Genomic DNA, 104,414 nt, shown 5'->3' on the forward strand with positions numbered 1-104,414 from the left:
CAGTATTCTACCAAGAGCCATGACAGTCCCCACCACGGTGCTATCTCTCCTCCCCTCTTCTACTCCTCCTCCCCCGTTTCTCCCCCACTGACTGTGCAGGAAGTGGAGCTGTCCATTGCCACGTATTACCGGATCGTGATATCCAGATGTGGGAGGAAGCTATGCCTAGTCTCTCCTCACCAGATGACATGGACTCTCCTGTGCCTGTACCGGGAGAAGAAGCCTCATATTATAGGACTCTGTCTCCTACTCTCATCTCTCTCTGTCCCTCTCATTGACCGCACCAAATTCTCTCTCTCCTCTGGGCCCCCAAATTTATGTGGTCACACTCCACAAGCCCAACTAGGTTGCGTGCAAGTCTGATGTATTAGTGTTGGTCATCCCATACGTTGAACATTGTGATTAGAAATATGTCCAGAGATGTGCTGAGATCCATCGCGGACGTCGGACGGCGGTGTCCTGTGCCAAGGATGTTTTTTCCTGGACTTCAGTTTTAGATTTTTTTTGTCCTTTTAACAGGTTCATGCTTAGTGAGGTTGAGGTCTGTGGTATGTGTTTATGTTTCATCCGCAGCCTTGTTCTTGCTAGGTGTTGGTAGGAACATTAGGGTGGTCACCAATTCCTGTGTCCTTTAGAAGTAGATATTGTGTAGATCATTTGTTTCCTGTTTTGACGTGTCGTTTTGTTTTCATGCAGTTGTTTTGACAGTGGCGGACCAAGTTCACATTTGCTCTGGTGAGGGGGTTGTGGCCACGACCCCCCCGCCGGAGTTTGTGTGGCTGGTTCTCCTTTTTCCGCTTGATTGCTCTTGTACACTGTTATGTTCTGTTTAAACTGTTATGTTCTGTTTAACAACTCACAGTGAGTCTGATGTGCTGTGAGCTGCGCCGAGGGCCGTCACCATATATCGGGACTATGGGACGATGTGTGCCTTTTATCCTCCAATTATGTCATAGTATTAAGCAAGTTATTATTCATGTGTGTTCTTTAATAGGCCGTACATTCTAGGCCGTGGATTGTCTCAGGAGGTTTTTGGCCACATGCAGAGGACTCTGTTTGATGTGACAGGTGGAGAGGTTGATGATTGTGCCATTTCTCTACCAACTCTTGTGCTTTTTACGGTGTGGATTGGGTCGGCCGGTTGGGTGTGGTTTTTTTTTTATTGTTTGGTTGTTTGTTGATGATTTTGCATAAGGTCCCCCTTCTATTTCATTTTTTCCCTACCTAAAGGTAGGGAAGGGGGGACTGTTGAAATATGACATGTATTATAATCATGTAGATTTATAAAGCTGAGATTGTACAAAACACTGGTTGTGCCAGTCCTACTGTATGGATGTGAAACATGGAAGATGAACAAGGGAGACAACAAATCAGTCGACGTGTTCCATAACAGATGCCTCAGAAGAATCCTCAAAATCCAGTGGCAAGACCGCATCAGCACCGTAGAGCTACTAGAAAGAGCCGACATGAAGCCGTTGAGCAAGGAAGTGAAGTGGCGAAGATGGAAGATGATAGGACACATACTGAGGCAAGACCACAACAACGACTGCAACATATCAATGACTTGGGCACCAGAAGGGAAAAGAAGAAAAGGAAGACCAAAGACTACCTGGAGACGCACAGTAGAGAAAGAAAGAAAAGAGGCAGGGTGGAGCTCATGGCCTGAAGCAAGAACAATGGCAGCTGACCGAGAGAAGTGGAAAAGCTCTGTGAAGGCCTTATGTGCCACTAGGCACGAAGTGGATAGGTAAACAGGTAACAGATTTATAGCAGAAGACATTCTCCCATTATTACACTATGCAAAACCTAGTTCCCTTGGGTTCTCTCTCTCTGGCACAGCCAGACCACTCACAGATCAGTGACCTGCAGCTGACCCCTGGTGCATGGTTCCGTCCCTCTCACACACAAGCATACACACACCAGATACACACACACTTACACATAGGACAAGCTCACACACACACACACACACACATCCACACCCCCACACTCTCAAAGCACACACACACAAACCTACACACACACACACACACACACACACACACACACACATACATACACCCTCGCTCTCAACGCGCACACAGTGCAACTCATTATGACAAAATGCCACAAGCCAACTAATATACGACCAGGTCATCCACTGGTCACATATTCCAGACTCCATTAAATCACAGATCGTTATCATAGAGACACACACGCACAAACTTGCACGTAAATGTGCGTTCCACGCACTCATGCACGGCGGACATACAGGCGGACCAATACACACAGACACACAACGTGCACTCAGGACAAAGACCACATACACACTGGACTAGGGGGCCAATAAAACACCCTGACAGAGAAACCACTGGGCTTCACTTCTACTTTTTCTGCTTTGACTGCTGCACGGACTGACTGGACTCCATGGACGAGACATGCTGGACTGACCCACAATGACTTGACTTTTTTCCTTTCTTTTATATACTCGACCGGCCGGTTGTAACAATCTAGATTTCAATTGTACCTTGCTATATTCACCTTGTATAAATACTTTGCTTATTCACTTTTATATTACATTGCTTGTTTAACTTTTTATAATAAATACCTTCAAAAGTGTTTCATCTCTTATATCTTTAAGTATCTTTTACAACTTTCACGTTTGAGTCTAAAACGTGACAGGGTGCCATGTTGTTAAGTATTGTTGTGAATTTGGTTTTGAATCCAAGCCATGTTTCTTCAACCTGTGTGTACCACTGGGTTCATCTGACCAGTCCTTGTCTATGCTTTCCACAACAAATTCGTGTTTCCGCGTTCGAGTTTTGCGCTCTGATTGGCCACGCGCGTTTCTGGTCATGTGACATGTGCGCCAATCGTGGGACGGCAAGTTCTGCGCCTATTTCCGGGTCTAACAGCCTGCAAACTACCTAACGCCTAGTTTATCACTGGTTAAGCTTAGGCGACTCTTTCGCAGTTGGTTATGGTTAGAGTTTGGAATCAGGGTGTCATTGTCACAGCACGAGCGTACTTCACTCAATTCCTGTTGAACTGCTGTGTGCAATTAAAACCCCTTGAAAACGCTCCATTCTCCTCTCCTGTGTGTTCAGCGATTGGGCTGTGTTCTAGACCAACTTCTCACACAGGGCAGGCGTTCTATCGCCATGCTCTAACGAGTCTAAGACAAACTCTAACCTTAACCAACTTCGAAAGAGCGCCTAAGCTTAACCGTCCAAAAACTTGCAGTCCCACGATTGGCGCACATGTCACATGACCCCCTCCAATGTACAGTAATTTACCTAGTATGGTTTTGTCAATATTCCAATGTACAGTTTTGCTTGTTTGTACAGTGTTCCCCCCCAACCCCCTCCAACGTACAGTAAATTACCTAGTATGGTTGTCAATATTCCAATGTACAGTTTTGCTTGTACAGTTGTACAGTTGTACTACCCACATTCAAAACCGCTCTTAAAGAGCACCTACGGGAGGCTGCAATTCGAAACTGGCCACCGTAAATGCCCAAAACCCCCACCACCTCCTAATAGACAGTCTCCTCCCCACCGCATGTATATATTCCCTCCCCGCCGTATGTATATTTCTCTCCCACCCACCCACCCCCTCCTAATGTACAGTCCCCTCCCCATCATATATACTCTGTCAGGATCTAGGGGTAACAGTACTGTATATTTGAATACCGTTTATGTCACAAATGTATCAGTACTAAATACCTATATGTCCCTATGCCATAAATGTCATGTATGTTGTGTATGTCATAAATGTCTATATGAATTGAAAATGGGGGACCCTGATGGAAACAAGACAAACGTCTTTCTCAGGTCTGCATCCCCTTAACAATTGTGTGTATTGAGCCGTACTGTATTGTACCCATTCTGCAATCTGTTAAATAAAGTTTTCATTCATTCATTGAGAGAGAGAGAGAGAGAGAGAGAGAGAGAGAGAGAGAGAGAGAGAGAGAGAGAGAGAGAGAGAGAGAGAGAGAGAGAGAGAGAGAGAGATTGATTTCAGTATGCCAGGTGACTTTTATTTTACAACTACTTTTATTCTGAAATATCAATCAGCCTGTAAACCAGTACCCAGCGGCGTCATTGGCTGTTCTGTAAACCAATGAAAACCGTCCTTATACGTGTTTCCGGGTAGCCCACGTGTGTGTGTTTGTGACTAAAGGCATTAAGGCAACATCATGGTGAGTTAAAGATGGTCTTTTTCACACCACGTTTTCATATCATGTAGACTATGTAGATGTAAGCGAACGTTAAAATAAAACATTGTTGGCAATCTTGGAATAAAATGAGCTAGCAAGCTAGAATACTAACGTGGCTCGTGTTAGCGCTGCTTGCTAACTTTAATTGAGCTGTAACGTTACATATCAGTCTTAACATTAGCCCAAAATCAAACCTGTTTTAGGAAGCTAACGTTTAGTTAATCTAAGTATTGCACCTAACATTATAACGTACTGGTTGAACTCTTGTCACAGTCAATTACATTGTTGTTCCTTAGTTAACTTAGTTAATCTGTATGTCGTGTATGTCATATGATGAATTGAAAATGGGGGACCCTGATGTAAACAAGACGAAAGTCTTTCTCTGGTCTGCATCCCCTTAACAATTGTGTATTGAGCTGTACTGTACTGTACCCATTCTGCAATCTGTTAATACAATGTTCAATCAATCAAAACTAAAATGTTACTTGGTTGTAATGCATTGTTTAAATAATTTTTTAACTAAGTTAAGTAATATAAATAACATTTGACCTCCATCTTTTATGGCTATGCTATTTTTTCCATCTATCATTGGGCTGATGACGTCACATGAGGACTAATTAATATTCATCAACTCTCAATATTATTGCAAATTTAATTGTGCAAGACGGTAGCTACAGTTTAAGGTAGAGATAGGCAATATACAGTATCATTTATGTGTGTTATTATAACGTTGGATTTGTCTTAGGGGTACACACTTTTCTGTCTAATTCAATGTCAAAAGATCATTCTTGAGTCAGATTTCTCACTGACTGATTGCTGAAATGTTTGAGAATGCCAAATGAAGTTTCAGCTTGACATTATATCACACTTCCATGACCATGCTGGGTTCACTATGAACATCAATTCAAATACGTGTCGTGATCAAACATGATCATGATATCTAGGCTATATTGTTATATAATTATTATACAAATGTAATTTATTTTGAAGATAGTGATATTCATTATATTTATATGTATTACCCTTGCCAAGTCATATTTTTTAGATATGGGCATTGCTTTTCTTCAAGACTTATAATTACAAGAATTATAAAATAAATATATATATATGATAATAATAAATGAATAAATAGAACTGAAGGCTTTTGGATTTTTGTTGTTCAATCAAGAATGAATTCAGCCCATTCCTCAGCTGATTCTAATGTTATGCTACATAACATGTTGTTTACGTTCCACTTCAGTGTTCTCCCCGTCTTCCCTGACAACCGTTTCCCTTTTATGAATATAATATAGCTTCACTTGTCAACAGTAAGTAAAGTAGGCTATAGAATTGTGCTCACTGCTCACACAATGGAACTAACTCAAACCCTGCCCCCTCCTCTGTCCCTCGGACGAAGCAACAGTTGCAATTGGAGGATCGAGAAAAAGGGGGGGGCAGTGTTTGAGTTAGGTCCATATGTCCATTCACCGGTTTGGTTGGTGTAATGTTTCAGCTTCGTCGAGAGGTGAGACAGAGGAGGGAGTATCTGTACAGGAAGGCCCAGGAGGACAGAGTGAGGACAATAGAGGAGAAGAAACAGAAGTTAAAGTCTGCTCTCGACGGTAGGGTCTGGTTAATCCGCTCAATGCCTCATGAGATTAGATTGATTGATTGACAACATTGATTTTTTTTTAGTATTAACCCTTTCACTACCACACGACCAAAGGGTTAACCCTTTCACAGACAATACAGAAGGTTAACCCTTTCACTGCCACACGACAAATGGTTAACCCTTTCACAACCACTGCAGAAGGTTAACCCTTTCACTACCACACTACAGATGGTTAACCTTCTGTAGTGTGGTAGTGAACGGGTTAACCTTCTGTAGTGTGGTAGTGAACGGATTATGGCCAAACGGGCTGCATGGAAACGCCACCAATTCTGAAATAGCTCTAGTTTGAAATGCTTGTAATAAATAACAAGAATTGTGATATTTATTATAGTTAAATTTTTTTCCCCCTCTTCCTTTCTGCAGACAATCGTCTCATCCCAACTGAGGTTCGCAGAGAAGCCGTTCAGTTACAACAGCTACTGGAGTACGACGATGAGGGCGCAGAAGGCAAGGCCCTTGTCTCTTTTGAATCGGCACCAATCTTATCACTGCTATTCACTTTATCTCTTGTGATATGTCTGCCATTAACTGAGTGTTCTCGGTCTAGGCGTCAGCTCCCATATGGATGATGAGTACAAATGGGCAGGAGTGGAGGACCCTAAGATAATGGTCACTACGTCAAGAGACCCCAGCTCCCGGCTGAGAATGTTCGCCAAGGTCAACCGTTTTCTTATTCTGGCTACATGCTATGTTGGTGATACAAGAGAGTTTTGTTCATCCATGATAAAAAAATTCTGAATTGAGACATTTAATTGTTTTAATTTAAAGTGTAACTAATTGTCGGAAATAGTTTTTTTAAGCCATAAATATTGGATCAGATTTTCTTCCCTATAAAAACAGCATTTAACCTCTTAACTGGCGCCCCCAAAAAAGGCTATTTTTTTTACTTGAGGACTGCATACTTCTTTTGCAAACCAAAATACTATACTTTATATTTATAGCACATGCACACCTGGTCTCTTTTGAAAGATAACATTCTGAAGTTTCTATACAATAAAGTCCGGTGAAAAGAAGTTAGATACAATAAAGCAAATTCACGTTTAGTGCTAATGAAATAGAGTAACATAGGTCTGAACTTACGTTTTTCCGTAGTAGTTGCAATATCCAAAAGTGTATGTCTAAATTTCATAAAAATCCGTTGAGAAATTAGTGATTTAGACCGATTTTGGTCTAATGTGAGAAAGAAAAAAAGGTCTGCAGGTTTCCATTTTCTCATAGACTCTAATGCATTTGGCAAATTTTTTACTTCCTGTTTTCGCTCGTGACCTTTCACCTAGATCCCTGATTCGCTCATCCCCACGTGGGATATCATTGGAAAGCCACACTCATTGGTTACAACCCTGTCCAATAATCTTCGAGATCGCCAAATGATTGATGGAGCTAGAGTGTCGGGAGTGGTATTAGAAAAAATAAAACGTCTGCTAAAGACTTTGGCGCACGCCTCACATATCGGCATGTAACTCGAGAACCGCTGAACGGATTTTGTCGCCTGAAATGGCAATCGACAGGCAACAAATAGGGTATATATATTTCGATTTCTATATATATATTGTATAAAAATAAATATGCACACCCGCTAGAGGTCGGCAAAGTGGCGCGTCGCACCGGTGGGCAAATCGTCCTCAAGAGGGACGGGCCGTTGCGTGTTAAGAGGTTTTGTATCCTTTTAAATGCCCCTTTTTAAAATGAAAAATAGTGCTTGGAAAAATACTTGAAAGTCCTTGAATTTCATTTTGCAATGTCTGTGGGAACCCTGTCCTATAGATAGTTGCTGATAATGTGTAACGTCTTCCACAGGAGATGAAGTTGATGTTTCCTGGAGCTCAGCGCATGAACAGGGGAAACGCTGAGATTAACGTCCTGGTTCAAGCCTGCAAAGCTAACAATGTCACAGACCTCATTATCTTCCATGAAACCAGAGGACAGCCAGGTAGACCTGTTTATTTGAATGGTTATCTATTTTTATTTTTGTATTGTTTCTATGTGTGATTCACCAGGGTATAATTGTCTTTGAGATGTACTCTGGCCGCCTTAAAAGAGGGCAACACCCTAGCAGAGTCTAATGGAGGTGAACGTGTATTTCCCTTTTCTCAATTTCAGGAGTCACTGCAATGACATTATCAATCCTAGGGCAATATTTTTGAAAACGGTATGGGGATATCTCTGTTGGCATTCCCCTTAATTCAATATATTTATATATTTCTAGGCATTCCAGTGTCTCACTAGAACACTGAAGGACACATTTTTCTGATCAGATCTTCATGATCACAGTTAAATGAACAGACCAATGTTCCCCGCATACTATTTTCCCTTATATTGGTCTTCACATTGATCACAGGGACGTACAACAGACTGCACTGGCAACTTAAGTGCTGTTTGAAATAAAATCTTGCGAGAATATCAGAATATTCAGCACTGCAAGCACCACTCCCAAAGTTCCTGCACTTTGAGTAAGTTCTACCCCCAGAGCAGGGGCTTTTTGGGGGGTAAAATAATGTCCTCAGAACTTCTGTTAGACCCTGGTTCCTGCAAAGTTCTTAAAAATGTCCCTACTTCCTGGAGACATTTCTGCAGTCAAAAAGGGGCTATAAATGCTCGGCCAAGGCTCTATAAAGGACAGCCCATTTAATTTGTAGACACATCAAATCACATTACCAGGGCTGGGTAGTGTAGAGGTCTAAGCACTCCTACCACCGCTAGGGATGGGAATTGATAGGATTTTATCGATACGATTCCATTATCGATTCTGCTTATCGATTCGATTCTTTATCGATTCCCTTATCGATACCTGATCAATTTATAATTTAAATAAATAAATTGAAAATGCAACAGAACTACATTTAGTCATTTAGCTGACGCTTTTATCCAAAGCGACTTACAAGTTCTGTACGACAAGCCATCAGGAATGGCACAACTCTTATCAGCTGAGCAACAATGTTCATCAAAGTGTTGAGTGCTAAAGTGTAGGTTAGTTTATTAGGACAAGTGCATGACAGTACGGTTAGTTAGGGTTAGATATATTTTTTTTTATTCAGATAATGGTTGAAGAAGTGCGTCTTTAGTCGACGGCGAAAGATTGGATGGGTTTCGGCTGTCCTAACTGGGGTGGGTAGTTCATTCCACCATTGTGGGGCAAGGACTGAGAATAGGCGACTTCTCTTTGATGACCCTCCCGGAGCTCGGATAGGAGTAGGTCTGAGGCGGCCAGAAGATGCAGAGCGTAGGGGTCTAAGCTGGTTAGAATAACATGCAACTTGACATTTCTGATTGTCATTTATTGTTGAGCCCCCATGTCAGAAAAATACAAAAACTGTAAAAAATAAAACATTAACTATAGCCTACACTTAAATAAAATAATGTATTTGAGATTCTCTTAAAATTTATTTATTTTTTTATTCTTAAACTAATTTAATCTATTGAATAACAGGTTGTTATTCCTCTGACTTCTGTCTCTCACTCACACACTCTCTCTCTCACACACACACACACACACACACACACACACACACACACACACACACACACAGAGAGAGAGAGAGAGCTCCCCGGGCCCCTGTCCTATAAGGTATTGGCTTGTGTTGCTACACGGACACATTTGTATGTTGCACCACTGTACTTCCTGGCTTACAGTCTTGTAAACAAACATTCCGTCTCTCATTATATGTGAACTAAAGAGTACAAGGTTTACACAACAGCCCCCACCTGCTGTTTTATTGTATTTGTACCTGTACTATCCGCTGTCAGCTGTTTATCTCTCTTTGTGAGCTTGATTAAATAGCGTTAGCTCACGTTAGCTCCGCGGCTAATTTTAGCTCAGCCTGATCTAAATCAATGACTAGGTTCTAAAGCATTCAAGTAGTTTTCACTGCACATAGAAGTAGCCAAACAGCAGGAGCATTTCGGGAGCATATTACCAAAACCCAGGCAATTTCGAGCCATTAAGGAATCAAATAGAGTCTGCCATGGCTACATGCTAACGGCTAACATTATTGCGCAACTGTAGGCAGCGATAAGGGAATCGAAAGTCACGGGAGCCACACGGTTCCAGGCATCGGCCAATTAGGAACCGGTTCCTAATTGATTTCGATTCCCATCCCTAACCACCGCAGAAACCCAGGGTTCGATTCTTGCTGTCAGCGGGTACCTTGGTCAGTCATCCCTACCAACACAATTGGTGATGTTTGCGGGTGGGAAGCCGGTGGGGTATTAGTCCTGGTCGGTCGGGGAACCCGTTCCGCGGGGAGGGTATCTGGGGGAGATGGCATGAACCTCTGCACACTTTCCCAGTGCAGTCCTCGCTGTCGGGTGAAAAGAAGCGGCTGGCGTATGTGAGGAGGCATTTGTTAGTAGTAGGGGTGTAACGGTACACAAAAACCACGGTACGGTACGTACCTCTGTTTTGAAGTCAAGGTTCGGTACAGTTTTCGGTACAGTGGGGGAAAGTTTGGCTTTCCATGTTCCACTCAGGGGTGATGTAGTGTGCAGTAACTAATTGTACTTGTAGGGCTGTCAACGAATATTCTATATTGAAATTAATAATCGACTTGTAAAAGAAAAAAAATTATAATAATAATTATATTAGATTGTGAAAAAAACACACGGCCGTCAGTGGTTAACATACCGTTGTATTCGTTCTGTACACTACACAGCCGTTCGGTACGGTACACACCGGATACGTGCACCTTTACACCCCTAGTTAGTAGTCTACACCAGGGCTATTCAACTAAATTGTTCAGGGGGCCACATTGTCAGAAACCCAAGGGGCCAGGGGCCGGACTGCCACGGCGCCTCCCCGTGCTATGAATATATGTACACTTGACACAACACGCAACCACATTTTCACAACTTTTATTTAACTACATTGCAAAAGTAGTATACTTTTCAAAAAAAGTGCTTCATTTATGTGCCACATCTGCAACATCTCCTGCAAAAAGTGCTTGTTGCTTATGACTGTGCAACAACTGCAACATCTCCTCTTAAACAATTAAATAAAAAACAAACAAGTGCATGATGTGCATCTGAACATTCTAACATCAACACTTGAACAAAAAACACATTTATAGTGCAGCTGAGCTTATGAAAAAGTGCTTCATGTCTGTGCAACAACAGCAAATCACAGCATCTTATTAGCACTTATTGTCCACTCTTAACTCTCAAACATCAGGGGGGGGGCAGACAGGCCTAGCCTACTTACACACATCTAATGAGAGAGATTGCACTTCTTTGACTGGGCAATGGCAGAGAAAGAGGGGTCATAGGAAGTGAGGGCTACCCGCAAATGCTCATTTGTCAATGAGGCACGGTTGCTTGTTTTAATGGCATTCATGTGAGAGAAACTGGATTCACAGGTGTATGTTGAGCCAAACATTGTTAGCACAGATATTGCCAGCGTTTTTATTTTGGGGAATGTGTTGACATGAATACACTTTATCCAAAATGTTGTGGTGGATTCATTCTCAAGTGCCTGCTTCAGAGCAGATGATGCTTGCATGTCAATTATTTCAAGTTGCAGGAGACCTTCATCAATGTGAAGTGATGCAAGGAACTCTTGTCCTTTTGTGGAAATAGCAGCTAAATGCTCACAAAATGCATCAATTCTCTGGGCATGTCAAATTCATCAAATCGACTTGCAAAGTTTTCCCTCAATTTATCAATGAAATCTGTCATTAATTGAGTGACTTTTGGGGCGGCTACGTGGCGTAGTGGGCAATGCGCTCGCCACGAATACTGGAGACACTGGGCTCGCCTGTTCGAGCCCAGCGCTCTACATTGCTTTCAGTTTAGCTGGTCGTCCGTACTAATACACATTGGCCGTATTAGGGAGTGGGAAACTGATGGGTGGGGATCGGGCGTTGTGGACAGCGACTCCTACAGGTCGGTTGGTGCGCCTGCGCAGTAGAATCAGGAAGTGTCGGGGGCAGCGTGAGCCTCCCACGCGTTACTCCTCGCCACTGAGAGATCGAGCTGCGCAGGTGAAAAGATGCGACTGCTGTTACCTCAAGTATCGGAGGGGACTCGTGCTATGTATGACTTAGTCCACATTGCAGCCGGCTTGTGGGAGGCAAGAAACAGCGTTCGTGACAGGGGAGGGTTGAATTGGATGATACGAAATTGGGATGGGAGAAAAATAGAAAATGGGAGAAAAAGTGGATACAAAAAATGTAGTGACTTTTGGCTCAATTGTGCGTGTGAACGTTGACATGAAAAGTAAAACAAAAAAAAAATTCTTCTAATTATCATGTAATTTTTTGCGGGCCGGTCAGAATGGGCCGCCAGTTGAATAGCCCTGGTCTACACCCTCCCCAGTCCCCACACCATCAATACGGCAGTGCGACAACCAGGGGGAATAGAAAAGCTAAAAACATAAATAATGCCATTTCATGTTGACTTTAATCATTTGGTAGTGAAAGGGTTAAACGGTGCATTTTGTCTGGCGGTGTTTAAACTTGTTTACCTGTGCTTGCAGACGCGATGGTGGTTTGCCACTTACCTTTCGGACCCACAGCCTACTTCACCCTTTACAGTGTGGTGATGAGACACGATGTTCCGGATATAGGCACCATGTCTGAAGCCTATCCTCACCTCATCTTCCACAACTTCTCCTCACGGCTCGGCCAGAGGGTAAGAGAGACCGGGTTCTTCTTCTTCACTCTTCACAGGACATGCATGTACTGTACATTACCTTCCAACAGTTTACCTGTGATTATTAATAGAATTTTATTTTATTAAATAGAACATTATTCATTTTTTATTCTGCCTCAACTCCAGGTATCCAACATCCTTAAATACCTGTTTCCGGTCCCTAAAGAAGACAGCAAGCGTGTCATGACCTTTGCTAACCAAGAGGATTTCATCTCATTCAGGTCAATACACTGGCAAGCTTAACACATTGACAGCCATCAGCAGGGGGCGCTGATACCCCATTCATCGCCAGGTCTTTATTGAATGGATATAGTTTTAGACTGTGACATTTGAGTGCTTAAAATCTATGGGTCTAATAACGCTGTCGGGTCTCAGTGAGTTGCTTCTAGTCAACATGCCAGAGACGGATTGTTTTTTCATCCGTACATTTCCGTTTTATACCGTTTTGAATAGAGTATGGTTTGGGTGTTTTTCAGTAATTCCAGGAAAAAGGCGAGAAAAGGGCATTTTACTGTAATCCAGTCATCACGTTTAAATTTTTCGGCTGATTATCTAACCATCCTGAAATCACTGCTAGATTATCAGTATTATGTCTCCTCGTCCATACATGAAAATACCTTTGTAGCGGGGCGCTCGCCCCCCCCCTACCCAACGGTAAACAGCCATACACGGTCCACACAGATAGCTGTGATCGGGGTATAAATAACGATCAAATTTATATATAATCTTCTTACCTTGTATCTGATGTTATGTAATGCAAAAGAGATCATCCAAATAATGCTCGTGGAGGTCTGTACCACACTACCGACCGTTTCACAATGACGGGCGGGCGGAGTTACTGTTCAATGCCATCCTTATATAGAACTGGCTCGCTTGAGTATTTAAACCCCGCCCGCCCGGCTCAGATCGCCTCCTAAAACACAACAGCCCATTTTCAATGAGATGCAATAGCTCCGCCTGGCAGTAGAGGGCGGTGTTGACTGTCTGCCAGCTCAGACAGGCTCTGAAGGGGATACCAGAGGCTGCAGCTATGAATTATGAATAGATATAGCGAATAAACGAAATAACGATCGCAAAAACGAGTTAACGCTCAACGCATGGCGGCCAATAAAGAGTTACTTCGTTTATGGCGATGAATGTGTTAAAGGGGAACTCTTTCAGAATTCAAAAACTAAACGTGTGATGTCATCAAGTATAAAGTCTGGGGCGGCTAGGTGGTGCAGTGGGCAAGGCGCTCACCACCAATGCAGGAGACGCTGGGTTCGAGCCCAGCTCTCCGCATTGCTATCAGCTTGGCTGGTCGTTCATACTAATACAATTGGCAGTATTAGGGGGTGGGAAGCTGATGTGTGGGGATCGGACGTTGTGGACAGCGACTCCTACAGGTCGGTTGGTGCGGCTGCGCAGCAGAATCGGGAAGTGACGGGGGCGGCGTGCCCCTCCCACGCAGACCCCCCGACGCTGAGAGATCGCGCTGTGCAGGTGAAAAGATGCGACGGCTGCTTCCTCGAGTACCGGAGGGGACACGTGATGTAAGGCTTCGTCCACATTGCAGCCGGCTTGTGGGAGGCATGGCCTAACAGTGTTCGAGACAGGGGAGGGTAGAATTGGACGATATGAAATTGGGATGGGAGAAAAATTTTAAATGGGAGAAAAAGTAGACAAAAAAAAAGTATAAAGTCTGAAGCTGCTCCATAGACAATGCATTGGGACATATTTTATACACCGAGCACCCAGGGAATGTTCTTTCACTACCACACTACCAATGAGTTAACCCTTTCACAACCACACTACAGAAGGTTAACCCTTTCACTACCACACTACAGACGGTTAACCCTTTCACTACCACCACACTACAGAAGGTTAACCTTTAGTGTGGTAGACTAGTGAAAGGGTTAATAGGTACATTTTCAGTTTCAGAACTGAGAACACAATGGAATAAAGCTCATTTGGATCAGACATTCTGTGGGTCCACATTAGTGATAGACCGGTTAATCTGGCTGATATTTGACATTTTGAGATAATCTGCGTTGGCTAATTCCTGAGCTCAAGAGGCCGATCAACAAATACTGTCTGCAGACACATAGTGTGTGTGTGTGTGTGTCTGTCTTGTGTGTGTGTGTGTGTGTGTGTTTAAGTTTATTTGTGTGCGTCTGTCTGTGTGTTTACGTTTATTTGGATCCCCATTAGCTGTTACAAATGGCAACAGCTACTCTTCCTGGGGTCCACACAAAACAATAAATACAAACAAACAACATAATAAAATAATAAAAACAACAATAACAAACATACAAACCAATATACATAACATAATCAAACATAATTCACCCGCACACACCCATCCAACCCAACCCATTACATTAGCATTATACCAAAATATTACAAAATGACTAGTAAAATAATAAAATGTTATATATCAAGCATTGTGCCTGTACCCAAAAGTAACCTTTTTACTTATTTTTTAAGCTTTCTTTGCTTGTGTGTGTCTCTGCTTCAATACACCAAGCTAACTGGGCACAGTGTTTAACTCAAATCAGCGCCGGGGATAAGCCTCATCCTGTAGTAGCTACCGCCACCGCTGTAAACGATGGGAGTCGCTCACCTTGTTTTCAGGGCTATAACTATTTAAATATTATAGCTATGGATGCAGTACTATGGCCCATTTGATATCGAGTATCTATCGTTCAAGATGTGAAAAAGGAATCTTTTTCCATCCATACATTCCCGTTTTATACCGTGGTGAATATAAGTATGGTTTTAGAGCGGTTTAGGGTAATTCCTCTGAGGCTAGTAATAGGCCGCAACGCATATTATACTTAATCCATTGGCATTTCGTCCCTATACATGCTACAATACACGCGGCCCAGGCTACTCGAAAACTCCGCCCGGATGAATTTCAATGATACACAGCCACATACAGAGTCACAAAGGGGGTGCAACATCGACCGCATACCACCAGGCGGAGGTATTGTACTTTTGCGATCTCAGAGTCATTCCATATGGTTACACAGCCTTCCTGGATGATTTATGAATGGAAATAGCGAATAAAAGAAATAACGATCAAATAACGAGTATACTCGTTGTTGGCATTATTTGATTGGCGGCCAATAACGAGTATACTCGTTGTTGGCGGGAATGTGTTAATGCGAGATAGTAGTGGCTTTGTGGGACAGAATCTGCTCTGTCACATTGTTGTCACCTCTAACGTTAGTCACTCTGTGGATGATATGAGCAGGCTGTGCTAATGAACAGTTTAAAATAAGTGCACTGCAGAGACAGTGGAGATCTGCTTAAGCAAACAGAGACGATGCAGACGGACAATAACAGTAGTGTTAAAATGAATGTTAAAGGAACATGCCAAATTTGTGGGAAATTAGCTTACCGTCTTCTCCAGAGAGAGACAAGAAGATGGATACCAGTTTCCTCTCTGTGCGTTCAGTAGAAAGCTATCTGGCCGCATGTTAGCCTAGCTTAGCACAATGAAAACGTGCAGCCGGATAGCTTTCTACTGAACGCACAGAGAGGAAACTGGTATCCATCTTCTTGTCTCTCTCTGGAGAAGACGATAAGCTAATTTCCCAATTCTGTCATTTGTTATTATTTAATTGTTGTATTAAAATAAAATAAAAACATATCAGCATTATATATCGCCCATCAGCCGCCCTGCTCTCTAAATATCAGCATCCGCCCCTTGAAAATCCCATATCGGTCGACCACTAGTCTATGTAATCACTCTTCCATTCATTGTCATTGACTTTATACTTGGATGACATCACAAGTTTTGATTTTTGATTTGAAATCTTTATTTCGAACATGCAATGAATACAAACAAACAATAACAAAAGCAAAACACAACTCAATCTACATGTTCGAAAAGGAGTAGGAAGAAGTATACACTTATTTAATCCTACCCCTTTTCCACTACTCAAATGAGTGTACTATTTTAAAACATAAAAAAGAAAATATATATATATATATATATGCAAAAACTAAAAACAAAAAACTATATATGTAAAACATGAAAGAAATAAAATAAAAATGTAAACACTCGTGAATATCAAGTCCCTTCCTCATCCCTGTACCTCGTGAACATCATTTCCTTATACATCAGTTTGAATTGTCTCATGTTTGGACACGTTTGATTCTTTCTTTTCTGGCTTTGGTAGCTCATGTTCACAAAATATTGATTCAACCTTCTTCGGCCATGGAAATAACCAGTGTTGGGCAAGTTACTTTTAAAAAGTAACTAGTTACAGTTACTAGTTACTTCTTCCAAAAAGTAACTAAATTACTTACTCAGTTACAAATTATAGAAGTAACTAGTTACTTCAGAAAGTAACTATTGCGTTACTTTCAAGATATATATTTTTTTACATAAACAACATACACAAATCTAAACTATTTTAATGTTGCTGTGGGACAAAGTGAGACTAGCCTCCAATCAAATGCCATGTATGTAGATATTATAATTACTATGTTTATATATTAGTGGATCATACAAATACAATAGATGTTTTGGAACTTTTGATATGTATTGCCCCTCAACAGGCCACAACTGGGCAACATTAAATTATGCAGTGGAAATGAAGCAGTGCGATAAATACATATTCATAGCATCACATTAGTATTTAGATAAGCCACAGAAGAAATCACGTTATAAAAATAAGCAGTTTCTAAGAAAAAACGATTTGTTGTGTGCATTTCTGAAGCATTTAGCATTATGGGCGCGGCCATTTTGTTGCTGACGTCATGGAGCTTGTTTGGTGTATACACTGCTGGTTAGTTGCCTATAGTGAATGGGTCAGTCGGTAAATAAAATGTTGCCTACAAAACAACGGGACCGCGGTGGTTCTGTTTGTATTGCTCCTGGCTGTTCAAACTAATTTTACCATGTGAGAGAGAGGAAAGTTGGTTAATTTCCACAAACTACCAGTGAAAAAAACAGTGTTGTTGGCATGTTGGCTCAGGCTGGCTGCACTCAGGCGGCGTGATCAGCCTGTTGGACAGGGAATGAAGATCCCCAGAGAACACTTCATTGCCTCGGATTATGTTGTTGGGGGTGGAAGGTTTGTCCAGAAGACCACTAATCAGCTGAAGCCTGATGCGGTTCCCTCGGTCTTCGACAGACAGACCGGCGTTAGCTCTCGGGAGCGATCGCTAGCTAGTTGGCACCAGCCGGGGACCGGCGTTAGCTCTCGGGAGCGATCGCTAGCTAGTTAGCACCAGCCGGGGACCGGCGTTAGCTCTCGGGAGCGATCGCTAGCTAGTTAGCACCAGCCGGGGACCGGCGTTAGCAACCGGGAGCGATCGCTAGCTAGTTAGCACCAGCCGGGGACCGGCGTTAGCAACCGGGAGCGTCGCGGAGCATTCAGCCTGCTGGCTACCTAGATCCACTTCAACCAGCGTCGCGGAGCATTCAGCCTGCTGGCTACACAGCTTGTCGGTGTGCTAATAGCCTCTGCAAGCTAACGGTAGCTGGCTACACAGCTTGTCGGTGTGCTGGAGCCTCTGCAAGCTAACGGTAGCTGGCTCCAGGCTATTAGCACATCGACAAGCTGCTGGAGCTCCCGACGCTCGGCTGGTTGAAGTGGATCTAGGTAGCCAGAAGGCTGAATGCTCCGCGACGCTCCCGGTTGCTAACGCCGGTCCCCGGCTGGTGCCAACTAGCTAGCGATCGCTCCCGAGAGCTAACGCCGGTCTGTCTGTCGAAGACCGAGGGAACCGCATCAGGCTTCAGCTGATTAGTGGTCTTCTGGACAAACCTTCCACCCCCAACAACATAATCCGAGGCAATGAAGTGTTCGCTGCAGATCCTCCTTCCCTGTCCAACAGGCTGATCACGCCGCCTGAGTGCAGCCAGCCTGAGCCAACATGCCAACAACACTGTTTTTTTCACTGGTAGTTTGTGGAAATTAACCAACTTTCCTCTCTCACATGGTAAAATTAGTTTGAACAGCCAGGAGCAATACAAACAGAACCACCGCGGTCCCGTTGTTTTGTAGGCAACGTTTTATTTACCGACTGACCCATTCACTATAGGCAACTAACCAGCAGTGTATACACCAAACAAGCTCCATGACGTCAGCCATGACGTCAGCAACAAAATGGCGGCGCCCATGTTGAAAACAGGGATATTATATTTGATTTTTCAGACAAATAAGATAGATTTCACATTTGATTATAGAACCCTGTCTTACACAAGGTACACAACAAACAAACTAGGATCACATTGCTCACTGCTTCATTTCCACTTTAAGCACTATACCAAAAATAAATAACAAATATATACTGATTGATTGAACATTTTAATTAACAGATTGCAGAATGGGTACAATACAGTACGGCTCAATACACACAATTGTTAAGGGGATGCAGATCAGAGAAAGACTTTCGTCTTGTTTACATCAGGGTCCCCCATTTTCAATTCATGACATACACAACATACAGATATAAGAATCTAATCGAATCATTCTAAACCAATCTAATCATGACATTTAAGACATGCAGACATACAGATATATATCTCTGCGCACCAGACTGTGCTATTAAACCAGGAAGTGCAGCACTATGTTGAGCCCATAGATATATATCTATGGTTGAGCCTGTCAGCAGTAGAGCCACTACTGCCCTGCGCTGCAACACAAGAGTGAACCTCTGTCTCACGCTGACTGCTCGCTTATTATGTTGTTCCGTTGGATTCGTTTTAGATTATTTGTACTGTACACTACACAGACCCGCGGTCTCCGCTGACTGAATCGCTTGTGTTGTGGCTCAGACTCTCGATGCGTTAGACCCGCCCACCTCTACCTTTGATTGGCTTACCATGACATTTTACTCAGCCTCAGCCAATCGTCAGCATGTATGCTTGGCTCGCGCACTGCCCACTAAACAAGGAAGAACATATTATTGCCTCTCGGCGCAGAGATCTGTCTGATGAAAGAAACAGGTTCATTCATAGTAACGCGCCAAATTTTTTTGCAGTAACGCTAACAGCGTTATTAAGATTGGAAGAGTAATCCGTTAGATTACTCGTTACTGAAAAAACTAATGCCGTTAGTAACGCCATTACTTATAGCGCCGTTATTCCCATCACTGGAAATAACACATTCAAATGTTTAATTTGAGTGGTGTTCCCCTTTAAATGTTACAGTTTAGACTGTTTTGTTCCAGTTAGAATGTTAACGTTAGGTTATTGTCATTCTCATCACAGGCATCACACGTATAAGAATACAGACCACAGGAATGTTGCGCTGACGGAAGTGGGCCCTAGATTTGAACTGAAATGTAAGTATGGTTCAGTGTCTACCTCCTCTCTCTCCTGTAACATGTTTATGTTTTGTCTTTGTGACTGTGTTTACAAGCTCATTTTGTCTTCCTTTCCTCTAGTGTACATGATCAAACTTGGGACCCTGGAAAACGAGAGCACGGCAGATGTGGAGTGGCGTCACCACGCATTTACACACACAGCCAAGAAGAGGAAGGTCCTCAGTCTGGAGTAGGAGGATCAGATGATGTCTAGTCTGACTAGTAAAAAGAATTACTATTAAATGTTCTGTTCATCTTTGCATTCTTTGATCGTTTATCTTGATTGGCTATTGACCATATTCACACAGTGGCCATTTTGTTCTTATGTCGTGCTCAGGTTAGGAACCCAAGCATGACATAAGAGCAAAATGGCTGCAGTGAATGGGGTGAATTTCATTAAAAAAAAATTCATTTATTCGTTTATTTGGAAGGGATAACATGTATAATGCACTGTAAATACACAGGATTTAGCAAGATATGCTCATTTTCATCCTCAGTCCCCCAAACATAAAACAAATAAAATACAAAAACAGAGCAATGACATTACATCCTGGACAATACTTAATAACGTTTTTACTTTGCATATCGTAATTGGCATGGAATTGTGTTTTATAATAAAAATCTATTTCTGATCCAACTTGCTTCAAATTGCTTTTAAAAATATTTTTTCATACCAATGCATTTCTACCAAAGGATCATGAATCACTTGCTTAACCCTTTCACTGCTGCACTACCAAATGGTTAACCCTTTCACTGCGACAATACACAGAAGGTTAAGCAATGTCTTATCACCAACTGAGTGTGCTAGTTACTAGTATTTCTAGAGAACTGTTAACCTCCCTGTGCCACATTTCACAGAATACAGGTGCAGCTCAATAAATTAGAATATCGTGGAAAAGTCTATATATTTAGCTGTATTGATGCAGTCATTTGTGCAAAAGGAGCCCCAACCAAGTACTGAACATACTTTTCATGCAGAAGTTTGGGCTTTCATGAGCTGTAAGACATAATCATCCAAATTAAAACAAAGGCTTGAAATATTTCACTTTGTGTGTAATGAATCTATAATCTACATTGAGTTTCGCTTTTTGAATTGAATTACTGAAATAAAATAACTTTTCCACGATATTCAAATTTATCGAGCTGCACCTGTATATATACATCGATGTCAATGAAACAGTTCTCTTTGAACACTTTCACTATTCACTGCCGCACTACAGAAGGTTAACCCTTTACCATCACACTACCTACAGTCACCCGTGGCAGTGAAAGAGTTAATGGCAAAAAAGTGTTTATTTGCAACTCCCGCCCCTTACAAAATGTATCACTAGTGTTGTCCAATGAGAGAGCGTGGCTGTGAGAATAAGCCAATGAGCGACGTGCTTCACTGAGGTTTTCCGCTTTCCCGGAAACTCTTGACAGATCCGTCTTTAGATTGAGAGAGAATTCAAGATGGCGGCTCCAGGTAAGACTTTATCTCGGAGTCAAACTGCATTAAATAGTTTGTTAATGGGTCATTTCTCCTCTCGTGTCCTAGTAAATAGCATCATAAGATGTGCTGTAATATGCATCCAACTTCAACTAAGCTATCGTTGTAAATCAAAGACATTAGAGAAGTCGATTACAAGCCGACGCGTTGAGTTGTTACCCCCACCAGCTCCCGTTAGCATGCTAGCTAACTGTCCGACGGGCTAACTAACGTTAGCTCGATAATCCCTCTCCCCCTCCGGTCTCACGGAGAGCAGCTCGCCGGGCTGCGTGAACATCTGACGGGAATTAAAGAGCTATAAATAACTTTGAGTCGTCGACATGATATTGTCACCCCATCAAACTGTTATTAAAAGTAGTTGGCTGGTCACCTAAAGTCTTCTCATTTTGAGCACGGAGACACAAACATGGCCCCCGACGTTTCGAAATGTCAAATTGCTTAGCAGTCGGATCCCATGCTAAGCTAGTGTGCTAACGTAAGATAGCATCATAGTAGTAACGTTAGTAGTTAAATGGGGGACCCTGATGTAAACAAGACTAAAGTCTTTCTCTGGTCTGCATCCCCTTAACAATTGTGTGTATTGAGCTGTACTGTACTGTACCCATTCTGCAATCTGTTAATAAAGTTTTCAATCAATCAAGTTTGCTGGTTTGTAACGTCCACTGCTGTCGTGACGGTTCAACATAAATATGAGGCTGGCTGATCATTATTTTTTTTGTATTTGTGAGTCACTGTTGTGGGTTATTTAGCTTTTCGTCAACGTTTTTTCAGCTTGTTGTGTAACGCTGTAAACAGAGATGCGATGCAATGAGTAGTCTTCTCTCACTCAGGAGTGTGATCGTTCTCTTTCTATTTTAAATGTACAGTTAATAATAGAATCTAATACTTATCTGACTTGGTAGAATATACACGAATATTGCCTTTGAATATGAATAGGCAATACCTGGAAATATGGAACTCAAAAGTGTGTATAGTCACTATTATCGCTTGCCATTTATTGGTGGTGGTGCTGCGAATGTTGTCATACATTTAAAGATATATCAAAATGTTGGGTTATTACTGTGGGATAAGTTCTTAATCTCTTAAGTAATTTGATCTCTAATCCTTCTACATACCTACGTATACATCTGCATATAACTCTGATAGCATGTACAATTATCCACATCTGTCTGTATACCTGCATATAATCCTTTTTACATATCTGTGGATACTATATATCTGTACATATCCCTGACCTGCTCTTACTAGTTACGCTGCTGGCCAGTATGACTTATTACCAATGTGTCTTTATACCTGCATCACTGTACATATTAATACTACAACTCTGTACATACATCTGATTAGCACTATACTCTGTAGTCATTTATATGTTTTATACCCAGTTTCATCACCTGTACGTTGTATATTACTATTGCACTTTACTGTTACATTTGCACTCTGGTTGAATGCCAAACATATTGTCATTGTATTGTACTTGTGCTGTATTATTATGACTACATTTGAATCTAATCTAGAAAATACATTGAGAATGTTATGGTAATTATGCAGCAGGTACTGAAGGATGCACGGGCAACTTATTTGTTATGATGAAGAAATAGACCCATGCCTTTCTGTAGCATAGAGAAAGGCCCCCAGATGTTGCTTTAGAACTGGTATTGATGTCGACACCTTGTGATGATACTGAATGACACCCCCCATCCCCATGAGCAGAAATACTTTGACAGCATATTGAAAACCTTTGTTGTTTCCATGCGGTCACAGGTTCTAGGTGAAGGGCTTGCTCTCCTGGACCCCCAGTGCATGAAGCTCTCCTGCAGGTGACGTGTCTCAGTGCTGCCTCTCCCCAGCTCCTCCTGCCACTCGTCATGTCCTCCACCTCCTCCTCCTGCTCCTCCTCGGGGGAGACCAGTCCAGAGGATGTGCCCCGGGGTGGGGGCACCATCCGAGTCTACCTCCCCAATAAACAGAGGACAGTGGTGAGATGTTTGGATTTGCTAACTGAAGTTAGATTCTCAGTACAGAACCCGGATTGGAAGAATAAAGCCATATTATTTATTGGTGTTTTAAACGAGAAGGTGTGAATATTATATTGTGACCATTATAATAATAATAATAATAATAACTTTATTTGTATAGCACTTTTCATACAGAGGTTGCAGTTCAAAGTGCTTCACAACAGTAAAAAATACAGGCATAAGCGAGCATAAAAAGATAGACAGGTAGAATCACAGTGTTTCACATTAGGATCTAGCATCCCAATAGGCTCTCCGCTTACAGTTTTCAGTAACACAAATAGTAAAAATAGTTTAAAATGATTCAGTTTAAAAATAGTAAAAAAAATTATAAAATAGAACGGACATAAAAAATACAGGCATGAGCGAGCATAGCAAGATATGGCAAATCACAGTGTTTCACATTAGGATCTAGCATCCTAATAGGCTCTCTATTCAGTAATACTCCTGTAATTCCCAACATACTTCCCAGTACATATAGCTGTAACTTTAGTGATATTAGATCACAGGGACACGAACCCACACTGTAACTTTAGTGATACTAGATCACAGGGACTCGAACCCACACTGTAACTTTAGTGATACTAGATCACAGGGACTCGAACCCACACTGTAACTTTAGTGATACTAGATCACAGGGACTCGAACCCACACTGTAACTTTAGTGATACTAGATCACAGGGACTCGAACCCACACTGTAACTTTAGTGATACTAGATCACAGGGACTCGAACCCACACTGTAACTTTAGTGATACTAGATCACAGGGACTCGAACCCACACTGTAACTTTAGTGATATTAGATCACAGGGACTCGAACCCATACTAAATAGTGGGACCTATTGCATGAACAAATAATCACAGTGTTTCACATTTGGATCTAGCAAATAATAAAAATAGTTTAAAATGATTCAGTTTAAAAATAGTCATCAGTAAGAAGTAAAAAGTGCAATAACCGACACATGAATTTGATAGGCAGTGTATAAGAGTAGGCAGGGTAAGAATAGTGCAGGTAAATACAAGTTGTGTCAGGATATCCCTGATGTTTCCTCTTGCCACTAGGTGGTAGCAGATATCTATCAGTGAAATACCTGAGCAAAGAGATAGGTTTTAAGCTGTCTTTTAAAGATGTCTAGCGAGTTGGCTTCCCTGATGTTTTGGGGTAGTTTGTTCCATAGTTTTGGGGCATAGTTGATAAAGGCTGCATTACCGATCCTCTTTTGACTGCTTCTGGGAGCCTCTAGTAGTCCAGCAGCTGATGATCGCAGTGTTCTTGCTGGTGTGTAATTTATTAGAGTGTTGGCGATGTAGCTAGGTCCCTGTCCATTTAGAGCTTTGTATGTAAGGAGAAGGACCTTAAAGTCAATTCTAAATGTTACAGGAAGCCAGTGTAAAGCAGCTAAGACTGGACTAATGTGCTCTCTCCTTTTGGTTCTAGTTAGCAGTCAGGCTGCAGAGTTTTGGATTAGCTGAAGCCTCTCTGTGGTTTTCTTAGGGAGACCTGTGAAAAGTGCATTACAGTAGTCTAACCGGCTAGATATGAATGCATGAATTAGCTTCTCAGCATCGTTCTGATTAATAAATGGTCGTACTTGTGCTATATTTCTGAGATGGAAGAACGATGTTTTCGTCACTTTGCTAATATGAGAATTGAAGTTCAGTTCTGAATCTATGATAACCCCAAGACTAGTGACCTCAGATTTGATCCAAGGGGTTAGTCCCACCAGGTTCTTTATTAATGTTTCTTTTTTAGTTTTGGAGCCGATAATTAGAATTTCAGTTTTGTTCTTGTTTAGTTTCAGGTAGTTCTTACTCATCCATTTATTTATTGCCAGTAAGCAGTCTGTAATGGAGCTAATCGCTGTATCATTTGGTTCAGCAGATATGTACAGTTGTGTATCATCCGCATAGCTATGGAAATCTACATTATGTTCTCTGATGATATCACCCAGCGGTAACATGTAAAGGGAGAAGAGTAAAGGACCTAAGCAACTCCCTTGTGCAACTCCATAGTTGTTGTCGTATATATCAGACATGTGATCTCCTAGTTTAACATAGAATTTCCTCCCTCTGATGTATGTTTTAAACCAGCCCAGCACATGTTCTGAGAAACCGACATGGTTTTCAAGACGATCGATAATGTTTCTTTTCTAGTTTTGGAGCCGATAATTAGAATTTCAGTTTTGTTCTCGTTTAGTTTCAGGAAGTTCTTACTCATCCATTTATTTATTGCCAGTAAGCAGTCTGTAATGGAGCTAATCGCTGTATCATTTGGTTCAGCAGATATGTACAGTTGTGTATCATCCGCATAGCTATGGAAATCTACTAGGGATGTCCCGATCCGATCACGTGATCGGAATCGGCGTCGATCACGTGCTTTTCAGAGTATCGGGGATCGGGAAAAAATAATAATAAAAATCGGCAGTCAAAAAAAGAAAAATTTTATTCAACAAACATGACCATGTCCACGTCTTAAACTCATACGGAGGCCTTAGTTTTGGTTTTAAATTACATATAATATATCATCATTAATGTATTTATTGTCACACAGAGCAGAATAATTATCCACAACAAACACATTCCCCTTTAATTTTCACCGTTGCAACAAACATTCCCTTTAATTTAGACGCTACACGCGAGTCGCGACCACATCACAACAACAACACGTCGCTCCCGAAACACGGTTAATATCCACTGACTTGAGCAGCTAGACTTAATGTCAGAGGTTTGGAACTAAGCATTTTAAAATAGAGAGTCAAGCCAGTTGCAATGTTTGCAAGGAGGAGATTCCGCGTGGAGGAAAAACTCATGAAGCAGCAGGCTGGAGGCGAAGTTTTCAGACTAACTTTTCAACTGGAGGATAACGTTACGTGACTGAGGATTATCATCGGCGTTTCAGACCAGAATGGACCATTACGTAAGTCGAACACTGAATGTATACTAATGTGCAAACATATATTGAAACTTTTAATATTTCTCATATGAAGCAGAAGCACATTTCTCAGGGTGAATGTAATAACAAAAGCCTCCGCTCTCGCGCCCTATTATAGGCAACAGATGGGCTTGTCTCACTCTGCCAGTTTCTGACAAAAATGCGTCAAAATTGATTACTAATGTGAAAGATCGGATCGGAAACGATCGGATCGATAGATATTTAAAATCATATGATCGGGATCGGATCGGAAGCAAAAAAAGGCGATCGGGACATCCCTAAAATCTACATTATGTTCTCTGATGATATCACCCAGCGGTAACATGTAAAGGGAGAAGAGTAAAGGACCTAAGCAACTCCCTTGTGCAACTCCATAGTTGTTGTCGTATATATCAGACATGTGATCTCCTAGTTTAACATAGAATTTCCTCCCTCTGATGTATGTTTTAAACCAGCCCAGCACATGTTCTGAGAAACCGACATGGTTTTCAAGACGATCGATTAGAATATCGTTATCGATTGTATCAAATGCTGCACTGAGATCTAACAGGATAAGGATGGAGATCTTATTCTCGTCAGAGTTTAGTCTGAGGTCACTGATTATTTTGGTGAGGGCAGTTTCAGTGCTATGATATTTTCTGAATCCTGACTGAAATTTCTTCTAAGATGTTGTTTTCTTCAAGAAAGGAATTTATTTGAACTGAAACTATCTTTTCAAGTACTTTACTAATGAATGGTAGGTTGGATATTGGACGATAATTTGCCATTTCATTACTATCCATGTTAGTTTTTTTTAGTAATGGCTTTACAACTGCTGTTTTAAAGGCATCCGGGAAAATACCAGTCCTAAGGGAAGTGTTTATGATATCTAGCACAGGACTTGAAACACTATTAAATACCCGTTTGAAGAAAGCTGTAGGTATAGGGTCAATGTCTGAGGTGGAGGAGTTACATTCTGAGACAGTTTTGCAGAGTACATCTAATGTGATGCATGTGAAACTTCTCATGGTTACATTGCACGGTTTGCCGCAATCAGCTTTATTTCCATCATGAGTAATGCTGGCCCTGATCAAGGTTATTTTGTTGTTAAAGAATAGTGCAAGTTCTTCACACTTAACCGTTGATGACTGAGGAGGTGTAGGGGCAGTGTTGAGTAGTACCGTACTTTTCGCACTATAAGCCGCACCTGACTATAAGCCGCAGCAGCTAAATTGAATGATGTGTACATATATAACTTATATAAGCCGCACTGGACTATAAGCCGCAGGTGTTTTAATGTTTAATTACCATATGTAATTAGCATTGGGACACAATACTGTCAGACAAATAACAAGAATGAACTCATTTACAAGTTGTATTAAGTTTAGCAAATAAGGGAACAGATCAATAACATTTCAATGCAGTCAAAAAAGCAATATTTTGATTTTAACATTTTCGGGTTGGTCACGTCGAGTCACATATAAGCCGCACCGTTATATAAGCCGCAGGGTCGAAAAATGGGGGAAAAAGTCGCGGCTTATAGTCAGAAAAGTACGGTACATTAATAGTGGAAAAGAGGATTCTGGAGTTTCCAGCATTTTCTGTAATGATTTTAGAGAAGTAATCTTTCCTTGCTAAGCGGATGGTTTTATTATAAGCAGTTAAAGCATCTTTGTATATATCACAGCATATGGTGGTTTTTGTTTTTCTCCATTTTCGCTCCGCTGCACGACATTTCCTTTTTTCTTCGTTGACCGTATTATAGTTTAACCAGGGCGAGGCTCTAGTTTTCTTCTTTTTCGTTTTTAATGGGGCGACAGAATTTAATATAGATGACATTGCATCATTGAGATTTTCTACCATTTCATTTAGAGAGCTGTCATGATTGTGTGGTTCATGTAGTCTGATAAGATCAATGAACTTTGATTCAGCTTTGTCGTTTAAGAGCCTCTTTTTAACACTTTGAGCGCCACGCCTGGTTTTCCGTTTTACCGCTGAATGCCACCATCGGCGCCAATGTTAACGTTAATATCGCCTAATCTATGTTTTAAATGATGGCTATGTGTCTAATCTGCCCATCGCATTATCAAATACTATTTTCCAGTCAGTGCTGTGAAGGCAGATTGTTTTTTTATCGCGTCGTTTCCGTTTCAGAGCAGTTAGAAAAGCCCCCGTTTTGATATAAAAACAGCTCATTCTGGAGCATTCTATGAAAATCGTCTTTTAGTGGAATATTCCATAACGTTGATATTCGTCAGCCTTTTTATGAATCGTTTTCAAATAAACGCTAGATGATCAATATTATACGTGCACGCAAGCACATTACGGCCGCGCACTGATAATCGCTCCGTTGATTTCCTCACAGACTTTTACAGTGAAACCGAAAGAGGACATTTCACAAAACAGCTTATAACTTCATCAAACTTACTCTGATTATCCTAACACTGATAACATAGAGTCCTTACCTGACATCAGATGGTATCCAACTGGTATATTCCAATTCCTGATCACCATTCGAAAACATGTATGGATCCAACGCGATACTGTAGATCTCCATGATCAACGGGGATCTGAGGTTCCAGAATGAACTGTGGTAACCCCGGCTGGATCAGTGAACTGGAAAATGTGGAGTACCGGATTTTTTTCCCCATTCATTTTCATTGAGTCCATTCCAAAATCACTTATGTCATCTGGGAGACGACAGGGGGCGCTTTTTTCCACAGTGATCGCCGGCGCCCCTCGGCTATACTCGGGTAGGCTCGGGTGATGCAATAATTTTTCAGATCGCTACAAAAAAAATAAAATAAAAAATCCGAGAAATCTCGTGAGTGGCATTCAACCACCTATAAAAAAAAACGAGAAATCTCGTGAGTGGCACGGAAAGTGTTAACTATGATTTCTTTTTTTGTTTTAGTAAGGGTTATTTGAGTGTCAAAAAATATACAGTGATGGTCGGAGAGAGGTAATTCAGTTATTGAGATATTTGTTATGCTTAGCCCAGTTGTTGTTATAACTAAGTCTAGTGTATTCCCAAGCCTGTGTGTAACTGAGGGGTACAATTCCCTGACTGTATTGTTAGATATGATATTTAATACCACTACCTCATGTACTTTAACTTCTGGCCACCCAGTACAAGATATAAGTATGATGAACACTTTCCCACCTGATGAAACGAATCCACACAAATGTACCAAATCGAAGGTTTAATACAGCAAAGGGTGTATACAACGATCACTTAATTACATTTATGATTTGAAATATGAAATATGCACTTTTATGGCAAATGAGTATTCGTAGGTAAATCAACATTGAATGTCCAATCTCTGGTTACGCAGGGAGTAAGTATACAACCTGGAATATTTAGGAAACGATAGCGATGGTACTTAAATGATTATAGCTGGATACACTAAGGGGGGGGGGGGGTCCCGCTGGTTGTAAGACAGTAGGAGGGGGGGGTTAGAGAAGCCGCTGGCGGTATCCCATCTGGCCGACGGTGTCTTGGGAGAATCCAAAGTCTTGGACACGGTGCCCACAGAACCTCGGACCGCAGACGAATACAGCTGGACCCTCTGTGGACGGTATCTGCCGGTCCACAACGGAGAGACGTGAGGCGACCTCACTGGTGTAGAGCGCCGTCTCACCTGGAGTCCTCTCCGGGGGGTAGTTCCAACACTCCGCAGTGTTGGCCTTTATCCATGGAATAATCAAAGCACACAAAGCATAATCCAAGCCGTGGAAGGCTCGCCGTCGTCCGGGTAGAGTAATCCAATATACAGGTCCAGTCGCTCTTGGCCCGGAGCTCCTCGGATGCAATCACCACTAGGGGTCTGACCAGCCTGGTTAAGCGTCCAGATAACGTCAGGAACGATGGGGGTACTGATAACTTTAGAACTCTAACCGAACGATGCACCATACATAAATAGACTATTATTAGCTTAATAGAATACGTCCAACTCGACGGTATAGTGCCAAACTATGACTATTCAATTATTAATCTACACGCTATCTCAATGCCTATTCTGGGCCAAGTAGGCCTTACTACACCGCACGTGCGTCGTGGGGAGGCTTTGCGTCTGTCACTCTGTTGGAGGGTAAAGAACTGGACTAAAAGAAAGTTCTACTTTACTTGCGCCATATATATATGCGCTATGAACAAATAGTACCATTCGTATTTCGCCCGACATATTACTGCGCGGAACCGGGGCTTGCCACGACATGTTAGGCGGCACGATTGAACTTGGACCTAGGGGTATGGCAACCTGGCGCCAGGTTCTCGTCCAATGGTAGAATGAAACTATTATGGGCTGTTTAGTAGACTAAAGGGATATTCAATGCATATTGTACAAGGAATATACAGGGGATATCAAACTATATACAAATACAATTAAATATATATAAATAAATATACATATTCGGTTTAATCTGATCCTTCACAACAGCCGCCCCCTAATTAGTCCCACCTAATTAGCTAAACAGAGACAGATTAACTGCACTGTCTACCACTCAAGGTCCGCTGTAAGGGTCAGTCAACTCACAAAGTCATAGGGTCATGGTCATCATCGATAGTATCTGGGAGTCGGGGCAGTTCTATGAGCCTCGCCACGGGACGTGTGTAGGTGCGCCCTTGGACGAGTACTTCAGCTGCTCGGACCTTGCCATCGGCACCGGTGATCACTTTGCTTACGCGGCCAGCCGGCCACATAGCTCTGGGTAGTGACTGGTCAATAATCATGACGACTGTTCCTTCTGTCAAATTGTCTCTCTCTTTTACCCACTTCTGGCGGGTCTGTAGAGACGGTAGGTAGTGAAGTAGGAAGCTGCTCCAAAACTTGTCGGTTAGTACTTGGCTGTACCTCCACATTCTTCGGCCGTTCGCTTCTTCAGGCCTGTACATTGTCTGGGGTAGCGCGGGGTCCAGCCGCCCCATTAGGAGTGTGTTGGGGGTGACTGGGTCGACATCTGCTACATCACTGGAGACGTAACCGAGGGGCTTTGAGTTCAATACTCCCTCGATCTCCGTGAGGACTGTCATTAGGACTTCCTCCGCCACAGTCTGGGCTCCGAGTACGGCGTACAGGGCTGTCTTTATAGAACGTACTTCTCGTTCCCAGGTTCCACCGAAGTGGGGTGCGTTCGGGGGATTAAACTGGAAGTCAATCTGGGCTGGAGCGAGGTGGGTCTTAAGTTCTGGGCCCATAGCTTGGAAGCTCTCTCTCAGCTCTCTTTCTCCGCCTTTGAAGTTGGTCCCGTGATCAGACAACAATGTAGACGGTTTTCCTTTCCGTGATGTGAATCTCCGGAAGGCCATAAGGAATGAGTCTGTGCTCATGGTCGGAAGGAGCTCGATATGTATAGCTCTGGTGGTCATGCATTTGAATACAATACCCCACCGCTTCTCGGTGCCTCTTCCTCTCTTTATATACAACGGGCCAAAGCAGTCCATGCCTGTGGAGTGGAATGGCTTGTCGCCGATTCGGAGGCGACAGGGGGGTAGGTCAGCCATCCGTGGTATGCTGGGCTGCGCGCGCCACTTACGGCAGTCTAGACAGGTTCGCTGGAAGCGCCGTACTGCTTCTCTCCCTTGCAATATCCAATAACGATGTCTGATCTCCGCGAAGACTCTCTGCTCCTGCGTGGTGTACATCCTCGTCGTATTTCTTTATGATCAGCTCTGTGACCTTGTGTCGGCTGTTCAAGACGATCGGGTGCTTAATGTCATCTGGTAGATCGGGGGCTCTCCGCAGGCGACCACCCACTCTGATGAGATTATGGGCGTCACTCTCTGGTGCCAGGTGAATCAGTCTGCTGTCTGATGGGACAGGGTTTCCTCCCTGTAGACAGTCTAGCTCATCGGGGAACGAGTCTCTCTGGGCTCGTTGTAGTAGAAGAAGTTCTGCTTCTTCGTAGTCAGCTGCTGACATGTCAGTGGTGGACTGAATCTCTGGGTGGTGCCGCAGGAATGTTCTTTGCTGCGCACTCTCTAGGGTAATGCAGTCATCTATGTTGGGGTCTGTGGAGGCGACAGTGCTCAGTCCACAGAACATAGGTTTCTTGTTCTCAGCCTCCTCGTTACTTGCTTCCCTCGGGGTGGGCGTAGGCCAATCTCCTTCCGGGAGCTTGAGGAATGCTGGTCCGTCACTGTAGATGTTGCGACGGGTTAGGTCATCCAGAGACATTCCCCGGGTGATGACGTCAGCTGGGTTGTGTTTGGTGTCCACATACCGCCAGCTTGCTTCTTCTGTTAACTCTTGAATCTCGGTGACTCTGACTCCCACGAAGACTTTGTATCTGCATGAATCAGACTTGATCCATGTGAGTACTGTCGTGGAATCTGACCACAAGATTGTTCTATGCACCGGAATGGTGAGTTCACGTTGGATTAACGTGGCTAGATGCGCTCCTGCGAGGGCTGCGCAGAGCTCTAGACGTGGGATAGATTGTTGCTTACGTGGGGCTATTCTTGAGCGGGCCAGGATGAAAGCAGTGTGTATCTTTCCTCCCATCTCTTGGGCACGCAAGTAGGCCACCGATCCGTAGGCTACTTCGGAGGCGTCGCTGAAGACGTGTAGCTCAATCTCGCATGTCTCTGGCCTCACTGTGGATGGGAAGTAGCTGCGGCGTATATTGACACCTGGGAGTGAGCGGAGTTCCGTCTCCCACTCTCTCCATGTTGAGGCAAGGTGTGCGGGTATTGGGTCGTCCCAGCCCTGGTCCTTATCCCATAGTGCTCGTACAATCATCTTTGCCCTGGTGGTGTAAGGTAGAATACATCCCAACGGGTCATATTGTCTGGCGAGTGTTCTGTACACACTCCGTCTGGTGGTCGGTATCGCCGTCGACCTTCCCTGCTCTGGAGCCAAGGGTTTGTGTCTATAGTGGAGCGAGTCTGTTTTGAAGCGCCAGACTAGTCCTAGTGTCATTTCTTGGGCTTCTCCTGGGATTGTCGCCATCCAGGTCTCGCTGCTGGCAGTGTATGACGCCGTGGATGGCTGATACGTCGGCGAGTGTTGGGGGAGAGACCTCCTAGGCGAGTCCCCTCTTGCACCTCTCTGTGGGCTGGTACCGACAGGGTACCATAGCCAGCTGGTCCAGGTGCTATTCCTCGGGGCTGGTCGTGCGTCGTGCTCACCCGTGAATAGAGTCGGGGGTCTGTAGCGCAGCGCCGCGGGGTTATAGCCTGGGCTGCACTGGACCTCCTGGTCCGGTGGAGTACTGTGCTGTCGTCGGGCCTGGTTCTCCTCCTCTCCCTCTTCTTCCTCTATCAGGTCTTCCAGATCCTGTAGTCGTTTATCTTGCTTCTCCGCAGTGTATGCCGCTCCTTCCTTGTAGCTGGGTCTCGCTTGGACCGGTCGGGGAAGGGGGTCTGCGGGGGGTATAGGCTTGGTCTGTCGGTCAAGTTCAGGGTCGCTTGCTCGGTTAGGAGGCGCTGCTCTTGACTGTTGTCTCGACGAGTTCCTTGAACCCCTGGTGGAGGGAGAGGGTGTTGCCCTGGGGATCATCAGCCGCTTCCTTAGCTGCGCCATTAACTTGTCGCGCTCGGCTTGTAGTCTGTCGCGCTCGGCTTGGCGCTGGATGAGATCGATGTTGCGCTCTGCTTCTCTTTGGGCATAGTCAGCGGCGCGCTGGGCTTCGGCTGCGGCGCGCTCTGCTTCTCTTCGGGCATAGTCAGCGACGCGCTGGGCTTCGGCGGCGGCGCGCTCTGCTGCGGCGGCGGCGCGGTCTGCTGCGGCCCGGTCTCTTACCATATTAATTTCCGTCTGAAGGCGTCTCATCTCCCGGCGTCTCATCTCCCGGCGTATGCGCTCTTCTTCGCTCCGTCGCTGCGCTTGGAGGCGTTCTCTTTCAATAGTAAAATGTTTGTGCTCGCTAAGCGCCTGTGCTTGGAGACGGTCGCGTTCACCCTGAAGTCGATCGCGTTCGGTAGAGGCTGTCAGGCGGACGAGGAACGCCTGTTGTAGCATCCTCGCCGCTTCTCTGGGGGAAGGCGGTTGTGGAGGCGAGCCGCTCCTGCGTGAGCCGCTCCTGGGGGTACTCGTTGGGGAGTCCTGGAGCTCTAGTTCCTCGGCGCTCTCCTCCTCTTCTTCCGTGCAGAGTTCTCTCTCTGTAGGGTTGTCTTCCTCCCGGGGCTGGTCGGGGACTACTTCTTGGGTAGTGGCGGGGGGTAAAGGCATGTCAATTCCCTCCTGGTCCCCACCGTGAGCTTGGTCAGTTACATTAGGACCTACTAGGGCCTCTGTGGTCGGGGAAACCTGGTCGTTAAGGTCAGACATAATTTTACTTTCTACTTTTACCGCGTTTACCGTTTGTCGAAGGCTAGGTAGTTGACTGACAGTGTAAGCCTCTAAGTACTGAGGTGTCTGTCGTCTGCGCCGCGGGCGTTCTAGGTTAGGAGGATCGTTTCGTGGAGTGTTCATCATAGGCCATTTCGATATTAATAACACTATATTAATATTACACTAGTTACCATCCGGCTCGAAGGACCAATTGTAACTGAGGGGTACAATTCCCTGACTGTATTGTTAGATATGATATTTAATACCACTACCTCATGTACTTTAACTTCTGGCCACCCAGTACAAGATATAAGTATGATGAACACTTTCCCACCTGATGAAACGAATCCACACAAATGTACCAAATCGAAGGTTTAATACAGCAAAGGGTGTATACAACGATCACTTAATTACATTTATGATTTGAAATATGAAATATGCACTTTTATGGCAAATGAGTATTCGTAGGTAAATCAACATTGAATGTCCAATCTCTGGTTACGCAGGGAGTAAGTATACAACCTGGAATATTTAGGAAACGATAGCGATGGTACTTAAATGATTATAGCTGGATACACTAAGGGGGGGGGGGGTCCCGCTGGTTGTAAGACAGTAGGAGGGGGGGGTTAGAGAAGCCGCTGGCGGTATCCCATCTGGCCGACGGTGTCTTGGGAGAATCCAAAGTCTTGGACACGGTGCCCACAGAACCTCGGACCGCAGACGAATACAGCTGGACCCTCTGTGGACGGTATCTGCCGGTCCACAACGGAGAGACGTGAGGCGACCTCACTGGTGTAGAGCGCCGTCTCACCTGGAGTCCTCTCCGGGGGGTAGTTCCAACACTCCGCAGTGTTGGCCTTTATCCATGGAATAATCAAAGCACACAAAGCATAATCCAAGCCGTGGAAGGCTCGCCGTCGTCCGGGTAGAGTAATCCAATATACAGGTCCAGTCGCTCTTGGCCCGGAGCTCCTCGGATGCAATCACCACTAGGGGTCTGACCAGCCTGGTTAAGCGTCCAGATAACGTCAGGAACGATGGGGGTACTGATAACTTTAGAACTCTAACCGAACGATGCACCATACATAAATAGACTATTATTAGCTTAATAGAATACGTCCAACTCGACGGTATAGTGCCAAACTATGACTATTCAATTATTAATCTACACGCTATCTCAATGCCTATTCTGGGCCAAGTAGGCCTTACTACACCGCACGTGCGTCGTGGGGAGGCTTTGCGTCTGTCACTCTGTTGGAGGGTAAAGAACTGGACTAAAAGAAAGTTCTACTTTACTTGCGCCATATATATATGCGCTATGAACAAATAGTACCATTCGTATTTCGCCCGACATATTACTGCGCGGAACCGGGGCTTGCCACGACATGTTAGGCGGCACGATTGAACTTGGACCTAGGGGTATGGCAACCTGGCGCCAGGTTCTCGTCCAATGGTAGAATGAAACTATTATGGGCTGTTTAGTAGACTAAAGGGATATTCAATGCATATTGTACAAGGAATATACAGGGGATATCAAACGATATACAAATACAATTAAATATATATATATAAATAAATATACATATTCGGTTTAATCTGATCCTTCACAACACTGTGAGTTGCATTTGTTATATGCTGTATTAGGTCAAAGCTATCCAGTAGATTTTTTAGTTCTATAGTTTGAGTCTGTTTTCTTATTAAAATGGATGTTCAAGTCTCCATTTAGGATCACCTTATCATATCCGGTAACACATAGTGAGATCAGTTCAGAGAGCTCCTGTATAAATATTGGTGAGTGTCTAGGCGGGCGGTATATTGTGACAATAATAGTTGATTCTGTTTTTAGTTCAATGGCAAGATATTCCATTGACATGAACTCGCCTAGTTCTGTGATTCTTTTGAGGAGAAGATTGCTGCAACTCCTCCGCCCCTTTTATTTTTTCTGGGTATTTGAAAAAAGTTATAGTCTGGTGGACAAGCTTCTATCATTATTGATGTAGCTGTGTCATTATTTAGCCATGTCTCTACTAGGCAGATGCAATCTAAGTTATTTTCTTTAATCAGATCATTTACTAAGAATGTTTTATTATTCAGTGATCTGACATTTAGGAAAGCTAATTTTATTTGTTGGACTTCTTTAGAGGAGGTCTGCTTTGGCTTGACCGTGATGGCCCTGAGGTTAATAGCAGGTAAACGCATTGATGGCGTATATTTTTCACCATGCCATTGGCTGGTTATGATTACTGGTATGTTTTGAGAGATGGCATGGCAATTGTGCTATACTGCACTGCACTGACTGTACTGTGCTTTCGGGGACATTTGATCAGACGAGATGGCCTTGTGTTATATGGGGGGGGGGGGGGGGGCGCCTTGTGCTGCTGCACTTCGTGGTGAGATTGTGTCCTTCATGACTATCTCTCGTGCTGGTATGAGCTTAATATTCTTGGAGGCCATCAAGGCATGACTAGAGCTGCCGCGATAACCGCATTACCGCGGTATCGCTGTTGCATCACGCTCACCGCAGAGTTAGGCTGAATACCGCGTCACCGCTGTTTTTTATCATAATAATAAAGTTGGCTTGCGGCTTGCGGCTTTGCAGATATACCCTACTCGGTTCCAAGCGACCCTATTGGGTAGAAGTGGTACCAGAAAAGTCATGTGAAACATTGCAGACCACTGACTGGTCAGAATAGAGACGCGTCACAGTTTGGAGGCTCTGAACAAAAACAGAACGCCGCCATCTTTACTGCCTCGCTAAGGATGCATTTCAGGATTTGTTTGCGACAGAACCAAGTGCAATAAACAAAAAAGAATGGATTCACTGTGTATTCTGCCTTATTTATTGATGAAACAAAACCGACATCAACCCAATTTACCACCGAGCGGAGAGTTTAGTGTCACAACAAGATCGCTGATGTGTTAAGTTTGTTGTTGTTATTAGCCTAATACTACCGTCAGCCGATATACACGAGAGGTAACGTTAAACCCGGGTTGCTTTGTAGAATACACAATGAGAGGTAACGTTAGCTTTGGCAGAATAGACGCAACGAGAGTATGGTTAATGTTGTTATTGATTGATTGATTGATTTAAACTGTTAAACTCTGGCTTGCTGCAAGCCCTCGGACATGGCTAATTGTGCGCACTGTGCGGTAATAACCGCGGCGGTAGGAAATATTTCGCAAATTTGTGCGGTAAGGAAAATATCAATACCGCGGAAGCTCTAGGCATGACGCATGTTTGCTGCTAGGAGCTTTGAACCTAAGCGATTTGGGAAGAAGCAATTTCTTGGGTTATTCCAGAAAACATTGAAGTTGTCAATTAATTTCAAGCCGTGTACAAGACATGCAGCCCCTAACCATGAATTAAAATTTAGGAGTCGACTGAATGCTTCTTGTCCTCTGCGAAAGCATGCAATTGGTCCACTGATGGACACATCAGTGTCTATGTACACAGACTGATGTTTGTCTAGTGTGTTCATTAAACGTGTGAAATCGTCTTTCAAAGTCTCTGTGCCAGTCTTCTTTCGCAGGATGTCAAACGATCCAGAGTGAATGACAATTTTTGTTATTCCCGGTCTGATTAGTGTTGGAAGTAATTCGGCCAGCTCTTTCACAGATGTATTGTCTAGACAGATATTTTCTGTGTTTGCCATCTCCACATACCTTGTTGTGGAATCTCCAATCAGTATGCAGTCTATTTTCTGTGTGAGGTTAGCATTTTTCTTTCCAACAGTTTTGGGGCCGTTTGTTTTTGGGCTAGGCCTAGTCTGCCGGTTCTTTCCACAGTCCTGTGGCCTTGGTGAAGCACTCTGTTCCCACCTTGCCGTGTGAATATGGTCAGTTATATAGCGTTGTTCTTCTCTCTATAAAATAGTTAATTTAAACACTGTTGGGGGACATTGCTTTCATCAGACTTGTTATATTTCACAATCTGGTAATGATGACTAAGATGGTGTTATTTCTCCCAGCTGGTGTCCTGCCTCCATCCATCCCATCACTTATTCACACTTTCTTTGTGAAACCTACTATCATTTGTAACATTTGATAATCTGCTGTGGATTTTCTTTGCCATTTTGACACGTGAACACTGATCTAAAATCATCACACAGTCACTAGTGCATCCATGCACTAGGCCCATTAGTCTCGTGATACTTGGTGTTGAGGAGTGTATGACCTTAAAATGAGCGGCAGGCATCTGTACGTACTTGACCACAGAGTGTCAAAGTCACACTTGTTCAAATATTGTTTTACGTTTCTAGGTGACTGTTCGCCCAGGGCAGACTGTGTATGACAGTCTCGACAAAGCCCTAAAAGTGAGAGGCCTAAGCCAGGATTGCTGTGCTGTATTTCGCCTCCTAGAAGGGTAAGATTGCATCATTGTACTGAATGCACTCTCCCACTCCATATAGGGGGTGATGGTGTGTGCATTCCACGACACCCACATCCATGTTAGACGGGATGCAGCAAGCAATTGTTCTGAGTCACTCTGTTCATTATTCAGTTGTGTTCACATCTGCATATCATACAGTTACAGTTTGTTTACAGGTTACTATAACATATCACAGTTCATATCACCAGTAATCTGGTACATACTCTATTTCTGCTCAAATGTAATCTGAATTTTGTACCAGCTAGATCTACCTAGAACACCTGCTAAGTGGCTGGTGGAATTGACAAATGTAGCAGCCAAATGGTGTTACATTTCCCAGTCTTATTTGTTTTTGTGTGTGTTTTATTTAAAGTATGAAATGTTCTCCGACTTCCTTTATTGGTGAATTTATGGTCAGTGGTCAGTGACGGTTCATTTCTCACGTGTTGGTCTTTTTGTGTTTACACTGTCCCCAGTCGCAAGAAACTGACTGAATGGAACACTGACATTACTCCCCTGGTAGGAGAGGAGCTACTGGTCGAGGTGTTGGACGATGTTCCCCTCACCATGCACAACTTCGTAAGTGACTGCTGCCACTTAGGGCTGTGTATCGTTTGCAATGTTTCCTGATACCAATACCTGTGATTCGACCACAATAACAAAATTATATTGCCCCCCCCCCCCTCTGATACCTTACTTTGCTGAGTTATGTGTGTGACAGTGTGCTGTATGAGCCAATCGGAGGCCTTTTTGTGTTTTGGGAATTGGTTGAACTGAAAAAACAGCCAATCTCACCTCACCAGCCTTATATCTTGGAACAAACATGCTTATTGGCTCACTGATGCTAATGAGATTAACTACTCTGGTGTAAAAATTGGTATCGAATGACCCAGCGTTTTTGGATACTTGATAGTATTGATGCAATTTGTTCAATACCATAAAAGTAGAGTTTCGATATCCAGCCTTATTGCCACATACAGTATGTATCTCATTGCATTAGTATTTAATGGACATTGTTGTCACTCTAGAAAATGAACTCTGACCTGTTAATCTGTAGGTGCGGAAAACCTTCTTCAAGTTGGCCTACTGTGACTTCTGCCACAAGTTCCTGTTTAATGGCTTCAGATGTCAGACCTGCGGCTACAAATTTCACCAGCACTGTAGCAGCAAGGTTCCTACGGTCTGCGTGGACATGAGGTGAGTTTGACATGAAGTCCACTAGGGCTGTACCCAATAGTTCCAAGCTTCGAAGCTTCATTCATAACGTTGACATTCGAATTATAAATCAACATTCCAAATATATATATATTTATTTAAATTTTGTATGTGTCTATTCATTCTGTTTAAACCAATGGGGGTTTTCTTCACAGTTGCAGATAAAGATTAGGCTACACTAATATTATAGTATTATACTATATTATAGTATATGACTCGTCATAAAGATTTAAATAAAACATTGATCATAAATGATCTGCATCCGCTTGGCGCTCGGCGCTCCATCAAGACGTCACCATCACTTTCGTACCAACCGTGCCCTTATTGGATTATTTATGTTGATGAAACTGACAAGTTATATTCATTAAAGAAAGTTGATTTAATAAAAAAAAATTAAAAAGACACATTTAATCAGACGAATCACTTTATTCAAATTGAGGATTTTGTTTGAGGATTTATTATTTTTTTTAATTTAAATTGTTTATGATTATGTCATAAAAGATGATGACAGACATTCGAAGCTTCATTCGAAAACTTCAATAGAAGCTTTGAATGTAAAAAAAATAAGAATTACATTGGGCACAGCCCTAAAGTCCACAATCTAACATGATGAGTAGAGCTGTACCAAGTGTCCTTTCTTTCACCATGCAACGCTTCCAACAAGGTTTCTGAATGCAGTGTCGGGTATTTGCCACATCATATTTTATGTCCCCATATTTGGTTTCCTTTTTAAAGGGCCGTTTTGTCATTTATTTTTTTACCTGAATGCTGTCGTTCTGTTGTGAGGAGGACGTGTGATAATCAGACACAAAGCGTCTCGACGTGTTGCGTCTTGAGAGCTCGGGGCACATCGCGCCCCTATTCTTTACATGTCACCACGAGGAAATGGCGTCTGCAGTTCCTTAGAGGTCAGCAGCCTGTTGCACCAGCTGTGTGTAAGTTCAAACGTAGACTCACGTCTAAGTAACAACTAAATAGTTGCACATGTCCTAGGGTAGGTGTGAATCATACAATGTCACAGAACTATACTCGCTAATGGTATAAGAGCAGTGTTTCTGCCACACAGTATAATATTTTTCATTAATTGCATACACAACAATCCAGTAGAAAGTAAGGCCTCTTGCCTTAGTTATGACTTTACATCCAAACTAGTCATGTTCTAAATAATCACGGTGCAACCAATTTTAGTAGCTGATTTAGTTACAAACAAACTAGTAGTTACTAAGCCTCTAGTGTCGACTTTACACTTTAAAGGGGGGGGGGTTTATGTCCAATTATCACATCCTCCCCGCAACAGAACGATAGGATACAGGTAAAAAAAAAACTACAAAATGTCCCTTTTTTTTAAATGAGCGTTGTTGCTGAACCTAATGATCATCACTTAAAAAATAAATCCTTTGGGCATCTTTTTGTTAGATTGCCTCGTTGGCACAATTGCCACTTGAACGTGCTCACTCACACATGCACAGCTGGATGTCATTCTGACAAGCTAGGCTGTTGTCAAACAGCACTACGTGGCAACGATTGCCAATTAAGGACATAAGCTAATTAATGAATACATGGATAATAAAGAGTACAAACGTTGCCTGGTAAAATGTTCGTTTTTGAATACCTACCTACGTTTATGATTGAACCTTCAAATGATTTTGGTACAGCCCTGCTTTTCATCTCTCCATGTCTGACCCTTTGTGTCGTCGTGTCTCTCGTGTTGCATGCGTTCTCACATGTTGTGCATTGTGTCCAGGTTTGTGCCCCACCCCGGCACAGATGAGTACCCTCAAATATCCATACTATTGCCAGATAATTCCATATCCCAGAGCGACATAGCCTTAACCCCTGATCCTTCTGGGTAAGCTCTTGTTCACCGTGAATATGACTCACTCATATTCAAACGACCGGCAAAAGGTCTTTAGTCTCCAAAGATAAGGTTTTGGGAATATGTCTGTAGTTAACTCACTCTTCGATTGTCACCTCGCATGATGCGCCTCGCCTCCCAGGATGGAGCTGCTCTCCCCGCAGTCGGCCTTCCGCTTCCCCATGTCCGGCGGAGACGGCCAGTCCCTGCAGAGGCACCGCTCCACGTCCACGCCCAACGTCCACATGATCGCCAACGTGGGCCCCGCCGGCACCAGCATCATAGAGGTCACTCACCGTTGACACATTTACACCTTTTAACCTACTAGTCATGCATTCATATGATCCCACGGATATCGCAAGATCACAATGTAAAATTATTATTTTCTCGTGTTTTTTTCTTTCTTTTTTCTTTTTCGTTTCTTTCTTTTTTTTTAGGAAGCACTAAAAATCAACAATACAATGGGTAGGATTTTGATTCTCTCTTCAGTACCAAAATAATCCCTATATTGTAAATGGCGTGTCATTTGGTGGTATTGTCCTCTTTGTCTCCGTCTCCCATCTCCTCATTTTGTCGGCCCGTTTTTTCTCGCAGGTCCTGAGCCCTCACCGAAGCCCTCCACCAGCCCCCCCTCTTCTCTGGGCTCCCCCGGCAGGAGACCCCCCAAGTCCCCTTCAGAGCACAAGGAGCGCAAGCCCTCCTCGTCCGATGACAAGAAGAGAGGGGTATGTTTTCACCGGACGCTTTGACCTCGTCGTTTCATGAAGCATAGCGTTAGCCTCATACGATAATTGTCAAAAAAACAAACATTTTCCAGCAAATGTGTACAAGATTTTTATTTATATTTTGAAAATAAGTTCCACAAGGTGTATCGACAAGTTTGCAAAAATACAAAAACACAACAACCATTGCGTAACTAAATAAGATGACTTTTAAACCAAATATGTCGTGACTTAGGCATTTTTTTCCTCCACACACACTAAGGCATTTGTTTTACTTGCCTATGTCATGCGATCGGCGTCTGTGTATGTAACGTTAAAATGCACAAGTCACACGAGTGAGTTAGGCAGATGGGGATTCTTTTACGTAACAAGCGTTCTGATTGGCTGAAGACATAGGCACCCAGCCAGGGTGATGCAGCAGTGTGAGGAGAATACAGTTAGGCAGAAATCTCAATTTGGCCAGAAAATTACTTTGGAAATTATCCTAACGATAGTAGGGATGAGTTCGAATTTTTCGAATACCGTACTTTTCGCACTATAAGCCGCACCCGACTATAAGCCGCAGCAGCTAAATTGACTGATGTGTACATATATAAGCCGCACTGGACTATAAGCCGCAGGTGTTTTAATGTTTAATTACCATATGTAATTAGCATTGGGACACAATACTGTCGGACAAATAAGAATTAACTAATTTATAAGTTGTATTAAGTTTAGCAAATAAGGGAACAGATAAATAACATTTCAATGCAGTCAAAAAAGCAATATTTCGATTTTTACATTTTCGGGTTTGGTCACGTCGAGTCACATATAAGCCGCACCGTTATATAAGCCGCAGGGTCGAAAAATGGGGAAAAAAGGTGCGGCTTATAGTCCGAAAAGTACGGTAGTTGTCTCCACATTCGATTTTCATGTCTTAGTCGAAAAATATATATATAATTATAATATATGTAACGGATGGTATCGTGAAGCGCAGTCATGAAGGGCTGGGGTGATCATCCTCAAAAGACACATAGACACGTTACAAAGCAGTGAGTTCACTTCTTGGTATAGCGGTCTGTGCTGTTGCACGCGGCGTGGGAGACCCGTGTTCGAAACTCCCTCGGGGCATCGAAGTTTGAGGTGACGTTTTTAATTTAATTATTTATTTTTAATTTAATTATTTATTGTCGGTCAGCTGAGCCAATCAACGTTCTGAAGGATTATCTGAAGTGCCTATTTATGTGCAATACCCTTTGATTTGAATGATCCATTCTATTAAAAAGAATAACTGAATTGAACTGAAACTGAACATTTGAACTGAATTTAACAATTTTCAAAATATTCGGTCTTAACACTTTCCGTGCCAGCAGTGCTGTGCCTAGGAACCCTGTTGCGTGCCAACGGTCTATTCAATGACAGAACGCTCACATTTGTGAACGCAGAAAACTATATCTTAAATTATGGCTATGTGTCTAATATGACCGTCGCTTATCAATGACTTGTTTACAGTCAACATTGTCAAAACGGATTGTTTTTTAATCAATTAATTTCCGTTTTATACCATTTTGAAAAACGCTCATTTTTTGAAAGTTTCAGAAAAAAATTTAGATTCTGTGATAATCGCCCTTTACTGGAATACACTGGAATACACAAAACACATTGACATTTTTCTGCCTATTTATGAATCGTTTTCAAATAAACGCTAGATTATCGATAGTATATGTGTACTTATGCACGCTATAGAAGCGGGCTGAAAAATCGATTCTCTTATTTCCTGATCGCACACACACACACACACATACGGGACACGTTGATATATCTGTGAAAATAGCTCTGATTATCCCAAGACTGGTAAATCGATTCCTTACCTCAGATCAGATGTTCTCCAAAAAGATTATTCCAATTCCTGATCGCCATTCCAAATATCGATCGCGTTTATTGATCCAACGCTGGGTACTGGAAACACTTATTCTCCACTGTTCTGATGGTGGGCGATGACTGCAGTAGGATCAGGTTACATGCCTGAGAGGTAAAATGTGGATTCCGGACTCTTTTTTCCCCATGCGTTTCATTCAATCCAATCCAATGGGGTGCAATACCATCCGGAGAGACGATAGGGGGCGGTATTTTCCCAATGGAGCTCAGCGAGAGTTCCAGTGGTAACGTGAGGCTAGATTGATGAAATATGAATGGAAATCGCTAATAAAAACTATTAAACGACGAGATTTCTCGTCATTGGCACTCAACGGTTGGCATGAACTAATGAGAAATCTTGTCGCTGGCACTCAAAGTGTTAAGAACAGTAGCCTATTCCAAAAAGATTTGTCAGTCATACACATTCCTAAACGATACAGTATCTCTTGGAGAGCGGTGTATGTTAACACTTTTGAGTGCCAGCGACGGCATTTCTCGTTTGTTCATGCCGACCGTTGAGTGCCAACGTCGAGAAATCTCGTCATTTAATCGTTTCGTTTTTTATTAACGATTTCCATTCATATTTCATCAATCTAGCCTCCCGTTAACACTGGGTCTATGTCTGAGCTCCATTGGGAAAATACCGCCCCCTATCGTCTCCCGGATGGTAATGCACCCGTTTGGAATGGACTCAATGAAAACGGATGGGGGGGGGGGGGGAAATCCGGAATCCACATTTTACTTCTCAGCCATGTAACGCGAGCCGATCGGATTCATTGTGGCCCATCAGAACAGCGTGGAATCGGTGTTTCGACCACCCAGCATTGGATCAATAAATGCGATCGATATTTGGAATGGCGATCGGGAATTGGAATAATCTTTTTGGAGAACATCTGATCTGAGGTAAGGAATCTATTTGACCAGTCTTAGGATAATCAGAGCTTTTTTCACAGAGATATCAATGTGTGTGTGTGTGTGTGTGTGTGCTGATCAGGAAATGGTCAATCGATTTTTCAGCCCGCTTCTATCGCATGCATAAGTACACATACTATCGATAATCTAGCGTTTATTTGAAAACGATTCATAAATAGGCAGAACGTTTTTTGTGTATTCCAGTATATTCCACTAGAGGGCGATTATCACAGAAGCTTCTAAATCTTCTGGAAGTTTCATAAAACTAGCGTTTTTCAAAATGGTATAAAACGGAAATTAACCGATTATTAAAAAAAAATATATATATATCCGTTTAGACAATGTTGACTGCAAACAAGTCATTGACAAGCGACGGTCGCATTCAGGGGAGGAAACTAACTTTTTGGCTTACCAGCCAACTGGCGAGTATCTGATTTTTTTTACCAGCCAAACAGATTTTTTACCAGACAAAAAAAATCGCTAATTGTGATAATTACTTCTTTGTATGTCTTCGTCTAAATTGATTTTCAATCATAGTAAAATAATCACACGTGTCTCTACTCTTTAAAATATTTATTAGCATAAAACATTCATCTCTACTCTTCACAATATTAGCATAAAACATATTAACATGAAAGAGGTATCTATTCTGGACTGGGTTGGGCTGAACTGGGCAGTGAAAGATGCTGGGTTGGACTGGGTTGGGCAGTGAAAGAAAAAAACCGAAGTATGTTGTGAAGTGTATAGATAGATGTGAAATGTATAGATGTAGCAGTAGTCTATCTGTATGTCATATGTTATGATTAATTGAAAATGGGGGACCCTGATGTAAACAAGACGAAAGTCTTTCTCTGGGCTGCATCCCCTTAACAATTGTGTGTATTGAGCCGTACTGTATTGTACCCATTCTGCAATCTGTTAATAAAGTTTTCAATCAATCAATCAAGTTAACTTTGAACCTCGGTTGTCAAGCCTCGTCAATGTTGTGTAATGCATCTGGGTAGGCACACTGTGCCTTTAAGACAGCACGGTGGTCTTACGACAGTGCTGTGAAGTACCGTCAAGTGTTGTGGTAACGTCAGTTGGGTTGGTGTGCTGTTGTGCACAGTGCACTGGTTGAGCTTAGCTAGCCCCTTTCGTGACTGCGATGTGCAAGCCAGGGGCTTTTGAGCATGAAATAAAATGTCTAACCTTACGTCGTAGTCCGGTGCTTTTTTGGAAACATTATAGTCATAACAGATACACCTAGCTGGCTGCTTTGAGCACACAGGGCTAACGTTAGCTAGCAAGCAGCTATCGCTAAAACGCTAACTAGAAGCTAACCACTGTATACAGTTCCAGTAGACTAACATTACACCTCTGTGATTTAAATGTGTCCTTAGTAACTTATACTCGAGGGTTGTGCTAGGGTTGGATGCAGTTCCCCGTTGGTCAGTCTGTCTGTTTCCCATCTTCTGCTGTGTTTAACGTTATCCGTTTGAGAGTGCTCCTGATGGCTAGCCTAGTAACGCAGGACTTTTATCATTATATGTCCGCGGGTTGGCCAGTACTGCGCAAACTTTTATTAAACATTATATGTCCGCGGGTGGTCTTGTGCAGTGCTCTCGTGGCACTGTCAACTAAAGCGAGCACTCAGAAGACGCGCACCGTTTGCCAGTGCAGTGATTGCAGAATGTTTTTTTTTTTGTATACTCGCCAGACTGGCGAGTGGTCTTCATGAATCACTCGCCAAACCTAAAAAATACTCTCATTTGGCGAGTAAAGTGGCCTAATTTCCTCCCCTGGTCGCATTAGACACACAGCCATAATTTAAGACATAGATTATGCATTTGCAAATATGAGAGCTCTATCATTGAAGTGGGTGCTGGCATACGGAGGCTTTTAGCGCTCCGCATGGCTGGCATCCAAAGTGTTAAGTACGGGTGTCTTGTTTGGTCAGCGTGCCGGCTATAGAGACTCGAGTTACTACTGGGAGGTCCACTCGCGGGAGGTCACCATCCAGAAGAGGATCGGCGCGGGCTCCTTCGGAACCGTCTACAAGGGCAAGTGGCACGGAGACGTGGCCATCAAGATCCTCAAGGTGACGGAGCCCACGCCCGAGCAGCTGCAGGCCTTCAAGAACGAGATGCAAGTCCTACGGTGAGTAGGGATGGGTACCGAATTAAGGTACTTTTAACCCTTTCACTGCCACACGACAGAAGGTTAACACTTTACTATCACACAACCGACGGCGACCGTAAAGGGTTAACCTTCTGTCGTGTGGCAGTGAAAGGGTTAACTGGCTGTTGTGTGGCAGTGAAAGGGTTAACCTTCTGTGTATTGTCGCAGTGAAAGGGTTAACCAGGCAGGGTTAACCAGACCCTGCTTTACACGTGGGCTTGACTAACAAACACTTCCAAATAAAGGGAGAAAAGAGAAAGTGTCTTTCATTTGTATTAGTTCACACAGGATTATCAAAAAGCAGTCATGAGGCATGTGGTTATTTTGTAAAGATTTATTTTTTAAATCAAATTTACAGAAATAAATAAAATGTATTGTATCAGTCCTGCATTATATTCGTAGTTACAGAGGCATCACATATATAACTGGCTTATGATTCTAACGATTCAAATAAACGTGAAAGTACATCTAACCCCTTAAGTTCATATACTAATTTATTCCCATTTGTTTGACTTCTATTGGCTTTCCTCTCTCTGCAGGAAGACACGCCACGTCAACATTCTGCTGTTCATGGGCTTCATGACTAAGCCCGAGTTCGCCATCATCACCCAGTGGTGCGAAGGCAGCAGCCTGTACCGACACCTGCACGTCACAGAGACCAAGTTCGACACCATGCGGCGCATCGACGTGGCCAGACAGACTGCACAGGGCATGGAGTAAGGCCTGCTCTTTAGATGCACGCCAAGGCTCTTGTAGAGTAACTGCAGTCTACATATAGGGAGGTGTAGTAGTTACGTCATTGTTGTTTCCGGCCGGTCCACCTTGCTTGAAATCAATCAATCAATCAAATCCTTTATTTAACCAGATAAGCATCATTGAGATTAAAATCTCTTTTTCAAGAGCGATCTGGCCAAGCAAGGCAGCAGAAAGTTTCAACATAAAAAGAACATCACAATAAAATAGATAAAACATTCACAGCAAGATCCAATTTTAGGCAAGTTATCAAACACAGTTGCACTGTCCGAGGGAACTGAGTTCATAGGTTTTTAAGATGGTTTAAAATTCTCAGAGGGTGACCAGTCCTGGCAATTTTAGGTCCTCTTGTAGCTTGTTCCAAGATGAAGGAGCAGCATATTTAAAAGCCCTTTTTCCCAATTCAGTTCTCATAGAGAACATCCCATTTCAGAGCATCTTGGGAACGAAGGGCATACCTGTATTGCTTAGTGCACAGAAACACGCTTAGGAACGAGGGAACCAGCTTAAGCAGAGCTTTGTGCACAAGAGAGAGCCATCGTGAAAATCGTGGCATATAGGGTGCAGTGGTGCACTCGATTGCCACATCCCGTAACAAAGTGTAAGGCAGAATGGTAAACAGTATCCAGCTTTCTGAGGTACTGATCAGGTGCATGCATGTAGAGTAAATCACCATAATCGAGTAGTGGTAAGAAGGTGATTGAGATCAGGTGACTTCTCACTTTAAGTGAAAAACGGGACATGTTTCTGAAAAATAAACCAAGTTTAAGCTTCAGCTTCGATACAAGTTTGTCTATGTGTGAGACTTAAACGTAAGGTTTTCATCCATATTGCAATGTATTTCCAACGGACACATTTCTAAATCGTTTGGTTTAAACAAATAAAGCATGAACATTGGCATGGTGTACCTTTCTGTGTATTCATCCACAATCTATAGCGCAACATGAAACAATTTGCAATTAATCATAAAATAATTACGTGTAATTTTATTTCAACCAAAATGCTTAAACAATCATGTTAGTGATAGAAGGGAACTCGTTTTGTGCACAAATGGAAAGCTTGCCAATGTTCATGAGGCAGAATTATTACAATAGCCGATAATACATTTTCCTAATGATAAATCTCTAATACGAGTGGACCGCACATGAAACTAAAGTGATGTCAGACTACACCTCCCTATAGGCAATAACATTTAATCTGAATATAAAATATGAGAAAATGAAATGGTATAAATAAAGGTGCAGATTATTAGTCATCATAATATACATAATAAATATAGGCTATATTAAAAATCTGACTATATATACTATCCCTTATTTTGGGATCTAGAGATGTAATGATTATCACTTTGTTCTCTTCCTTTTCTTTCAGTTATCTTCATGCCAAGAATATAATTCATCGAGATCTAAAATCAAACAGTATCCTTTTTCTATGTGCTGTTCATTTGGTCTTGTTGCATAACTCGGCAGTGTGTGTGTGTGTGTCATCCAGGGTTCGAAATTAACGGGGGCTTGGGGCAAAATGCCCCAAAAAATTGACCAAATGCCCTCAAATCAGTTAAGGGGGGCAAAAAAAGCCCCCAACAGTTTACCAATTATATATATATATATATATATATATATATATACAGGTAACAAAATAAGCACCCACAAAGCGCCAATGGCGGGCAGATTTGAACAAAATAGTAATGTAAAATAAAGGACAGTCGCCTTTTTTGTAGCCCTCGATCTCTCCTCGCGCGTCAATCTCCTTGTTTACACTGCTTGCACTGTAACGTTACGCCTGATTAGCTAACGTTAGCTTAATAACGTTAATGAGTTATAAATATGTGGAACCATATGGAAGGAGTAAGCCGGCCGCTAAAAAGAAAACCCACTGCGGCTTTCTCAGACGAAAAGGATGAGTGGGACCACCTGACAAAAGAAAGTTTCCAGAGCAGTGGAAGTTTGAAGATAGTTTCAAGAGACTGGCTAGGCTACAGTATTATGCAGGGGCTGTAGACAGTGGTGAGTTGTTAACTTGTTCCGTGTGCCGCAAGTATGTCAAAAAGAAAAACATAGCGATCAGGTGGCGTAGCGGAGATTGTGCTCGTCATACTAACTCGTTTGGCTGGGTTAGGGGGAGGGCAAGTCGTGGGTGGTGAACTGGCGTTGTGGACAGCGACGCCTACAGGTCAGGTCTGGGCCTTGCTCAGCGAAAGGCAGGAATTGATGAAGGCAGCGTGACCTCCCACGCGTTACACTTCACCAATGAGAGTCCTCGCGTGTAGGTGAAAAAAGAGTCACTGGCTGTTGCCGCACGTGTCGGAGGAAGCGTGCGGATGACTTCAGGGTTCCCTTGCACCGACCAGTAGGAGAACATGCGCACAACAACCAGGTAGGGGACGGGGGGGGGGGGGGGGGGGGGGGGAATTGGCACAACGAATAAATTGGGACGGGGAGAAAAAACAGGAAAATCGGAGAAAGAGAGGATAAAAAAAATAAAAAACAACACGTTTGTCATTGTCGTGTTACTTCACAGTACAAATACGTGAGTCCTCTGCTGTGGTTGTGACGAGTATCCTTTATTAGCTTAAAGGAAAACGCCAACATTTTGGGAAATTAGCTTATTTGCCATCTTCCCTGGAGTTGGACGAGAAGATGCATACCTTTGTTGTCTCTGTGCGTGCAGTAGGCTTAGGGAACGCCCGCTCCGTTAGCTTAGCTTCATCACTGGAAGTGGGTCAGACTTGTACCCTCAAGTTCCTCATAGTCACGAAAGGATCCGAACCGATTGAAGTTTATGGATACCATGACTTAAAATCCTCTTACCTTGACGATTAAAAGCCTCCCCAATTTAGAAAACAGTAGCTGTAGCTAACGAAAAACAACAACCGGACACTCAAGCAGATAACGAGGGTAACAACTTCCGGTTGGGGGGGTTCCAAAATAAAAGAGCGATGTCTATATAGCAGCGGAAATACGTTTATTTTGTACATTATCTAACGTTAACACGAACCTAAACTAACGTTACAACTAACCTAAAGTGAGTTTAGGTTCTTGTTGGCGCTTTGCACCACCAGGACGCGTGAATATTAAAGGCAACCAACTTGTGTTCAGCTTTTCGTTCAGCGTTTCTCTGATTGGCCACACGGCCAATCAATCAATCCACTAGCACGCGGCCTTGCGGCAAGAGAGACAAGAGAGACAAGAGAGTCGCGGCAGAGAGCCGCGCATGCGCATGAGGCTCCCCCAGGTCCTTGTGTTTGAGACAGCCATATTAGACACATAGCCATAATTTAAGATAATAGTTTCCACAGCTCCAGTTAACCTAATTTATACCGTAATGAATCATTAAAAAATATTCCGTTAACTGGAATATGTTGTTTCTTTACACATATGTTGGATTATGTAATTGGGTTGTCATGACAAAACAATAAAAATCGCTACTTTACATCAGGGTGAACGCTGAACCGAGTCAAGCCGCGGGCGGCGCACTGAAGCCGGTGAATGAACAACCGCATTGCCCCGCTGGCTCTAGTTAACCTAATTTATACCGTAATGAATCATTAAAAAATATTCCGTTAACTGGAATATGTTGTTTCTTTACACATATGTTGGATTATGTAATTGGGTTGTCATGACAAAACAATAAAAATCGCTACTTTACATCAGGGTGAACGTTGTTACACTGCCACCACCCACTTCAATGACAGAGCTCTCATATTTGCGAATACATAAACTATATCTTAAATTATGGCTATGTGTCTAGTCTAGTCTAGTATATATATAGTCGTAACAGTGTTTATTATTGCGAGTCCTAACAGTGTTTATTATTTCATAACTGTATGGGCTTTGTTTATACATGTACAGTGACGAGTGAATCTACCGTTGGTTGTTAAAAACGCGAAACATAATAATCAGTCAGCAGCGCTCCACGCTCCACTGCTACCACAGCCCAACACAAGTGCGTTGGAACAGCAGCCCAACACTACAGAAGTTGGTTGCCCGCGCTGCCGCGCTGCCGCGCTTGCTCTTTGGATTTCATTTGGGACGTGGGACGGCTGCGCTTGCCTGCGCGTGGGGGCGGGGGGGCGCGGCCAATCAGAGAAAAGCCGAACACAAGTTGGTTGCCTTTAATATTCACGCCACCAGGACAGCCGCAGCCACAAAATGAGGTCATTAATTGAGTTGTATTTTTTGAATGATAAGGATGTTTAATAACCTTTTTCATCATAAAAGTTCAGTGCCCCAGAAATACAAAAAAAGCCCTGAAAATCAATTAAGGGGGACAAAAAAAGCCCTGGGGGAAAAAAGTTAATTTCTAAACCTGGTGTCATCTGTATAATTGTTCATGGCTGGTCAGACGGAGATGAAACTGGGCTGTTGATTACACTGCATCTGTTAGCCAAACACTGACTCATTTGAACACCTTGGTCTGCAGGGAGCTATAGTTTCTCTTAATCACACATACGAACCAGAATCATTTTATAGTTCGTCGCTCCTCTGTGGGGTCAGACTGTGGAGGAAGTCACTGTCTTAGCAATTACTTCATGTAATTACATGGGTTTTAGACCAACTGGGTCATACTCCTGTACAATCATGTATACTGGAATCAATTACTCCTGTACAATCATGTATACTGGAATCAATTACTCCTGTACAATCATGTATACTGGAATCAATTACTCCTGTACAATGTATACTGGAATCAATTACTCCTGTACAATCATGTATACTGGAATCAATTACTCCTGTACAATGTATACTGGAATCAATTACTCCTGTACAATCATGTATACTGGAATCAATTACTCCTGTACAATCATGTATACTGGAATCAATTACTCCTGTACAATGTATACTGGAATCAATTACTCCTGTACAATCATTTATACTGGAATCAATTGCCTCTTCATTTTTAGTTATGATAATCTGAAGAGCATCCAAGTGAATTGATCTGTGAAGTTGATTTGTAAAATATGACATTAACCCTTTCACTACCACTCTACCAAAGGGTTAACCCTTTCACTGTGACAATACAGAAGGTTAACCCTTTCACTGCGACAATACAGAAGGTTAACCCTTTCACTGCAACAATACAGAATGTTAACACTTTAACTACCACACTACAGAAGGTTGACTCTTTCACTGCCACACGACAATGGGTTAACCCTTTCACTACCGCACTACAGCCGGTCAACCTGTTGTTGGCAGTGGTCTGTTGTTGGCACGTCTCCTTAACTCTGGTCTCTAGACATCTTTCTGCACGAGGGCTGGACGGTGAAGATCGGGGACTTCGGCCTGGCCACGGTGAAGTCCCGGTGGACCGGCTCCCAGCAGGTGGAGCAGCCCAGCGGGTCCATTCTCTGGATGGTGAGGCGCTCTCGTGTGTTTTTCTCATGTTTTACTTTAACCCTTTCACTGCCACACGACAGAAGGTCAACCAACCCTTTACTATCACACTACCTTCTGTCTGACAGTGAAAGGGTTAACCGGCTGTTGTGTAGCAGTAAAAGGGTTAACCTGTGAATTGTCGCAGTGAAAGGGTTAACCGTTTGGTAGTGCAGCAGTGAAAGGGTTAACCTCTTAACTCTTTCTCTGCCATACCCGAGAAAATCTCGGGTTATCTCGCCAATGCGTTGACGCCAAAACCCAGAGATTTCAACTTGGTCCTTTGATTTTTTCCTCTGATCCCCGTTCTTTACTGTCAGCCGGACCCATCTAGGTGTCTATGATTCATCTACCTACGTTGGAATTGCAATGGCGATCGGATATCACCAGGTGGCAGTATCGCCTACCTTTGAACTGGAATGGCTTGGAGTGGATACACTTTTTCTTTTTTTGGCAAGGGCTCCTCCTGCATGAACGGAGACACACGGCGATCACCTCGAAATGTTGTTGCCTGAAGCGTATTTCCCATATAAACATGTATAGACATATACACTTGGATCACTTGGAATTATTCTTTTTTAAGGATGTTCGATATTGGGTTTTTTACCGATATTGTCTAACTCTTGATTTCCGATACCGATTATGCAGGGTTTCCCCCCCCCCCCAAAACGGAATAATTTCAGGTAATTAACATTACATATCTCTTGTCGTGTAATTAACACAAAATTATGCATACTTTGACAATAAATAAAATAATAATTTGTTCTTACTTGCTTGCCTGGGTAAATAAAGGTTAAATAAATGTTAAAAAATATATATATATATATATTTTTTTAAACCGATATTTTCCGATATCACATTCTTATGCCAATATCGGTAGGCCGATAATATCAGACATCCCTATTCTTTTTGGAATACCTTCTGGCTAAGGTAAGGTATATTCTATGTCTACTTTACCGAACCTGAAACATGTTTTGTAACGGTCACAGTTCTGTGTTTTACCGGACGTGAAACATGCTTGACAAACACGATCACAGTTTTGAGTTAAAATGACCCCCCCCCCCCCTTGATGATTTTGTGAATGCACATATGTACATGGTATATACCTTTTTGATTTGGGAGTATTTGGAGCTTCAGGCGATCAACCAGAACGATTTGGGCTTATTGCATATAATGTCTCATATCTCGCGATCTATGGAAAAAGACTGGATTATTCTGGAAATGTAGGGGTTTAGCGTGTAGCGTGTAACAAACTACAGTTTGTAGAAATGAACTAATTAGTCAGTAATGGACTATGAACAATGCCTGTCAAATGAGCCATACTATTGTCTCCATAGCTATAATACAGAACACACGATGGGTCTACAAACATCGCTAAAATTGTCAATAACGCTGGCGCCATTTAGTAAAGATGTAATATTGACTCATCAGTTTTTTTGGAGGGGAAACCCGCATATATCGGTATCTGTTGATATCGGTATCGGATATTAAGAGTTGGACAATATCGGTATATCGGATATCGGTAAAAAAGCCAATATTGAACATCCCTAATAAATATCTATCATATTGCTAGAAGTGAGTAATGACCTGTGGCTTCTGCGCGTTCCCTAGGCTCCTGAGGTGATCCGCATGAAGGACGCCAACCCCTACACGTTCCAGTCCGACGTCTACGGCTACGGAGTGGTGCTCTTTGAGTTGATGTCAGGGACCCTGCCTTATTCCAACATCAACAACAGAGACCAGGTGAGACACTGAGGCGCCACAAACAAATAATGGATTGCATGCGGCGCTAATAGCACCCTATCTGCTCTGTCTTTAGAAACCGATTTACTAAAGATATTGCGCGGATGATATACTAGTGCAAACACGCCCATAGGTGTGCAATTTGCTCCTGATTTGCTCCAGCGCAGTTGGCTCGCGGAGCTGTTAGTACCTGGCAGCGCTGTTGGCAGATATCAGGAAGGGGGAAAAATAAACCCGAAATGAGGCATAGACGGAACAGTATTTTTTACCATTTGTATTTAGTTTATTTCGTATTGTATTTCGTAATGTATAGAGCTTGCTTAATTTGTATTTTCATGACACTGCATCCTTTGTTTTTGTCACCATCTTTCTCTGCTGTTCCAGAGGTCAGGGGCTGCGACAGCAAAAGCATGCCCCCCCCCCCTAGACTTTAAGTTGGACCTACGGGTGGTTAGGAGACCCTTATCAACAGATCTGAGGGCCCTGATGTTGGTATAGGGGGTGAGGAGGTCTCTTAGTTAAAAGGGGCCCTTACCATTTAAGAGCTTTATAAACGAATAGGAGAACCTTGAATTCTATCCTGTAGCGCACCGGGAGCCAGTGAAGGGAGGCAAGAACAGGGGTGATATGAGCTCTCTTCTGAGTACCTGTGAGCAATCTAGCAGCGGCGTTGTGGGGTAACTGTAGGCGGGCTATGGTCGACTTATTAAGCCCCAGGTACAGGGAGTTACAATAATCAAGTCGTGAAGATATGAAGGCGTGAATGACTCTCGGTCTGAGGGGGAGAGAATGGCATTGATCCTAGCTATGGACCGAAGCTGGAAAAAACACCCCTTCACCACGAGCTGCCTATTGAAGCTAAATTCGGGGTTGAAGAACACCCCCAGGTTTTTCACGAAGGGCTGAACTAGGGCAGAGAGGTTACCCAGGCTGCTGGCGATAACACTGGTTTGGTTTGGGGGGCCGAAAAGGAGGATTTCACATTTAGAATGGTTATGTTGTAGGACATTTTGTGCCATCCAGCATTTGATGTCATCTAGACCGGATCGGAGGGCTTCATGTCATCCCCAAATAAATTATTTTGAGCAGACCTGTCCATGGTGCTGAATCTTTAGACCGAAGTAAGGCACCGTGCCAGTGAAAATATAGTCATTTAGGAATTTTTTTTGAGTGAAAAAGTTGTATTTAATGTTTAGTTAAGAGAATAGAACCCGCATTATCATATACTTTCCAGTGTCTACTCATGGACCTGACGAAATGTTATAAATTTAAAGTTTATTCTGGAGCATACAAGTGTGCGGGTTATCTTCTCTTGATTGTGATTATTACCTAACCCAGCAGCCAAAGGAGTGATGTGCTTTGGGGGGAATATATAACATTGTCCACCGCTACGATCCAGGGCCCTCATTTATCAATGGTGTGTACGCACAGATATGTGCATAAACCGTGCGTACAATCATTTCTAAGCAAAGTGTGGGACTTATCAATTTGAACGTGTACTTGAGATTGTGCGTATATCTACGCACAGCTCAGACCGTGCGTATATGGCGCCAAGCGGTAGAATAAGAAAACTACAAGCTTTCGTGCATTAGTTTCAACACTGACGTGTTCGGTATGACCCGTAATTCATTATAGTTAATTGTAAAATAGCGACATTAGTGTAATTATTGTCAAACCCTATAAATAGCATTTGGAATAGGTTTTTCCTAAATGAATGCATCATGGTTTATCGTTGCATTTGGCTGATAAGTCATTGCTGGTAGCCGGGAGGAATTACATTTTATTTAATTAAATTGTAATGTTATTACTGGGGTATCTGTAATTAAAATATCACATAAATGCAGGGGATCGGGGCTATCTACTGAAGCCATGGATGACTCCTCTGATCAACCCCAACAGGAGCGCATCTACAGCGGGCACACTCGCGCACAAGAAAGAGTCACCATGGAGCGTGCAATTTCCTTTTTTTCCAGGCCAAGTCATATTCTTATTATTATTATTTTTTTTAGCTTTTTTTACAGCTTTATTGGTCACGCAGGACCGACAGAGGAGAGGGCCAACGAGAGGAGATGTGGGGAAGACATGCGACAAATACAGACTGGAGCTGGGATTGAACCCGGGGCGGCCGCGTAGGTGCTCGAGGCACTATGGTATGCGCCACGAGGGCGCCCCGTCATATTCTTATTTTAACCTAAACTGTATATTTGTATTTAATAGCGTTAGCGTTTAAGGAAACTAGACAAATTTCCGGACTATAAGCCGCGCCTTTTTTCCCATTTTTCGACCCTGCGGCTTATATAACGATGCGGCTAATCTATGGATTTGTACAGCTAACGGGGCCCTGTCCACGCGAATGCGGGGTGTTATGTAACCAAGCCTTAATGTGCGCGGTTGCACTGTTCGCCCACACGCAACCGGGTTTTTGGAACACTGCAACCGTGTTCTTTTACAACCGGAGTCCAGGGTGAGGTTTTGCGCGCATCCCGGTTGCAGTGGTTGCATGTGGGCAGAGTAACCCGATATTATTTCCAGTGTTTACAGCAGAGCTGTCCCAAGTAGCTGCGGCTGATGTGTTGTCAAGTTATTGTTATAAGGAACCCAGTCCAAACTACAACAGTCTGCATCCCCTTAACAATTGTTTGTATTGAGCCGTATTGTATTGTACCCATTCTGCAATCTGTTAAATAACGTTTTCATCCATTTATTCTACTAGCGTTAACGTTAATGTACGCCAGCCTCAAATGCTAACTATTTATATGGAAAATGCCAATCACATTAGCATGTAGCTAACAACATCAGAGATCTTTTTGTGAGACTAAACTCTCCGCTCTTGGTGGTAAATTGTGTTGATGTTGGTTTTGTTTCATCAACAAATGAGGCAGAACACACAGTGAATGTATCCTTTTTTGTTTATTGCACTTTTATTGCACTTTGTTTCTTGCTGAAAAATAAATGCTATGTTGCTAAATGTTCACGCGAGGTAATTTAAAGATGGTGGGTTTCTGTTTTTGAGCAGGAAATGTAGGAAGTGTTCGACCCTTCTGATTGGTTGAAAATGGCCTTCATGTTTGAACTACATCGCCACCTACTGCTTTAATTAAACATTAAAACACCTGTGGCTTATAGTCCAGTGCGGCTTATATGTGTACACATCATTCAATTTAGCTGCTGCGGCTTATATTCAGGTGTGCCTTATAGTCCGAAAATTACGGTACTGTAACTTTTCAGTGCACGTTTTTATTTACATTGTGACCAGTGTTTCCGTTAGCCGGTAATTACAATTATTTGACCGGCAAAATCTGTTGAAGTCCGACATATTTAATCTCTCCGGTCTTAATGTCCGGTGAAAATAATTCCCTGAGTCTTAAGCACAATTTGATTATTTGAATTGTATTAAAATAGGCTAAAATTAAATAGCCTATGCGATGAACGAAACAATCATTACATTTGTTTCATCGTTGCTTCTAATAATGACAACGACGTTGTCAGCGAGAGCTTAGTGCTGGGTGTGCAAACTTTTGTGAAGCTGCAGAGCCGGAGCAGCAGCAGCACAATGCAGTACTCCAGCAGTACTCCAATTCAGCCATTTTCAATTCAATGTTGGGTGGGGGGCGCTGCTGTGCGGTCCCCAGAAAAGAGCCAATAACAGCTGAATCTGCTGCTCTGCATCGACATACTCCTCGCAAATAAGTCATTGGGAGGTGGAGAGAGAGAGAGTCGTCACGCAAACCCACGATAATGTTGCCGTCTCTCTCTGTCAAATTTCTCAGTTCTTCGCTTGATATAATTAATACAAATGTCCAATATAACGGAATTCGTTAGCTCATAAAAATGTGATTATATAACAGACTGTTGTTTATTAATGTCGGGCGACTGCCCACAGACACCTATTTGATTTAAAGTCGGCAGCAGCACGAGTCTCTGGACTTATTTTATTTGGAATATAATGACTTTATACGCAAAAGTAGCCTAGTTTTAAGTAAAAATATTATAAATCTACATGCCTTGATGATGTCATTCTTTTGTTTTGTTGTCATTCTTTTGCCTATCAATTGTTTTTAAGCTCAATAAACTCTGACCAGAATTTCTCTCATTTGACCGGTAGATTGAAATCTACCGGACACTGAGGCCGGCAACAATTTTTTCTAACGGAAACCCTGATTGTGACAACAGCCTTGTGAGCTCCCGCACACAGACGTGAACGTGATGGAATTCAAGTTTATTTATTGATCACATATAGGCAGGCTACATGGCAGTGAGATTCATTGTTCTTGTATGCTCTCGTATTATTGTTATAGTAGGCTATTGTCAAGAAAGGAAGTACATTATTTTCAATCATGGCTTTAATTCGTAGCCGAGAAGCCTCCTATAGCAGCTTCATAAAATCATAAATAGACTACGTACTGTAAATAAAATAGCCTATAACATTATAAAGGATAGGCTATACTAGCAGGGGTTCCCAACCTTTCTTCCCCAGAGCCCCACGATTCCTTGGGGACATATAGGAATATGATATAGGTAGGGCTGACCTTTGATTATTTTTTTGGAATTCGAAGCTTCGGGGCCGAGATTCGATTTTAATTCGACGCTTCGAGAATAAATTTTTTTAATTTTTTATATATATATATTTTTTTTTATGTTGTGGGACTTGTACAGCACTTTGTTCAACTTTGTCAGTGCTGTAAAGTTTAAACCTTTTTAAATCACAAACGAAACACTTTGTTTTCATGAAATATTGTAAGCCGTCATTTGAGGCTTTATAAAAGCAGCACAATGAACACAAATCTGTCAGTGCCGAGTCCGACCTCATCTTAAATATCAAACGGCATTGCTTGTTGTAGTTAACAAAGAGAGGCAGAGTTGATTTTGCAAAAAAAATATATATATATATATCGCATTTTTCTTTTTTATAATCAAATTTTATTTTCATATTCGAATCCCATGCCCATCGAACGAAGCTTTGAAGCTTCGAAGTATTTAAGACAGCCCTAGATATATGCTATACTGGGTCAGTCAGCGAGGAGATTTAGCCATTTGAGAATAGGCTATTATGGCCAAACGAGGGCCTATAGCCTATACATATTATTAAATGTTTTCATACGCGTAAAGATACAAGGTGAAAGATCCTGGCAAACCACAATCAGCCCCTTATCACTTCTTCGTCGTTGGCTCTGGTGATTTCTGCGTTGTGTTTTATTTCTCCGACGTCTTCTCATACTGGCTGTACATTGTGGTCATTCCCCTTTAAAACCTGTTCCACCCCAGGTGAAAATCTGCATAAAATGTATACCTAGGTAAATGGAATATTGCTCCACTTCTACAAGGGCTATTTGCATATTCTTGGTATCTAGGTATATCTATGGACCTCAGTGAATGTATTCTCAGTGTCAGAAATATTGTGTCTATTACTAGGCTTGCTTAAATTGTGATGAAACAAAGGAAAATATGAATTATGATTTTTCTTTTCATCTTTGACAGTGAATAACACCATGATTATAATGACCAAACTTAAAAAACTACCACTGAACTCATTCAGTACCCTCTTGAGATCATGTGTAAAAAAGATCTAAGGAAATTAATAAACTGAAGATGATAAAACTGAAGGTTCTGTATATACAGTACTGAATTCTCCCATCCGGACCAATGCAATTTGAAATATTATTATAGAATATAGAATATATGCTTATACATTACCTTATTATAGCCAATTCGCACATTTATATATATATATATATATATCTTTCAAATGGCCGAGTTCAATTTGGATATAGTATCACCAGGCGTGCATAATAACAGATACTGATATTTACTGTAATCGACTGTACTTTTTTATTTCCCCCACAGTGTAACCATTTTGAAACTAATTTCAGATCTAACTGTTCCTACATGGTAACAATAGTGAGGAGAAACTGACTGCGTTTCAATATTTGTCAAAAACGTTACCTTTTGTAGCTTATCGCGAATCATAACAATTATTGATATGATTAATTCAGAACACTGAACTTTGAACCACCATAGTATGTGACAGGAAGTGTAGATCGGATAAATTTCAACGCTGGCCCAATCTCCTCTACAAAATGGCCGCAAATAAACTACAATTCCCATGGTTCAACATTTCCATTTCCGGTTCCGGGTCAGATAGGCGATTGCATATCGAAAACTTAAAACGATATAAGTACACTTTTAACCTATTGCTAAACTATTGCCAACCTAACGTTTTACATTCTACATGCATTTGTGACATAGTGGTGATGTTAATACTTGAAAACGGTTGATTTTAAAATCACAAATTATTTTCATCATTCATAAAAATATGCCTATATGATTATAATGTCAAAAGGGGTCGGTACCGACCCCGTCGAGTGGAACAGGTTAATGCGATCCGTAATCATAATAATTCACACCGTCAGCGGAGTACCTTTCTTGGAAACGTTGTTTATTACATAAACAAAAGCCTCAGATGTTACGCATTTCGTATTGTCCGTGAAAAAGTCTTTGATGGAAATTAAATTCATTATTCTATCGTCTCTTCCGCTGTTCAGTCCAATGGTGGCTAAGGCCTTGCCTTTAGCCAAGAACCCTTTTCCCGTTAGCTGTTCAGTCCAATGGTGGCTAAGGCCTTGCCTTTAGCCAAAAACCCTTCTCCCGTTAGCCGAAGCTAAATGATGATGTGTCATCTCATCTCCCCTCCCCCACCGAGGGTGAGGGAGGGATGGAAGGTCTCTGATCCACGTCCGCTCGCGTTAGCTTCGTGTCTAGGTCTAACTTACCCCGGAAGGAAACTCTCATCATAACGTCTTCGCCCTAGCAATGGGGCCGGCCCCCTTTCCTCGTTACTATTTGACGCTGCCATGGCAACTCTCTCTCTGACCATTCCTGCACTGTTCTCTGTCCCTATCAGTGTTTATGTTTAACAAGCTAAATGACCTTGAAGCCCTAGTCTGCTGCTGACATTCTCTCTACCATCCTCCTCCTCTGCACATCTACCTTTCTGACCTAGCACCGTTAGATGCTGTCATCTCCCCCAATATATACATTACATACATTGAAAAACCTCGACATCCTTCAAAGGACAACAGTTATATTAACGATCAAGTTCATTTACTGTATGCAGGCTTCGCGGGGCTCTGTGCATATGCGTTATGCGCAAATTACTGTTGCATAATGTAGGCTATGCTATTATATATAATTTATATAGGCTACCTAATACCAAAATCAAAATAGATTGTATGCCTCTACAAATCACATTAAACCATGCAGGTAGAACATTTACGGAAAATCCGTCGCGATTTGGAATCAAATTGACAGAACTTTAATCCCTGGGTATTAATCAAATTTTAAAAGAACAAAACGAAAAAAGGCATTCATATTCCACCATGGTTATTAATGACACCAACGGCAAACAGTGGTTAACGGTCTTTATTAGTGTTTTGCGCTGGCAGCAATGGTCTTTAGGAAGTTAATAGATATCATATCCGACATCACCGTGTACACGTCTGTCAGCCTGTCACATATTTCTCCCATAACACGCGTTCGCTCGGCTTAGTAAATTTTTCCACATTTCATGGGGTGTTTCATTACCGTATATGGTTAATTACGGGCGGTTCTGTATGCAAATACTTAAAATCGTGCACGAGCGCGGAGTGTAGAACAAGTGGCATTTATCAACACGGAGTACTTGCAGGTGTGCCTGTGTACGCACGTTTGATAAATCCAGATTTTTCTGTGCGTAGAGACATTCTAAATTCCGTGCTTAGGAACGAAAATAGAACACTTTCTACGCATTATTGATAAATGAGGGCCCAGGCATCTAAGCCGGATTTTTAAGATGCCAAATGTGCGCTCGGTGCATTCTGATGTGAACCCGATTGTACGCCGCCTCTCCAACATTGGCAGGATTACGCACAGCACAGGCGTCATCAGGCATGGCATGGAGTTGGTAGCCCTCATCACCTATACAAAAGCACATACTTTTCCCAACACATTGGCAATGAATATTACAGCACAAACGTTTGTGTCATCCATGTCTTGCATCATTCCGTACATACTGCTGTTCCTAAAAATGTTGCTGTCGTGCACAGACCCAGGGAATTTGGCGACCACATTCGTTATTATATTACTGGCATTGCACACACTACCTGTGTTGATTGAATACGTTTGCTTCCTATTTGTTTGTTTTCGCTTGGTGGTACAATTGGAACGTGAATGCAGTCAATAATAATAATAAACTTTATTTATATAGCAACCCTTTCACACAAGCATTGCAGTCCAAAGTGCTTTACATAATGAAGACATAAAAAAACAAGCAGCAAGAGCAATACATAACACAAAAAGTGATATTCTCATTAGAAATATGCTTTCGCAAGCACGCCTGGCATTACGATGCCTTCGCCTGGCAACAATTACTGCTGTCATGAACACCTGAGACGCTGGCAATGACACCCCTTTATAAATGCGCTTAGTTACCACCAAATCCCTGAAGACGTAAATAGCGTCGCTTTAACGGTGTGTGGTAATTAGCGCTGATCATTGTGAATTGGAGTGTCATGTTTCGGCTTGGGCCGGCTGTCATACTAACTCAATTGGCAGAGTCAGCGGGTGGAAGTCGATGGGTGGTAATCTGGACGTTGTGGACAGCGACTCCTACAGGTCGGTTGGGGGACGCCTGCACAGCAGAGACAGGAAATAGCGGAGGTAGTGTGAGCCTCCCACATGTTACACCTCGCCAATGAGAGTCCGCACTGGTAGGTGAAAAGATATGACAGGCTGCCTCCTACCGGAGGGGACACGTCATGCAAGGCTTCTATCCTCCCTACGGCCGACCTGTGGGGGGCATATGCGAGCAACGTTCAAGACAGGGGAGGGGAGAATTGGAAACAGCGAAATTGGGATGGGAGAAAAATAGAAAATAAGGAGAAAAAGTGGATAAAAAAAAAGAAGAAAAGGCTGTGTGGAACTAAAAACGCTGGTACCACCGCAGCTAAAGAGCCGACATGGAAGTCTTAATTAAGCCTTTAGCATGGCTACTAATCTTTATCCATCAAGTATATTCATAGTTTAGTCTCACGATTGACACAGTCATCAGATCGTGTTAAGGTATCAGATGGTAGTAGATGGTCACCATTCATGATTTTGCTTTTCAGATAATCTTCATGGTCGGGTGTGGCTACTTGTCTCCGGACCTCACTAAGCTGATCACTATGTCGCCCAAGTCGATGAAGAGGCTAATCATTGACTGCCTGAAGTTCAAACGGGATGAGAGACCCCTGTTTCCACAGGTGAGGGCAAACTGTCCTTTTCTTCTTTTATTTGCCAATAGGAAAGAAATACATACGTACATATTTGATATAGGTCACATCAGTTTGTAAATGGTATATTTGTTTGTCACACAATATATAAAACGTAAAATATCGCTGAATTATAGTGCCGTCAATCGATTAAAATATTTAACTCAATTAATCGCATGATTGTCCATAGTTAACTCGTGATTAATCGCACTTTCTTTTTTAACCATAACCCTTTCAGTGCCACGGACAACATATCTCGTTTTATCAGCTCCCCCATTGAGTGCCCACGACGACAAATATCGTGTTCTTTTTTTATTAGCGATCTGAATTCATATTTCATCAACCGAGTCTCCCGTTGGTACACCAGCCCCTACAGGAGCTCAGATTGGAAAAAAGCGCCCCCTATCGGCTATCCCTGTGTAACTGCAGGTCAGTCGCTTAGAAGCCTTAGACTGACCTGGGATCTGTAGATCTCTGGGGGGGAGCCAACTGGCTCCTTGTGCTGGCGAGCAGTCTGCTCAAGAGCGATCTGCTCACGGGACGGAAATCAGCCTGAAATATATATTTACAGCAGCCAATAATCAATCAATAAGCTTGATCGATATTTGGAATGGCAATCAGGAATTGGAATACTCTTTTTGGAGAACATCTGATCTAAGGTAAGGAATCTATTTTACCAGTCTTAGGATAATCAGACCCTTTTTCACGGCGATATAAGCTTTTGCCCTATGTGTGATGTGGCTGTTTGGCTGTGATCGCTGATGAGGAAATAAGATAATTGATTTTTCAGCTTGCGTCTATAGCGTGCATACGTACACATATACTATCGATAATCTAGCGTTTATTTGAAAACGATTCATAAATATGCTGAAAAATGACAACGTTTTTGTGTATTCTAGAATATTCCAGTAAATGTCTTATCATGGAATCTTTATATTTTCCTTGAAAACGAGGGCTTTTCAAAATGCTATAAAACGAAAATGAACAGATAAAAAAACAATCCGCTTCGACAATGTTGACTGCGAACGAGTCATTGATAAGCGACGGGGCAGATTAGACACATAGCCATAATTTAAAACATAGATTAGGCGCTTTTAACGCTAACATTGAAGTAGATGGTGGCATTCAACGGGGTAAATCAATGTTAATCAAAGGCACTGAAAGTGTTAAACAGATCTTTTTCAAGTTCCAAGTTTTAATACTCTTATCAACATGCGAGTCAACAAATGCTTGCTTTATGCAGCCATTTAACACAAAAGGATGACCCACATGCATTGCAAATTTGCATCAAATTCAAAACAGAGTGATGCACAAAATAACTTAAAAGAAAATAATAATTTAAAACAATGAATAAAGTGTGCATGAAATAATAGGGGAAAGAAAACGTTAGGAACTTGTTACATTCACCCACACAAGGGCGGAGTAATCACACACACCCCCTCTCTCTCTCTCACACACACACTTCAGAAACAAACATAGTATCAATGAGAGCATCAATAATACACCCGAGTGAAGTCTAGTAAAAAAAAAAGTTAAATTTTTTTTGTTAATCGTGAGTTAAAAAAAATAGTGCCGTCAATAAAACCAGGTGATAACGCGTTAATACCGCGTTAACTTTGACAGCCAATTTGTTTCATATAACTAAATATGTATGTGAAGTATGCAATAAAAAGTATTAAAAACATATTGTGATATCAATGATGGCCATAAGCAGATCTAACTTAACAAATGATCACAGTTTTCACACCACATTGATATGAAGTGGAGCTTCTTATCTATATAATTCTCATACTAAAGAAGAAACCACCAGCCCAGCTTAAAAACGTTAATTGTGAGAATATCTAACATGAACCCAGTATTGTATATCAAGCAGGGTTCGCACAAAATAAATTTAATAAAAGTCGAGACCTGGAATTCCTTTAAAACAGCCCATTTTTTTAACAAGGTTTAATTCAAATCAACCATTCGCATTGAACGTTTTGTTCATCCATGCGAAAATAGTTTTGAATCAAGACATTTGTATTTTTTATTTAAAGTGTAACTAATTGTCGGAAATTGGTTTTTAAGCCATAAATATTGGATCCGTTTTTTTTTTTCTATAAAAAAAAAACTGCATTTAAAAGTGAATTGTATCCTTTTAAATGCCCTTTTAAAATCAAAAATAGTGCTTGGAAAAGTATTTTGAAAGTCCTTGAAATTCATTTTGCAATGTCTGTGGGGAACCCTGATCAAGTCACGCAATGAGCCGAGCGCGACGCCCGTGACGTTGGAACGGCACTCCTCTCTGTACTGACGCGTCTCCTCCTCCCCTCCGCCACAGATCCTGGTGTCCATCGAGCAGGTCCAGGACCTGTTGCCAAAATTCGAGCGGAGTGCGTCGGAGCCCTCCCTCCACCGGGCCGTCCACGCCGAGGACCTGAACCCGCTCCTATTCCACACCACCCGGCTCATGCCCCTCTGAGCTGCCAGCCCCGCCCTGCCCCGCCCTCACCAGGCTGAGAGACCATCACCCTGCCAATGCTGCAGTACCCACCCACCCCACGACCTCTGCACCCGGAGCTTCTCCGCCAGACGACACAGCCACCTGATGGAGAACAGACATAAACACACAGCCACACGTACAAATACATCCTCACCCTCTCACTGCTCTGACTCCGCCTACCCTTTGTTAGAGAAACACAGCGTAATCCACCCCTACCGGTTGACCCACTACCCCCCCCCCCCCCCTCAGATCCATTGGTCAACACATTCTGCTCCTGCTCAGATGCCCCCCCCTCCTCCTGACACTTGGCAGATGGATTTCTCATTCCGCAGATTCTTTTAACTAGTTTGATCAGAATTGTATGTTTTTGAGCTCCAGGAGAGATGACTTTTTGCTCGTGATCCATGTTTTTCTTTCTTTTTTTAAGTTATTGTAATTTTTACCATGATGAGGAGGATGTGGTAAAGCATAGATGCATATACTGCTGGAGCCATGTAGGCTCTTCAGTACCATTCTTCTTTCTAAGGCTGTACAGATCTCTATGGAATCTTTCCCGTAGACTGTGAGACCACATAAAAACCAGTAGTCTTAATAGAATATCGTCGGTTCATCTTCTCTCTCTCTGCACTGCACCTTGAGGCAGCAGCCACGCTTGTCAGCGAGCCAGACACAACTTTCTCTCCCACTAGTATCGTTGCTGTTGAATGTGTCGCCGGGGCCCCGCGTGCGTCAAGGCGCCTCAAAAAACCCGCCGGTTGTCGTCCATCGAACACTAGCGCAGGGAACTGACCGATGGCGATGGAAGAGAGAGGGAGAGCTCGGTTCAGTTCTCTCCTGGGCGTGTTGTTCCTGACGCCGTTCAGCATCTGCAACGATGTGATCCGGATTGTCCTGTTAGGATTGTGTTTTCTTACCTATTGGTAACAGTCGGTCGGGTTTATGCTATTTTTTGTCACGCTGTGAGCATCTTTGACACACGCACACAATGTACTGGCTTCTGGCTAAAGTGGTGAAAACCAGCTGCATCATTCACTGGAAGTAGATGTGCCAGTGTAGCCTAGGTCCCAACAGTCACGAAATGCACTCCAAATACAACTCCAAAACGTTCCTGTAAACATGTGTATTTACATTATTATAAAATTATTTTTGTTTACATTTTCTTTCAAAAGCCCTGTTTTTCTTTTTTTTAACTGGGCTTTTGGGGTGATGAAATAACTGCGGCCAGGCAGCAGTGGTTCGGCAAAAAAAATATCCAGAATATATACTGTAAAATGTCTTATTATTATTTTTCCCCATGTGGTAAATACACAGGTCACAACATGTTTACAGGAACGTTTTGGAGTGTATTTCGTGACTGTTGGGAACTAGGCTACACTGGCACACTACTTCCAGTGAATAGCTAAGCTAGGCTAATGGTGCGGCTGTTCCCTAAGCCTAATGCATGTCTAACTCCAAGGTAGATGGCAAATTTACCAAAAAGTTGGCAGTTGGCGTGTTCCTTAACTACAGGGTTTGGTCAAATCGAAGGAAGCACCAGAATAAAGACTTCCCTGTGGCATCTGTAACGGTGGTGCCGGGGGGCTTTCGTCCGCTTGTCACGTAGAGGTTAAAGGTGACGCCGGAGTGGGATTATAGCGGGTTCGGTGAGGAAAAGCCTCGGCATATAACCCAAGAACGCAAAACCGTGCTCCTTTAACCCGGGTGACCACTCGTGCCTTGTGGATCGGGGGGAATCGTCATCCCGGGAAGACACTGCCCGCCGAGAAAAGACGTGCACCATGGGATGTCGGTGAACACTCGGAATGGTCAGTAGTAGTGATTAGAACTAAACCCGTCTTCCGTGGGAACACTCCTCGCCGAGGACCAGTGCCGTCAGGATCCTGCACAAACGGCGGCACTTCATATTGCCGTTTTCCTTGTCTTGACCACACCCTGTAGTTTGATCTCTGTTTCTTTTGTAATCTCTGAAGCAGTCTGGCAGTGTTGAAGTGGAAAGTGTTTCTAGGTTTCCTCTTGGCCCTTTAGTATCTGTGGATGTTTTTGGTTCCCTTTGAAAGTGTTGTGGCATCTGGCGTATGTTCTCCGATATTAGCTTTTTTTTTTAAGTGACAGGGTTCAACTATTCCTGACTGAAACAAATATAAGCCATATTTGTTGCATTATGTAGTTTTATATGGTTATTTATAACCCCCTTTTTTTCGTTTTTATAAGCAGGGATGTTGATGAAGAATGTCGATGCCCTAGGGGTAGTATTGTTGAGGTGAGCTAGGATTCTACATATACACACCGACGCAACCAACGGCTTGTTCTGTTGGCCACTGAGTAACTGTAGTTTAGAGGTTAAACGTCTTGTGCTCAAGGACACTTAAAACGGTAGTTATTGAAACGAGAGCAATACTTTCCCCTGTCACAGTTTCCCCTACCCCCAGCGTGTCCGGGGTATTCGAGCTATCAACCGTCTGGCTACGATTTCCTTTTCAAACCTTTAAAATAACTCTACTGTTTTCTTTTATTATGCACATAATTTCACACATAACCCCCCATTTGGTTTGGCAGTTATTGAAAGTTGGGGTTTGATGTCGTCCAGTGATGTCAATCCATGTGTTGTTTTTAATTACTGCTCAATGAAATGATGTAGATGAAAAGAAATGCAGCAATCCCTCCAAGCTGTAATTAACATATCATGTTTAACATCAAAGCCATTCATTCAATACAAAACTATTTGGAGTTTGCGGATATTTGTGAAACCATGTGCATGATAAATCGGTATTGATTTTGAGGAAGTTGCCCTTAAAATAAAAAGAATTATAAAAAGGTAACAGGAAAAAAATTAAGATATTGAACGATTGTAGCCTAGTTGCAGCAATACTGTACTGTGACAGTCCAGATTATAATAATACCGTTCAACCGATCGCTTAACTCTGGTTACACATAAAAAAAGATTTTTTTTATGTTAGTTTTTCTAGTTGTAGTGATTTATAATGGATTGCCCACTTTGTATTTTGTGTCGCTCAAAACAGGAGTGAGACGAGTTAACCCTTTCACAACCACACTACAGAAGGTTAACCTTTCACTACCACACTACAGACCGTTAACCTTTCACTACCACACTACAGACGGTTAACCGTGTGGTAGTGAAAGGTTAACCTTCTGTAGTGTGGTTGTGAAAGGGTTAACCCTTTGTCGTGTGGCCGTGAAAGGGTCAATGGATGTGATGCTCCTCTGTGCTGGGAGAACGAGCCGCGCTTCATTCTGTTTATCGTACAACATGACTAACGTTTCTTCTTTAGTGTCAGGCTTTGGTATAATTTGAACTAACAGTAACTGTGATGGTTAACCATTAAGGCTGTGTGTGTGTGCGCGTGTGCACCTGTGGTTCTGTGAGTGTGTCTGCACCTGTGGTTCTGTGAGCTGGGCAGTGGCTTGCCAGTAGAGGGCGTGGTTTCTCAATACTGTACTTGATGTGATCGACCTGGTGCAGAACGTCACCGTGTGGATTGGTTACTGAACAAACGGAGCCGACAGCTTTTTCCCCCCTCTCTAAGCAGTAGAACCAGGTGTTTGAACCTAGATGTCTTTAATGTTTTTAAAATGTAGGGGGGCTGGGTACCCTCGGTTGTTTTACTCATTCCAATTATGTCGGTGGTTTTAACGGTTGGGTTATGGATTTGGTTTTGTCTGGAGGGGGAAGGGGCTTGTGGATTAGGGTCGGGGGAGACTTCATTTCTTATTTATTGATGTAACTTGTCTTTTGCAGATGTTCTTAAATCTGCGATCATGGACCTTTTATTTTGGGGGGGATGATTAAATGTTTACAGAGGGAGATCGCTCTTTGCAACATTTAAGTCATGGTTTGGGTTCTCTCTCTAACAAGAATGTTCAGGCACGGTACTGTCTCCATCTGCTCCTAAATTAATTCGTTTTTCTGTTTGTTTGTTTTTCTTCCTCTTGATAACATCTAAGACACAAACTAGGCATCGGACTGACCCGCTGTATGTAGTTGATAGAGCAGCGCTTCATTACGCTGGCGGTGGCGTTCGTTGAAAAGAAAGTAACTGGGATGTTTAGCCTCCACCTGAGGTACACGTTCCTCTCGGATCTCCTGTCCTGAGTGTGTTGTCTCTCAATGACCCCACAGGCTGTGGGGATGAAACCTATCTTTCCAAATCAACTCCTCTTGTTTTTTCTTAAATAGAACCAGTAGAAACTAAAAAGAAATAAAGAAATCCATAATGTCAAACTAGGTTTCGTATATGAATTGACTTTGATTTTTAAGTGCATCACTTTGGAGGGACTCTGTATGAGTGTGAGAGGACTTGATTTCCATGAGAATATTGGGACATTTCAGCTCAGTCCAATCCATCATGTGACGTGTTTTGTGTCCTGTGTGGTATCTGCGTAGAGAAACGGGGAAACAAAGTGCCACTTTTCACTGGAAGTCCCCCTGTTGTAAAGATACCACTGACTGTGCTGCTGTCTCTGCATACGTGCAGGGGCGCTGTGTGGGAGGGAGGGAGGCAACCAGACCAACAACAGCTGTCTATTTTGGAGCAGAAGAGAGAAGGAGCAAGCAAGCTGTATCGGAGTAGGGTTTTTTTTTCTTTTTTTGCATATCTCTAGGTGAATTGCAATAATTGTGTTTATAGTTTCTGAGGTATCAGGGGTGTTCAGTTTGCAATAAATGGTATATTCTGCTGTGTACAGTTTTTTTTTTTTTTTTTTTTTTTTTATTACAAAATTGTACTTGTTTCTATTTTTTGTGTGATGGTTTCAAAAAAGAACAAATTATTTTAAAATGTAAAGGAAAAATCTTAGTATTTTTTTAGTTTTTTTTTTGTCTTAAAATATTGATGCAGGATTTTATTCTTTAAATAAAACTGTGGAATACTTATGCTCTTTCGCAGTCATCCTTTTTGTTTTATCGTCGTTTCTTTCGAAAATTGTCTTAGTATTTACATAAAGCAGACGTTTATATAGTTGGATAAAGGAAGTAACCCATGTTTTGCAGATTGGTATTTAAAGGGTGGAGTCAGTGATTCTGGAGAACGATTTACGCTTTGGTATGTGCCAAATTGACCGCCCCTTTCTACCGGCTCCTACTGCCCCCTTTCTCTCATCCCAACCTGTCGAGCACCAATCCCTGTTGCTGATTGGCTGGAATATTGTGTCTCTGTCTGAGCCACTGTGTTTCCCCTTTAGAGGCAGGGCTGTGTACCAACAGGGTTAGGGGCAGGGCTGTGTACCAACAGGGTTAGGGGCAGGGCTGTGTACCAACAGGGTTAGGGGCAGGGCTGTGTACCAACAGGGTTAGGGGCAGGGCTGTGTACCAACAGGGTTAGAGGCAGGGCTGTGTACCAACAGGGTTAGGGGCAGGGCTGTGTACCAACACAGGGTTTCTCTTTCAGCGCTGCACACAACAGACAGCTAGTGGACCACAAGGAGATTATTTGCTGAATTTGACAGTGTACTGGATTTAAATGACACTGTAGAGGACGCCATCTCCTCAGCGCTTCATTCCGCCCGCTCCCATCTGGATGAGAGCGACACCCATGTGAGAATGCTGTTCATCGACTTCAGCTCAGCATTCAACACCATCATCCCCTCCAAACTCATCTCCGAACTCGGTGACCTTGTGGAAACCAAGGACCTTGATATCAACCCCTCTGTCTGCAACTGGATACTAGACTTCCTTAACGAACAGACCTCAGTTCGTTAGGATAGACGACCTCACCTTCACCCTGAACACTGACGTCCCGCAAGGCTGTGTGCTGAGCCCCCTTCTCTACTCCCTCTCAACCCACGACTGCACTATCCTATACATGGCACCAACACCATAATTATTATTTTCAGATCACACAACGGTGGTGGGCCTCATCAAAAACGACGATGAGTCGGCCTATAGGGAGGTCCATGGCGGCATGGTGTCCAGACAACAACCTGGCCCTCACCAAGAAAATCAAGGAGCTCATCGTCTGTACTACTCTGAGCTGTTGCCTATACCCAATTTATACCTATTGCTTTCATTGTCTACTCATACTCTGTATGATAGCAATGTGGTATATACCGCATATTCACATGTATATTTACTGCAGATATATATACATATTTGTCCCGAGTATACCTGCATATAACCCCTCTATACTTGCTTGTACACCTGCATATAACCCATGGCTCTGTATAGAATGTTCAATAATGCTGTATATACTGTATATTTATTCTCACCGCACATACCTATCCACACCTGTCTGTACTTACCTGCACATAGTCCTAGTAGTACTAATTTGTATATTTTGTACCCAGTTTAATCACCTGTACATTGTATATTTCTGTTGCACTTTACTGCTACATTTGCACTCTGGTTGGATGCCAAACTTATTTTTGTTGTACTGTACTTGTGTTGTATAATGACAAGAAATTTGAATCTAATCTCATATTACTGGGACATTGTTCTTGAAATACTGTAGTTCTTGAAATAGTTCTGAAAAATTTGATCACAAAAAAAAAACACTCTGAGAGAACACCTACGGGAGACTGCAATTCGAAACTGGCCCCTGTAAATGTCCCAACCCAACCCCCTCCAATGTACAGTAAATGAAGTATGGTTTTGTCAACCAATGTACAGTTTTGCTTGTACAGTGTCCCACCCCTCCTACCCAACCCCCACCCAACCACCTCCAAAGTACAGTCCCCCCACCCACCCCACCTACCCAACCTCCTCCAATGTACAGTTTCTACGTCAAATGTATATACTCTCTTTTCTGGACTCTTTTTGTATCACAAACAGTACTGTATTTGCAAATCTGGTATGTCATAAATGTGTATGTCATATATGTTATGATGAATTGAAAATGGGGGACCCTGATGTAAACAAGACAAAAGTCTTTCTCTGGTCTGCATCCCTTTAACAATTGTATGTATTGAGCTGTACTGTACTGTACCCATTCTGCAATCTGTTAATAAAGTTTTCAATCAATCAATCCAACTACCAAAAGAGGAAGTGGTTAAATGCACAGCCCCGCCCTGTGGGCTGCCTGCTTGACGATGACAGGAAGTGCTGATCGCAGGTGGCTACATTGCATTTCCTCCTGAAACAGTTTGAAGACTAATGACACAAAGAGAGGTCTTAAGCTTGCAACTAGAACTTTATTAAAAAGACGTTTGGATCCAAAAGGATCTTCCTCAACACCAATCCATATCGCTTGGGATACAAATGTTATACATACAGTACATCACCTTAAAGTTGACGAGCTCTGCTCCAAATCAACACAACAGCCCCAATGTACAGTCTTTACATAATGAGATTGGAAAACATCGCCCTTTATGAGAATAAAAAATAAGACTTGTAAAGTTCTTTGTCAATTAAATTATTACCGTAATTCCTCTAATAGTAACCGGGTCTCAAATACAAGCCGGGTCTCTATTAATGGCCGGGTGCGCTCTTGAGCTAAGCAATTATAAGCCGGCCTCCTAATACAAGCCGGGTTACTAATATACTGAGCTGCATACTGAGCTAGTTACTTGATTTCACTTTGAAAACGTTGAAATGACCAGTGACCACCTGTAATTGCACTGTTTACTATTTCATACAGTACTTGGTTTCAATAAATGAACCCAGTACATTTTACTGGGTTCAAACTGACACAAAATGTTGATTTATTCATTATGATCCGTTTGAAAAATTGAAATATAGGCCTCCCTCTTATACAGGCCTCCTCCTAATACAAGCCTGGTACCCGCTACAGTTGAAACAAATACAAGCCGGGGTTACTATTAGAGGAATTACGGTATTCATAAGGGTCGACCCCTGTAAAAAACAAAGCAGGACTATGATGTTCCACATGCCTGCCAACAACAAAGCTTATATACCCGGATCTCAGTCAATACAGAGATTGTTACTGTAGTTGTGGATTTTTACCCCTCTGAATATTCTTGAATCATAAGGTTATCTCAGTGGATCAACGTGGTAAAACAGACAGAAAACATACAAACAACAAATCTACACAATGAATGATGTAAAACATTTACTCATATAGAAATTAAATATGTAAAATACTGTGGGATATTCTGAAGAAGAATGTTCTCAGTCAACCGAGGTTTGGATAATAACAAGGTTTATTAACCAAACAGATAGATTACATAAAGAGAATGGCTGAGGCTCTCGCCCCACGTGATCAGCTGAAATGACCCAGGTAAAGAGACCTGGATTGGTCTTGGAGGGAGACTTATATAGTTAACAAGGGGGGGATGTGGTCCCATTTGATAGGTCAAATGGGGGGGGGGGGGAATACAGGTTTGGGGAGAGGGGCACAGGATTGGGGAGAAAAAGGGGGGGGTGTCCCACTCCACAGAGAGGGGGGGGGGGGGGGGGCACAGGCAAGGGGAGAAAGGGGAGGGGAATATATTTAAATGAGAACATTATATTATACCACAATACCTAATTGGTACACATATTCTACAGACACAATAGCTCATTCAAACCAGTGGCAAAAGGAGTATTTACATCACCTGATCTTGTTACACATGGAACCAAAGAGCAGTGAATTACCATGAAGATACTAAAGAGACGGGACTGAACTTATGGTGATTCAGAAAGAGCGACTTCTATAACTTGTGTAGCCGAGTCCAGATGTGCTAATGTGGCAGCATAAAGTAATGGCGAAACACATCGCCAAGACCTAGAAACACAGAAACAAAAAGATATATTCAGGTGAATTATTTTCTCCATCGTGTCACTTTGAGATAAGCAGCATTCATGGGTTTAATATTTAATCACATTTCATTACATTACATATCAATGGCTGATTCAGGTTGTATGGGAGGTCGTGTTTACCTCAATTACACAGAGGACGATGACGGTGATACCAGTGGTTAGGAAGTTCTCCTCAAACCAAACCTTCAGCTTATCAAAGCAACCCTGGAACGAATACAGTAACGTATGTCACAATGAGATGATTGTTTTTAGTTTGACATGGCTTTATACTGTAGATGCATCATGTGTCTTAACAAGATATATCTTATTGTTTGGGTCAGAAATCGGACTCTTGTCAACAGAGAGCATGGCGACAATCTACTATATACCATAACCACCCTCCTCTAACGACCTACCACCCCCTTTTCCCTGCCCTACTTTCTCTCCTCGGTTTCCCTTCCCTTACTTCCCGACGGTCTCCCCTACTGGCTCCTGTATTTGTTGTCTGTTTACTTGTGGTTTTATGTTCTTGTGTATTTATATTGTTCCTTGTTTCCCTGTGATTCTATGTTTCTGTTTATTTGTTTCTTAGTTTTTTTGCCTATTGTCAGCGACTTTGGGTCATTGAAAAGCGCTATACAAAATAAATGAATTATTATTATTATTATTATTATTATTATTACTATGATTCCAACCTTTATGTTCTTGTATATTTATATTGTTCCTTGTTTCCCTGTGATTCTATGTTTCTGTTTATTTGTTTCTTAATTTTTTTGCCTATTGTCAGCAACTTTGGGTCATTGAAAAGCGCTATACAAAATAAATGAATTATTATACTAGGATTCCAACCTGAGTCTGGTAGACGGGGTGGTGTGGGCCACACGGGGCCGCGGAGCAGCAGGAAGCAGGCGTCTTAGGCCCCCAGTCCGACACGTTATGAACTCCACAACATTTGAACTACAACACATAAAAGGGAAATTACCACTAGTTCATGTTTCAGAATATAGGGCTTGGTGGTATATAAGAAAATCAATATCACGATATTCAGAAGGACCTTTGTCGATAATGATACAGTACATCACAATATTTGCCTAGGTATGGAAAATCACATAATCAAACTGGTTTTCATGATATTGACTGCATGTTATGGTACTGGGCAGGTGTGATACAGTACGATCATAATTAAACTGTCATTTAGAATTGACATTCTCAAATATCTTAAATTATTCTGTGAGAAATCTGTCTTAAAGGCACAATCAGTGACAAATGGGTAGCTCTCTTTCTCTCTAGCACACACATAATGCATGCACCCACACACATACAGCCTCCAGCATGTACATACATATGCACACATATAGCCTTACAGTATATCTACATCATTCCCTTATAGTCTGTACATCATATCTATAATTCATATTATGTACATCAATGCTCCACTTGTTTTGTCTCTTGTATAAATACTTTGTTAGCTCACCATTCTACACTGTAAGGTAAAGAAAGCTGCAAGGAAACGGTAAATGTCTGGCATCAATGGTCGCCAAATACTTACTCTCAAATTACAGTAAAATCAAATACATTTACAACCTTTATTTAATGGTTAATATTTTGATAAAAGGTAATTTACTGTATTTTTATGGCATTTACACTTAAAGTAGAAAAACAGAAGTAATCTGTCAAATAAAAGTGAATTTCCTGTGAAAAAACTGTTATTTTTTACAGTGTAGGTCTCCATGTTGCAACATTGTCATTCTGTCAGTAAACTTTATCCTTAATCAAATAATGTTGTCCGCCGCTGTGAATAATATCTGGTCAAATTATTCCACATCAGATAGGCTATAGGGAGGTGTAGTCTGACGTCACTTTAGTTTCCTATAGGGAGGTGTAGTCTGACGTCACTTTAGTTTCCTATAGGGAGGTGTAGTCTGACGTCACTTTAGTTTCCTATAGGGAGGTGTAGTCTGACGTCACTTTAGTTTCCTATAGGGAGGTGTAGTCTGACGTCACTTTAGTTTCCTATAGGGAGGTGTAGTCTGACGTCACTTTAGTTTCCTATAGGGAGGTGTAGTCTGACGTCACTTTAGTTTCCTATAGGGAGGTGTAGTCTGACGTCACTTTAGTTTCCTGTAGGGAGGTGTAGTCTGACGTTACTTTAGTTTCCTATAGGGAGGTGTAGTCTGACGTCACTTTAGTTTCCTATAGGGAGGTGTAGTCTGACGTCACTTTAGTTTCCTATAGGGAGGTGTAGTCTGACGTCACTTTAGTTTCCTATAGGGAGGTGTAGTCTGACGTTACTTTAGTTTCCTATAGGGAGGTGTAGTCTGACGTCACTTTAGTTTCCTGCGCGGTCCACCCGTATAGGGATTTATCATTGGGAAAATGTATTATCGGCTATTGTAATAATTCTGCCTAGTTTTTTTTTTTAACAAATATTTTTTATTTTCCCTTTTTTTAACATGAAACAAGACAAACAATACAGTAACAGTAATAATCAATGATAAATCACAGGACAGTAACAGAAATAATAATAACAATAATGACAGTCCAGTAATTAAATCAGAATGAATGTAGATTAAAAGACATAAAAATAATAAATACAATGCATGGGCTCTTGCTCGCTCTTCCTCGCTCTCCCCTTCCCCCCCCCCCCCCCCCCCCCCCACCCCCTCAGGACCCCCACTTGGACTATACATCCACTACTTCATTTAACATCAGAAAATTACAAATTTATATGTGTTCCTTTATCTTCTCCACCACAGCTACCCAGACTGCTATGCTGGCTTCATTAACACCTAACATTCGTGCAGTGGATATCTCTAGATAAATCACATCGGGATAGGTAAGAACCCATACCTTCCGGCACATTTTATCCGGTTGAATCCAGCGTGACGCTATCAACTTTTTGGCAGCCGTAAGACCGGCCAAAATGAGTCTCTTTACATGTACAGAGGTCGATAACTGAGAAACATCATTCAACAACAATACAGAAGGCAGTGTAGGTATGGTCAGAGATAAAAATTCTGATAATTGAGTGGTTACTTTTTCCCAGAAAGTCTCGACAGGAGGGCATTCCCAATACATATGCATATATGTACCAATAGCACCGTTTGAACACAAGGAGCATCGAGAGTCCTGTCTGAGACCCATTAGGTGCAAACGTCTAGGAGTCAGGTAAGTCCTATGAACAAAATTAAGATTAATCTGTTGGTGATCTGGGTTGCGTGATGATAGCCGAACATTTTCCCAGACTGCATCCCAATCAAAATCTACTTCCAGGTTTGGGATATCCTTCCTCCAAACCGAGTCTAGAGGAAGGACCTCATATGAGGACGTAAGTAAGTGGCGATAAAAGTCAGAGACGAAGCCTCTCGACGTCTCCTTGTCATAAAAGAATTTGTGAAATCTGTGGTGCTCAAGTGGAATATCTAATGGGACTCCGTGAGCCCTCAAAGCTGCTCTTATTTGTAGATAGAAGAGATAAGTGGAGCTGGTGAGGTAAAATTTGTTGAATATATCTTGATAACTGTAGAGACCATGGTCATCGAAGATATCCCCCAATGTGTGTATGTCTTTCTTTTCCCATCCAGGATATCTGATAGGTTGTTGTGCAATAAGGAGTACATTGTTATTAAATAGGGGAGAATGCCTGTGCCATTTATGGTGGTTAGTACACTTTTTCTGTGTGTCACGCCATATCCGGATCACATGTGTAATAAGAGGGCCAAATCTCAAGTTGCATTGCTTAATTGATAAGTTGGTGTACACTATATCCTGCAGTCTATGTGGTGCCACTATGTTCTCCTCTAATGGTCTCCAGGATACCGATGCTTGAGAATCAAACCAGGTGATCAGTGGTCTTAAAGAGAATTAACGCTTTAAAGTAATAGTTGAAGTCTGGAAAGGCTAAACCCCCGTCGGTTTTATTTCTCTGTGCAGTGGATCTTTTTATTCGTGGGCGTTTGTTGTTCCAAATAAATGTATATGCAGCGGAGTGTAGTTTTTGCCAGTAACCAACGGGGGGGATAATTCTGCCTCATGAACATTGGCAAGCTTTCCATTTTTGCACAAAATGAGTTCCCTTCTATCACTAACATTATTGTTTATTAAGCATTTTTTATTAAGCAATGTTCATGCTTTATTTGTTTTAAAAACGAGACGATTTAGAAATGTGTCCATTGGAAATACATTGCAATTTCAAGCGAGGTGGACTGCGCCAGAAACAACAATGACGTAAACCACTAGCTACACCTCCCTATAGACCAGGAAGTAACAAGACCACTACACTTCCGCGTTACATTGAAATCAGGGAGGAGATTGCGGGGGTCAAATGAATGAATGTGGACGAGAGCCGTGATGTAAGTGGTTGCCGATACGGCTGTGGGGGTGCTAGAGACATGATCGAATAGACGTTTATGCGCCTCGCTCTCCTGAACACGGCGTGACCCATAACTAATCGATCAGAACTAAATCGGCAGAGAAAAAGCCCATTTTAAAGCACCTATTCCGCATGGACATGCGCAGAGTGCCCATGGAGTCTGGACGACGCGAGATGACGCTCGAATGAATGTGGACTGTTCTATCAGAGGGGGGAGCTTCGATGGTCATGTAAGTGGCTACAGACCGCTGCACTTAAATATAAACATTAGTCTACCTGGAGACTCAATGAGGTAATTGTAGATGTCGCCATAAGACGCGTCTGGCCATTTAGTGGGATAATTTTTTCATTATCCTGTTCAGCTGAAAGGACACTGGCCATCGAAGCTCCCCCCTCTGATAGAACAGTCCACATTCATTCGAGCGTCATCTCGCGTCGTCCAGACTCCATGGGCACTCTGCGCATGTCCATGCGGAATAGGTGCTTTAAAATGGGCTTTTTCTCTGCCGATTTAGTTCTGATCGATTAGTTATGGGTCACGCCATGTTCAGGAGAGCGAGGCGCATAAACGTCTATTCGATCATGTCTCTAGCACCCCCACAGCCGTATCGGCAACCACTTACATCACGGCCCTCGTCCACATTCATTCATTTGACCCCCGCAATCTCCTCCCTGATTTCAGAATCCCGGAAGTGTTACGGTGGTCTATACCTCCCGCATGATTTTTTTCCGTAGCCTATGTTTGCGGAGACGCTCTCTGATTGGCTAGCCGCGTACAGCGAAGACCCTCTCTGATTGGTTTAGCGCCGAAGGGTCTCTTCCGCATATTCAACAACAATTGATATTGTAAGGGCAACCTAACAAGAAATGTTGCCAGTGAGGGAATACTGGGTGAAGCTCTTTCCTACGCGTGATGCTTGTTGATAATAAAATGATGTCTTCTCCTTGGTCACTGTTGAGAGTGTTTTATTACTACTTGCGGTGTGGACAAAATATAAGCATACAAAATAAACTCAAAAAGTGACTCAATGTAACTGAAAACAAACAAACGAACACGGTAAAAAGATAGTGTGGCTTCCCTGTGAATATTACCCAAATTCCCTGCCGCTGCACACCTGTGAACCCATACATATAGATTGCACCTGAGCACACATGAGCCCCGCCTCCTGAGCCCACTGCCTGCTAATTGGTCAACACTTTCATGATGACACGGTGCCTTCATACAGTAACATAAAAACAGAAAATCATTAAATTGGCTACAACAGATATGTTGTTCCCTAACCTTAACCCTAACCTTAACCTTAACCTTAACCCTAACCTTAACCTTAACCCTAACTCTAAGCATAACCCACGTCGAAAGAGGGCCAAAGCATAACCACTTTGAAGCAGAGAATATATATGTACAAGGCGGAAGAGACCCTTCGGCGCTAAACCAATCAGAGAGGGTCTTCGCTGTACGCGGCTAGCCAATCAGAGAGCGTCTCCGCAAACATAGGCTACGGGAAAAAATCATGCATACCTCCCTATAGACCAGGAAGTAACCACTACACCTCCCTATAGACCAGGAAGTAACCACTACACCTCCCTATAGGACTATCAGCCCTATTTCATAATGTAGACTAAGGTTATAATGCGTTCCTCTGTATTTCACATACTGTTTTCTGGACCAGGTCCCAGTCATCCATTATGGCTGATGAATTTCCACTTTTTTCTGCCAGGCTGTTCGTGAGATCATTTTCCAGGAATTCACCGATCTGAAGCAGTAAGGAACACGATATCAGTAACACAACTCCCGCGGCTCGTTCTCCCAGCGCACTGAGGAGCATCACATACATTAACCCTTTCACCACCACACTACCAAAGGGTTAACCATTTCACTGCTACAATACAGAAGGTTAACCCTTTCACTGCCACACGACAAAAGGGTTAACACATTCACAACCACACGGCAGGTTAACCCTTTCACTACCACACTACAGGTCTATCCCTTTAAAAAAAACTTTTACTTTTTACAACTGTCTGTAGTGTGGTAGTGAAAGGTTAACCTTCTGTAGTGTGGTAGTGAAAGGTTAACCTTCTGTATTGTGGTAGTGAAAGGCTAACCTGTAGTGTGGTAGTGAAAGGGTTAACCTTCTGTAGTGTGGTAGTGAAAGGCTAACCTGTAGTGTGGTAGTGAAAGGGTTAACCTTCTGTAGTGTGGTAGTGAAAGGTTAACCTTCTGTAGTGTGGTAGTGAAAGGTTAACCTTCTGTAGTGTGGTAGTGAAAGGGGTAACCTTCTGTAGTGTGGTAGTGAAAGGTTAACCTTCTGTAGTGTGGTAGTGAAAGGGTTAACCTTCTGTAGTGTGGTAGTGAAAGGATCAACTCTCTCACTCCTGTTTTGAGCGACACAAAATACAAATTGGGCAACCCATTATAATCACTACTACAACTCCCACAATTTGCCACTTGGATGTACCGAAGAGGCGTCTGATTGGTTAATTTGCCACTTGGATGTACCGAAGAGGCGTCTGATTGGTTAATTTGCCACTTGGACACTTGGATACTTAAGTACTGTTTTGGGGGATTTGTACTTTACTCGAGTATTATTAGGTTTGTATACTTTGTACTTTTACTCCATTACATTTCAGAGAAAAAAAACATACTTTTTACTCCTTACATTTAAAATGCAGACCTACAAAGTACAAATCTCACAGGTCCAACCATTTTAATTAGTATATTTTAATTGTTTATCTGGCCGAACTAACGTTAACACTTTGATTGCCTAAGGTTAAATTCATGATATACCATCCGTTGCCAGCTCTATTTAACATGGAGAAGTTCCCCTTCTTTGCAGGGCTATAACTTTTAAAATTCTATTGCTAGATTGCCATTATTAGGGCCCATTCAAGGTCCTATATGTATTGTTCATGGTGTAGCAACGTTAAACTTTTTCATTCACATATTCATACTAAAATATGGTCTAAAGTATAAGTATGTTTTCATCTCTTTCTGCAGCTTTCTCCAGAACGTGATTTATAGCCCCAAATGCATTATATTGATGATGAAATACAGTTTGGTAGGAATCTGTGCGAGATCAAAAATTTCAATTGGACGTACTGTACTTCTAGAATTTACTACACGTCATCTGATGTTGACCGGATGGGCGAGGGGGCGTTTATAATTCCGTGGGCAACGTTATACCATTCATCTAATGTGGGTCATATGTTCATCATAGCAGTTAGTAAAGAACACGTTAGAATATAACGCTAAAACTCACCCCAGTCTCCTCGGGCCGTTGGGCGATCAGCGTGGAGTAGACAGTTTTCAATTATGGGATGTCGAAATACCGGATCTATTTCCAGGTTGTATAATAGTATATACGTCCAAATCATGTTGTTTTTTCGAGTTATTTCCACCGATCGTTCACTGTGTGAAGACTGAGTCTCTCTAACATTAGCGAGTGCCCGGACCACATATGGAGTGAGTCCTGCCGGGTTAAAGGTTGACATCCGGTTTTTCGATCTGCCGATCGGCCACCAGATGGCGCTCTTGAACCGCTAGAGGATTGAGAGGAGATCAGAACTGTGTGTCAAGGCTGCAGAGGGGAAATATGATTCCGATCACAGATTTTTGAAATATTGATATCAAAGACGAGTTCCGGCGTCCTCGGCAACTTGAGCATGGCGGGGAATGACGGCAGTTAAAGTGTTAACGTTATTAATCCTGCGACCGCAGGTAAACAGCCAATCAAATCCCCATCAATGGAAAATTAACCCGCCCATACTCATGCTGATTGGTCCTTGTGCAACACTAGAAAGCGGGGATCTTTGATTAAACACCTGTGTTACAAAGGGTCAGATTAAACCGAATATATATTTATTGCTTGAGATCCCATGTATACTATTTGTATATCGTTTGATATCCCTTGTATATTCTTTGTACATATACACGGAATATCCCTTTACCTGGTACGGGACAGACCATAATATTCGTTCTCCTATTGGACAGCGATCCCCTAGGCGCCACGGCCATACCCCCCAATGTCTAGTTCAAAGTCACCGCTGAGACATGCCTGGACATGCCCGGTTCTGCGCAAGAATACGAGACAGAAATAAGGCTGGTACTAGATTGTTCACCTTACGTATAAATACGTCGCAGGTGGATACAGCAGTTAGTTACCCAATAAGTTGAAGCCTCACACCACGATACAACGTGCTGTGAAGTGGGCCCGTTTTGCCCCGAAATAGAGCCTTGAGACCGCGTGCGAATTGATAGCTGAAGTGTCAGAGTTTAACGCTGTATCGTCGAGTTCGACCTATTCTATTATTAAGTAATAGTCTATTATGTATAGTGTATCGTGCGGCTACCGTTCTACAGTGACCAGCATTACCAACGTTTCATCGTACCGAGCTAGTGTGCTTATCCAGGCTGGGCGGCTTAACCTGGTGCCGTCATCCGAGGAGCCCTAGACGAGAACCGTGTGGATATGTACACTGGATAACCTACCCCGACGACTACAGAGCCCTTTTCGGCTGGATTATATTTGCTTTGGTCCTGTAGCTGTTGGAGCGGAGAATCGTCTACACCCACTGTTGTGTGGGATTTACCCTGTGAGGAGCACCGTCGAGCCCGCCTCTAGTACTCTGAGGCTGGCTAGCTTTCCTCCATGCGGCACTGCATACCGGAGAATAGCTGTTGTTCGTCTACGGATCAAGGGATTATTGCACTGTCTCCTGTACCTGGAGTCTCCTTATTCCTCGTTGACCCAGACTTTCTGCTACCGACAAATCCTCTCCCCTGCTGGCTTACAACCGGAGGGACCCCTTTAGTATCTCCAGCTGATCTACTAGTGTACCATATATAATTCTTATGATACAGGTGGTATTAATTATCTCCTGCGTAATATGCTCATGGACTTACGCTCTTGACCTATTCATGCACATTCTTCGCCTTACAAGCGCAACTCTCAATCTTGATAAGTAATGTAAGATAATCTTCGTGCTGCTAATAAATATTCTTCTAAACAGTATTTCTTGTGAAGCCGTGTTATTGTGGGTGTGTTGCCAGTAGTAATGTACATAACGCAGTAGTGGTTTAATGATATTATTATTCAATACAGTCAGGGAATTGTACCCCTCAGTTACAACCTGCTATCAGAAGAATAGACAGTCAGATCCGCATTATGCTGTGGTTAATATTGTGATATTATTCAGGGTACTCCAGTATTCTGTCTTTAATATTGTGATATTATTCGGGGTACTCCAGTATTCTGTCTTTAATATTGTGATATTATTCAGGGTACTCCAGTATTCTGCCTTTAATATTGTGATATTATTCAGGATAATCCAGTATGCTGTGGTTAATATTGTGATATTATTCAGGATACACCATTCTGTTTTTAATATTGTGATATTATTCATGCTGTGATGTGAATGCCGTCCATGTTAGTTTACCTTCAATGGAGAAGTGCATTAAATCATTTTAATGCAAAAAAAGTGTCCTCTGTTCTTTCATTTCAGCATTGTCTATCGCAGAACACATTCCATTGTGGGCAGAGTGTATGCTTGGTTTCATTCCAGCCTTGCCTAAACACCAGCTGATGATTTCACTAATTGGCTCACCTCTTCAACTAACTCACCTGGTGCAATCAATGTATAGTTAAAATGAAAACTTGGCCCACGATGGAATGAGTTTGAGACCCCTGGTCTATCCCTTTAAAAAAAAAAACTTTTACTTTTTAGTACTTAAGTACATTTAAAAGTAGGACTTTTTGACTTTTACTCAAATGTGTTTTTAGCCAGATACTTTGACTTTTACTTGAGTCAGATTTTGAGACGGTACCCATACTTTCACGTATAATTTCTGGGTACTTTTTTTTTTATCCACTTTTTCTCCCATTTTTCTATATTTTTCTCCCATCCCAATTTCGTATCATCCAATTCAACCCTCCCCTGTCACGAACGCTGTTTCTTGCCTCCCACAAGCCGGCTGCAATGTGGACTAAGTCATACATAGCACAAGTCCCCTCCGGTACTTGAGGTAACAGCAGTCGCATCTTTTCACCTGCGCAGCTCGATCTCTCAGTGGCGAGGAGTAACGCGTGGGAGGCTCACGCTGCCCCCGACACTTCCTGATTCTACTGCGCAGGCGCACCAACCGACCTGTAGGAGTCGCTGTCCACAACGCCCGATCCCCACCCATCAGTTTCCCACCCCCTAATACGGCCAATGTGTATTAGTATCATGAACGACCAGCTAAACTGAAAGCAATGTGGAGCGCTGGGCTCGAACAGGCAAGCCCAGCGTCTCCGTCATTCGTGGCGAGCGCCTTGCCCACTAAGCCACGTAGCCGCCCAATTTCTGGGTACTTTTTACACCCCTGCTGATTAGTTACCTCTTTCTCGTAGACCAGCAGCAGGCAGGCTGCAGCCAGCTCCACCACCATCACAACGAACAGCAGGAGGAAAAACTGGAATCCAGCAGAGAATATAAAATAATATTAATAAACACAAACTGATCACAAATTCTCACCTTTTTGTTTTCCATTCACTTGTATGGAACTTTAACAAAATATTCAGTGATGGTAAAAACCACCAACAAAAAAAACAAAAACAACAACCCACCACCATCACACTATTAACTCAATGTAGATCTATATACTGTAGTACTTCATATAAGAGTACATAAAGTACAGGGTTAGTACCGTGTAATAGCATAGGAATGACTAGAAATTACCTGGTAATGAGAAGTAATTATTTACAATTATGGACGAATGCTTTCACTTATGTGAAAAACTGATTTTATACGCAGTAAATTTCGCAGAGTAAATTTTACTCAAACTGAGTACATTTTACTCAAACTGAGTACACTGTACTCTGCGAAATTTACTGTGTATGTCTGCACTTTATGTGCTCATTTTATGCCTGTCTTTTTCTGTTGTGAAGCACTTTGAGCTGCAATTTCTGTATGAAAGGTGCTATAAAAATAAAGTTTATTATTATTATTATTATAAATAATGACTCATCATTATCAAGTGATTAAGTCATTTCAATCTTATCTTCAATCTGGGTGCACGTTATGTCCGGTTCTCATGTTAATCACTGGTGATGATCAGGGCCTGATTAACGACCGGGCCGTCCGGGCCGCGGCCCGTGGGCCTCTAGTGACGAGGGGCCTCCAATTTTTTTTTTTTTTTTAATTTTTTTTAATCTTATTGAAATTTCTTTTGAGGCCCCTCGTCATAGAGGCCCCAACATTTGTTTAATTTTTTTGGAGGCCCCTCGTCACTAGAGGCCTTTTGGAGGCCCCTCGTCACAAGAGGCCCCAATTCTTTTTTTTTTACTTTTCTTTTTTTGGAGGCCCCTCGTCCCTATGCCATAAATGTCATGTATGTTGTGTATGTCATACATGTCACTATGAATTGAAAATGGGGGACCCTGATGTAAACAAGACAAACGTCTTTCTCTGGTCTGCATCCCCATAACAATTGTGTGTATTGAGCCGTACTGTATTATTTGTACCCATTCTGCAATCTGTTAAATAAAATTTTCATTAATTCATTCATTCACAGACAGTAACACAGGACAAAAACACATTTCAACCCCCTCCCTTCCCTAATTATAATTTAAATTGACATTCACGTAAAAGTAAGCTTACTATTATATTCTTGTCTCCAAAGTTTGTGCATGTTTTTCCTGAGGATGGCGCCATCCCCCCATCTAAACATGATGTGTTTCTTTTCTCTTCTTGATTGATTGAAAACTTTATTAACAGATTGCAGAATGGGTACAGTACAGTACAGCTCAATAATTGTTAAGGGGATGCAGACCAGACACTGTACAACTGTACAAGCAAAACTGTACATTGGAATATTGACAAAACCATACTTGGTAATTTACTGTACATTGGAGGGGGTTGGGTTAGGACATTTACAGGGGCCAGTTTCGAATTGCAGTCTCCCGTAGGTGTTCTTTGAGAGTGTTTTTGAAAGTGGGTAGTGATCCACATTCCTTTACAGCTTTGGGTAGGGCGTTCCACATTGATGTGGCATAATTGCGAAACGTGTTTAGTCCCTTGTTTGAGCCGAATCTGGGTTTAACATGATTTGTGGAGCTCCCTCTGGTGTTGTGATTGTGGTATTCACTGACCGTTGGGAAGTATTTTGACATGTACATGGGTACCTTGGTCGTGTAGTGTATCTTGTAGACCAGGCCCATTGCAAGTTGCTGTACTCTGTCGTCTACTCTAAGCCATCCTAGGTTGTCAAAGTGGGCAGGGGTAATCAAAGTCCTTTTAGCTTGGCCCTCAGAGCCCACCACTTCTAAATATTCTATATATTTTTTAAAGTGACATAAAAACGCCACTGTGCTATTGAACCATTTATGCACAAGTCTGGCCTCTCTTGAAAGGAAACATTCTGAATTTGCTTCGACAACAGGAAGAATCACGCTGAGTGCTAATGTAATAGAGTTTTGAACACACTGAAATAATTTTTTATTACATTTTTTATGTGACTGGTCACCGGGAGGCGAAACCGGAGGTGGTAACTTTTTCAAAACTTAACACTCGTTGGCTGTTTGGTCTTATAACCCGAAATTGGAAGCATGTAATATAGGCCAAGTAGGGTGTCATTCATTCATAGGGGGTCATTTTAGATTCCAACCGATGTGTTGGTTCATAGACAATAACACAGCGTGACGGCGACAGACGAGGGCAAATGTGCAGGCCATCCGAATGTTACATTTGCTCTGAACAGGGTAAATCTGCATTTTGCTATGATGCCCCTCTAGCTCATGGAATGAACTCCAACAGTCCTTATTAAAGCTTGAGATTATCCCCTCTGTTGCAGAGTTTAAAACCTTGATCTCCAACCTCAATCAACGTGTTTTTAATAGATTTGTTATCCTTGCTTTTTGCCTAGTCTTGTTATTGTGATTTGATGTGCTTTTTCTTTTGTGCTCATTGCTGAATACATTCCACGTGACTGTAATGAGGGAAACCTCACCTTTCAAGTTAAAATAAAGGTTTGAAATAATGTCCTCCTCGGAACCGAACGATAGGATAAAAATTAAATCTATTTTGCGAAATGCCTCTTTAATGTCTTGGAACTCGACTTGAGACACGTGCCACATGACACTGCGAGCCGGACTTGGTCGTAAAGACGCCTGGTTTAACGCACCGTCATGAGGAGACAGCGGTTCTCCTTCAGCGCCCCCAGGAAGCCCAGGAAGGAGACGCAGGTGATGATGATGCCGGTGATGAAGAGCATGCCGGCCACGTTCAGGCTGGCCAAGCTGGGGACGAGGGAGGAGATCCTGAAGTGCATCATCATGTAAACCCCGAAGCCGAACACTGCCGTGCCACAAATCTAACACACACACAAAGCGTACAATTAAAATACACACATCTAACACACACAGAATTAAAACAGACACAACGTACAATTAAAATACACACATCTAACACACACACAGAATTAAAATACACACACCTGACAAACATACAATTAAAATACACAGATATAACACACACACAACATACAATTAAAATAACTAGTCATCCAAACACTGCTGTGCCACACATCTAACACACACACACACAAAGTAGGCCTACAGTTAAAATATGCACATTAAAGAGGTATGAATTAGTAGTCATAGTAATATTAATATTATTTATTAGGACTGGAGCCATCCAAACACCACCGTGCCACACATCTGACCCCTGTGGATCCTAGAACAGCATGGATTCATGCCTCAACCCTTTCACTACCACACTGGCTCGCTGATAACAAACTATCATTACACCTGGGTAAAACAGAGTCCATTCTCTTTGGATCAAATAACAAACTCAGCAAGACCAACGGCTTCTCAGTTACAGTGGGTGACAATATTGTCACAAGGAAAGATGAAATTACATACCTGGGTTCCATCCTAGAGGCAAATCTTTCCTGTGACAAAATGGCATCCAAGGTAATAAAAAAAAAGTCAACCAACGAACTAGATTCTTGTACCGGATCTCCTCTCTGGTAAACAAGAATACCCTGAAGACTCTGGCAGGAGCACTCATTCAAGGGTACTACGACTATGCTTGCACCTCATGGTACCAAAGCACCTCAAAGGCACTAAAAACAAGATTACAAACATCACAAAACAAACTGGTGAGACTACTGCTTGACCTTACTCCTAGAACCCACCTCACCGCTGCCCACTTTGACAACCTAGGATGGCTTAGAGTAGACGACAGAGTACAGCAACTTGCAATGGGCCTGGTCTACAAGATACACTACACGACCAAGGTACCCATGTACATGTCAAAATACTTCCCAAAGGTCAGTGAATACCACGACCACAACACCAGAGGAAGCTCCACAAATCATGTTAAACCCAGATTCGGCTCAAACAAGGGACTAAACACGTTTTGCAATTATGCCACATCAATGTGGAACGCCCTACCCAAGGCTGTAAAGGAATGTGAAAGCACCTACGGGAGGCTGCAATTCGAAACTGGCCCCTGTAAATGTCCAACCCCCCCGCCCCCCCTCCAATGTAGTTTCTTCCCCCTCAAATGTATATACTCTTTTAGAAACCCTGTCTCTTAAACAGTACTGTCTATCTGTATGTCATGTATGTCATAAATGTCATGATGAATTGAAAATGGGGGACCCTGATGTAAACAAGACGAAAGTCTTTCTCTGGTCTGCATCCCCCACCACCTCCTAATAGACAGTCTCCTCCCCACCGCATGTATATATTCCCTCCCCGCCGTATGTATATTTCTCTCCCACCCACCCACCCCCTCCTAATGTACAGTCCCCTCCCCATCATATGTATATACTCTGTCAGGATCTAGGGGTAACAGTACTGTATATTTGAATACCGGTTATGTCACAAATGTATCAGTACTAAATACCTATATGTCCCTATGCCATAAATGTCATGTATGTTGTGTATGTCATAAATGTCTATATGAATTGAAAATGGGGGACCCTGATGGAAACAAGACAAACGTCTTTCTCAGGTCTGCATCCCCTTAACAATTGTATGTATTGAGCCGTACTGTATTGTACCCATTCTGCAATCTGTTAAATAAAGTTTTCATTCATTCATTCTTAACAATTGTGTGTATTGAGCCGTACTGTACTGTACCCATTCTGCAATCTGTTAATAACATTTTCAATCAACCAACACTGCAGAAGGTTAACCTTTCACTACCACACTACAGACGGTTATGGTAGTGAAAGGGTTAACCTTCTGCAGTGTGGCTGTGAAAGGGTTAACAATTTTGGTAGTGTGGCAGTGAAAGGGTTTGTTCCCGTATAGCCCTTTGGAAGTTCCTTTTGAAAAGTGCTCCACAAATTATTATTATAATTATTATTATTATTATTATTATAATTCTTCAGTGTGAATAATTCTCTCAGACTGAAGACACTGGTCTCAAGCTGGACACCGGAGCCACGTACAAAACACAGGAAGTTGACGGCACACATGGTGATCTTCAGGCACTTGAGGCAACCTGAACCTTGAGCCATTGTTCAAGACCTCTCTTCAGACCTGGAGGACAAAAGAATTAAGAAGAAAAGTTATCCAAAGTAGATTAGATTAGATTCTTTAATGACCACCCAGCCAGGCTGGTGGAATTGGTTTTCAGTGCAGTTACAGCATTGTTCCAACATAGAACATAACATCACTTACATACATACTACAAAATACATAATTACAAAGGGGGGTTGCTACAGTAGAGGTGTGAGAGGTGTGATAGGTGTGATAGGTGGGATCGGTGTGATCCCACCTATCACACCGATCCCACCTATCACACCTCTCACACCGCTCACACCGATCCCACCTATCACACCTCTCACACCTATCACACCTCTATACCCATTCTGCAATCTGTTAATAAAGTTTTCAATCAATCAATCCGGGCCTGTGACGGTCACTGTACCCATTCTGCAATCTGTTAAAGTTTTCAATCAATCAATCAATCAATCCGGGCCTGTGACGGTCACTGTACCCATTCGACAATCTGTTAAAGTTTTCAATCAATCAATCAATCAATCAATCCGGGCCTGTGACAGTCACTGTACCCATTCTGCAATCTGTTAATAAAGTTTTCAATCAATCAATCAATCAATCGATCCGGGCCTGTGACGGTCACTGTACCCATTCTGCAATCTGTTAAAGTTTTCAATCAATAAATCAATCAATCCCGCAGTGCAATACTCCAATTCAGCCATTGGGTGGGACGGTCACGTGACCCAAATCAGCCAATGCTCGCAGTGTAATACTCCAATTCAGCCATTGGGTGGGACGGTCACGTGACCCAAATCAGCCAATGGAAGCGAGGGTCCTGGACGGGTGGGTCCTCAGCGGGTGGGTTGTCGTTCTGCAGCTAGATACTATTGGGGTGAGTGGGGTCAGAGATCATTTTTCTTGCTCTTCTTGTGATGTGGAATAATGTCACAAAGATGTGACCAGGCAGAACATGAGTCAGATGTTTCCACCTCACACACGATCAGCAGCAGACGAGAAGCAGTATCTCACTTCCTGTTTATAGTTTCCTATGAATTCACCAAATGCATTTCAAACAGCTATCCTTTATTAAAATAAGGGTTCGATATATACATAATAATCCTTTTATTTTACACCACATGTAAATTATTCAATCTCATTCTCTGGCACTTTATAGATGAACCATTCAATTCTTGTTTTTAATACAAAGACTTCAAAAAAGTATTTCTGAAAAAGGTTCCAGAAAATGTAAGGGGACATTTCTTGTGTAGATTATCCTCAAAACGTTGACATTTTCTGTGTAGATTCTCCTGAAAACGTTGAGCATGTATCACTTGCATTCAATGCAATTAGATATACAATAAAATATTTCAAAATATAAACTCCATTTAATATACTACTATACTACTATTAAACAAAATTAAATAAAATTAAATATTGGGCTTCCAATGGGTTTTAAGGACGTGACACTTCATGTAAATCTTAATTTGAAATAAAAACTTGAAGAATGGAGTGAAGGGGTTTTCACACAGGCCTACTACTCTTTTTCTTACCCCTTTTGGTTTACCTTCAAATAATACAATTTCCCAAAGCTGTTGGTTTCCCACCTTGTACCTTTTGGTCAACAGATAACAGTAAACATCGCTGTCTCAATGTAGCGGAACACGTTGGAGTTCCCCTTTCTTTTCAATGGAAGGTAATTTCCTTTCTTTAAGGCACCAAACATCGTCATTGTATGTGGGTATAATAATGAGCAGATATAAATGTTCTGCTAATAGATACTCTGTTGGTTCCCCTCTAATTCACCAGAGATATAGTATGATCTATATGCTAAGTTGAGCATCAGAGAGAGAGAGGCTTCAGTCCAACATGACAACTTTACAGCATCAGTAGAAGAAAGGTCTGGTGACCTTTAATAGGGGATCCTAAAGTCAGACGCTTGAGGTTGAATCGATGGTACAGATCTTTGGTATAAAAAGGTAAAGCCTTACCTCAGCAGATGAACTGTCGATTCCCTTTATTTTCGAGAATTCAAGACTTTAACTTCTGTTCAGCCGTAGAGTGAACTTTGTGGTCGGCTGTACTCTCCGTTCTCATCACAAGTGTTAAAGACAGACTGGGTGTGCAGTGCACACACTTTTTCACTTCCTTATTTTTGGACACATAGCATGCGAAACAGAGGACAGATGACACTGGCAGCCACATGCAAGTAATAAGTATACAATGCTGAGAAATAGTCTGTGACACATTGGTTTATATTTAGTGACAAATAGGAACCTTCTTGTGGTAGATAGTCACGCAGATTTAAGAATCACACATGGACATCCTGTAGTATATACACACATACTATGTGAACACATAGTATGGGGGGGGGGGGGTTGATCATCATAATTATGCATTCTAACATAGATAAATCACAAATAATACAAAAAGGCAGGTTCAGATTCAGCATAACAATATCAGCTCCCATATTGAATATATCATGGGCTTAATAATAATTGTCTTTATAATAAAAGTCTTTAGCAGCTAAAGAACGTGACCCTCTCGCTGTTCTGCTTCACATTGTACTTTCTTTAAACAGAAAGGCTTCTAAGATCAGATAATAATATTCCTTTATTGATCCCCTTGGGGAAATTTGGGCATCATAGCAGCATGGGGGAGGGGAGGAGGGGAGGCACAGGTATGGGCAGGGTAATAGTAGAAAGACGTGAATTGTTAATTCATTGTTGAATTGTGAATTTATTGTTGAATTGTGATGAATTGTAAATTCATTGTTGAATTGTGATGAATTGTGAATTCATTGTTGAATTGTGATTTCATTGCAGTTGTCATGGGGTTCTTCTTCACTTGTAACCTTGTCCATTTCGGCAGAAGTGGCAAAAGAGGGGGACAGTGAAACACAAGCAAATTAACTGAAAACAAAGACAAAGAGGGACATGTATCAGTAACCAACGTCCACAAACTAGGTGCAATGCAAAGATAACACGTAACTAGTTCCTAGATTCCAATTAAATCACAGTGAATGGACCAGGAAAGAGGAAAACCATGCATTATTGACCATATTCACACAGTGGCCATTTTGTGGACGGGAGCGGATTGGAAGGGAATCCCGACCTGAGCATGACATAGGAGCAAAATGGCCACAGTGTGAATATGATAAAGGGAGGGAAAACAAACAGGTCACCTGTATGATGAACAGGGTGACCACGCCGGCTCCGGTACTCAGGAAGTTTCTGGCAAACCAATTTCTCAGTTTCCTATGACAGCCCTGAAAGAAAACGTTTTATATACAGTTGTTTATCCTATAAATGTAAGTTATGTTTATTTTTTATTTTTTAGATAATACTGACACACACACCTCTTTCCAGTTGGTCTGGGGGGTGATGTCACAAGGGTCCTCAATGCAGCACGAGATGGGTACGTTTCCCGGCTCCCAGTCGGCCTCGCTGTTAACTCCACAACACTGAAACTGGACACAAGACAAAAGGAAACTGCCTTTAGCAACAGAGACATGCATGTTTTTTATGTTTTTATTAGTGGTATTACATGGCTTAAAGAGAAACATTGGACCTCGTGATCGAAAGTGTACGTAACTATCTTCATAGCTATATTCGTAACTATCTTAGTAACTATCTTCGTAACTATCTTCGTAAGTAGTTCGTAAGAACAAATTTACGAAAGGTCTCTTCCTTTCATGAACCAGGGGGCCAGCGCATATCCGCAATCTCCTAATAAAAGTAATTTGAATAATAGAAGCTTACTGTTGCTGGAACGAGTCATTACGCACATATACAGTACGTACTGTATCTAGCTATCAGAGTCAGCATAAAACTGACCACTTCAATATGACCTTAATTTACATTTAGTCATTTAGCTGACGCTTTTATCCAAAGCGACTTACAAGTTCTGTACGACAAGTCAGCAGGAAGGGCACAACTCTATCAGCTGAGTAACAATGTTCATCAAAGTGTTGAGTGCTACAGTGTAGGTTAGTATTATTAGTGCATGACAGTAAGTAGTCATGGATCGAATGATCCCAAGCAATGAAATATAAGAACGTCATATAGAATACAGTATGTACTTTTACTTTTGATACACGAGGACATCCAATATCAAATACCTTTCCACTTTTACCTAAGTAGAATTTTTAATGGAGGACTTTTACTTTTACCAGACTACTATTTTATCTGGGTATTTTTACTTAAAAGGAACACAACAACATTATTGGAAATGTGCTTATCGTCTACTCCGGAGTCAGACAAGAAGATAGATAACAATTTCCTCTCTGTGAGTTCAGTAGAAAGCTATCCGGCTGTAAGCTAGCCTAGCTTAGCACAAATGAATGGACGCGGATATGAACCAGCTAGCCAAGCTTAATACTCCGGGAGGTGTTTTTAGCCAACAGCTAGGCTAGCTATCCTAAGCTGTCCTTAACTAGACTAGCTTGCAGTCAGATAGCTTTCTACTGAAGGCACAGAGAGGAAATTGGCATCTATCTTCTTGCCTGACAGTGGAGAAGTCGGTAATCGCATTTCCCATGAAGTTGGTGTGTTCCATTAAGTAAAAGAACTGTGTACTTCTTCCACCACTGATGATATCAAATAGGTAGTAGGCTACACTATACATTCGATAAGCCGATAAGGCAGTGAAACTGAATAATACTCAACAAGGTACTGGAGTTCATCGAAATCCTCTTTAATGGTCAGGTTGGCATCTGGAGGGGAGTGCTTGTACGTCTCCAAGCTTCGCATTAGGTCGTCCTTAAAGAACGTGTCAATCTGCACAACAGAGATGATCAAACATTACAACTGCTTTCATACCTCACACTGGACGTGAAGACTCCACAGAAAAAACAGTGTAGGAGGTGTAGTCTGACGTCACTTTGGACCGCCCGCGAGGTCCACCCGTATAGGGATTTATCATTGGGAAAATGGATTATCGGCTATTGTAACAATCCTACCTTATGAACATTGAAAAGCTTTCCATTTTTGCACAAAATTAGTTCCCTTCTATCACTAACATTATTGTTTAAGCATTTTGGGTTGAAATAAAATGTGGCGATTTTCTTTTACGATTAATTGCTAATATTTTCATGTTGAGCTATAGATTGTGGATGAATATGCACAGAAAGGTACACCATGCAAATGTTCATGCTTTATTTGTTTTAAACGAGACGATTTAGAAATGAGCATGGGAAAATACATTGCGTTTTCAAGATGGTGGACCGGCCGGAAACAGCAATGACGTAACCACTACACCTCCCCAGGCCGACTGGTATTTGACAGCAAGAGTATGCCGACATTTGTGAATGTATTGTAGACCAAAATACAAACATGAACCGGGCTGTTGTTTATACTGTGATTTAAAGCTGCAGTAGGCAGCTCAGTGTCAGAACCAAAATAAAAAGTATGTGCATGTCAATCTGTGGGGTGGACTTGCAGAACAGTCTGGAATTAGAGCTAAAAACAGAGTACAAACAAAAATCAGTTAAAAAAGAGGAAGTGTGTTGATTGGGTGTAAGATGTAAATAGAAAATAGAAGAAATGATGTATATCATATGGTATTTATTTAGTATATATTATATGTATATTTATATATAAATGTATTTAAATATAAATGTATTGGATTGTATAGGGATACAGCGTTTATACATACAATTTGCAATAGAATAAAACTATATAATTTGTGATAGTTAAAAAGGGGTAGGAATTTTAAAAAGTGTGTACTTCTTCCTACTCCTTTTTCGAACAGGGTAGACTATGATTTATTTATCTGTTTCTCTTTTTGTTGTCTTTTTTTAATTATCTTTTGTATATGTCAAATGAACAGATATATATTTGTTTTTTTATACTTGTTAGAAAGTAAAAATCTTTCATTCATTCATTCGTTCAAATCTGCAGTAGGCAACTTCAGAAATGAGCAAGAGTGAGTTTACCTCCCCAGCATAAATAGAGCAAGCTTTGCATCACTTTTCAATGTGGTTTCGTACATAGTGTGTACTTTCTGACGTGGAACGTGGTGGTGGTCTTAGGTGAATGAATGAATGAAAACTTTATTTAACAGATTGCAGAATGGGTACAATACAGTACGGCTCAATACACACAATTGTTAAGGGGATGCAGACCAGAGAAAGACGTTTGTCTTGTTTACATCAGGGTCCCCCATTTTCAATTCATAGTGACATTTATGACATACATGACATCATGACATCATAACATTTATGACATAGGGACATACATGACATACAGGTATATAGTACTGTTACATTTGTGACATATACGATATGCAAATATACAGTACTGTTACCCAGAGATCCTAACAGAAAATATATACATATGATGGGGAGGAGACTGTCCATTAGGAGGGGGTGGGTGGGTGGGAGAGAAATATACATACGGTGGGGAGGAGACTGCCCATTAGGAGGGGGTGGGTGGGTGGGAGAGAAATATACATACGGTGGGGAGGAGACTGCCCATTAGGAGGGGGTGGGTGGGCGGGAGAAAATATATACATACGGTGGGGAAGAGACTGTCCATTAGAAGGGGGGGGGGGGGGTGGGTAGGGGGGGGTTTGGACATTTACGTGGCCAGTTTCGAATTGCAGCCTCCCGTAGGTGCTCTTTGAGAGCGGTTTTGAATGTGGGTAGGGATTAAAATGTTTGTTACGGCTGTGGATAGGGCGTTCCACATTGATGTGGCATAATTGCGAAACATGTTTAGTCCCTTGTTTGAGCCGAATCTGAATGCCGAAGGTGGTCCCCGGGAACACCACTTGGCAGGACACTAAAACATGTGATTGGTTGTTGATGCAGGGAGCTGCTGTTTGTGGTCAATCTGATGTTTTTTCCCCGCCTGCCTGCCAAGTGGCGTTCCTGAGGTCACGTTCCAACACAATCACCATTGTGTTCCTGGTCCAAAAAGTACACATCACGTGCAAAATCACCTGCCAATCAGAGGCTGGGAAATATCTTTTATTATTATTATTATTTGTATGTGTAACGGATGGTACCGTGAAGCGCAGTCACAAAGGACTTATGATGTTGTGAAGTGACTGGGGTGAGTAGCGGTGCTCTGGGTTAAACTCACTCATGTTGTGAAGTGGCTGGGGCGAGTAGCGGTGCTATGGGTTAAACTCACTCTCATGTTGTGAAGTGACTGGGGTGAGTAGCGGTGCTATGGGTTAAACTCACTCTCATGTTGTGAAGTGACTGGGGTGAGTAGCGGTGCTATGGGTTAAACTCATCTCATGTTGTGAAGTGACTGGGGTGAGTAGCGGTGCTGTGGGTTAAACTCACTCTCATGTTGTGAAGTGACTGGGGTGAGTAGCGGTGCTATGGGTTAAACTCATCTCATGTTGTGAAGTGACTGGGGTGAGTAGCGGTGCTGTGGGTTAAACTCACTCTCATGTTGTGAAGTGACTGGGGTGAGTAGCGGTGCTATGGGTTAAACTCACTCTCATGTTGTGAAGTGACTGGGGTGAGTAGCGGTGCTATGGGTTAAACTCACTCTCATGTTGTGAAGTGACTGGGGTGAGTAGCGGTGCTATGGGTTAAACTCACTCTCATGTTGTGAAGTGACTGGGGTGAGTAGCGGTGCTATGGGTTAAACTCACTCTCATGTTGTGAAGTGACTGGGGTGAGTAGCGGTGCTATGGGTTAAACTCACTCTCATGTTGTGAAGTGACTGGGGTGAGTAGCGGTGCTGTGGGTTAAACTCACTCTCATGTTGTGAAGTGACTGGGGTGAGTAGCGGTGCTATGGGTTAAACTCACTCTCATGTTGTGAAGTGACTGGGGTGAGTAGCGGTGCACTATGGGTTAAACTCACTCTCATCCTCAAATGACACAGACACGTTACAAAGAAGTGAGTTCACTTCTTGGTATATAGCGGTCTGTGCTGTTGCCCGCGGCGTGGGAGACCCGAGTTCGAAACGTCCTCGGGGCATCGAAGTGTAAGGTGACGATATGACATCCGTTACATATGGATTCATCTTGAAGCTGCTGGTGCCTCTGGGAGTCTATGGAAAACCTTTGTTGTGCTACATGGGCAGGAAAATGGATGCAGAGCTCTATTTCTGCTGGGATGGTAACGCTTTAACATAAGTGTAGCATTATATTTATGTGATCACGAATCCAATTAGAAGTGAACAGGATCCATAGGTGTGTGTGTGTGTGTGTGTGTGTACCTTTCTGTCATAAACCAGGAACACGCAGCCCATGGCCAGCTCCACCAGCATCAGTATGAACAGCAGAATGAAGAACTACAAATCACAACAAAACCACCTAGTCAGCATCAGAACAACCACATACGAGTTCCCATGTTTGTTCTAACCAAACATACCTGTGTTCATACTTCACTGACTCATACTCTTTGCACATAACTGCCCAATTGCACAGCCCTGGCCTATTCCTATTTTATTTGTATTGTACTATATTCTATTGTGCTATATTTAATTTATATCCCATTTAATATTATTCAACCTCTTTATTTACAGTTGTACAGCCCTGGCCTATATTTTATTCCACAATTCTATTCTATTCTATTGTGCTTAACTTAATTCATATTTCATTTTATCTTACCGTCTGTTAATGTCTGTCCACCAATGTCGCACCAAAAACTACAGAAGCAAATTCCTTGTATGTGAAAACCACTTGGGCAATAAAGACCTTTCTGGTTCTGATTCTAAAGTGGTGTTTGTCTCAGACGATGAGAGCCGAGACGCGAGGACCACCGACTCACTGAGACGAGCATGCAGCGGTTCTCCTTCAGCCCGCCCATGACGCCCAGGAAACAGACACAGGTCACGATGGTGCCCGTGACCACCAGGGTGTTGGCGGGGTAGATGGGCCAGAAGGAGGTGATCAAGGAGCTGTACTTGGAATGCATCATCTGGAACTCTCCGAACGCCACCACGAACGCACCACACAGCTGGAGACGAACATGCGCCAGGGGGGAAAAAAGGACCCAAGTTGTGATTGTATTCAGGGATGCAGTGGTGGGTGGACGCGGTACCACGCCGTCCTAGTAGTTCGCTGAGCAGAAGTGCACGCACGCGCACACAAAAATGCGTTCACAATTGTCACTGGACTCGTCGCGCCGTGCGCCAAGTACCCGGCGGCCGGCACTTATCTATCACCTAGACTTTGCATAATAATAGGATACCGATAGCATAACAAAGAACGAGAAGAGCCAAACCAAAATACAAGCCTGTACCAATTGGTGGGGGTTTGCTTGGGCTGTGGAACCTCTCACTATGTGACAATGGTCCCGACTGGAAGGATCAAGGATGAGGCATTAAGTTGTGCTTCAGAAGGAAACTGTCCTTCTGTAAACTAAGTTACATTGTTAATTTAGTTTGTATTTACTTTTCTAGTTTAAGTAATTGTAACTACAATTACATTTAAAACATTGTTTGTTTTTCAACCATATCTGTTGACAATATAATTTCTTTATATATTGAAGGCTACATTCTGCTACCTTTTTCAGCTTCTCTATTTCAAGGCAATATTTACAAAAACTAAACTAAAACTAGTAATTTCCTATACAAACATGTTTCCTACTATTTATTCTGCATAATAATCATCTGTTCTGTGCGCATGCGTGCACGTGGCGTCCGGGCAGTTCCCATATTACGACTGCACCACTGATTGTATTAAAAAAAAAAACTGTGCATATCTATAGAGGAAGATACGCCGATCGATAACCAGATCAACTGAAAACAGGTGGGAGAATTCTACTTGATGGTTGAGTCTACACAGTCCTCATGTCAAATGATGATATAACTATAATAATAATAATAATAATAATAATAATAATAATAATAATAATAATAATAATAATAACAGCTTGGATTTATATAGGGCCTTTCATGAAACCCAAAGGACACTTTACAAGGCAACCAAATGACAAATAAAACAGAAACAGAAAATGTGGTCGGAAATATTATCATGTTCATAGTTCTGTTATAAATACATATTCTCTGTACAGCCTGGACTAGTTAATATAGTTAACTAGTATACAGCTCAGACACTAGGACTAGGGTGACAGTCTTAACAGTGTTCTTAAAACAACGGCCAAGGCCCAAGACAGCTCGACTTAGATATGACATTTGGCCTGGTCTCCAGTCTTGTGTGAGACACGACAAACCCCCTAAACACATATTTGTTTTCATTTGTCATTCCCAGCTGGTACTTAATTGTAAGTCTGACCAGAGCTCTTTCTCACTTTCTGGTCAGACGCTCTGATTGTCTCTGATTGTAAACTGAGGATACTCTTTCTGTGGCCACAGAAACAGAAATAAACAATGTTCTATTTTTGATACAATTTGACTCATTGAATTTTTACAGTTTCACTGTTTGGCTAATTTAAAAGATATTCCACAACAGATATTAACAATGATGGGACCGGGAGAAGACTAGAGGCCATAGGCCTTCACGAACAGGCGGGTTTTCTCAAGGCTGAGGCCATCTAGACAATGAATCTTTAAACGCGACGCACCCAGCAAATGAAGTTGAGGAAAATCATCATGGTTTTCATGCAATTCACGCAGGAGCGTTTCATCCTTCCTCACCGACGATCTCCCTCTGTTCAGACCTAAATCAGATATAAGTGGGTGTCAAATTCTCACCAGAATGCTATAAAAGCTGATATCAAATTACTGGAAAAAAAAAAAAAAAAGCCTCTCAAATCTAGTGAGAGTGTAAAACAAGTGAACCTGATGGTCGTATTGATGGCAGAGACCGTGTTTACAAGACAGCCCTGTTTGGTGTGACAACAACACCCGGTGCCTGGAGAAATGTTAGCCCACAAATGGCTTCAGTGGGCTTCTACGCAATTAGATTTTCTTTAACCCTTTCACTACCACACTACAGAAGGTTAACCTTTCACTACCACACTACAGACGGGTTAACCGTTGTTGGTTGTGAAAGGGTTAACCCTTTGTTGTGTGGCAGTGAAAGGGTTAACCTTCTGTATTGTATTCTGTATTATAAAAAAAAAAAAAAACGTCTGTATTGTCGCAGTGAAAGGGTTAACCCTTTGGTAGTGAAAGGGTTAAGCAGCTTAGTTACAGCGTGTGGTAGCCCAGATATTCACGATCACGTTTTTAAAGTGAAAAACTGGCAATATGAAAAAGAAACGTAAAACATTGAAAAGGTCACGATGTGAAGTTGAAATGACAATGCAATAAGTGGTATTTTTCATCACTATGTTGATGTTTGGCCATTTTGTTGTATTTTGCTCAACAGTGTCTGGATTTTCATAATTTGTACATCTTGTTTATAATTTTAGAATATAATATAGAATATGTAGTTACCGGCCCTTTACAGTGGTCTTATTCAACTGTATTAGCCTGTGTAACTTTGAGGGAGACTCTCAAAATATGGTTAGGTGACACTTAATATTCAACAGAGCAGTGAAAGATTGTTTGAAAACTGTTATTTCTTCCCTCTTTCCAACAGTGTATAAAACTCAAAGTGAAAATTATACACAATAATGATACGCAGCACAATACATATTTACTACACCTATTGTACTTATTTACTGTACCTATAGTATAGTAGGCTATGCATATACAGTATAACAATACAGTTCCAATGAGATCTAGGTCAAACAGTATTTGCTAAACATTATTGGCGTTTATTTTAAACCGTTTTGAGTACCGCATGGGTGGGGTTTGCATCCATAGGACACTATAAGGCAGAAATAATGATAATTGATCATTTGAAAGTAAATACATTTTCTGCAATTGACAACTTACCCAACACTGTCTGAAATGTCCTGAAAAGCAGTGAACTCCACCCATCTGGTTCTCCAAACAAACCGCTAAGAATGAGTTGCACTAAATTAACACAAACCTGGTTCTGTGTGAAATGGAAAAAATTAAATAAAGGAAACTCATTAAATCTCTAACTTACCCGTCACTGCAATACTCCTGTCATGCAGATGCAGAATCTCTTTGGTCTGTCTGGTGTTATTCCTGACAGTCACAGTGTTGACTGCCAACATGTGACAAGAGGAGGAGACATGGGCGGAAGGGCAGGGGCAACAAAGGGACAGTTTAATGAGTCGATTGTGGAACCAAAACAGTATGTAGACGAGTCTATTCAGCCATTTCAGTGGCTGGAGGAGGGAACTAGGAGGGGCATTTAGTCTGGACCCACCTGAAATCTGATAGAAGCGGTTTGTTTCCATATACCGTACTTTTCGGACTATAAGCCGCGGCTTTTTCCCCCATTTTTCGACCCTGCGGCTTATATAACGGTGCGGCTTATATGTGGACCAAACCCTAAAATATTGCTTTTTTTACTGCATTGAAATGTTATTTATCTGTTCCCTTATTTGCTAAACTTAATACAACTTGTAAATGAGTTAATTCTTGTTATTTGTCCGACAGTATTGTGACAATCCCCTCTGTGCACGAACCCTTACATATGGTAATTAAACATTAAAACACCTGCGGCTTATAGTCCAGTGCGGCTTATATATGTACACATCATTCAATTTAGCTGCTGCGGCTTATAGTCAGGTGCGGCTTATAGTGCGAAAAGTACGGTATATATATATATATATATATATATATATTGTGGAATATTTTAAATGAGCCGAGACAGTGAGCTGTAGA

The 104,414-nt window shown here is 42.2% G+C and overlaps 4 protein-coding genes across 8 annotated transcripts; 2 read left to right on the forward strand and 2 right to left on the reverse strand.

The window, feature by feature from the left end:
• Nucleotides 1-4,125: 4,125 nt before the first annotated feature.
• imp4 (IMP U3 small nucleolar ribonucleoprotein 4) lies at nucleotides 4,126-20,427 on the forward strand. Its single transcript, XM_084307994.1, has 9 exons — nucleotides 4,126-4,180; nucleotides 5,691-5,799; nucleotides 6,213-6,296; nucleotides 6,397-6,506; nucleotides 7,647-7,779; nucleotides 12,316-12,470; nucleotides 12,618-12,712; nucleotides 19,702-19,775; nucleotides 19,878-20,427. Exons 1-9 carry the CDS (start codon nucleotides 4,178-4,180, stop codon nucleotides 19,988-19,990), a joined length of 876 nt encoding a protein of 291 aa, XP_084164120.1. The 5' UTR covers nucleotides 4,126-4,177; the 3' UTR covers nucleotides 19,991-20,427.
• Nucleotides 20,428-21,241: 814 nt separating this feature from the next.
• Nucleotides 21,242-72,140, forward strand: araf (A-Raf proto-oncogene, serine/threonine kinase). 2 transcript variants are annotated; one of them, XM_084309212.1, is made up of 16 exons: nucleotides 21,242-21,261; nucleotides 23,047-23,261; nucleotides 38,741-38,844; nucleotides 39,327-39,429; nucleotides 39,908-40,047; nucleotides 41,810-41,914; nucleotides 42,063-42,207; nucleotides 42,358-42,385; nucleotides 42,515-42,645; nucleotides 47,390-47,589; nucleotides 48,150-48,326; nucleotides 49,735-49,781; nucleotides 53,599-53,717; nucleotides 55,347-55,478; nucleotides 64,622-64,756; nucleotides 67,086-72,140. In XM_084309212.1, the coding sequence occupies exons 2-16, from the start codon at nucleotides 23,151-23,153 to the stop codon at nucleotides 67,224-67,226; spliced, it is 1,818 nt and encodes a 605-aa protein (XP_084165338.1). In that variant the 5' UTR covers nucleotides 21,242-21,261; nucleotides 23,047-23,150; the 3' UTR covers nucleotides 67,227-72,140. The 2 variants fall into 2 exon arrangements, with proteins under 2 accessions (XP_084165338.1, XP_084165339.1); XM_084309213.1 differs by lacking the exon at nucleotides 41,810-41,914.
• Nucleotides 72,141-74,431: 2,291 nt separating this feature from the next.
• On the reverse strand, nucleotides 74,432-94,238 carry LOC311223010 (leukocyte surface antigen CD53). The gene is made up of 8 exons (XM_084307697.1): nucleotides 93,786-94,238; nucleotides 91,746-91,836; nucleotides 89,466-89,654; nucleotides 86,682-86,756; nucleotides 81,964-82,062; nucleotides 76,786-76,893; nucleotides 76,078-76,161; nucleotides 74,432-75,922 (listed from the first exon to the last, which is right to left on the reverse strand). Exons 2-8 carry the CDS (start codon nucleotides 91,812-91,814, stop codon nucleotides 75,833-75,835), a joined length of 714 nt encoding a protein of 237 aa, XP_084163823.1. The 5' UTR covers nucleotides 91,815-91,836; nucleotides 93,786-94,238; the 3' UTR covers nucleotides 74,432-75,832.
• A 153-nt stretch (nucleotides 94,239-94,391) lies between these two features.
• Nucleotides 94,392-103,843, reverse strand: LOC311223012 (leukocyte surface antigen CD53-like). Of its 4 annotated transcripts, XM_084307700.1 has the most exons (9): nucleotides 103,708-103,787; nucleotides 103,551-103,615; nucleotides 102,290-102,385; nucleotides 100,532-100,720; nucleotides 99,978-100,052; nucleotides 96,462-96,572; nucleotides 95,153-95,263; nucleotides 94,979-95,062; nucleotides 94,392-94,706 (listed from the first exon to the last, which is right to left on the reverse strand). In XM_084307700.1, exons 3-9 carry the CDS (start codon nucleotides 102,350-102,352, stop codon nucleotides 94,638-94,640), a joined length of 702 nt encoding a protein of 233 aa, XP_084163826.1. In that variant the 5' UTR covers nucleotides 102,353-102,385; nucleotides 103,551-103,615; nucleotides 103,708-103,787; the 3' UTR covers nucleotides 94,392-94,637. The 4 variants fall into 4 exon arrangements, with proteins under 4 accessions (XP_084163826.1, XP_084163825.1, XP_084163827.1 ...); XM_084307699.1 differs by lacking the exon at nucleotides 103,551-103,615 and having other exon boundaries at nucleotides 103,708-103,843; XM_084307701.1 differs by lacking the exons at nucleotides 99,978-100,052; nucleotides 103,551-103,615 and having other exon boundaries at nucleotides 103,708-103,843.
• Between the last annotated feature and the right edge of the window lie 571 nt (nucleotides 103,844-104,414).

The sequence above is a fragment of the Notolepis coatsorum genome, assembly GCF_963971535.1.
Source record: "Notolepis coatsorum genome assembly, chromosome: 2".
Taxonomy (NCBI): domain Eukaryota; kingdom Metazoa; phylum Chordata; class Actinopteri; order Aulopiformes; family Paralepididae; genus Notolepis; species Notolepis coatsorum.

Excerpts from the sequence above, each read along its gene's own strand:
- imp4 (XM_084307994.1), top strand. Across the intron at positions 6,507-7,646 it reads GGCTGAGAATGTTCGCCAAG|GAGATGAAGTTGATGTTTCC; the intron begins GTCAACCGTTTT and ends CGTCTTCCACAG. Across the intron at positions 12,471-12,617 it reads CCTCACGGCTCGGCCAGAGG|GTATCCAACATCCTTAAATA; the intron begins GTAAGAGAGACC and ends CCTCAACTCCAG.
- araf (XM_084309212.1), top strand. The coding sequence starts at position 23,151 with ATGTCCTCCACCTCCTCCTCCTGCTCCTCCTCGGGGGAGACCAGTCCA. Across the intron at positions 41,915-42,062 it reads TTAACCCCTGATCCTTCTGG|GATGGAGCTGCTCTCCCCGC; the intron begins GTAAGCTCTTGT and ends CTCGCCTCCCAG. Across the intron at positions 42,208-42,357 it reads CCGGCACCAGCATCATAGAG|GAAGCACTAAAAATCAACAA; the intron begins GTCACTCACCGT and ends CTTTTTTTTTAG.
- LOC311223010 (XM_084307697.1), bottom strand. The coding sequence starts at position 91,814 with ATGGCTCAAGGTTCAGGTTGCCTCAAGTGCCTGAAGATCACCATGTGT. Across the intron at positions 76,894-81,963 it reads GGGACCTGGTCCAGAAAACA|TTCAAATGTTGTGGAGTTCA; the intron begins GTATGTGAAATA and ends TATGTGTTGTAG. Across the intron at positions 76,162-76,785 it reads ACCCCGTCTACCAGACTCAG|GGTTGCTTTGATAAGCTGAA; the intron begins GTTGGAATCCTA and ends TATTCGTTCCAG.
- LOC311223012 (XM_084307699.1), bottom strand. The coding sequence starts at position 102,352 with ATGAAACGCTCCTGCGTGAATTGCATGAAAACCATGATGATTTTCCTC. Across the intron at positions 100,721-102,289 it reads TCCTCAACTTCATTTGCTGG|CTGTGTGGTGCGTTCGTGGT; the intron begins GTGCGTCGCGTT and ends GTTCGTCTCCAG. Across the intron at positions 100,053-100,531 it reads ACCGCTGCATGCTCGTCTCA|TTCTTCATTCTGCTGTTCAT; the intron begins GTGAGTCGGTGG and ends TGTGATTTGTAG.